The sequence below is a fragment of the Xyrauchen texanus genome, chromosome 42 (genome assembly GCF_025860055.1).
Source record: "Xyrauchen texanus isolate HMW12.3.18 chromosome 42, RBS_HiC_50CHRs, whole genome shotgun sequence".
Lineage (NCBI taxonomy): Eukaryota > Metazoa > Chordata > Actinopteri > Cypriniformes > Catostomidae > Xyrauchen > Xyrauchen texanus.
Genome location: NC_068317.1, coordinates 23,164,936 through 23,309,114, shown reverse-complemented (window position 1 = coordinate 23,309,114; position 144,179 = coordinate 23,164,936). Strand labels below are relative to the sequence as shown.

At 38.9% G+C, this 144,179-nt stretch overlaps 4 protein-coding genes across 4 annotated transcripts; 1 reads left to right on the top strand and 3 right to left on the bottom strand.

Annotated features, from left to right (window-relative positions):
- Window positions 1–1,063: 1,063 nt before the first annotated feature.
- Window positions 1,064–12,392, bottom strand: LOC127634787 (gamma-aminobutyric acid receptor subunit rho-3-like). The gene is made up of 9 exons (XM_052114469.1): window positions 12,253–12,392; window positions 9,169–9,281; window positions 7,234–7,301; window positions 6,719–6,942; window positions 3,306–3,388; window positions 2,610–2,747; window positions 2,330–2,482; window positions 1,770–1,963; window positions 1,064–1,366 (listed from the first exon to the last, which is right to left on the bottom strand). The coding sequence occupies exons 1-9, from the start codon at window positions 12,390–12,392 to the stop codon at window positions 1,064–1,066; spliced, it is 1,416 nt and encodes a 471-aa protein (XP_051970429.1).
- Window positions 12,393–21,811: 9,419 nt separating this feature from the next.
- LOC127634788 (SH2 domain-containing protein 1B-like) lies at window positions 21,812–30,480 on the bottom strand. Its single transcript, XM_052114470.1, has 5 exons — window positions 30,464–30,480; window positions 27,496–27,749; window positions 25,004–25,067; window positions 24,506–24,683; window positions 21,812–22,726 (listed from the first exon to the last, which is right to left on the bottom strand). The coding sequence occupies exons 2-5, from the start codon at window positions 27,636–27,638 to the stop codon at window positions 22,683–22,685; spliced, it is 429 nt and encodes a 142-aa protein (XP_051970430.1). The 5' UTR covers window positions 27,639–27,749; window positions 30,464–30,480; the 3' UTR covers window positions 21,812–22,682.
- Window positions 30,481–51,085: 20,605 nt separating this feature from the next.
- Window positions 51,086–124,726, top strand: LOC127634784 (pleckstrin homology-like domain family B member 1). The gene is made up of 20 exons (XM_052114466.1): window positions 51,086–51,268; window positions 61,475–61,543; window positions 61,628–61,751; window positions 66,742–66,924; window positions 80,259–80,378; window positions 84,489–85,666; window positions 91,702–92,037; window positions 93,282–93,422; window positions 94,295–94,432; window positions 97,389–97,544; window positions 98,492–98,602; window positions 98,963–99,052; window positions 104,871–105,014; window positions 106,984–107,089; window positions 111,015–111,213; window positions 116,723–116,813; window positions 117,193–117,339; window positions 118,059–118,278; window positions 118,448–118,533; window positions 118,817–124,726. The coding sequence occupies exons 1-20, from the start codon at window positions 51,245–51,247 to the stop codon at window positions 118,955–118,957; spliced, it is 3,804 nt and encodes a 1,267-aa protein (XP_051970426.1). The 5' UTR covers window positions 51,086–51,244; the 3' UTR covers window positions 118,958–124,726.
- Window positions 124,727–134,503: 9,777 nt separating this feature from the next.
- LOC127635089 (APC membrane recruitment protein 2-like) lies at window positions 134,504–138,000 on the bottom strand. The gene has a single exon (XM_052114869.1). The coding sequence runs from the start codon at window positions 137,845–137,847 to the stop codon at window positions 135,883–135,885; it is 1,965 nt and encodes a 654-aa protein (XP_051970829.1). The 5' UTR covers window positions 137,848–138,000; the 3' UTR covers window positions 134,504–135,882.
- Window positions 138,001–144,179: the final 6,179 nt, after the last annotated feature.

The window sequence follows — 144,179 nt, the reverse complement described above, 5'->3', positions numbered from 1 at the left end:
GCAGTGAGGTTTTTGTGTGACAACCAAATAAGAATGTACACAGAATGTTACATGATGGTTATTATTAGGTTTCAGCTTTATAACCAAAAACAAATGGTGCAGTCAAAACAACCTGGAGCTGAACACTCTCAAAACGGTGGAGATGATAGTGGACTTTAGGAGGAATACCCCAACACTGACCCCCTTCACCATTCTAAACAGCACTGTGGCAGCAGTGGAGTCTTTCATGTTCCTGGGCACTACCATCTCACAGGACCTGAAGTGGGTGACCCACATTGACTCCATTGTTAAAAAGGACCAGCAGAGGTTGTACCAGATGAGGAAGTTTAACCTGCCACAGGTGCTGATGATACAGTTCTACTCAGCAGTCACTGAATCTGTCCTCTGCACTTCACTGTCTGGTTTGGTTCAGCTACAAAATCAGAAGACTACAAAGAACAGTTCAGACTGCTGAGAGGATTATTGGTTGCCCCCTGCCCTCCCTTCAAGTACTGTACACTTCCAGAATGAGGAAAAAGGCTGGAAAAATCACTCTGGACCCCACTCACCCAGCCCACTACCTTTTTGAACTGTTGCCCTCTGGCCGACGCTACAGAGCACCAGAACCCTCAGGCTATCCATCTCATGAACAGTAATAACTGCCCTGACTATATATGTGTGTGTGTATATATATATATATATGTATGTATTTGTATATTTTGTCTTATTGTGTATTCTATATATACTTTATTTTCTATCCAATTTTTATTCTTATTCTATTTCTATTTCTATTTCTTTTATAATTGTTTCTGTCTTGTTGCTGTATTGAATTATTATGCACTGGAAGCTCCTGTCACCAAGACAAATTCCTTTTATGTGTGAGCATACCTGGCAATAAAGCTGATTCTGAAATATTCCCAAAATATTCTGGGTACCAAAAATAGTTAATTTCACATGTCATCCCAACTACAGAGCTGTCAATTTGTCATGTATTTCCACATGAACAATCAACCAATCACAGTGTTTAAGAGAGACCCATGTAAACACTGAGCTGCTCAGTTTTCTGTATGATGTTTTCTCTCAATCATGAGTAGATGCTCCAGTAGATGGTATTGAAGAGAAAGTACGCCAAAGGAAAAAATATTCTGGAGTAGGAGTCTATTTTGTAACTATTGGTTATAATATGGTTTACACTTTGGCGGATAGAACGTCGGCGACGGAGGCGTGTGCCCATCATGGCAGGGAGGTCGGGCAATGTAGAGTTCAGGGAGGACATGCATGGGTCAGTTTTTATATTGGACAGTGGAGGAAATGAGCTGAGCTCTATTTCTGTATCGTGGAAACAGCCATCAAAGGCCATTGCTTGAGAGGCGTCATATTCTGAGAGCTGTAAAAGAAAGAAATAATTCAGCGTTTCGTTTTTTATTTTGGAGGAAACATGGTGGAGATATTGTTTTGTTTGTAATGGGTTTTCAAAGCACATATGCCATATGTACAGTGGGGACAAAAGGTCTGAAAATCTGGGATTCAAAATGTCAAGTAGCACAAATAATTAGGATTCTGCACTATTTCACTCTCAGACTTTTGAACCCCACTGATTATTGTACCTAAGATGTTTATTTAATGAGCCATTACAATATTTAATCAACAGGTTGCAACTTTGGAGTGACAAAGCTTACATTTTGATGTCTAAAAGGTCATACCGTATGCAGAGAATGTAAGATAAAACTACATATTTCTGACATACTGCAAGTCTACTGTTGATGAACTGTGAACCTCAGGATTTAGACCTTTAATTGCTTGAGTTTCTTCATCTCCTCCTTGGTGGTGAAGTAGTTGACGGCTGCGTACTCGATGACAGTAAGAAACACGAAAAGAAAGCTGGTCCACAAGTAGATGTCCACTGCTTTAACATAAGAAACCTGAGGCATGGACGCTGACACTCCCGTAATTATGGTGGACATTGTCAGCACTGTAGTCATGCCTATATAAAACACACACATAGACACATACATTTTCTGTGTTGTAGTTTGAACCATTAATTGCCCTCTGATATTAGGTAACGGTTAGGTATTGGCATAAGATTGTTTAAAACAAAGGATATGTCTAGGAACATATTGTGCTTTGCTATATCTTGTTCTGTGGCTTTTCATTTTGTCTTGTTAAAAACTATTACAAAATAGTCAAGTAACTACGAAAATATAATCTCTGTACAACCTCCACTATACTGGGTTACAGTCCAACAAGGCTTGAAGTCATTAGCATTGGCTGTATACATTTTTTAGTTAATGATGATTTCTACCAGTCTGGAATGCCAAATGCAATCTCAGACTCGAGATTACAGACTTACCAAGCGAGACACGGGCTGGTACCGCCCGCCTGTCAATCCAAAAAGCCACCCAGGATAGCACCACCATTAACATTGTTGGAAAATATGTTTGCAGCATGAAGAAGAATATGTGTCTTCTGAGGATGAAGTTGATGTACAGCCTGTTGTACCAGCCTGACAGAAACATACGTAAAGCCTGTAAGAACTGAACCTACTAGCTAGCTATTAAGAAAAATAACAAAAAAATCAGTCATAGCCAGAATACACAGAAGGTGAACGGGAGAATAATATCATGCTGTACCTGTACTGCTGTACAAGGCAAGACCATGGGAGGGTTGGAACTTCTCAATGAAAAACTGTGAGAGTGCGATCTCATCTGTTCTTAAAGAGTCGTTGCCATTTTTCCAGTACAACATGAGATCGTTCTCATTATATGCATCTGAATGAGATATGAAAGGGAATTGTGAAAGATGAAGATGAAGAATGTGTTTAATTTCTGTTTATATATATGGATAAAATGAACTGTGTTGTTATAGCTTTGTTTTAGTAAATGTAAAGTGTGCTTTTTCTCTGCCACTAGCATCACCAAACAGAATAGAAAAAAACATTTTTTATAACATACTGTATATCCCAAACTCCCTCTTATTTGCCAAAGGTCGACCAAACAGATAGGCCCACCCCAAACTCATGTTGTTAGTTGAGCCAGTTTTGCTGTGCAGGCTGGTCAGGATGCTCAAACAGAGCACTCTTTTCTTAGTGCCACAACATTACAATTTAGCATATTTGGGGGAAATCAACCTATGAATAATATGAATGAAAGTATTTTACCGTCTACAGATTACATGCTTCAGTTTGAATGATTCACAAAATGTAAATCTGTGCCACATTTACCTGTAAACAAACATGGATTCTGAAAATAATACAAAAAGCAATCTGGGTGGGGTCAACAAACAATTAAACAAGAACAGACAATTGTGTTTCTAAGGTGGACACGCACAGCTCTCCAGTTCCAGCGAACAGTTCTGTGTGTCCAGAGGGAATCTACTGAAGTCCATTGAGCACAGAGAAGTTACTGTTATCCTGCAACAGAAACATTAAACATTAAAACATTTAAACATTAAAAACATGACACCAGTCACAGGACTTCTGATCAGAGTATACTTGGTTTTTTACATCTATGCTACTGTGTCGTGTGACATAAATGTTGTCATCAGCATAGTCATACACAAGCACTGTACACATATGGCCCATTTTTTCAAACCGTGCATACCTTTAACCGTTTGATTAGGACTGGAATTAAACTCTACAGGATAATGGCAAGATTGGGCAACCCTGTTGTATGCATTGTCTGCCCATGCGTATGGAATTATTTGCACTAATTAGTCAACAAGGTGGCAACAAAGACGACGACTTAAATAACAGTGCACAACAGGAGACAAAAGTGGAAACAATAAAGGTAGATGTGCACGTCAAGAGCGCGTATGTGAGGAGGCATATGTGTGAGTGTAAACTCCTGAAGAGAAATAGTCCAGGATTGCAAAAAAAATAAAAAATTATAATAATTATATATATATGTGTGTGTATATATATATATATATATATATATATATATATATATATATATATACACATATACACACACACACTGGCAGCCAAAAGTTTTAAATAATGTACAAGATTTTTCTCTTCTGGAAAGAAATTGGTACTTTTATTTACCAAAGTGGCATTCAACTGATCAAAATGTGTATTAATAATGGGAAAAATTACTATCACAATTTGAAAATAAATGTCAAAACTTCTTTAACTATTTCAAAGGATTCTCATCAAAAACATCCTCCACGTGCAGCAATGACAGCTTTGCAGATCCTTGGCATTCCATCTGTCAGCTTTTCCAGTTACTCAGGTGACATTTCACCCCACGCCTCCTGTCGCACTTGCCGTAGATGTGGCTACATAGGAGAGGCGCAGTGGTAGCTCCTGTCTCGAAGGGGAGGTGCTCTACAAACACAGAAACGCAACATAGAGGAGCCTCACTTCGTCCTGAGGTGGCTGAGCTGAGGGGAACCTTGAAGCACTTACCTTGCTCCATATACCCGGTGTCAGGGGGGGGTCGGCGACGGGGGAGGAGAGCTTTTTGACCATCCTCGTAGCTCGTCACAACCACCTGGCAGCCGGTCGTGCGAAGGTGGGGGGCCAGTGTTCATGGCGTCTAGGCCGCAGGTGCTTGGTGTCCGGTTGCAGTGATAACGGCGGTTGTAATCACTAGCTGTGTGACTCAAGGAGTGAGGAAACCACTCTTTGAAAATGTGGGTACCACAGCCCGTTTGGGGTGCGGCGAACACAAAACATAAGGGAACACAAGATTTACCTCCTGGCAGAGTGGTTTCCAGGGTTCCGTCTCGCACCCTGGGTCGTCCGTCTCAGGGTTGCTTAGGAACCTTCCTTGGGGTCCTAATGCAGGTCGTGAGGTGCGGAGCATCCGCATCCTGCGGGGGGCTCTACCCTGGGGCCGAGGACTGGGCTGGGACTGTGGCGGAGCCTCCTGGGCTTTCACCGCAGCAGGGGGATGCCCTCGGCAAGCAGACGGTGTACAGAATTTTGAGCCGTGCCGGGGCAAGATGTGTTGTAGCGCCGAGAACTGCTGGGCAAAGTCCTCAACAGTGTCGCCGATTAGGTCTATCTGGAAAATGGATGCATTGAGAAAGCGAACCTTGTCAGCATCCCTCATGTCGACCAGATCCAGCCATAGGTGATGCTCCTGGACCACAAAGGTGGACATTGACTGCCCGAGTGCTTGCGTCATGATCTTTGTGGCCCTGAGGGTGAGGTCAGACACTGAGCGCAGTTTCTGCATCACATCGGGATCAGATTAGAAGGCGTGGTGGTCGGCTTTCCCGTGGAAGAAGGAAAGCCGCGACTGCAACGTTGCCATGGTCATGTTCTCGCAATGAGAACATGAACCATCCACGAACACTGCCTCAGTGTGACCGCTGCCCAGACACGTGAAGCAGCTCCTGTGGCCATCGGAGGTGGAGAGATACCGACCGCATCATGGAACTACACAAAGACGGAAAGGCATCTTTAAAAAGACGCGTCTATAAAAAGACGTTCAAGTCAATGTGTTTTGTTCAAATGAAAAAATATATTATTTTGCAAGGAGTATATACTCTAATAGCGCTGTCGAAGTGCCCTGGGGTGTACTCTGCACTGATCGTGCAGAAGGAGAGAAAGACGCTGGAATGTGCTGTATATCAGCACACACTTCTTCATTTAGAGGTGAATGGACCGGCAGTGGGATTCAGCTCACTGACACACTACTGCTCAGCTCCAAAGATAAAATCTGAATGAGAAGCCGCATTCCAGCTCCTTTTATACCCGTATGTTCGGGGGAGTTGCATGCAAATTCCACTTTCCAATTCTCATTTGCCTTTTCTCAAAGATTGGAGGTGTTTGGGGTACCCAAGAGCGACCCCCAGTGTCACTACATCGACACAATGTCGAGTGAGAGACAGAAGGGGAACACTCTTTTCCAATTATCTGTTGTCCAATGTCTATTTCTTTGCCCACTCTAACCTTTTCTTTTTGATTTTCTGTTTCAAAAGTGGCTTTATCTTTGCAATTCTTCCCATAAGTCCTGCACCCCTGAGTCTTTTCTTTACTGTTGTACATGAAACTGGTGTTGAGCAGGTAGAATTCAATGAAGCTGTTAGCTGAGGACATGTGAGGTGTCTATTTCTCAAACTAGAGTCTCTGATGTTTAGTTGTACATCTGGCCTTCCACAACGCTTTCTGTCCTTGTCAGAGCCAGATGTCCTTTGTCTTTGAAGACTGTAGTGTACCACTTTGTATGAAATCTTTGTCAATTTCAAGCATTGTATAGCCTTTATTCCTCCAAACTATGATTGACTATGAATTTCTAGAGAAAGCTGTTCCTTTTTTGCCATTTTTTACCTAATATTGATCTTAAGACAAGCCAGTCAATTGCATACTGTGGCAACTCAAAAACAAACACAAAGACGATTTTAAGCTTCTTTTAATGAACCAAATAGCTTTCAACTGTGTTTGATATAATGGAAAGAGATTTTCTAGTACCAGTTAGCAATTTAACATGATTACTCAAGGATAAGGTGTTTGAGTGATGGCTGCTGGAAATGGTGCCTGTCTAGATTTGATCAAAAATTACTTTTTTCAAATAGTGATGGTGCTGTTTTTTACATCAGTAATGTGCTGACTATACTTTGTGATCAATTGAATGCCACCTTGGGGAATTAAAGTAACAATATCCTTCTGAAACAGCTAAATCTGTACATTATTCAAAACTTTTGGCCACCAGTATATATATATGCCATTATATACTGTAAAGTACATGCATGAAAACTTTACACAGGTCAAGAGAGATGGAGAATGTACCTGATACTGTAGAGGATGTTGCCATCTGGGTAAACCCTCAGCATGATGTTCTCCATAGTTGTGTCATGGATGAAGGAGCGTTTGGAATGGACAAAGAACACATCTGGCTTCCAGATCTTCTTTACAAGCCGGCCATCAAATGTTCGGCTGAGATTGTTACTGGAGGGAAAAGCCAACCGTTCATCCTTCCAATAATGCCTCAGGTATAGGGTCATCGTGAAGTCCTAAAAGAGACATCTAGAGTTTACTGAATATGTTTTTTGGACATGGTACCATGGTAATACCATTATTTTTTTGGGATACTGTCATAATAGTAAAAGTACCTTGGAGTACCAAGTAAATACTGTGGTAATCATACAGTACAATATCTGTATACCAAATATATATATCATAGTAACATGGTATTGCCACCAAGTATCATCCTTGTACCATGGTATCACCACAGTACTTTTCTGTAAAGCCAATATGTCTCGCATTTCAATTTTGAGAACACTGTTTTCAATGATAATATTTACCATGTTTACTTCAGAGATGCTGTCTATGCTCTCCACTTGTACATCAATGCCCACAGGGATGGCAGACCCTGCAGAGCAGAAAACACATTACGTTCAATATAAAAGCAATGCCTTTCACTCCAAAACAGACTCCACTACCCCTATAGAGAGAGCATATGGAGATTAAAATGCTTCCTCTAATCCTGCTTGTTTTGTAATTAATTAACAGTGGTGTACTGAAGAACACCATTCAAAGCCCAATTTCACCTCTACACCTTCTTACTGGATACTGAAGCAACCACTGTTTATGTGAAAGAAAGACTAGACACCAGTAAGCAACTATTTTTTTTTTCTTATAATCTTCTCTTGTTTGCTATTTTGCAGTTGAAGGTCTGTCAGATTAGAGTTCCACACTGCTGGTTAAAAGGAACCAATTAAATTATTACTTTTAAATATTTGTCACCACACACATGCCCACTCTGCTCATGAGCTTTCTTTTCCAAGTATTTAAAATCTGTGATACTTTCGAGCTTGAATCAGATCAGATATGGTTTAGTTTAAGCTATGACCTGTCTATTTAAAATTTTGCAATGGAAAAGCTCTCAATTTAGCTTTAGTTATCACCTCAGCTATGTATGCAGAATATTACATTTTGATGAGTACTGTAGCTGAAGGTAATAATCTGCATTTTGCAAAAGCTACTGCAATGTTTTACGTTTCAATTCCAAAAGAGTTTTTAGTAACATCAGCAATGAACGCTCTCTGATACATGCATATACTGTATGTGTCTGAGAGTAGATCAACATGTTGGTGTACAATACGTATGTATGCATGTGTGAACAGTTTATGTTCCTTTCCTTGTTTCCTTGCTCCATCTTCTTAGGAAATGAAGAAAGGATGTAGGAAAGTAAACGAGGATGGAGGAATCAAAGCAAGACAGATTTGTAAAATGAAATGTCCTGCTCACTCAAGCATGACTTCAAAGCACCGTCTCTGCGCAGCTGCATTACATCGAAGCGCTTGATGTTATGTTGTTGAAACTTGATGTATTGATATTTTCATAAGGAAACCTAATAATTCAAGATGCACAGTTAAAGAATGTGACAATTATTGTTTATCAAACCGCAAAGGTAGAACATTAAAACTGTTGTGTCAGATGTGAAGGGGAGGAGAATTTCTGCGTGTGTCTGGTGCTTCGACCAAAACGTCTTCCGCATAGGACGCTCCAGTGTTTCCTTGCACAAGCATCCTCTGTAAGCTTCCTCTGTCCTCGGTCCTCGCAGTGCATTTAGAGAATTTATATGTCCTTCATGATGGTGGACTTTGATTGGTTTCCAGGTCCAGTAGGAGCGAGGAAACGAGGAAGCACAACTCAGGAAATGAGAAGCACCCTATATGTGACATGCACATGCTTGTTTCTACCCTGATCTGCACTGAAATCAGGGGCATGGCCACAAGTGTGAGCTTTGCCACCACACTTGCCAACCCAGCTCAGACCGTTAAAATGTCACAGCTCACATACTGGAGACGCTGTTGTAAACTGAGATGGTAACCTGTCTGTGTCGCACATGGTCACAATGCGGCCCTGGCTGCCACCACTTATTTGCCACCCCGTGTATAAAATTCTGGACACGCCCCTGACTGAAATATGTTGCACTTTTGTTTTAACAGGCCTGGGATGTAATCCAAATTACTCTCTGTGTCCCCAACACCCATTGTCTCATTTGTGTTTTGCACAATCTGGGTCATGTAGGAATTTAGGACCACTTCAAAAAATGTCACAGTCACCTGTCCTTTTCCCCTGAGACAGAGATGGTAACGCCTGCCACACTTTACCCTCTGACATGGAGAAATGGTCCAGCCCATCTAATCAGGTTTATTATAAAGACCACTCTAATAGTGATTTCCCAGATTGAAATAAAATGTAATTGGAGAAAATAAACAGGGTATCCTGACCTCCAAACCCAGGCCTCATGGCAAAGTCATGCTCTTCAATCCTTAGTAGCTGTTCAGTTTTGATGAGGAGGGACTTTGTGCTGTCCTTTTTCTTTAATTTGTTGTCAATCCGTCTGAATGAATGAGACAAAGATGTCAGAAGGAAAACAAATAAGACAATAAATATAGCATATAGTGGCCTCAAAATGTATTTGCACACTGTTGGGACTTAAGACACTTGCATTAGATTACAAAATATTAAACCAAGTTGCAATTTTTTGCAACTTTTCTTAGTCATTTTCATAATTTAAACCAACTAGTTCTAAAATTGTTTTTAGTGGATGTATGAAGTTAGTTGCTCTCAAGTTCAAACAGATTTGCTAGCAGAGTTACTACTGGTGTGGTTCATCACATTACTTATGGACATGTTACACAAAGTTTGACAACCAGAATATATCTAAATACATTACATCTTCAGTTTGAACAGTACATCTATAGTTTTGAACCTGATAAACCTCAATTTGGGAAATGTTTTGCTTGAAAAGTGTTTATGGTATCTTTAAAATAAATCACTTAAGTCACTTCATTTGATACATTTTCTTATATAAAGCAAAGACATTTGCAATTTTTTAAGTGACTTAAGTGTCCAAATACTTGTGGGCCAATATATGCCATTACTAGATGAAAATACTAGCTGGTTACCGTTGCACTTGCAGCCACAATTCTAATTACTCATTATGCATTAGCAAAAATCCCTGAAACACTGGATGTCACTAAAAATTAATTTGTTAAATTTAATTGCAAAAATTGAATTTCTGCAGTGGTAATTTTAGTGGCACATGTGACAGTTTGGCCATCTTCATTCTCCACAATAACAGGACAAACCAGATAAGGGTGTCACAAAATGATTCTAATTACAGAATGAAATAATACTGAATAGGGAAACATCTAAGGCTGTATCTGACTCATAATTTTTAACATACAATCACCAACAACAAAATAAAACCACACTGTCTTTCACATTAAGTTTAGACATTATGGAGACAATTCAACTCTGCTGGTTTAAGTTCTTTATATTCACTTGTGCTGAATTACTCTCTATGCTTTGTTATCAGGGGTTCACCTATGCATTCATATGTATGACAACCCCCTTGCTTTCCTATCCTATCCAATTATTTTTCTCTCTCCCTTCACTATCCCATCTCCTCTTGTCTCTGTTACCACAAATTGCTGTACAGCAACAACGTTGAAGTAGTTACTTAGCTTGTAACAGTCCATAAATATAAAAGTACATATTAGTGTTTGTTGACAGAAGAAGTCTGCCAATGAAACACTGTTATCCTGGCAAGCCACATGTTATCACACAAATTACACATAAACCCTTCAAAAAATGGCTTTGGTGTCCTTCACTCTAATTAAACTCCTTATTTACTCTTTTCTAATTACTGCCCATCTGTTCACAGACTGAAACATGCTGGCAGACGACAGACCAGAAAAATTTTCATGCAAATATTAATGTAATAGTTATGCTCTATTACATAAAAATTGCAAGCCATGCTATTTTAGGTTCATTACAACTAAAAACACACAAAAAAAGTGTGAATTTGGCGAAGACTAAACAGTGCAAAATAATTTAATTTACGAAACCAGCAAACACAATATAGAATGTACAAATAAGCTCAAATGTATATTTACAAATTCCTTTCACATCCCTTAATTTCTCATCTTCTGAATTTGTGTTTAGTGTGCTCACTCTTTGTTTAATAAAAGTTAATCTCAATTGACAGCATTTGCAGCATAATATTGATCACCACAAAAAAGAATTTAGACTTGTCCCTCCTTTTCTTAAAGGGTTAGTAAGGAACTTACAATTGATGTGAAAAGCGGCAGAAACATTAACATTAAAATACATACTGTTTCAAATAGCCACAAGACGTAAACATTATACATGTTAACATCATTTTAGCATTATATAATATCTGTTCTACATGATTATAGTGTGATAAAATTGTTTTCAATGTTTACAGAGTTGCATTGTCACAACAACGAAGTTGTAATATTGGATATAACTTAAAGGCGCTATATGTAATATTTTTACTAAATCATAAAATTACCATAATATGTCATTAGAGAATTAGGAAGCATGCTAAGTTGAAACACTGGCTTCTCCGTTAGCAATGCTACAGCCAGTATATTCTACTTTGAAGTTTCCATTCCGGGCGGGAATTTCTGTTTATGTTTTGGCCTGTGCGATCCCGCCCACTGCCCACTCACCATAGTATTTCGACACCGCCTGGTTGCCAATTTGAACAAGTATGCAATCAAACAACACCGCGTGCTGCATCCATTGAAGTCAGCAAACGAACTGGACTTAAAAAGCCTTGCAATCTTTCTAAAAAAAAAAAACATCATGACCAGAGGCGTAGTAAAACGAGGATAAATATTGGAGATGCCTTTGGAAGATGGAGACAGCTTAAAGCTCAGAAATTATTTAAAACGGATGCTGAGTTGGCTAATTCTGGCAACCCGCACAAGCTTCGAATCTGGGGCGGGGGCAGACAACTCTCCAATATTTAGAATTTGGACTGCAGTACCCATTTCAAACGCTTGTTGTCAAACTTACATATAGCACCTTTAACACTGATAAGGTTAGTAACACTAAACACTAAAATTATGTTAGCATGTATGTTTAAATCTTGTAGCTATACTTTTGAAAAAAAAAAAAAAAAATAATAATAATAATAATAATAATAATAATAATACTATATATATATATATATATATATATATATATATATATATATATATATATATATATATATATATATATATCCAAACTAAATAGAACAGTGAACATCCTTGATAGTAACTACAGAGTAATCCACAAAAAATTCCATGCAATGTCAAAATAAACACATTTCACAAAAATACAACTTTTAGCAATATTCAATGCAGTCAAAGTTCAAAGTCTTTTATGCATTATCAAAAACCCTGATTTATCCAACTTTTCCAATACCTGGAAACTCTTGTAGACACTGACAGACACATTATATAGAAAGCACAAAAGAGTTAAAAATCTTCATTAAACATCCTACAATTTCTCACCCTCTGAATTTGTGTTTGGCATGCTCGCCCAAGTAAACATCTTTATTCTTCTTGCGGTCAGGGTAGCGATTGTTGAGCAGGGTGACAGGCCAGAGGCAGGCGAGGCACAGTAACCTAAGGATCAGCAAGACCAGCTTCATGGCTAGGCTGGAGGATGAAAATCCTGTCTCTCTCTCTCACGGTCTCTGTGTCCTGTGGTCCAGAAATCTTCCACTGGGCCAAAACAAGATTGTTCTTGAGTACTGGCCATCCCCAGCAAACCTCAGTTAAGAGGGTGCTGGGAAACGACACAGAAATCCTGTTGACCTCTGTGGATCTTCACACATTTGTGTCTCCCAATCTAATCATAAATCTCAAATCTTATATTTGAGTGTCTGACAGCATAAATCCTCAGTCATTCACTGCATATATCAGCTTCCCATCAAATTGTGTTCATGTATTTGTGATGGCGTTTTCAACCAGCATGCGTCTGGACCACAGACTACATCTCTGGCCGTCAACACGCTCTGACGCTCTGCTTTGTCACCCAAACCTAAATCGATAGGAATTTATTTTTACAGTAATAAAATAATGACATAATTCCTCTCAAATCCTCTTATCTGTTACTGGTGAAATCATTCTGTCTAACCTAACCTACACAGAGGGCTGGGACCATCCCTAATCTGGATTTTCATAGAGCAGGAGCTTTGTGCCATGTCTGTTTAGAGAAGATAAACACTTCATACCTGTCTACTGGCCAAACCCTTGTCCATACACATGATGTAAATGGTCTGCACTTTATAACCTTAGTGGTTTCAAAGCGATTTACACTGTGACTCATTCAGCCATTCACACTTACACTCACACTCCAATGACGGCAGAGCTGCAATGCATGGCGCTAGCCTGCTATTGGGAGCAACCTGGGGTTCAGTGTCTTGCCCAAGGACACTTCAGCATGTGGAGTCATGTGGGCCAGGAATCAAACTGCCAACCCTGAGATTAGTGGCCCTGATCTACCACCTGAGCCACAGTCGCCCCAATGATGTGGAAAGTTCGGATGCTGAAAAGTGGAACACCTAAAAAACTACAAGAGAAAATATGATGAACATAAAGGTCACAGTGATATATTGTATGGACATAAGGTACTGTAATCCTGTCTGTGTCCTCTCATTCACCTTATTTCAACAAACCTTTTAATCTATGCATTTGGCAGATGCTTTCAAACAAAGCGACTTAGACTGGATTCGGGTATACATTTTATCAGTCTATGCATTCCATGTCAATCAAGCCCATGACCCTATCAATGCTAGTGCCATGCTTAATTAATTGAGCAACAGACACATTACAACAGCTTAGGTATTAGAAAAAGTTTAGTAAATTACACCACATTAGAAATCTGAGAATACATGTCATGACAAGGGAATAACTCTAGACTGGAATTTTGTTTTAATCATTTTATTATAACTACATTTTTGTTATCATCCATTCAACTTCCAACTTCCAGTTAAGTCACAATACGTTTTTCTAGAGTCTGAACCTTTTTTTCATGTCTAATTAAATTCAAAGTGGTCGAAAAAGTGTAATGAATATTTGATTTCATTTGAAGCAAACTTAAATAAAAATTTTTAGTGGATTTAATTTTTTATTTAATCTATTTATTTTTACAGTGTAGTTGGATCCTGTCGTGCAACTGAAGATAAAAAAAAGTCCTGGCTAAAATAATTGCATCCTTGTTGGTCATAGATTGACAGAGCATTTGATGTCCTGTTCCAGTTTCAGGCTTATACCATCATTAGTTATTATTATAAAAAAGCTCAAAGTCAATCAAATCACATTAACACAATCAATTACATTACAGAAGGGTCTAGTGAGTTGACTGGGAGGATGGGAGGGGGATCACAGGATGGAAAGATACATAGAGAGAAAATCATAAACCAATCACGGACTCCCTCTGTCCAGTAATCCCAGTGCATTCCATAATCTGGTGGATTACGGATTGATCAGCACCAGAGACAAGCTACATCATCACAGACACTGTATATCTGCCTTTTTTTCCAACATATCAAAGTTAAAAAAAAAAAAAAGAGTTTGCAAGAAACATATTACATTAAATAAGTAAACAAAAAATAATTTATATATTTGTAAAAAAATAATTTTATATTTAATTACTCTTTTACAGTAAAAAAAAAAAACATATTTCAGACAAACATTTATAAGCATTCTCAACAGTTGTATCTATATTATTACTGGGGGTATTTTAAGTCAAAAAGTGTGTTTTTCTTAATGGAAAAACTTTGGTAGAGAGACCATTATGGCTGAGTTATGTTTTATTATTGTCTGCTTCATGCTTTTGTTGAAATTGGAATTGATAATCTTTGAATCTGAGGTGTGTGGAGTGGATCATTTTACTTTTTTATCGTATGTACAGGTATGAGTTCTAGAGGTGAGTAAGTTATTTTATTTGAATTGTTTCAGTGTTTATTTCTTAGCACTAGGCAACTTGGAGGAGTTTTCTGACTAAAAAAGATCTGCTATCATCAGTGATCTTAAGAGGGCACTGATCTGGAAGATTACCCTTTCAAAAGAAAGAACTGATTTCACACAAAATAGAAACACATTAAGCACAAATGTAATGTAAAATGTCTTAAAAACAGATTACAGGACAGGAGGGTAATGCAAAGTGATAATACCTCCAAATACATGCAGGACCTCTCACATACGTTATCCAATCTCTGATTCATACGGAATCAACTGCTCACCCGTTTCTTAGATCCATATGCAGTAGCGATTTGCTTAGTTTTGTTAAAAAGCTGTATACACAAAGCGGTTTTGAATCAGGAATCAATCACATCCAAAGTGACAGCAGATCAAAATATCATAGGCCTAAGACCATTCGACCAACACACTGTAAAAGGTTTCACTGTTATTTGTATATTGATGTGCACTCTTTTTGTAGTGTATTTTTGTTGATTCAGCATTTATTTTTTTTATTTTGGATTTTTCTTCTAGCAAATATACAGTGGGATTCTCTATAGTGAAAATGCTTCTTCATGCGGCAGAGAAGAATTTAGAACTCTTATAATTTAATAGAATTTTTTTCATTATCAGAATAACAATTTGAGTAAAGGTAGTCGTGCATAATGTGTTTGTTTCCCCCATTAAGAACAACGTGCATTTACTTTTAAATTGTAACATTAGATATACATTTAGCTGGTTTTATAAGATGACTCCCAATGGCCATGAAGGTAACTTGTCCCAGCTGTCATCTGATTTTTCTAAATGTATAAAATACATGTGATGTCATTCTTAAATTGTATTTTATTTTATTATTATTTTTGTCATCTGCTAAACAAAATTTCCATGTAATTACGTAGGAATATGCCCGAAGCCAAATTACTTATTTGGAAAGGCACAAATAATGACTTCAAAACGAGTAACGGATTCATCCAAATAATATAAATAATATTTGTTGACTGATTATCCGAAAAGAACATATGCAATCAAAGTGACATTGTAAATAAACCTATCCAAAATTACAAATAAAACAAGTTTAAACCATATGGATGAAAATGTGCACATTGCCGATCGGAAGGACGTGGTATCAACTTGCATCTAATTGTGCATGTCTGGAGCAGGGGTGTAAAGTAAAAAATTACAAATACTCACGTTACTGTAATTAACTACTTTTTCTCAAGAATTGTACTTTTCTAAGTAATTTAAAAATTTTATAATTTTACTTGTTCATTTTAAGTGCTGTAACTGCAGTAGTACTGTGCTATTTTCCTACTGTCTGTGTTTGCTACTTCCCTGTCCTGATTTTATTTAAATCTATCAACATAATTGGCTTGGGAGAGTCTCGTGACTCCCGTCAAATCACACGTAAAAAACTTGAACTGCAGCTGCAGATCTGGCGCCAACTCTGGAGAACGCTTCAAGCACATTTTACAGCAGAACATCACAACAGCAAATGAAAGGGATTTTTGCAATGAAAAAGGCCAACTACATTATCGTGTCATGTGATTTTAAATTCCCCAAGCCATATATCATCATTAATCCTGCCTCTAATTTGAAGAAACCTATCGAGGTAAATTTCTTATTTCTGTTTACTAGATTCTGTGTGTCTATAACATAGCCTGTAATTTAACTATCTAGATTATTGGGCTGCTGTGAGAGATTAATGCAATGTTATCAATAGGACTGGGCAATAAAACAATCTTTATGTGTATCTGAAAAATAAAAGAGAGATTAATTAAAAAAAGAGATAATTAATTGGTTAAGACTTTATTCCGAAAAAAAGTTTAAATGCTCCATAGATTATTCATAGAATATTGCTTACGTAAAACAAAGAAACTGAAAATCCTTATTTTTTCTTCTTCTTTAAACTGTGCTAAATTTGAAAATGTTGTGTTTTTGAACTCTGGTAAGGCGCTATATAAATGTACTATTATTATTATTAGGCCATTTACCTAAATAAAGGAGTCCTTTATTGTAAAAATTATTGATAGATTTATGGGACTTTCACCTGTTCAATTGAATTTATTTTAATTTATTTTAATGTTTTAATTAGTATTTATCACTGCAAAATGTGTGCTTAACATTTCACATTTTGCTTAACTTCTGTCTCCAGAATAATGTTGTTATACATGCACAGACAAACAAAAATTACGTTTCATGCTGATATTAATATCAGAAATACAAGGATAAAAGACAATATATTCCACAGTTAATGTAGCCTGCAAATTCAGCTTCATCTGATAAGAACAAAAATAATAAAATCATATTGAAAATAAAAAATGTGTATAATAATAATAATAATAATAATAATTAGAATTATTATTATTAGGCTATTATTATGAAAAGTCATATACAAGGTATATTTTATTAATAGAAACTATAAATATAAGAGTAACACTAAAAATTGGCATTTCATTTAGTTTTGACACACTTATGGTTTAGGGCCTGCCCACACAGGAATAGAGTCATATACAGATAATTTGTTCATATGAACAGATACATATACAGGTAATTGCTTTGCTGCACACCCCTATAATTATGTATTTTCACAATTAAGTTGAATAATGACCTATATAATGATCCCAGAATCCCAGTCAAATCGCTTCATCTCAAAGAAAAAACTTATATGAATTACATACAATACAGGCCTATTAATAAATCCATATTTAGACACCCATGTATTTTATTAAAACTTTATTATTAATTTGGGGGTGTTGAGACACCAGATTTTTCTCCCACATCTGAAATCCCAAATTAACCCCTGCTTGTATTGTTTATACTATTCTTCAATGAGTGGTTTTCCCATGCTTCAAGTTCAAACACATACATCTGAATCTAAGTGTGTTAATTTGGCAGTCGTGTCTGAACGGATAATAAGGATTTAAGTAAAACTTTGGAGAGTGAGATGCTTATTATTTTGGGTTTTGCCTGATGAGACCGGGAAAAACCTTCTGCAGTGAATGTGGACAGATTTCAAACCAAAGGGGGAAACACCAGCAACCTTATTAAACACCTTCGCACACATCCCACTGCCTCTTCAAATTACACAAGGTTTAGTGGCACTAAATTGAACCTAAATGCTTTACATTTACAGATTTACAATTTCTCTGAAATATCGAATGTTGCACTTGTTGAATTTTTTTTCCAAGTTCAAATGCATTGTGGCAGTAACATTTACCATTAGATCACATCCCTGAGGCGTGCAATCAAACCTGTGTTTGTGTGTGTGTGTGCGCGCGCAGATTTAAGTGGTTTACAAGGAATTTCTTTAGGTAACAAACTGGTAATTACAAGGGTATCAGGGCTGGACTGATAATCTGGCATACCGGGCATTTTCCCAGTGGGCCGATTCAATAGATTATAGCTTCTCTTTTTCATAAATAGCCTTTTTCAATAAACAAAGAGTAGTTGTCCATGCCCTAAGATTAATTATTTAAAAATAAAAGAGAAGCTATTATCTCAATAACAATCTTTACATAGGATGTATAGTGCCCTCTGCTGGCCAAAAGGTGTACAAGATTAACATTTAAATTCTACACAAATTACATCAAGAATTGAATGTCTTAAATCATTTCAGAAAATGTATGTCATATAAAATTAAATATATGCCTTAATATCCTGTGTTATAGAGACATTTATTCACCAATTATCTCATCAGCACATGAGTCAAAAAAAAACAAAGTACACAGACTAAAAGAGACAATAAATAAGTATACAGATAAAATAAGTTATTTCAGTTAAATATGTCAAGTATTTCATAGCTTGATAGCATGTACATGAATGATAGTGAGAGAATGTGTGTGTGTGTGTGTGTGTGTGTGTGTGTGCGTGCATGCGTGTCACAGAGAAAAGTAGGCAGTGACATCACCCTTAAGCTCTCCGACTGTGTATTATGGCGATCATTTGTGTGTGTTTTCCCAGCTCTTCCTCCAAGCTCTTCCTCCAGCTTGGCTTCTAGCTGGGACTTCTGCAGCTCCAGCAAAGAAGCCTACAAAATTGGTTCAAACAGAAAAATCCCAGGATCAATATGCAGCCTAACTGACTGGTTTAACTCTAATTTATAATTCCAAACAGCACAGAGACTCAACATTGCTAATGTGGATGGGGACATTTTATGGAAAACAGGATTTTCATTGCTCTTCTAAAATAAGTGATGGATGTACTATGTATGTTTATATATACACACACAACACAAAGCTCCATCCCCAGTAGACTGAACATATTTATCCTAAATAAGCCTATTTACTTCCCTATTAAAAAGGATTTACACGCAGTAATGAATAGTACTTTTGAAAAATGTGTTTATAATCATGTACACTTACATGGCTGATGGCAAATAGTGCTTTCCTATATGAGCTAATTTTCTGATCCCACAGCAAAAACAGCATGTGTAACTCCAAAAAATATTTGTCTATTTTAAAGAATGATATATTTCAATTCCATTACAAATGCTCATCAAACTGAATTGAGAAATCGTATAAAAAAAATGTTTTATTTTAATGTTTAAATTTGAGCATTTTGTAAGGCAAAATGTTTTCTAAATACCATCAAATAGGTTATTTATTTTAAAACAGGCAATCACACTGTAATTTAGTTTTTCAGACACCCGTCACCTGACTTTACTCTGGAGAGTGTGTATTACCCTGCACATCCAACTTATCACAATGCGCTGGTCCTGGACCAGTGAGAAAGGGCAAAATATAGGTCACATTAAATGAACTATTAAAACACATAAAGCAGGATGACTTATTGGAAACCTCAAAGGGTGTACAGGATGGATGTTTTACCTGTAAGATCCTGTAGAAGGACATCACCAGGTCTGTCATCTGTTGTCTGAGCTGAAGTTTTCAATACCACCTCAGACCACACCTGACTGCAAATGATCACTTAGACAACTTTAAAATGCCATAATAACAGCAGTATAGTGTGTTTAACATAACGAAAGCTGTTCCAATTTTCAGCGTGTGTTTACAAATGGAAGTATGTGTCAGCTACTTTTTCACTAGTGGCATTATTTTCAGAACATTGCATTACTTGAGCTGGTGCAGGTGGATCCAGTAAGATCTTAACTGTAGGACACCAGCATACTTAATGTGTCCTCTCCACACAGCAGTGAAAGTCAAGGACTCATACTATTACATATAGCAATAAAACAGATACGGATAGATATATGCCATTATACCCAAATTAATAGACAACCCCAAACTCAAAAAACAATGGTGGCTCAGCGGTTAAGGCTCTTACTGACCAGAAGGTTCAAGCCCCAACACCACCAAGACACCACTGTTGGGCCCTTGAGCAAGGCCCTTGAACCTATCTGCTCCAGGGGTGCTGTATCATGGCTGACCCTGCACTCTGACCCCAGCTTAGCTGTGATATGTGAAAAATAAATAATTTCACCATGTATACTATGCAGAAATGTATGTATAGTGTGTGACAATTGATCAATTAATTTATTTAATATAACAATTATTTGTCGACTGATTTACTGGGCTATATTTGCCATTTTGAGATATGCATAAATAACTCACGTTAGTGGCATCTTTGATTTTTAATATGAATGACAAGGAGGCTGTGAGTAATAGACTTACCATCTCTTCAATGGCACGAACGGTATAAAACTGTAAAGCTCCTAAATCACATCTGATTTTCCACAACTAGAGTTATCCCGAGTTCTTTGTATACTGAATGTTCTTGGAGAGATATTTTAACAATGTTTTGTCAATGTTTTAGCTCATTGAAGAGACTGTAAGTCTATCTCTTAAAGCCTCGTCATTCCCATTAAAAATCAAAGATGGCGCTAGCGTGAATAAAGTCTATAATGTACATGATTGGCAGATTAAGTGTTGGATTACTAAATGAATAGATTAAAAATACTTCTGATTAGATTTAGAGTATTCCAAACTGCAAATAAATGTTAATTTAAAGGAATATTCGGGGTTCAATACAAGTTAAGTTACTAATTTTAACCACTAATCATTCTAAACATAAATAACTAATATTGGAAATATATTTATTCATTTTCTGTTGAAGCATAATTTCATGTACAGCTGCTTTGAAAAAACGTTGTGCTATACAAATAAATTTGAGTTGACTTAAGCTCAATTGACAGCATTTGAGGCATTATATTGATTATCAAAAAAAGTATTTTGACTCATCCCTCCTTTTCTTAAAAAAAAAAAGACATATTTTGTATACAAAAAAAAATGCTTGTAAACTTCTGACTTCAAATGTATAAAGTTGAAGTCAGAAGTTTACATACATTTAGGCTGAATTCATTAAAACTCATTCTTCATCCACTCCACAGATTTAATATTAGCAAACTATAATTTTGGCTATCTACTAATATACTTTGTGCATGACACGACTATGTTTTCCAACAATTGTTTACAGACAGATTGTTTCACTTTTAATTGACTATAATCACAATTCCAGTGGATCAGAAGTTTACATACACTAAGTTAACAGTGCCTATAAGCAGCTTGGATAACTCGGTCAAGCCATTAGACCAGTGTTTCCCAACCACTGTGCCAAGGCACACTAAGTGAAAGATTGTCAGGTATTGTAAAAATTGATATTGAAATAATTATCAAATGCCATAAAATAGATGCATGAAAAAAAAAAAGTTTGGTCATGAACGACTCAAAATTATTCACTGACTCACTCGTAGCACGTAAGATGCTCATTTGTCGCCATCTAGTGACATCTCTAGAAGGGGGTCACTGAACTAATCAGTTAATACAATTTAACACATTTGTGAAACAGATGCAAGCCTCACCTAAATACTCTTTATTTTGCAGTTAATTCTGCACAATTGTAAACTTGAATCACTAAAATAGCTGGAATTGGCTTATTCTTAAAAAGAAATATCCCCAGAAAAAAATTTCATGGTCCATTGATTGTCTTATCTTTATCACCCCTCATAGTTTGCATCCCTGTAATATGTTGTGGCATTGCAAGAAAAAAATCTACAAATTAGAAAAGCAAATTTGTTGTTTTTTTCATTACCCAATTAGCGCTTTAGCCACCTGTGACTTCACACAGCATAACCTGAGACTTGTTATTTATTTATTTATTTTATTTTTTGCCTAGTCGATTTTCAAACATTCCAAGTAAACATGCTAAGAAGGACAGAAAACATGGACAAATTCTTGAAAAGGAAACGTATTGATGATAGTTAGCCTATGTGGGATAGTGGTGTGCAGTATAATTATTTAGTTGTAAAAAGTGTGCCATGGCAGAAAAAAGGTTGTGAAACACTGAAATATGTAATTTATACATAAAATACAGCTCATAACTCATACTAATATCCATCTACAACAGAATAATATTTGCACATTTAAAATCTCTTGTGCTTGAATTATTATCTGTTAAGAAAAAAAGAAAGCTACAAAATATTTATCTACCACCCAGATTAGTATAACTATACAGCAAATCAACTACAAAGTCTTTATTGGTTGACTTTTTAAGGAAAAACAGAACCACAGGCACAACAATGGTTTAAAAATTAACTTTACCAGTCAAATGTTTGGACATACCTTCTGATTCTTTAGAATTACTTAAAATATTCAAAATACTTCAAAATACTCATCTTCAAAATAAAGTAGGTGACTGTAGGTGTCAGAAAAAAAAAAAAAAAAAAAGGCAGATCTTTACAGCTTCATGATCTCTTCCTTGCCATTACAGCATTTAAGTACATTCACATTCCTGAAATGTACCATTTCTCAATGGTAAAGAATGTCATGTCAGATTCATATCATGTGACTCCACATTCAATTCCCAAATTTGGCGAAAATGCACATATGAAAATGTACTGAAATGTCAAAAGGATGAGGATGAAAACAGAAAATGTAAGAGTTCCTTCCAAGACCTTCCACAATCTCTGTATCCTTATTGGTTGATTCTGTTTCCACTCAGAATTTCACATTGTGGATACATCAGTCTGGCAAAAGAACAACATAGTCCCCAGATCCGTCAACGTCTAAAAGAGAGAGTAAAACAGAGATAGTTTAATAAACACAGTTAATTCAAGCACAGATGCAGTTTTAGTTCTTCTTACATGACAGCTGTAAAAATCATATTCATCGTTTTATCCTTTGACATTTTATTATGTGCTCTGAGTGTTTCCCCTTTTCTACTGTTTCAACTGCGTGTTTTACCGTGTGTGCCCCTTTATCTTTTTTTTTTTTCCACCACTTGTTTACATCTCGTGCCTCGACTGTGTGCATTCATTTTCTCCACTCTGTTTTAAATTTAGTCAATTGTAAATATTATTTGACTCTCTATGTATGTTCTGTTATGTCGTCTTCTACAGCAAAGAACTTAGCAGAACATGCATTGAGTCAAATAATATTTTAGCGGCTTATTTTTTGGTCCAATAATGAGTAAATCTGTTTTGTCAGTATTGAATAGATGGAAATTTCTGGCCATCCAATCTTTGATTTCATTGATACACTCCGCTAATTTGGAACGTTTGAGATTGATGCAATAATCTGTGTAAAACATAGTGGAGAAAATGAATGCATATTGATACCAATCTGTCTTTTGAAAATCAAATTTCCAATGTTTGTGGAACAGCATTCTTCCACCTCAGAAATATTGCTAAGTTGCGACACATGTTCTCTGTTGCTGATACCGAAAAACGAATTCATGCACTCATGACCTCAAGACTAGATTAATGTAATGCATTACTGGGAGGATGTCCAGCAAGATCAATAAATAAACTTCAATTGATTCAAAATGCAGCTGTCAGTGTGCTGACTACAATCAAGAAATATGATCATATTAGCCCCATTTTATCATCGTTACATTGGCTACCTGTTAAATTTCGCCAGTGCTAGACAGACATATGTTTGTCTTTTGACTTCAGAGGATGAACTGATGCCAACTCCAACTATAAGACATCGAATAATTCATATGTCACTGCCTGAACATTGGACTTAGGATGGACCCCCCCGAACCTCACCGAAATGACCTGCAGGTTGAACTGTGATGCACCTCATTGATCTCTGCCTGCATCACCTTTGTATTCCATTTGAAGAGTGTAGTCCATCAATATAAAAAACCATGAATGAATTGTAGCAAATGCCTTCATTAGCCAACTAACAAGGACAATGCATCAATGTGAACTTCTGCAGTTAATCCAGGATGGATTTCAAAGACATTAGTCATTAATCTTAAAGTTAATATAAAATATTTTCTTTTCTTTATTAAACACTGGGCCTTAATGCTTACATAATTTACACAACTTGCACTGCACACAAGTAACTAATATTGGTATTATATTCACGTTGTTGAGCCAGAGGGGAACTGGCCCCCACAGTGAATCTGGTTTCTCCAAAAGTTGTTTTTCTCTATTAACCAACATCTTAGAGTTTTGTTCTTCTTGCACAGTCGCCCTCGGCTTGCTCACAGGGGTTCTACATACAAATATTATGTAATTATTAAATTTTTATACACAATTTACGATCATATTTATTCAAACTACACAATAATAGATTACTTTTTTAACTACTTTATAGTTAACTTTTTGTTAATGTATGAATTCCTGTAAAGCTGCTTTGAAATGATGCGTGTTGTGAAAATCGCTATACAAATAAAAATTATTTGACTTAATTTGTTGATTTGTGCAAAGTTATTTTAATTTAATGGGTTTGCTGATGTGGAAAATTATATCTGACCTTTTAAATTAATGTCAATCCACTGTCATTGGTATTCTGCAGCAGTACCCAATGTCCAAAGTTTAAGAGTTTACACTCACTTTCATAGTCATTTTCCTCATCAGGCACAAGTGGCTCTGGACATCGAGGCTGTTCTTGCAGCATTTTTCTTTTCAGTGCATGACGAAGGTGAGTTGCGAGTCCTTGATTCCTCTGCTTATAATGACGAATTAGGTCCTTCAAAGACTTGAAACACTTCTCCTCTACACCTGAATTAGTCTGGTGAAACAAATATTGTTGTGACAATTTAATGACTTTCAAATTTTGATAAGCAGTGGTCACATTAGTTCATTTATTTATTAATTCAGAAATGTATTTATTTATTATTAATTTGTTGTTTTCAGAAATCATTTAGATTTCTGCAGTAAAACAGAAATAAACCAATTTTATTTAATTAATTTGTAGACATTTTATGTCCAAAGGTTCCAACTCAGTGTTTCATTTGGTATTGTTAAAAGTATTATGTAAAGTTATTCTTCTAGTTATAGTGTTCTATTTTTACAGTCAGTCTCCATAGTATCCTTCAAAGAGTATCCTACCTGTACTGTGAATTGCCCGGTGTGGGTTTGGTGAATTCTGTATGTACAGACCACTTTTTGATTGCTGTAAGAATATATATATAGAAAAAAATAAATTAAACAAATAAAGCAATAAAGTGGAGCCGTGTGGACAAGCAGCACAATGACATATCTCAAAAAGCAGTAAATAGTTTTGAACACTAAATAAAACCAATTAATCAAAATGGTAACTGATTTAAATTTTGAATGTGTAATCATACTATTCTAGTGGATTCTATGACATTATGCTACAATAATCGTAATTTTGCAAAATCTTTCTTATTGAAGTAACTTTCAAAATACCTCTACCAATTATTCTTTGCTATGAAGGACCTGTGCACGTATCCAAAGTGCTAATATTTTATTTGTTTTAGAGGTAGACTTCTAAAGACTTTTAAAGCTGAAGTATATCATTTCGGCAACAGTAGCGCCACGGAAATGCAAAAAGAAACTTTTTTTCTAAACAGCTTTCTTAATGTGCCCCCATCTGCTGTTGGTCAAACAAAAAGATAGCTCCGCTAAGCGGTTCGTTCAAAACAAACATTGAAATGTGTATAGTGCTACAGAGACAAAGGGCTCTATTTTCGTGTGTGTGCAAAGCACAGCATAAGCACTACGACTGTGTGCAATGTCTAATAACATTTTTGTGATAGCGCTCATTCTAATCGCAATTTTTGTGCCAGCGCAAAGTGCAAGTGGGTGGGAGTGTTTGTGTTATTGTGGGTATATGTGCGCAAACTGTAGGTGTATTGAATGTTAATGAAGTGGCCCAAAGTGAGCTAAGAAGTTTGAAATCCATGCCTTAACTCAGCGCGCAGTTTAAACTCAGTTTCTGCATTTGCAGTTTGGGGATTCCACCAGCAAGCGGTGATAAATAAATAAATAAAGTTTGTCCAAACTCTGAAAATATACTGGTTCAAATAAATATACGATCAGAGTTGTAGCCGTCTTTTATGAAACAATAATTTATGAGATTAGTGTTAAACTAATTTATCTAGGTCATAGTTTATTTTTTTATTATCATTGTTGTTTAAATTTACAATTTTATTTTTTTATTTAAATTTATATTGGTATTTTTTCCACCTGTTGTCGTAGAGTGACTTTTAAGTCACTGCAAAAAGTGCTGGTGAAAGAAGTTGGAGAGAATAAAATGTTTGGAATTGGTAGGATTTTTTTACCACTACGTTATTTTGATTATATTTTCGCTTTTTTTTTGAAGTTGGTTTAATGTTTTCATGTTTCAATAAATTAATTAAATTTTTAAATCAAAATCGACTGGTAGAATTTAACTTTTTATACATTTTTTTAATAATTTATTTAGCTAATTTCGGTCTGGATTACTACCATATCTGTAACGATTAACACATCTGCACTGTCTCTGCACTGTCAGTACTCTGTCAGTGCCCACCACCACCACCTTAATAGCTGCAATTTAGTCTTTTTGTAAGTGTCCAAGTTTTGCACGCCTCACCTTAAGGGAAACTATATACACTGTTATATGTGTTGAATACCAATAATGTGAACCTGAACATGATCATTATATTGAATTAAATTTAATCATAACCATTAATTGTAATAAGCAAAGTTTTGAAGTTCATGAACAGGGTTGGGAGGGTTACTTTTGAAATGTATTCCACTACAGATTACAGAACACATGCTGTAAAATGTTCTTCTTCAGCACTGGTAGATTGTTTTCAATTGTTTTGACTATAAAAACTCTGCCAGTACAGTAAGACAAAATACACATGTTAAAAATTATCTGAAAAATCTAAATATCTTATGTAGTGTTGTTTCTAAAACAAGATAAATCAAACTAATCTTGTTTTAAGGATTTTTTTAATAGTTTTACAGGAAAACAATAATAATAAAAAAAAAAAGATCTTACTAGAAAAAATAAATTATGATCCAACATTAATTTTCTTGATATAGAAATATGATCGAGCTGGTAACATGTGCATGTAAAATGGCCAGAAATAGCATTATAGCTTAGCTTAAAGCTGACCATTTACACAAGGTTTATTTCTATTTCTTCTGCTCCAAACTTACTTCAAACTTAAGAAAGTGTTTCACTGCTGTTCAAATGCACTTTGGACCACATAATTTATGTTTAAATGTTTTCCAACTGAAAGAACTAAATATTCAATGAAACAATTGACAATAAAATGCAAAGTAATCTTCAGTAATCAAAATACATTTCATTTGTATTCTAAATACCAATTATTTAAATTGTAATTGCAGTGGAATACAGTTACTTATATTTAATAAGTAATCCCATTACATGCATTTCATTACTTCTCAACCCTGTTCATGAACGCAGAAAGGAGTAGAAAAAAATGCCCAAATATAGTGTTGTCTTTAGAAGACATTCTCCAAAAGGTTTCATCACACAGCTTACTTCCTCATAATTTATAAAAATACAGACCGGAAAAAATTTGCTGACACACACATATATATATATATATATATATACTTACTACACACAGAGGCAGAGAGCTCCCTGGAGGGTTTCACTCTCTCGAATGAGGTATGTTCCATCCTTTCCTTCCTTGCCAAGCAGCTCCTCGCACCTCTGTTTGCCTATGGGTCCATGATACGCTGGATGGTCCATGTTGCACATTCCACATGTGAGGACTGTGTTGTCTCTGCAAGTCACTGTTGCCCACTTGTAGCGGACTTCGTCTCACACCACAAAGCAATCACCGACACCACTGACTTTGGTGGACCACGCCTGCAGTTTATTTAAAGGGGTCATGACATGGGTTTTTTTATTGTATTATTATGTTCCCTTAGGTGCAATTATAGTATTAATATATATTTTTTTTTAAGAAAAACTTTTAAAATCTAGTGATTTATGACCTTTTCCCACCCTGTTTCTCATCCTCTGATTCAAACAGTCTGTTTTGGGGGCGTTTTCCATTTAAGACTTCAGTGTTAACGCCCACTGTTATGATTGGCTAACGTCAGTGCCTATGTATCAATTATTGACGCCCCAGCCAGAACAATATGCAAGTAAACTAAGTAAAAACACTGTGATTATTCATAATGAATGAAATTGCGCTTTAAAAAGTAGTTTAAAGTTTAAAATAGATTACTTACAGTTTGCGTCGTCGTTGTTCCCAGAATAGTCGGCACGGACTTATCTTTGAGCAACAGTTTTCTGGCAAAGCCAGCATCATATTGAGATTTGTTCTCAAAACAGTCATCCTTAAAATGTACAGAACAAACGCTTAAGTTAACACTGCCGTGACTGGGACGTCCGCAAAAAATAAACTGCATCCATTTTTCCCTGACGCCTGGATCTTTCGGCAGCTTATTCAGAGGTTTTGTTTGACCACAGCCAGGAACAGCACATCTGTGTGGCATCGTAATTTTCCTGTGCACAAGTAGTCTCTGTCAGAGCTCGCTGTCCATCGACTGAACACTTGTGAGGCGCACGGCGATACTGAAACGAGCGTAGTTGTCTTGGCGCTTAAAGCGTAGTTATCTTGTGCTGGAGGCGGTCATATGCAAACGCTGGTACGTCACTTCTAACCGACACGTCACTTCTAACCATGAATCCAGAACGAGCTGTATTTTGAGCTTGATTAAATAAATGATTCGTTTAGAATGGGGAGGACGTCTTAAAATATTAAACTTGCAGGACGTTTTAATGATACAAAGACCTCTTATATACCAAAAGATCAAGGCAAATTTGGTTTCTCATGTCATGACCCCTTTAACAGAGGACAGGAATTACACACACACACCCGCAGTTCTGCAATCTCTCTGCCTCACTCAAGTCCAAAGCTGTTCTGAACTAACATCAAATTAATTCTTTAAAAATGACTCTTCTCAATAATTTTCACGACATGTCAAACACAAATGCATACATTCCAGAAAGACAATATTCAATAAAACAATCTCAATATAATGAAATGTTTCATATAAAATAAAATATAATTTGCTGAAAATAAAATTACATTCAGATTCTTCTTATATCATGTGATCATATAGTGGTAACATCTTAGTTGCTGTATATTACATACCTGCAGTTTATTTAACAGAGGACAGGAATCAATGACACACACACACACACACTCTCTCAGTTCTGCAATCTCTCTGAGGAGTGTAACGCCCGTTTCACACATACTCCGCTTGCAGTGCGTATTTTTTTCCGTACCCATGTAGAGCTTTTACACTGCACGCGGATGCAGTCCGTCGATCCGTTCCAGCGGTGCGTATACAGCGGTGCAGCGATGGTTTACGTACCGAGTTTATTTTTGCTGTGATGCACCGCACTGAATTAAAGTGGCAGCGCATTGTTCACATTAAAATAGACATAGATTGTCAAGAAACTGTAATAATTTCATCATATACGCATAATTTCAGTTAATGTGTTCTACAGTTACTAAATTACAGGGTCAAGAAAAACAAAAAAGTATGATTACAGTCCCAAAAGTTGCAAAATGCCATCATATATGATTTTTTATTTTTGGGGACAGTGAACCCAAATGCGTCTCATCCTTCTCCTTATTAGCAACAGATATAGCGCGATAACTTTTCTTCTGTCAACAACTTGAACTACATGTAAACATAGGTGGAAATCGCGGGGGGGTCGGGACCCCCCCTATCTGAGGGTTGCCCCCCCCCCCCAAAATATCATTAAAATATGTGTATTGTAAATATTCTTAAAGTAATTGTTTAAGAAAATGATACAAATGCAAACGAGGCAACAACAAAAAAAAACCTTGGTGTCCCCTTCAAAAATTGCTCTTGAGAATTGTTATGTTTATTGCCCCCCAACATTTTGATGAAATTTTCGCCCCTGCATGTAAAACAAAGAATCACAATGATTAAAATGAATTTTCATACTGTTTCAATATCTTAATGTCAAAGTTAACGTTTGGATTTAAAATCAAAATTACTTAAACATTGTGTGGCACACAGAAACTGCGGATCAGTAGCGCACTGCAAACGCAGCATATGTGAAAGCACTATAGCGCGTGCTGCACCAGTACAGTATACGCACTGCAAACGGAGTATGTGTGAAACGGACGTAAGAAAAGAAAAATGAACCCCTGCCTACATTAACACTTTTAACTGCATTAACTCGACATCTCAAATATACATATGGTTACAAATACATACATTTGGCACAAAACAACAAATACCCATACAAAAGTCAACTGCATGATGTTTTATGAACGTTATCCACAATGTTATGTTATCTTTTGAAACCCATTAACAAAGAATCCCGCATTAAATGGCGCGCGGGCGGGAATATAACCAAACTCATTAAAAGCTCATTAACGCAAAATTAGAATATAACTAAAGCTAATGACAATAAAATACTTTCAGTTACTCAATCCACTCTTACAACACTTCATGTACAAGTATTAACAAGAAAACGAATCCAATATCTTATATCTGAATATTTAATCACAGAGCTCAGATACAACATACCTGCCTCACTCAAGTCCAAAGCTGGTCTGAACTTAAGCGAGATCCGATTGGTGAACCAACACGTAACTGGAATGACGTCACTTCTCTTTTCTTTAAATACAAAAATATTATTTTTAAACAACTGCTTATGCATGTTCTTCCCATTCTCTTATAAAGATAATTTAAACAGATCAACAGAAATACCCAAGAAAAAAAAAAACATTTTCACTTACATCAACATAAAGTTTGTTGGAATAGTCACAAAACTCAGTACACTACACTCCTGTTATTCAAGTCCACAACTAACATTTAGTAGTGTGTGGTTCAGTGTGGATAATTTTCCTAGAAGCACATACTCAGAAATTGTGATACATCACGATTAAGTCTGGCATCTTTTCCATATCAGGGCACACAAGTTGACTATAGCAGATGTGATGTGTGTTTACTAATTTCTCACAGGAAGTCGTGTGTGTGTGTGTGTGCGTGCATGCAAGTTTGTTACTAGTGGTCAAAGGATGTGTAAAGATATAAAAAAAACAATGTGTAAACAACATATCACAACCTAACTTGTAAGATGTTGGTACAGTATTTGTGTAAACTCTATAATTTGTGAGGGATTAAAAAACAAATGTTTTTAATTAACACTAAGTGATACATCATTATCTTTGCTAAAATGTATCTGTATATATGCACATTTTAAATGTTCCGGTCATCTTGACCAGGAAAACTTTTTTGTTTTTTACTTAATTCAATTGAAACACAATTCCTGACTTTGTTCACATATGATATCAGAAAATACAAAAGAAAGGGACCATTTTATTTAAATTTATTTGGATTTATTTATTTTATTTCACTTTGTTACACTTGTGTTCCTGGTCAAAAATGAACAGCCACTGAAAATGAAATGGATTAGACTACAAAATACAGATGAGCGTGGATGTGTGCTTGCACACACAAAGTCCTCGGACATGTGCACACAAACACACACACACTCAGTTAGTGTTAAGCACCTCGTGTGTGTCGTCTTTCCATGTACACTCTGAGGAATATTTCTAAATCTATTTATCATATTGTGTTGTGTTTGGGCTCATTTGAATCGGGACAGTATGCTTTAATTTTGCTATTTTATTATGCACTTAAAATGAACTTGATGTCTCAGTGATTTGAATTATAATCTTTGGCCATGCACGGTCATTGCTGTTAGATTTAATGTTTATTTCATTCATGTAATGTTTAATGCACTTTTAAAAAAATGTCATAAGGAGCTCTTTTTGAGTGGCTGTTTTTGTTAAGAGTACAAATTTCTATTTTTATTACCATGTTAAAATGATTGTCCTACTCAAATGCATATGACAAAATAAAATTAGGTTAAAAGTAATCCAAAAGTAATCGTATTAGATTACCCCAAAAAATTTTATCTATGAGATTATAAAAAATGGAATCAGTAACGTAATGTAATTTGTAATCAGTACCTGATTACAAATTATGAGAAATAAACAGTATCAGCTATACAGTATGCATTAGAATCTTTACAAGCTTTAAAATGACACCTATTTTGTTGAAATCAAGCAAGTGTTTGTTGTAATATTTAAATATATATGTGTTCAAAAAAGGAGAATAAACCCTGTCATAATTACTTCATAAACAATCTTAGAGGACCGGTCAACCAGAAACACAAAATGTGTTAGCACAAAATGAATGAACACAACACAAGTGTTAAAGGGTCAGACAAAAATAAAAATTCTCACATCATTTACCCTCCAGATGTGTATGCCATTCTTTCTTCTGCTGAACACAACCAAAGGTTTTTAGAACAATATTTCAGCTCTGTTGGTCCATACAATGCAAGTGAATGGTACCAACATTTTGAAGCTCCAAAAGCACTATAAATGCAGCATAAAAGTAATCCATACGACTCCAGTAGTAAAATCGAATCGGTTACCTAACGTAACCTTGGTTCTCTCTAGATGAGGGAACGAGTATTGCGTAAGCTAGCTTACGCTACGGGAAAGATTCATCTTTTCTGAGATATTGAAGCCAAAAAATTATCCTTAATTTTGTATCATTTGTCAACGCAGTGCAGCAACTGCAGACCTTGAGCGGGCTAGCTAGCGAGCTCATTAGTTGCTCTGCGGCAACTGCTGCAGCCTATAGACGAACTTGGGCGAACTCGCGTCCAATGAGAGGCGTCCGCGCGCTTACTGTATCAAAGCCCGCCAAAATGGGCGTGGCTAGAGTGCATATAAGCGTAGTTCGTAGGCTGGAACCCTGGTTTTCATTGAATGAAGCGAAAGTCTGAACGGAAGGACGGTGTATTGATAAACCTGGCCGTCGAAGGCGAATCTCAAGAATGGCCTGTGACGGGGATTTATCTGAATCTGAAAGTATCAAAACTTTTACTGTAAAAGTTTTTTACTGTATCAAAGCCCGCCAAAATGGGCGTGGCTAGAGTGCATATAAGCGTAGTTCGTAGGCTGGAACCCTGGTTTTCATTGAATGAAGCGAAAATCGCTCGTGGCGCGAGCACGGCCGGCTACGCAATACTCGTTCCCTCTTCTAGAGAGAACCGAGGTTACGTTAGGTAACCGATTCGTTCTCTTACGAGAGGGTCTCTCGTATTGCGTAAGCTAGCTTACGCTACGGGAACCCATTGTCAACGCCGTGCGCGCCAAGCATCCACTGCATGAGCCCCGGGGTGGGGGGACCCGGGGAGCCCTTGTGAGTGGGGAAATAATATTTGGCCGGCAAGAGTGCGGGCCAGTGTGTGTGTAATACATAAGCACATAGTGGGAAGGGAACGACAGAGCGGCGGTGCCGGTCTGTGTGGAATGAGTCCCATCAGTGCAGCTCACCAGGGGAGCTGTAGCGTATTAAACCGCTAGTAGTTTTGCCTGCAGGGCGGACACTTCCAGATTGTAAAATCTGACAAAGTTGGAGGGGGAAGCCCAGCCCGCTGCCACACATATGTCGTGAATGGAAATCCCGCTGGACCATGCCCACGATGAGGCCATGCCTCTAGTGGAGTGAGCCCTAATGCCCAACGGGCATGGCAGGTCTTTTGACGCCGTATGCGGCAGCAATAGCGTCCACTATCCATCTAGACAGTGTCTGTTTCGAGGCGGCGAGACCTTTGGTGCGCCCTCGAACGAAACTAAAAGCTGCTCAGAGCGTCTGAAAGAGGCGGAGCGCGCAGTATACAATCTCAGTGCTCTGACTGGGCAAAGGAGATTGGCGTCGCGTTCAGCTATCGGATGCTGGCAGCGCCGATAGGGAAATGACCTGTGCTCTGAAAGGAGTACCGATCACCTTGGGAACATAGCCGTGTCTAGGCTTTAAAATGACCTTGGAGTCACTTGGTCCAAACTCAAGACACGCAGCGCTGACAGACAGCGCGTGAAGGTCTCCCACACGTTTGACTGATGACAGGGCAGTCAGAAAAACGGTTTTGAGTGAAAGGTATTTCAAATCCACGGATTGAAGCGGTTCGAAAGGGGGGGGGGGGCTTTCATAGTTTCGAGAACTATAGAAAGATCCCAGACAGGAACCGATGGGGGGCGTGGGGGGTTCATCCTTCTAGCTCCCTTGAGGAAGCGGATGACCAGCTCGTTTTTTTCCCAGTGACTGGCCGTGCAGGGGTTCAGCAAACGCCGCGACGGCCGCCACATACACTTTGAGCGTGGATGGGGATCTGCCCTTATCCAGCAGCTCTTGTAAAAACACGAGCAGCGACGACACCCCACATGTCCGTGGGTCCAGGTCTCTGTCGGTGCACCATTTTGAAAACACAGACCATTTTGACGCATAGAGTCTTCTCGTGGAAGGGGCTCTAGCGTGTATGATGGTGTTTATTACCCCTTCTGGCAGAGCGACGGGTAGTCGTTGATCACCCACGCGTGCAGTGCCCAGTGCTCTGGGTGGGGATGCCAGATCGTGCCGCGAGCTTGAGAGAGGAGATCTGCTCTCACTGGGATGGGCCACGGCGCTGTCAGTGACAGCTGCGTAAGCTCCGGGAACCATGTCTGATTCTCCCAACGCGGGCTATGAGGAGCACCGAGTGACGCTGCTTCCCTGATCCTCTGCATTACCTGTGGCAATAGCGAGACGGGCGGGAAGGTGTAAAGCGGGCGGTTGGGCCAGTCCTGGGCCAGCTGTCCTCGCTTCGAGAAAAATATTGGGCAGTGAGAGTTCTCTTCTGACGCTAAAGAGGTCTATCTCTGCTCTGCCGAATATGCGCCATAACTTCTGGACTGTTTGAGCGTGCAGGGACCATTCCCTGGAGGAATATTGTCTCTGGACAGTCTGTCTGGGCCGTCGTTCAGGTGGCCTGGCACGCGCGTCGCCCTCAGCGAGCGCAGGTGGCACTGGGACCAACTCAGTATGCGTTTGGCCAGATGGAAGAGGTTCCTGGATCTGACACCGCCCTGACGGTTTAGGTAGGATACCACAGATCTGTTGTCCGAACGGACCAGGACGTGGTGACCCTGAATGACCGGGAGAAAGCGCACGCGCGTACTCGACCGCTATCATTTCCAGACAATTTATGTGAAGGAGCTTTTCCTGAACTGACCATAGGCCAAAAACCGGAGAGCCCTCGCGAGACCGCTCCCAACCCGTGTTGGACGCGTCTGTCGAGATTACTTTTCGGCGAGATACAGCTCCCATCGTCACTCCCCGCTGATACCATTCGGCCACTGTCCAGGGCTGCAGAGCTGAAATACAGGTCTGAGTCACCTTGATCGGCTGGCGGCCTGTGGCCCAAGCCCGGCGAGATGCGCGGGTGTTTAGCCAATGCTGAAGCGGGCGCATGCGCAGTAAACCCAGCTGAAGTACTGCTGCGGCTGAGGCCATGTAACCTAGCACTCTCTGAAATTTTTTCAGAGGCGTGAGGCTGTTCATCTGAAAGGACGCGGCTAGTCGCTGAACTAGATAAGCGAGCCGTCATTGCCACGGAGTCTAGTTCTATTCCAAGGAAGGAAATTGCCTGACTGGGCTGTAGTGAGCTCTTGGTCCAATTGACTGCAAGACCCAAACTGTTCAGATGGCTGAGGAGAACTGTTCTGTGAGACAGAAGCTCCGTATGTGACTGTGCCATAATCAGCCAGTCGTCCAAATAGTTCAGAATTCACAAGCCCTGACTCCGCAGGGGTGCGAGCGCCGCATCCATGCACTTCGTGAAAGTACGGGGTGCTAAAGACAGGCCGAACGGAAGGACGGTGTATTGATAAACCTGGCCGTCGGCTGAATCTCAAGAATGGCCTGTGACGGGATTTATCTGAATCTGAAAGTAGGCATCTTTCAGATCGAGAGAGATAAACCAGTCCCCCTGGCGCGTATGCGCGAGGAGTTTCCTGATTGTAAGCATTTTGAACGGTCTTTTTGCAAGCACCTTGTTGAAACCCCTGAGATCTAATATTGGTCTGAGGCCGCCGACTTTCTTGGGAACAAGAAAATAACGGCTGTAAAACCCCGACTCGCTCAGCGAAGGCGGCACTTTCTCTATGGCCCTTTTGCACAGAAGGTTTGCTATTTCTGAACAAAGCATGCAGGCTGCTTCCGTGTTCACAATAGTTTCGAGCCACGCTCTGAAACGGGGAGGGCGGCGATCGAACTGTAGCAAATAGCCCTGTTTTATTGTGCTTAACACCCATTTGGATATCCCTGGGATAGCTTCCCACGCTTTGAAGCGTAACGCTAGAGGGTGAATGGCCAAATCGCCCTGATTGCCGCACACAGCGTGCTGAACAGAATGTGTGAGTGCGCTTACTGTGCTTATGCATGACTGCTCGCAGACAGCAGGGACAGGCTGTTCTGTGAGTGACTTCCCGATTGAGGTGAATGGGGAAAGAGTCACATCTGTTAAGTGATGCGCGAGCATAGTCACGGGCACGGGACTTACATACAGAGAAGTGTTTTCTGGCCGTGTGACAGAGCGGGCAGAGAATGGGCGCGCGCACGTATTCGTGAGCGCGTTTATTGACTAACACTCGAGCGGGTTGTGTCTGCTTTATGTGAGTGGGCTCTGATCGGGACACGGGAAGTGTAATGCTTGTGTGTAGGGGTGAACACTGGATTGTGGGCACATTTTATACACATAAGGCATGTTTGCTCTTTACAAGATTCCTTTGGGTCGCCGTGAAAACGGCGTTTGAGTGCAGGCAAGCGGGCAGTATCACCGGCTTGTTGGCTGCTGAATCCACCACTGTAGTAGCCTGAGAGAGAGGGACTGACAGGGGGCGAAGCTTTGACGGTGGTCCGGCCGCGGCGGGACTGAGCCGTCGTTTTTTCAACAAGGCTAGGAGGACTTCGGACTTAGACCGAGGCCCGCGGGGGGGTGGCGGTCTGCGGCGGCTGTCTGAGCGCGATCGAGGGCGGCCGCCCTGTCGACGCTTAGAAGTCTGACTTTGTTGAGCTGGGCGCTGTGAAGAGGCTCGTGCAGGAGGCTGGTCACGTGGGCGGCCTGCAGAGGAGCTAGCGAGACGCGGCAGGAAGAGGTTCATGGCTTGGGTGGCTTTCTGGACTTCTGAAAAGCGGTCAACAATGCCACTCACCGCGGAGCCGAAGAGACCGGTCGGAGAGAGCGGTGCGTTGAGGAACGTGGAGCGCTCTGCTTCTCCCATGTCGGCTAGCGTTAGCCACAGGTGTCTCTCGGTCACAGTCAGTGAGGCCATGCACTTCCCTAGAGCTTGGGCTGCAGCTTTGGTGGCGCGAAGGGCGAGGTCCGTCGCGCTTCTTAGATCTGTAACAGCCTCTGGGTGCCCGCCTTTCTCATCCCACTCCCGAAGAAGGTCCGCTTGGAGGATCTGTAAGACGGCCATGGAGTGCAGAGCAGATGCGGCTTGGCCGGCGGCGCAATAGGCGTGGCCAACATAGGCGGAAGTCGCTCTGCAGGCCTTAAACCTGGCATTTTGGCGGGCTTTGATACAGTAAGCGCGCGGACGCCTCTCATTGGACGCGAGTTCGCCCAAGTTCGTCTATAGGCTGCAGAAGTTGCCGCAGAGCAACCAATGAGCTCGCTAGCTAGCCCGCTCAAGGTCTGCAGTTGCTGCACTGCGTTGACAAATGATACAAAATTAAGGATAATTTTTTGGCTTCAATATCTCAGAAAAGATGAATCTTTCCCATAGCGTAAGCTAGCTTACGCAATACGAGAGAACCTCTCGTAAGAGAACTATATCTTCAGAATCAGGACATCAACCTGGGATATTTAGTGACACCAGATTTCCTTCGATATCAGGGCACAGATGACAAAATTTACGCAAACAACTTGAACTCTACTGAGATTATTCTAGTTTTAAGTGCTGCATGGAGGAAGTCAAACCTCTTGAAAAAGCTAGGCAGCCCCAACATTATAAACATCACGGTTACGATTTTACTTTAGTAACAGTAACAGTGTGTCACAGCTCCCATGAGTTTGTCGGTTTGTTCTGTTATTTTCTCTCCCTCATGTGTAGCTGGCGCTGCCGGCATGCATGATCTGTGTTTCCATGGGAACATTGATTTCCCAGGGGAGCGTTGATGTAGCACTTATAAGCAAACACATGGGAGTGTGCATGCAACCAGGCTGTTAAATGATATGGACCAGTATAGGTCACATCAGCATGTCCAATCACACAATAACAATGTAATTGTGAGAACAGAATAAGACTTTTGTCTCTTCAACAATTAATATGAATCAGTTCTTGGATTCCCCCCACCCTCAATTTTGTGTTCAAATAAATGTTTTTTCTTAAACTCAGTCTTTTAAAATTTGTAAACCTGTTTTTTTAAATTCAGCTTAAACTCAGTTCATAAGTTCAACCACACACACAAAGCACAGTGAAGATCCTACTCAGTTCTATTCAAATGGGCAAAGATATTGGAAAAAACACCAAGTTGAATCTATGCACGTCCCCTTGCATTGGCTCTTAATTGCTGATAGGGATGCCTCAAGGTATTTTTTGGGTGAACTATTCCTTTAAGCTTTTGTGACAGAATAATTACAAAATCAACCACTAGGTGCCAGGATAATATGAGTTAAGGACAGCAGTTCTCATTCCTGGTCCCAGAGGCCCCTCAACTCTGCACATTTGGAATAGAGTCAAGTCAAGTCAAGTCAAGTGGTTTTTTATTGTCGTTTCAACCATATACAGTTAGTACAGTACACAGCAAAACGAGACAACGTTCCTCCAGGACCGTGGTGCTACATAAAAACAACAAAGGACCAACATAGGACCACATGAGACTACACAACGAAATAAAATACCTATATAAAAAAAAAACCTATATATATCTATATAAAGTGCACGTGCAAACATGTGCAAAAAGTACAGGACAGTACAACAAATTACTGACAATGAACAGGACAATAGACAGTGCAGCGCCGACCAGTACTCAGTAGTGCAAAAAGATGACAGTTTCTAAAGATGTAAACATAACATACTATGAGATAGTGTTCTATGCACATAGCAGTTATTGAGGTAGCAGACAGTTATAAAGTGACAGTTATTAAAGTGCAACTCAGGACACGTGTGTGTGTCAAACCAGTCTCTGAGTATTGAGAAGCCTGATGGCTTGGGGAAGAAGCTGTTACACAGTCTGGCCGTGAGGGCCCGAATGCTTCGGTACCTCTTGCCAGACGGGAGGAGGGTAAAGAGTTTGTGTGAGGGGTGTGTGGGGTCGTCCACAATGCTGGTTGCTTTATGGATACAGTGTTTTTTGAAAATGTCTTTGATGGAGGGAAGAGAGACCCCAATGATCTTCTCAGCTGTCCTCACTATCCTCTGCAGGGCTTTGCGGTCCGAAACGGTGCAAGTCCCAAACCAGGCAGTGATGCAGCTGCTCAGGATGCTCTCAATAGTCCCTCTATAGAATGTAGTGAGGATGGGGGTTGGGAGATGTGCTTTCCTCAGCCTTCGAAGAAAGTAGAGACGCTGCTGGGCTTTCTTGGTGATAGAGCTGGTGTTGAGGGACCAGGTGAGGTTCTCCGCCAGGTGAACACCAAGAAATTTGGTGCTCTTGACGATCTCCACAGAGGAGCCGTCGATGTTCAGCGGAGTGTGTTCACCTTGTGCTCTCCTAAAGTCAACAACCATCTCTTTTGTTTTGTCGACATTCAGGGACAGGTTGTTGGCTCTACACCAGTTCGTCAGCCGCTGCACCTCCTCTCTGTATGCTGACTCGTTGTTCTTGCTGATGAGACCCACCACGGTCGTGTCATCGGCGAACTTGATGATGTGATTCGAGCTGTGCATTGCTGCACAGTCGTGAGTCATCAGAGTGAACAGCAGTGGACTGAGCACACAGCCCTGGGGGGCCCCAGTGCTCAGTGTGGTGGTGGTGGAGATGCTGTTCCCGATCCGGACTGACTGAGGTCTCCCAGTCAGGAAGTCCAGGATCCAGTTGCAGAGGGAGGTGTCCAGGCCCAGCAGGTTCAGCTTTCCAATCAGGTGCTGGGGAATGATTGTGTTGAATGCTGAGCTGAAATCTATGAACAGCATTCGAACGTATGAGTCCTTATTGTCTAGGTGGGTGAAGGCCAGATGGAGGGTTGTGGTGATGGCATCGTCCGTTGAACGGTTTGAACGATATGCAAACTGCAGTGGGTCTAGTGAGGGGGGCAGCTGGGTCTTAATCTGCCTCCTGACGAGCCTCTCGAAGCACTTCATGATGATGGGTGTAAGTGCGACGGGACGGTAGTCGTTGAGGCAGGACACTGAAGACTTCTTTGGCATGGGGATGATGGTGGTGGCCTTGAAGCACGTTGGAATAACGGCGCTGCTCAGAGAGATGTTGAAGATGTCGGTAAGAACATCTGCTAGCTGGTCTGCACATCCTCTGAGCACTCTGCCAGGAATGTTGTCTGGTCCAGCAGCCTTCCGTGGGTTGACTCTACGTAGAGTTTTCCTCACATCTGCCGTGGTAAGACAGAGCACCTGGTCGTTGGGAGGAGGGGTGGACTTCCTCGCCATCACGTCGTTCTGCACTTCAAACCGAGCGTAGAAGTCGTTCAGCGCATCTGGAAGGGAGGCATCTTTGTCACAGGCAACTGATGTTGTCCTGTAGTTGGTGATGGCCTGGATGCCCTGCCACATGCGCCGCGTGTCACCGCTGTCCTGGAAGTGACTGTGGATTCTCTGGGCGTGTCGCGCGCTTTGCCTCTCTGATTGCCCGTGACAGTTTGGCCCTAGCTGTTCTTAGGGCTGCCTTATCGCCTGCTCTGAAGGCGGAGTCTCGGGACCTCAGCAGCGTGCGCACCTCCGCAGTCATCCACGGCTTCTGGTTGGAGCGTGTGGTGATGGTCTTGGAGAAAGTGACATCATCAATGCACTTGCTGATGTAGCTGGTCACTGATGCTGTGTATTCCTCCAAGTTGGTAGAATCGCCATATGTTGCAGCCTCCTGAACATGTGCCAGTCAGTACACTCAAAACAGTCCTGAAGAGCAGAGATGGCTCCTGCTGGCCAGGTTTTCACCTGCTTCTGAAGCGGTTTTGTGCGTCTGACGAGCGGTCTGTATGCTGGAATTAACATAACAGAGATGTGGTCTGAGTAGCCGAGGTGGGGGCGGGGCTCCGCCCGTACGCGCCTGGGATGTTTGTGTAAACAAGATCAAGCGCGTTCAGCCCTCTCGTTGCAAAGTCCACATACTGATGGAATTTAGGGAGCACTGTCTTGAGATTTGCATGGTTGAAATCTCCGGCGACAATAAACAGTCCGTCGGGGTGAGCGTTCTGCAGTTCGCTCATAGCCCCATACAGTTCACAGAGCGCTTCCTTAGCGTTAGCGCTGGGGGGAATGTAAACTCCGGTTATGCAAACAGTGGTGAATTCCCGTGGTAGATAAAAAGGTCTGCATCTAACAGTCACAAGCTCCAACAGCGATGAACAGTAACTAGAGACTAGCATAGAGTTCTTGCACCATTCCGTGTTGATGTAAACACACAAGCCACCACCGCGAGTCTTACCGCAGAGAGCTGTATTTCTGTCGGCACGAAACGAGGCGAGCCCGTCTAGAGGGGTCTGCAGGACCAGAGTTCTCATAAAAAAATCTTCCATGTGCAGCAATGACAGCTGTGCAGGTCCTTGGCATTCTAGCTGTCAGTTTGTCCAGATACTCAGGTGAAGTTTCACCCCACGCTTCCTGTAGCACTTGCCATAGATGTGGCTGTCTTGTTGGGCACTTCTCACGCACCTTACAGTCCACCTGATCCCACAAAAGCTCAATGGGGTCAAGATCCATAACACTCTTTTCCAATTATCTGTTGTCCAATGTCTGTTTCTTTACCCAATCTAGCCATTTATTTTTGTTTTTCTGTTTCAGAAGTGGCTTTTTCTTTGCAATTTTTCCCATAAGGCCTTCACCCCTGAGTCTTCTCTTTAATGTTGTACATGAAACTGGTGTTGAGCAGGTAGAATTCAATGAAGCTGTCAGCTGAGGACATGTGAGGAGTCTATTTCTCAAACTAGAGACTCTGATGTACTTATCCTCTTGTTTAGTTTGTAAATCTGGCCTTCCACATCTCTTTCTGTCCTTGTTAGAGCCAGTTGTCCTTTGTCTTTGAAGACTGTAGTGGACACCTTTGTATGAAATCTTCAGTTGTTTGGCAATTTCAAGCATTGTATCGCCTTCATTCCTCAAAACAATGATTGACTGACGATTTTCTAAAGAAAGCGGTTCTTTTTTTGTTGCCATTTTTGACTTAATATTGACCTGAAGAAATGCCAGTCTATTGAATACTGTGGCAACTCAAAAACAAACACAAAGACAATGTTAATCTTCATTTAACAAACTAATTAGCATTCAGCTGTGTTTTATATAATGTGCTGTATTTTTATACCGCTGTAACCCTATATGAGAACTTCTCAACCCTTATAACACATATTAATATTATATTACTCACCTGTTGCTTTACAGGGTAGTTGAAGTTGTAATAGGGTCCTCGGCGGTGTCCAATCCAGCTCAGTCTAGGATCCGTTTCACTGGGCTTTTACTTAGTAAGAATATCTAACTATTTAAGTCAAGATATCTCCAGGAAAAACTCACTCTGAGACTTATTTTGAAAGGTTTTCAAATCACCAAAATTTATAGTTTAATTTTACTCAAAATTTTTCAGAATAATACAAAGACGATAGATTCAAAAATAAAAAATAACAGAAAAGCGTATAGGTCTTCACCTCGGAGTGCGGCCCTGAAGAACAGGAAACAGAAACATTTATATGGTTTAATTGGCGCCGTCTTTAAGAACTTGGGGGCAGTCCCCTTAAAGAAACAATTCCTTATTAGGAAACTTTCACAGTTCTTGCTCTACATACAAAGATGCTTGCTACTCTATAATTTACGTTCAACAAGTTTACTAAACATTTACCCGTTATCTCACCTACATGTGTTAAAACCACGTCCTGCCCCTGGCCTCTCAGAAGACCTATTCTCTTCTATGTCCAAAGGTTACAGGAACAGGCATAGTTTCAACCTCTGCTTAACCCCCCTTTAATGCTCATGGAGAAAGAACAAAGGAAACAGTAACATTTCAGTTGGCAGAGCAGGCTTGCATTATATTTTCTGCAATGCAAGCTTCTTCTGCAAGATTGACATTTCACAATTAGGACATGTAAATTGTTTTTGCCTTATAAACTCCTTTGCGGTACACAACAATCATTTATTAAGCTTTTCCATCTGTTTGATGGTTTTTGTCATCTGACAGATGAGGTCTTTTCTCTGCATTATCAATTGCTTCTTCTTTCTTCTTCTTCTCTTTTTTTCTGGCTTTATGCAGTTTTCTGGCGTGGTCCTTTTGGAGTCGGTCCACTAAAAGATCGTCCATAAATATTTCAATTTTATCAGTCTGATCAGTCTGTTTTGAGATACATAACTCATCAAGAAAAGGTAATGTGAGGCATTTATCAGAAGATTTCATAGTCTTAGTGCCATGCAACACTACAAATGCCAAGTGGTTTTCTAGTAACAAATTAGCAATTTGGCATGATTAATAAAGGATAAGGTTTTGGAGTGATGGATGCTGGAAATGAGGCCTATCTAGATTTGATAAAAAAAAAATTGTGATGACGCTGATTTTCACATCAGTAATGTTTTGACTATACTTTGTGATCAGTTGAATGCCACTTTGGTGAATTGAAGTACCAATTTCCTTCCCAAGCAGCAAAATCTGTACATTATTCCAAACTTCTGGCTGCAAGTGTATGTCTATTGATAGAAAAGACCTACATCACCATTATGAGCATCATGTACTCTGCTATAATATCTTTGCCATGGGTCAAACATGCCTATACTTGTACATATTGTATACATTGTCAGTAAATTATGCTTCTGTTGATTTTGTCACAGGAACCTTCAAACCATTATGTTTTGGGTGGAGACACAAAAGCCAGGCATGAATGGTGCCAAATCCATCACTTATGATTTCGTAGACCTTGTGGACTTTGCAAACACTGTCACTAGACTAAATAGCCTCCTCAAAGATCGGTCAGGCACATGACCTTTGCAGTGACCTCCAACACACCAGTTCTGATGGATTACTGAAGGCCAGAAATCACATGGAGTCATGTGATTATCAAGACAAATAAGGTGTGCAGTGTCTAAAAAGATAAGGAAAGCACAGGGCCCAGATTGTGTTTCACCCACTTGTCTAAAATCCTGTGCTGACCAGCTGTCCCCCATCTTCACATAGATCTTCAACAGATCACTGGAGCTGTCTGAAGTTCCCTGCTGCTACAAACACTCCACCATCATCATTCCAGTCCTAAAGAAACCCAAAATCACCGGACTTAATTACTACAGACATGTCGATCTGACATTTGTGGTCATGAAATCATTTGAAAGACTGGTGTTGGCCCACCTGATTGACATCACTGGACCCTTTCTAGATCCCTTTCAATTTGCTTATCGAGCAAACATGTCTGCGGATGATGCGGTCAACATGGGATTGCATCATATTCTGCAACATCTAGACAGACCAGGGACATAGGCAAGGATCCTTTTGGTGGACTTCAGTTTGGCTTTCAACACCATCATCCCAGCTATTCTCCAGTCTAAATTTACACCAACTCACTGTTCCCACGTCAATCTGTCGGTGGATCACCAGCTTTCTCACAGGCAGGAGCTAGTGAGACAGGGGAAATTAACTTCCAGCACATATACGATCAGCACTGGTGCCCCCCAGAGATGTGTGTTTTCCTCACTCTTCTCCCTGTATACCAATGACTGCACTGCCAAGGACCCTTCTGTCAAGCTCCTGAAGTTTGCAGATGTCACTACTGTCATCGGTTTCATCCAAGATGATGAGTCTGTATACAGAAGGGAGGTTGAATGGCTGGCTCACTGGTGCAGTCAAAACAACCTGGAGCTGAACATGCTTAAAACAGTGGAGATTATAGTGGACTTTAGGAGGAACACCCTGTGGCAGCAGTGGAGTCATTCAGGTTCCTGTGCATTACATCTCACAGGACCTGAAGTGGGACACCCACATTAACACATTGTGAAAAAGGCCTAGTAGAGGATGTACTTCCTTCAACCTTCCAAAGGCACTGCTGATACAGTTTTACTCATCTGTCATTGAGTCTGTCCTCTGCACTTCAATAACGGTCTGGTTTGGTTCAGCTACAAAATCAGACATCAGAAGACTACAAAGGACAGTTTGGACTGCTGAGAGGATTATTGGTTGTCCCCTGCCCTCCCTTTAAGTATTAGGAAAAGTGAGGAAAAGGGTTGGAAAAATCACTCTGGACCCCACTCACTCAGTCCATTACCTTTTTGAACTGTTGCCTTCTGGTCGACGCTACGGAGCACTGAGCACCAGAACAGTCAGGCACAGGAACATTTTTTTTCCATCAGGCTATCCATCTCATGAATATTTAAAATTGCCCCATTGAACAATAATTATGTGCAGTAAACAGCCTAGTCTATTTATATTCATTCAACATACTCTACCTCTTCTGCCATACATTCCCTAACATCTGTATGTAACATATTTATAGCTTCCACGCTGCCAGGTTCTCTGAGATGTGTATTAATTTTGACACTTCTTTTTGAGGGGATGTCGAGTATTCCACATCCTGGACTAAGGCAGGAAGCGACAGAACACCCAACATTTAGCTGGAAACCTCTAACTCCCAAAACACCAGAGGCGGCGGGATTGGAGAGGTTTTGTGGTGTATCGGGAAGGTACAGCTGAATGCTTCATGCACCCTGACCCGAGGGGGGCTACCCCCACAAGGCTGGGTGCAAGACAGTCATGGTTTTTTCATCTTAGAAATGACTGCCCTGAGGTCTTGCTTCGGGGGCTGCTGAGGTCGACGAACCGGCCCCCAGTCTCTGCGAAGGGGAGCACAACTCACCACGCTTTGTTTTTGAGCCTTCAAGAAGGACCGGAGCAGGGCTGGGTGGCCAACGGCCCCTACCCCTTAGTGCGTCAAGGAAGGAATTGACCGAAATCTTCCTAGAGACTCTTTGCCTCCAGGAACCTGGTGATAACTACATTCATACTGTTTCACAGCCCTCATCTCTCTCTTTTAAACTCTCACTCTTTTATTCATTGTGTGTGCAGCCAACGAGATCCAGATCATGAAGTAAAATCAGGGGTTACTTTTTCATGTCAGCAGCAATGCTGCAACTTAAAATAAATAAAAAAAAAAAACACACTAACTGCAGTTTAATTACACAACACCATGGCCTTTTGGGCACAGGATGCTACAGTGGACATGCGCCAATGTTTTTTCTCACATTTAACACACTGAGCTTCATCCTCTCTGTTTGAGAGACCCTGCTGGGTTCTCCTGGACTCTGAGAGCACAGGCTGTGTGGGCTTTATGCTCCAATGGCACTGGCCATATGAGAGTGGGCCAAAGGTTATCCAGCTTTCCATGCCCTCCGTTTGTCCAGCTCATCTGGCTCAGTGAAGGGTAATTATGCATTTCTGATGGAGTTCTTAGGCAGGAGCAGGGGTGGAAAGAGTACTGAAAAATAATACTCAAGTAAAAGTACTTTTACATCTTAAAAGGTAGTATGAGAAAAGTAAAATGACCTGTCCTAAAAACTACTCAAAGAGTAGCTTATTTAAAAGTACTCATGAGTGGTGAGCATTGAGTACTGAGTTGCGAAAGCAATATGACCCTTTATAAAAAAATAAAACAAAAACGATGCTGCAATTAAAAAATGTTGCACAAACACACACATATCGTAATTTACATTCCTTTTCATGGCTGTTTGTCAGAAAGACAAAAAAAAAAACAAAAAAAACAGGTATTTTATAGGTGTTTGTGATTGACAGCTTTTAAAATACATCACTTATCTATAATACTGTAAACACTACATGAATCTGATGGAAAAAATAAAAGGGTGACATGATTACAGAAAAGACGAAAGTTATTTTCAATATCATGTATGAAACAATTACATTAATATCAGTTTATGAGTATGGTCTAATTTTCCCTTAATGCCTACAGAGAGAGTGTTAATGTTGTGCATAAAACATGTTCAAAACAATGCAAGGAATGCAAAAAAATTATGAACCCCACCCCCCCAAAAAAAAAATCAGGGTCACTTGGTGCGTTATGTCCCGCACAATACAGGGGTCACATCAGGCTTCAAAGGAATAATGAAAATTCTGTTATAATTTACTCACCCTCATGCCATCTCAGTGTGTATGACTTTCTTCAGCAGAACAAAAATTAAGATTTTTTTAAGAAGAATGTAAGGCCGAAAAGAACTGATACACAATGAAAGTGAATGGGTGCAAAAATTTTGAAGCTCCAAAAATCACATAAGTCAGCATAAAGGTAGCCCAATTCATGGTTAAATCCATGTCTTCAGAAGAGATATGTTAGGTTAGGTGAGAAACCGATCAATATTTAAGTCAATTTTTACTATTAATTCTCCTCCCTGCTCAGTCAATTTCCACTTTAACTGTCTTTTGTTTTTCGTGATTCACATTCTAATGCAAAGCGCAACCTACTGGGCAGGGTGAAGAATTTCTAGCAAAAAATGGACTTAAGAATTTCTCTTTTTCTTGTCCACACTGATCAGATCACATCTGAAGTCATGAATTTAACCACTGGAGTCATTTTGATTACTTTTATGCTGCATTTATGTGCTTTGTGGAGCATCAAAATGTTGGTATCCATTCACTTGTATTGTATGGGCTAGCAGAGCTGAAATATTCTTCTAAAAATCTTAATTTGCGTTCTGAAGAAAGACATAAACAGATGGCATGAGGGCGAGTAAGAGAATTTTCTTTTTTGAGTGAACTATAGTAGCTTTAAGTAACACATGGGGCCACACTGTCCTCCTTCTGAGATACAATGTTCAACATTGATTTAGTTCTTGTATTTTTAAAGCCCAGAAATGGTTGTATTCTCATTCTAATGTATGATGCACAATTTTCTGAAGTTTGTGACTAGTGGAATGTTCTGCTCAAGTATTGCCCCGCAAATGTTGATACCTTTCTATCTGGCATTAGAAAAACATGATAAATGCTAAGCATAATTATGAATTATTTTACCTCTACTTTCATAGTCATTTTTTTTATTGAAATTAACACTTCACATCAGGGGCCGATATTATTAAAAACTATCACAGTTTTATTCTATTACATTAATACATTTAAAGCTAGAGTTATTCAGCCAAAAGTAGTGAGTGGTTTTCTCGTTTCCTTGTTTGATTAATAGCCTTAAGGTGACATAGCCTACTAGACAGTGCTCAGTTTGCCACATGTACACTTCTAGTCCAACATTGATACAAATACGATTTTTGTCAGACCAAACTGAATGTATTTACATTAACGCCTCATCAAGAAAGGCATTTGCGGAATTATAAATTGTATTTGAAGGTTTAGGTACGAACCGCATTTGCACTTAAACATTAGCCAGCAGCCGCCTGTCAAACACCACATAGCTACAAATGTCAAGAAATTAAGTAAATCTAGATCAACCAACCAGTGGTTGTCTTGCTATCACAATTGATGTAATGAACACCCCTGTTCTAGATGTTGAACATAGGCCAAGTACAGAAAACTTTTTATCATCCAAAACTCAATGTTTCTTCAAGGCAGAATTAATGCGGATATCTTAAGTTAAACTCACATGACACAAGAAATTGGCCTTTTTCACTTCAAAAAGCCCTTTTAGGTGCAGCCGTGATGTTCAGGTGAACTGTGCTTGAACAGATGGCACCAAATCTGCAGCTGCTGTTCAAGTGTGTGATTTGATGGGAGTCATGAGACTCTCCTTAGCAAATCATGTTGATAGATAAAAATAAAATCAGGACAGAGAAGTAGCAGTAAAAGTAGTTACAGCACTTAAAATGTACTCAAGTATAGAAATTTTAAAATTACCACAAAAAAAAAAAGTTCCTAGGAAATCTACATAGAGTAACGAGAGTATTTGTAGTTAGTTACATTTACACCCCTGGCAAACAGTGACACTGTATAAAGCTGGTAATACCAGACGGATAGGCAGTGTGCCAATCATGTACATGTGATCAGATGCATTAACACAAATGGACTAGAATTGGCTTTAATCATGGTTCTTTTGAGTTACTATTAGAAAATATCAGCATAGTCCAGGACGCTATCATTTAAGCATTGAAAGACAATAGTCAAACTTAAATTCTAATTTTGAGGACTTTTGAAAATTGCCAATTCAAATGCCACTCACCCTCTTTATCCAAACTATAAAATTACAGAGAAGGCAGGATAGGCTGAACATAGGAATGGACTAGGGCAATGATGTGAGAACCAAAGTGTTTTATCTTTTCTTTACACAGCGCTGGTATCCAAACACAACAAACCCAAATATAAAGACTTGCCTCAATGTTACACCAACAAATCAAAAGATAAAAAAAACAAGACTAGCATTGACAATAAGAAGACAACATGACAACACTCAACCAAGACCAAGGCAAACATGAGGGCTATAAATACTCTGAGCTGGGTAACAAGTTAACATGACCACCAATGAAAATACAAGACTGATAACAAGCTAACAAGCAGTGAAACATGAAACAATAAAAGACTACTAAACAAAGGAACCTATAAGAACGAAACATGAAACATTGCGGGAACAGGAAATCACATGAGAGAAACAGGAAACATGGCAACTAAACTTTCAAAATAAAAGACATGAAATCAAAACATGAACAAAAACAAATGTAAACATGATACAAACCCATATGACTTACTTTCTTTTGTGAACACTGTATTAGGCAAAATGTTAGGGACTGATTGCCTCAGTCACCATTCATATTCATTGTATGGAAAAATATGCAATAAAAATAAATGGTGTCTGAGATTAATACTCTGCCCAACATCTCCTTATGTCAAGTCAAGTCAAGTCAAGTGGTTTTTATTGTCGTTTCAACCATATACAGTTAGTACAGTACACAGCAAAACGAGACAACGTTCCTCCAGGACCATGGTGCTACATAAAAACAACAAAGGACCAACATAGGACCACATGAGACTACACAACGAAATAAAATACCTATATAAACTACCTATATATACCTATATAAAGTGCACGTGCAAACATGTGCAAAAAGTACAGGACAGTACAACAAATTACTGACAATGAACAGGACAATAGACACAGTGCAGCGCCGACCAGTACTCAGTAGTGCAAAAAGATGACAGTTTCTAAAACTTATGTGTTCCAAAGAAGAAAGTCATACAGGTTTGGAACAACGTAAGGGTGTGTAAATTATGGTAGAAGTTTCTTATTTGGGTGAACTAAACATTTAATTTTACACAGAGTGTTATTGAGGGGTTTGTTCCTGTTTGTTCCTCTAATCAAGAACTGGATGCAGGGTGTGAATGGTGGGAATTATTCATCATTCCTATCTGGCACTGAAGTGGAGAAGCACATGGGAAAATTCTTATTTATTTATTTAGTTTTTTTGCCTGTCAAATTTTTCCTTATTAATTTGTGGTTTGTAAACTGCTTTGCCAAAACAAATTTATTCTGGTACAATTACATATCATGCAGAGCATATCCAGTGTAGGCTATAAATACACATGATTTAACTAGCACCATATTAGCATACTAAGCTATGTTTTCTGAAAAATGTCACTGTGGGGCAAATGAGCCGAACAGTCTGGGGAAATATGAGCAACTGGATTTTACAGAAACAAAATTGTTCTAATAACTTACTTTTCTGTTTTTATTATGTTTACAATTAAAAGAGGACGTGACGGTTTTATGTTTTCCTGCCAAAGATTTACTTTTATTTTTTTACTGAAACTCATTTGTTCTTACATCTGTTCTCTTTGTCATTTTGGGAATAAACAAGGAGTTAAAATAGTGATTTTGTTTCGTCTTGCAAAGACCCAAACCTTGGGCAAGTTGAGCCAACAAATAATATAGCCTCTTTTAAAAGACCGTTTGTAGCTTTTTGCCCCAGTTGTATTTTATAATATCAAGTGATACCAGACACCTCGAAATAAAGGTAGCTCTATTCATTTTACCTCCATCTGATTTCTTCTTGTACACATAATATATAGCCTAAAATAAACAATTAGTTTATGAATCCTTTTAACTTCAGCTTATACTAATGTAACTGGCTGCACTCCACGCGCCGCCTGGTCCAGTGCGCAGTCGTACAGTTCCAGCTGCTGTGGATTCCACAGTACAGCGCAGTCACCGCTGGCCAAGAGCGACAGGACAGCGCCTTTAATCACCAAAAGAGCCACGGGAGTTGTTTAATTTCTTTTCATTTTCAGCAACGTTTTCATTTGTTTTCATTTGCATTTTTAACATTGGAAAGCGCACAGGAAAGTGCACATTTAGCAGCCTAAGAGTTCTTGGAGCTTCGGTTGAGGATGACAGACATCGTTCAGGCAATGGTGAGACTTTTCTAATGTAATATTTTATTTAATAAACGTTTATTTATAGATGTTTATAGACTTATTGCATATAAATGCACAGTGCCCATTCCTATTTGCCATAACCTGTTTGCTTATGCTTCACGACTAAACAAACTGGTAATAGGCTACACTTATTTTTGATAATATGCATTAAAAACACTCTTTTGGTTGCACTAATGTTACTTTTGGTTGAGTCTTGGCGCAAGTCTTGGCTTCATAATGTGTTGTGATTGTTAAATTAGTCATGCGCAGTTTTGTGCACTGAATCATGACTCTGATGCTCTGGACTGAGAGATCATAGAGTGGACATCAAGATAGCACACCTTTGGAAATAAAGTAAAACAGAAGTAAAACAGGTGAGAAATTTGACAAAGGATGAAAACAAGACACCGTGTAGACAGACACACACACACACACACACACACACACACACACACACACAGAGAGAGAGAGAGAGAGAGAGAGAGAGAGATATTAGATCCTATATAAGTGAACCAGATACATAGTATCCCTACATAGTATGGTCCCTGGTAGACAGCAAACACATGCTTAGTGATGTTTCTGTCAATCAGTGTATCTCCTGTTGCAAGGAAAACATCTACATATGGTCTGTTTGGATTCAAAAACACCCCTAGAGTGAAGCAAACTGACAGTCAGTTTTAGAAATCAGGATACAAAAATGGCTTTGCACATAAAAGCTTCACATTTGAATGGTAATTGTCTCTCCAAAAAATCTGTGCCTGAGAGACGAATACTGTTAAAATAATATTACGTAAGGTTTTTCTGCTTAATTTGGATTTCCTTATGGTTCTTATTCCTGCAGTCAAACACAGCTGTGATAACATTCCTCATTTTTCATTTGTTGACATTGGAATTTGGGGTTAATGATTTAAAAGGTATAAAGATGTTTTTTCAGACAATTTTTAAATCGTGTTTAATAATGGTTGGAGTGAATTATTTATGCCATTCCTTAAGTCCTTAATTGAAAAACAAAATGTCTACCGGTCACGTTTTCCCCACTGCAACAAAGTGTTGTAAATTGTACAGTCTTTATTGCTTAACTATTGTTATTTTTAAAACATAACAGCATTCATATCACCCTCCTTTTAATGCAACATAATGATTTTCAGTGGCCAGAGTCAGTGAAAGTCTAGAAGTGGAAGAAAATGAGAACAGAGAATGGTTTGTCTTCCAAAAGATCTCGCATCATTGAGTGTGTCTAGGGGAAGCAAGGGGCTGCTTCAAACCCTCGTAAATGAGCTGCATGCCATGGTGGGAATTTCATATTAAGCTGAGTTCCAAGCACAATGAGATCACTGTCACATGTGACAGACTGGACTAAATAAGCAGCACTGCTTCACCACCTTTGAGAGATCAGATTAGCTTTCAGTGTTGATATTTTTTAAGAGGAGAGTGAAAGAACTTTATTTAAAAGATGTCCCATCCAAGCAAGGAAGCATGTCATGGCATAGCATCTCTTTAGCATGGCACTATACAGTACTAAATGAAGGAGAATTCAGACCCTGCACAAAGCCTGCATTCATGATGTTTTTGTATCTAAGGCAATGTTCTCACAGACAGATCTCACTGTGAAATCGGCGATAGTAAGTCGAAAGTTCTGCTGGTGAAATCGATCTGTGCTTACCGAAATTCGAAGCACAGCCCACAGTGGTCGAAGCATTTTGTTCAATGTATGGGCATATGGAAGGGAGCTCCATTTACCTAGTGGAATTTCCACAGTAGTACTTTTAAATGTAAATGATGTAATACTGTCAATTTTTTGTAAACCATGCATGTAAGTAGATGAAAAATGTATCTTAGAGGAAAAATGCAACCTCTGTATCATGCTCATCACTGAATATGTTTCCAGGCTGCTCATGTAGCGAGCTATAAGTCACGCCACAGGAAAAGACAACACGTTTGAATAGATGCAAAAATATCTAATAGGTGATGATGCTTGTCAGTGAATCGGCAGGTCGATTTCAGGGTACCAGAAAATTTGGTGTTAACATGTCGATTTCATACTATCTTACTATTCCTGTATGTTTATTGTTAGTATTCATACAGTAAACAGTATGTACACATTATGCAAATGTTCTGCATAGAATACCTTTTCCAAATGGTTATCATGGAATAAAGCAGACAGTTTCACTTGTTATTTTTAAGAAAAGTTGCACATACTCAGGGTTGGGAGGGTTACTTTTATGTATTATGAAATGTATTCCACTACAGATTACAGAATACATTCTGTAAAATGTCATTTCTGATGTATTCCGTCGGATTACTCAAGGTCAGTAACATATTCCAAATTACTTTGGATTACTTCTTCAGCACTAGTAGATTTTTTTCACTTGTTTTGACTATAAAAACTCTGCCAGAACAGAAAGCCAAAATACACATGTTAAAAATACATTCTCTGAAAAATCGAAATATCTTATGTAGTGTTGTTTCTAAAACAAGATCTATCAAATTGATCTCGTTTCAAGGATTTTTTGATATTTTTACAGGAAAACAATACAACAATTATTATCAAGAATATGATTTTTGCCCTATTATCAAAGGTCTTACAAGAAAAAAGAAATTATGATCCAACTTGAATTTTCTTGATGAATAAATGTTATCGTGTCTGGTAACATGTGCATGTAAAATGGCCAGAAATAGCATTTTAGCTTAGCGTAAAGCTGACCATTTACACAAGGTTTATTTCTATTTCTTTTGCTCCAAACTTACTTCAAACGTACTTCTCTGTCTGCTCATATGAATGTAACACATCATAAGAAAGTGTTTCACTGCTGTTCAAATGCACTTTGGATCACATCATTCATATGTATAAATGTTTTCCATCTGAAAGGACTAAATATTAAATTAAACAAATGAAATAATATGCAAAGTAATCTCTTCAGAAGTCAAAATACTTTTTGAATGTAACTGTATTCTAATTACCAATGATTTAAATTGTAACTGCAGTGAAATAGTTACTTATATTTTGTATTTTAAATACGTTATTCCATTACATGTATTCCGTTACTTCCCAACCCTGTACATACTGCACAGTATATTGCTAAGTTTTTAGTAAAAAGTAAGTTATTATTCCATCCCGAACATAGCCCACAAGTAAGGTAGAAAGATTAACCCAGCCAAGATCACAACCAAAGTCAGGCTATGTAAAAAGCATTCGGAAATGAACTATAAAAGGAGTGTGTTTGGGCCAGTGATTGTGTTAGACCTGATTAGGGAATGGAATGAAAACAGGGAGAAGCTGACAGACTGTTTCCCTTTTGAAAGTCCCCCACCCAACTTCTAAAACATTAACCTTGTGTGGGGCTGTCGTCACCCATCATGCAGCTCTGGGTGAGACTGTCTGATGTGTGATCTAAATGTGGTGACTCCAAATACAACACTTTGATCATCCCATCTGTATTACAGCTGAGCTGATGGAGTCTTCAGGAATACCCTCCCACATCAAGTCTTGTGAAAAAGTCAAGGACTCAAAAAGCCCTTTGTCAGATTCTGGCCTTGCATACTCCTCTTTCTTCATCTGAGATCTGACATCTCAACGTTCTCTTAAAGACCCCATAAAATGGCTTAATGAGCACAGTCTTTTTACTGTGTTGTATTCCATATTAATACAGGAAGTTGGGGCGGGATATATTGAAGACTTACACCTTTTTTAATTAGCTAATAGGCTTTAGTGCATCACTACCATAACCATGATTTGATACTTGCAATTGGCCCTTCAGAGGCAGATGATATTAAAGGGATAGTTCACCCAAAAATGAAAAATGTCTCATCATATACTGATTTTTAAAATAATATTTCAGCTCTGTTGGACCTGACAATGCAAGTGAACGGTGACCAAAACTTTGAAGGTCCAATAAAGGTCCCAGTGGCTAAATCCATATCTTCCAAAGAAATACGATCGGTATGAGTGAGAAACAGATAAATATTTAAGTCGTTTTTTAACTGTAAATCTACACTTTCACTTCCGCATTCTAGTGTGGAATTGACTTTCATTTTCCCATTCAGCCACCCTCTGATTGGGGCTTGTCAAAGGTGGAGATTTAAAAAAATTTTTTTTAAGTATTTAACACTCCAAAAAAACTCTCTTTCCTTTCCTCCCTTGTTTCATTGTTCCCTCTATCCCATAATTTTCTTCCTTGCATCCCTTCTCACTGGCTAATAAAACAAATGCTGTTTACAAATTAACACCCTCTCCGTCTCCTTCCCCCACAACCAACTACTCAATCACTTGATTTCTCTCCTGTGTGTAAATAACCCACAGCAGTCTTTATGAAATATCTTCCCTCTTTGTTTGCTGTAGACGTCTGAGCATGCCTGACATTGCAGCTTTCATCTATATTTCAGCCCTTCTCGAGGTCTTGATGATAAAAGCCATAGTCAGGGTCATCTAACAAAGATCCACCAATGTGTAAACAGCAAACCTGTCCTTATCGCTGTATAGTTACCCACATCTATAATCCTGAGCTCAAAAGCATGACACTGGGACAATAGAAACACACATATCTACCTGTAAGTTCAAAGAAAGTGGAGTAAGGTATTTGTGGTTCATATGCCGTGTTACTGAGCTATAAAGTAGTTAATCATTTTAATGTTAAGTGCCCCCTTGAAAAGTGGCCAACCATGAACTTAAGGCCTTAAAGTTCTTAAAGGATTAAAGAAATTAAAGGTGACCCTTAAAGTGAATTAACCAAGTTAAACCTCAATTTAAATTACGGAATGCATTACAGTTTTTTTTCTTTTCATCTTAACCTAATTGAGTTTACATTTTAAATACCTTATATGTCATTTATACTAGTGAAGTAAACTGTTTTATATCATAGTTAAGGTGCAATGGCTATGAGTGCACTCTGATTGTTACCAGGTGTGTGGATTGGTTATTAGGGTGTTTGAACAGCAGTGGCCTCATTCAGGAAGTGAGTATTGTATCTGTGGAAAAGTTCCACAAATGTTCCTCTTAGGCTGAGCAGGATTGGCACATCAAGCTGAAAATGTGGAAAATGTACTGTAATGTCTGTTTTCCTACAGCTATTTTATATTAAATATTAGTGTAACAAGTCCATACTTATTGTGATGGAGTACACCTGTGGTTACCAGAGGGGTTACCAGGATATCATGTTTGGGGGGGCAACATAAACAATTGAAAAAATCAGCGCAAAATTAAGTTATTTTAGTGCATATCTTTTTCTAAGCCAGGAACCCAGAGATAGGCACAGGGCCCCTATTACTCTTGAGTCGCCTACAGCTTGCTCACTGGGGTTATTAATACAATTATCATTTAATTATTTTTAAACACTATTAAAAATCATATTTTATCTAAATTACACAATGATGATTAATCGACTTTATAGACATTACAGTTTTATCGTCTGTTAATGCTGATATTCTGTAAAGCTGCTTTGAAACGATGTGTGTTGTGAAAGGCGCTATACAAATAAAATTGACTTGACTTGACTTGACTATTAGACTATAGGGCTTAAACTGGATTTTTGTTGTGTCAGACCTCACTCATCTGCTAGCGATGGAAAAATATGCACAAAACAATCCACTTTTAAATTGTAATTTATCATCAGATGCAGAGGCGTTTCCAGCATTGAAGGACATCCGAGGCTTAGCCCAGACAATTTTATTTTCACACTAGCAACCACTTCCCTGTAGTCCAAAGCTGGTGAGAGGGTATTCTTTGAGTTTTGCTCTGGCTGGGCCTGTTTCTACAGTTCCTAAATCTTCCACTCTAGTACTATCCTCAACATCCTCTCTCCTCCCTGAATCATCTGTGATGCAAAAGAACAGATACAGCACATAACTTATTGCAAATCAGCTTCAAACAACTAATTCATCAAGTGCTACATATGTCAAATTGTGGACCAATACCATCCATCCATCCATCCATCCATCGTCAACCGCTTATCCTGTGTACAGTGTCGCGGGGGGCTGGAGCCTATCCCAGCTAACATTGGGCGAAAGCTGGGGACACCCTGGAGAGGTCGCCAGTCCATCGCAGGGCCTTGCGGTGTGTACAAAGGGCAAGGACTTAATCAACGCGAGCTTATGACCCGCGCTTACTGGGAATTCCTCGTTGATGGGAAATAGTTGCAATCCCCAGTCCCGATCACGAGTGGGGTTCAGCGGGTTACCCACGCCTCTCGGCGCAGGGTAGACACACGCTGATCCACCCATTTTGGCGCGCGTGCAGCCCCGGACATCTAAGGGCATCACAGACCTGTTATTGCTCCATCTCGCGTGGCTGAACGCCACTTGTCCCTCTAAGAAGTTGGACACCGACCGCACGGGGCCGTATAACTATTTAGCATGCCGGAGTCTCGTTCGTTATCGGAATTAACCAGACAAATCGCTCCACCAACTAAGAACGGCCATGCACCACCACCCACAGAATCGAGAAAGAGCTATCAATCTGTCAATCCTTTCCGTGTCCGGACCAATACCATTGAAGAAAATGTATTAGAAGAGCAGATCAGTGGGATTGCCCTAAGATCTATCATGACTCTTGAATTTTCATGTACATTAACATAATGTCATCACAAAAGAGTTATACAGGTGAAACTCGAAAAATTTGAATATCGTGCAAAAGTTCATTAATTTCAGTAATTCAACTTAAAAGGTGAAACTAATATATTATATAGACTCATTACAACCAAAGTAAGATATTTCAAGCCTTTATTTGATATAATTTTGATGATTATGGCTTACAGCTTATGAAAACCCCAAATTCAGAATCTCAGAAAATTAGAATATTGTGAAAAGGTTCAGTATTGTAGGCTCAAAGTGTCACACTCTAACCAGCTAAACACCTGCAAAGGGTTCCTGAGCCTTTAAATGGTCTCTCAGTCTGGTTCAGTTGAATTCACAATCATGGGGAAGACTGCTGACCTGACAGTTGTGCAGAAAACCATCATTGACACCCTCCACAAGGAGGGAAAGCCTCAAAAGGTAATTGCAAAAGAAGTTGGATGTTCTCAAAGTGCTGTATCAAAGCACATTAATAGAAAGTTAAGTGGAAGGGAAAAGTGTGGAAGAAAAAGGTGCACAAGCAGCAGGGATGACGGAGCCTGGAGAGGATTGTCAGGAAAAGGCCATTCAAATGTGTGGGGAGCTTCACAAGGAGTGGACTGAGGCTAGAGTTACTGCATCAAGAGCCACCACACACAGGCGGGTCCTGGACATGGGCTTCAAATGTCGATTCCTCTTGTCAAGCCGCTCCTGAACAACAAACAACGTCAGAAGCGTCTTACCTGGGCTAAAGAAAAAAGAACTGGTCTGTTGCTCAGTGGTCCAAAGTCCTCTTTTCTGATGAGAGCAAATTTTGCATCTCATTTGGAAACCAAGGTCCCAGAGTCTGGAGGAAGAATGGAGAGGCACACAATCCAAGATGCTTGAAGTCCAGTGTGAAGTTTCCACAGTCTGTGCTGATTTGGGGAGCCATGTCATCAGCTGGTGTTGGTCCACTGTGCTTTATTAAGTCCAGAGTCGACGCAGCCGTCTACCGGGACATTTTAGAGCACTTCATGCTTCCTTCAGCAGACAAGCTTTATGGAGATGCTGACTTCATTTTCCAGCAGGACTTGGCACCTGCCCACACTGCCAAAGTACCAAAACCTGGTTCAATGACCATGGTAGTACTGTGCTTGATTGGCCAGCAAACTCGCCTGACCTGAACCCCATAGAGAATCTATGGGGCATTATAAGAGAAAGATGAGAGACATGAGACCAAACAATGCAGAAGAGCTGAAGGCCGCTATTGAAGCATTTTGGTCTTCCATAACACCTCAGCAGTGCCACAGGCTGATAGCATCCATGCCACGCCGCATTGAGGCAGTAATTAATGCAAAAGGTATTTTGCAGTAAAGTACTGAGTACATATGCAGGATTATACTTTTCAGAGGGCCGATATTTCTGTATTTAAAATCCTTTTTTTTTATTGATTTCATGTAATATTCTAATTTTCTGAGATTCTGAATTTGGGGTTTTCATAAGCTATAAGCCATAATCATCAAAATTATATCAAATAAAGGCTTGAAATATCTTACTTTGCTTGTAATGAGTCTATATAATATATTAGTTTCACCTTTTAAGTTGAATTACTGAAATTAATGAACTTTTGCACGATATTCAAATTTTTCGAGTTTCACCTGTATTATAGTGAGTAAAGTGAGGTAAAAAAAATGTTGAATATAAATCATTTATATTTTTTGACATAAATAGTCAAAATGATGTATAAGATCCTAAGTTAAAGCAATACATGAATGATTTTGTATAAGTTCATTGACACACCATGGCATCGAACTGTATATAATTCTCATCATCACTATGAGAATAATTCATCTGTCAAAATCCTTTCATTAGGATCATTGAGATAAACAATGTTTCACTTTTAACTTTCTCTAAAGTAAAGTGACTTATTAATTGTTACCAGTTTCCATGCCTGATTCTGGCACAGCTGCTGCTGCTGCTGCTGCTGCTCCTCAGTCTGTTGCTCATCTTTGCTACACTCTACAAAACCATTTAATCAAATCAAAGTGTATATTTCCTACAAACTAATATCACAAAACAAGTCACACATATATTTTATGTTAATGCTTATTGGTTATCCTTAGCGAAAACAACACCTGATAAACAAGAAAAGTACACTTCAAACAGGGCTCAAACCATAGTCTCTGGTGTGAGAGACGACTGCGCTAACTCAGAGCTACCAAGCTGCGTCAATCTAAACAAGGAGGTTAGAGGCTACAACTCTTGAGGTTTAGCCTACTGTGGGTGAAAGCCAGCTAGATGATGATCTTAAGACTTTAAGGACAAAAACAAATGTGAATTATTACCCACTGACTTCTTTCGGAAAAATCCCCAAAGCCTCATTTGCTTAATTTTTGCTGTCTTTCCTGCTAATTGCCGTTAACTCGCCACTAAGTAACGTTAGTTGATGTCAACGACTGTGTAAGCTCCTCCTCTACCTGCTGCATATTCAACAGAGAGGAAGAAATGGAGTAGTCCATAGGCTACCGACAGCAAAGGAACTTATTCTATAGGCTAGATTATGCCTATGTCTATTTTTACAGGCTGTATGCAGTATGTGCAAAGCCAAAGCACAATGAAATAAGGCAACTTATGATTTCAGGGGTTTACATAGGCTTTTGTCTGGTTTCATATTTGTCAGTCAACTATTCAAAATACATTCGGGGCTACACTCAAAACATTTGGGGCTGAAGCCCCGGCAAAATCGGCTGCCGCTGCCTCTGATCAGATGGACAGATTATTTCTCAAATTCTCAGGGGAGGCAGAGCTTATCCTAGGGGAAGCACTGCCTCCCCCAGCCTCCCCCTAGACACGCCCCTGGTGGTTACTCTACTAGGACACCTGTGTGAACTTGAGGGTCATTGACATCATAATTCCTCCAAAAATTACCTTGGTCGAGTTGGTTAAAAGTAATTGTAATAAGGTGGCCTGGGTAGTTCAGCAAGTAAAGACAGTGTCTACCACATCAGGAGTCGCAAGTTCAAATCCAGGTCATGCTGAGTTCTCCAGTCAGGCTTCTTGAGCAGCCAATTGGCCCAGTTGTTAGGGTGGGTAGAGTCACATTGGGTTAACCTCCTCGTGGTCGCTATAATGTGGTTATCGCTCTTGGTGGGACGCGTGGTGAGTTGTGCGTGTATGCCGCGGAGAATAGAGTGAAGCCTCCACACGTGCTACGTCTCCGCGGTAATCTTTATGATTGTAATCTCAACCAATTGTTTTGCAGATTTTTGTCTTTAACCTTTTAAGTAAATAGGAGCTGTACTGTATCCTACTTGTATCCAATAGAAAGACAGAAAATAGCTGCCTTGAAGTGTTTTGGGGATTTTTGTGTTTGATGACCGTGAGGCCAAGAGCTGTTAGTTGTGCCATTGATTTATACTGAGTATGGACTTTTTATAGTACTATTTTGTCATTTCTAAAGTTTGGACAACCCTCGTCCCTAATCACTTACCAGCATGAGCATTCTACTAAACTTCTCCTTTTAAGTATGTCATATTTCCTGTGGGGGTAATTAGTGCATAAAGGCAAGTTATTATTACATTCAACATTGTACAACACTAATGTGTATGTTAAAATATGTTTGCACATATGTGTTTATTTATATATGTTCACTTTGCACTCCATTGTGTGACTCAGGACACAGAGCCAAACTACCCTGCGTGTGCCCTTGAACTGGAGTCAGATCAGAGTTTTGATTCTCCAAAGGTTAGTGAACCATTTGTTTAATTTTCCGTTGAGTATGAGAAACTATTAATCATCTTTAATGCTAAGAACCTTCTGCTGTTTTAGAGCCCACCCCTAGACTTGATTGACACAGGAAAATTACTGAAAGTTCAAACAGCCTCCCCTCACCTGGTCAGCCTGGGCAGCGGAAGACTCAGCGTGGCCATAACTCTACTACCTCTGAAAGAAGGTCTCTTTCTCTGTCTCTCTCCGTTTGACATTATTTATCTTTTGATCTCCCTCCCTCACACACAAACCCAAATAACCATGAATAAAGCCCTGCACAAAGAATAGAGCTGTAAATAAGACACTCTATATTTGTTGCTCTATCTGTGTGTGCCTTCATGAAACAGTGCATGCATGTGTCTTCTATGGTTAGTGCTGACTGGGGCCACATGCCTGCTGGGGTTAAATGCTGCACTGAGATTATCATAGAGGAAGAGGGCAGAAGGATAAGAATTTTCTGTAAATATTCTCAAAATGGATTCCGCTGTGTCTTATTTAATCTTATTTCTTAAAGCAGGGTTCAGGAACCTATAGCTCGCGAGCTATAGCAGGCCCTTTGTTAAAAATCGAGTGGCTCACTGGGTGTCACTCCATTCACCAACACATGATCATTTAAAACTTTCTAGATATAGTTTTCTTGAAGAAAGTGTGGGTGTGATTGCAAAGCTTGAAGTCATAGACACTGTTTTGATTTCCTTTCTCACGTATTTGTCATACAGCCTACTCCTGGTGAACAAGGTTTGCAGATTTTTCATGCACAGTGGCGGGTAATTTTGCTGATGTACCAGCCACTGTGGAGGGCTACCTGTAAGACTTCTCTGAGTGATATTCTGTATGACGAGAAATTAGACACAAAGACGTGCGTTTGTCGAAACATGATTATTTTTTTAAAGAACAAACACCTATGCACATCTGATTCGATATGTGTGTGCATTGAGATCTGATATTCGCTTCTCCAAGACACGCAAATGATTAGAGTTCTGGGCCCTGTTTCACAATAACTATTGATCTTAGCGGTTAAGAATATTTTCTAAGATTTATTTTTTATGTGCGCCCAGGGTGTGAAATAGCACCTGCCACCCGCCAAATGTGACTATGCTCAATCTAGTTCGCAAGCTCCTTGTCCAAATGCAGGTATTTCATGCGCGAGTAATTTGCTCATCTACCCACAATAGGCAGGTGACCTGTAAGACATCTCGGAGTGACACATGACAAGAAATGCTGTTACTCACAAAGACAAACACTTGAAGAAACACACTTTATTAATATTTTTATTATATAAAAACAAACAAAAGAAAAGCTGTCAATGCTTGTGTCTGATTCGCTGTTTGTTCTGGGGAGTGCAATGAAACATAAAAGAGTTATGATTCCTTTTTCTCTATTTCATTTGTCTGAAAACGTTTTGTAAGAATAAAGTCGTCTATAAGAATGCTACAAGTGATCTCCGGTCATCTCAGAAGGTGCTGTGAGTTTCGCTTTATTTCCACGGAGCAGTTCGCTCTTAAGAATTGTGAATGCCAAACTGTTATATATAATATATTTATTTGTATTAAAAACAAAAACATGGTAATAAATTTAAAAATAATTATTACTTCGTTATTTTAATTGCTTTTTCGATTAATTTAAAGTGACTTTAGAAATGTATTTTGTTTAAGTTTTTCATGTTTCAATAAATTAATTTTAATTTTAAAGCAAAATCACTAAAGCAAACTGACCCTCAGCAGGGGGGTTGATGATATAATCAGTTATTGCAATATTTTTAAGGCGATTATCTTTCAAATATTTTTTTTTTACATATCTCCCAGCCCAAAAGGGAAGTTAACTTTTTCATGAACAATTGTAAAATTAAGTAATTTTATGGAGGCCCGCACAAACACGTGTACTCAATTCCATATTACAACATGTTACCTATTAATTGTTGCATATTTGTTTTCTTTTTGTGTTTTTGTGTTTATGGGCAATATAAACATTTTATTTGATCGAAAAAATTGTTCGTTTGTGCTATGGCTCTTTCAAAAAAACGAATCAACCAAAAATTTAAAAATTTGCTCCTCAGTGAAAAAAGGTTCCCGATCCCTGCCTTAAATGAAAGATTCACCCACAATTTACTCTCCCTCAAGTTATTCGAAATCTATTTTTTTTCTTCTCCTCCGTAGAACACAAAAGGCACAAAACTCTTCCGATTTTCACACAATGACAGTTCATAGTGACCGTGTCTCTCAAGCTCCAAAATGGACAAAAAAATACAAGAAAATTACCATAAAATGTGTTCTAACAACCCGTGCTCTATATTCCAAGTCTTCTGAAGCATACAATAGCTTTGTGCAATGAACAGACATAATAGTATAGTAATGCTTTATTTATGTTTTGTTTTATAATTGTAATCGATATTGTTTATCAATTTTAAAAAATTCAATTAATTTCTTTCTGTGTAAAACTTTAGCAATTTGCATAAAAATCACTGCAATGAGAACCAATGACTTTTATATCAGTGAGCACATTCATATGCACACCACTATGCAGATAACAAAAATCAGCTAATTAAAAAAATCCAACAACAGAAGAAAACACATGACAAAGTGGCATTTACATTTTTGTGATCATCAGCTTATTCTCTGCTTTTCACATAAAAACGTAAAGAAGCATGCACACAGGATTGCTCATTGACTTCCAACTCGCTCCATATTTAGTTTAAGAGCTACAGACGAGGTGAGGATTTTTAGTGAATAACGGATAACATTTAAATTTATTTGTTTAAATTTTTTGGTGAATTATTACTTTAACGGTAAGAAGGGTTCACTTGTCTCCAATTACACACAGGTGTCAGGCTAGTTCTAATGACACCAAATCTGCACAGACATACTCGCCACACCCTTCCCTAGCCCTCTTTTCACAGTCGTCATGGTAAACATTGGAATGCAAAGAAAGGTGCAGGAAATGATGTGTTCAACCTATCAGAATAGAGACAGGATGAGGAGTCAAGCTGACTTCCTCCCAGTGGAACTTAGCTATAAAGTCACACAAGTATAACAGTACGTCCACAGCGTTGGACACACACAGAAAAAATTTAAACATGCCTTTTCAGGGGAGTCTAATTATGTTTTTATATAAAAAGAGCAAGTATTTGAGTCTTATTAATAGACTGTGAGGTGTTACGCAGTGTAATGAGGCCATTTGCGTCACTGGTCGAGTGTGTGAGCCTGCAGAGGTCAGAGCAGAGTGGAAATAGAACACGGAAATGTTTAACCACGCACATGATTCCTTGAAACGGCACGTCTCCATGTCAAGTTTTTCTCTTAACATTGCCTGTAAAAGTCTGATGACTAAAGTCCATGCTCCATGCTCAAAATCCATGCTTTCACCAAAATTCAATTAAACAAGCCCGCAGGCATATGTACAGTCTGACATGGTAATTAAAACAAACTTGAATCTCAAAAACACATCAAAAACTTGCCATCCAAAAAGTATACCTCATATATAAAGCGGAAGTACAAGCAATAACTTAAAGAAGTTAAACTACATTCAAGCTTCTCTTTTAAAAAAGTAGTTAGCTGCACTACCAGCCACTAACAAAAAGTTGCTAAATACATTGAAGATTTTTTTTTTTACATTTAACAATCGGATGATGTTATTTAATTCTGCAATCAGTTCTGATAGCAGAATTCAATAATATCACCTCATAAGTATTCAATTTAACAAGGGTGAAATTCCCTTATGAAAATGAACCATGGTTACTACAATATTACTATGTAAAACCATGTTTAATTTCAGTAAGGGTTAACAGATATGTTCAGATTAAATATGAACATAAATTTATACTTATAAACAATAATAAACTAGAAAACACCCTATTTTATATTACTGAATCAAAATATAGTGATAAACAGCAGCAACACACTAAAGTGCAGATTCAAGAATGACGGTAATAGCGGCATTTTGTTTTTTGCATGCGCTCTCTGCGCTGGTTTAGTGCCTGATTCTCTAATTAAATTATCCATATCGGGAAACTGTGCAAACGCACCCTAAAAATCACTGCTGAATGCAATTTGCATGCACATTTCTGATCTTGAGGTTCGATTCTGAGCGCTATATTGTGGAGGATTCTGAGCACTATATTGTGGAGGATGCCACAGACCATGATATTTGACACAACCTGCCAGGACTCTATAGCATCACTTTGATGCAGTCACATTGATCATCTCTTAATTATGCGGCACGTGCACTTGATGAGAGCGCACGTCTGTATATATGCCAGATTATAATGCTCTTCTGCATCATTTGATGAATATTTGATTAATTACTGTTGATATGATCGGTTGAATATGTTCACAATCATCTTTTTTAAATAAAATAAATGTTACCACCTACTTTCATTTGGCAGTAATAGCTTGAATGAAGAGCAATCTAAATTGAGCCTAATTTACATCATGTAAAAAGGAGTGTGTTTGCTCAGAATGACAATAATTAATTTAAATATTCAAGACGCAGCGCCATTTCAGTGCTGATTGTGACTGATAAAGTAGATTGCGGGTGGTTAGTGAATAAGTTGAATAAGCTGAATTACCATGTGCAAAAGTGACGCAACTGTTTAGTGAATTTGCCCCTAAATATTTTGCTTCAAAAAGAATGCAAAGCCCCTTTAAGGCTGCACATGCCTCAAATGAATTAGTGAATCATTTTAGTGAACTAGTTCATTAACATGAACCGTCTGCAAGATCCGACTCAACTTAAATGAATAAGAGTTTCCAATGTTAAATATAAGTAAATCATTTATTTTAAGTGGTTCATTATATGAACTGTCCGAAAGAACCAATTCACTTAAATAGTTTTCCCAGTGCTAAGGTCAATGTAAGCGCATTTGGTTGATCCCTCGTCTCCACTGCAGCGTTCACAGTAAAATAGCATTTTATGATGATATAATGTACTTAGTAAACTACTCCCCAACAATGCTCTTACCATTGGTTGTGCCAGTGTTGATGTGTTTGGCTGGTCAGGATTCTCAAACAAATAGAGCAATGTTTTGAAAATGCCACAGAGCCACAGAATTGAAATTTTTCAGGGAAATTACCTCCAAATGTCTTACTTATAATTGACTATGAATATTAAGCTGAAATAGGTGAAACTATTTGAAACATTAAAACAAGTTATGTGACCTTTAAAACATTTTATTGAAGGAGTGACATGCATAGGCCGTGATGATGCCCCTGTACCTCAGGACATAATTATCGAGGGACCTGGCATTGAAGCAGAACACTGCAAAATTAAGAACAGACGAGGGATCATCACTCTGGACCCCTGTGGAAACCTGTGTTCACTCGATGGGGTCCCAGTCACCAGGCCAACACAACTCACACAAGGTAACTACAGCATAATTTGATTGGTGTGTAACTTGGTTTTACTGCTGTGTACTAGATTGGAACAGTCTGTGAATTCAGACCTCATGCTGTGTTTGTAGTGCTTGAGAGAAAAAGCATTTATGGTATAGGACTGCCATGCAGTTATAGCTACAGTGTATAATTTAAGCGCCATTTGTGGCACCAAATGGAATTGCAAAAATTCTTTCGAAATTATTTTCAAACAGGTTTCTTAAACACTACTGCCATTGCTCGGACAATCTAATGCTTTGGTTGAGCCTGCTAAGCCACAACATTCACGCGTTTTAAAAGAAATCAACCTATGAATGGCTTACTGGTCATTTTAATTGATTTTAGCATTAAAAAAATACACGCACCAGTTTAAATAAAAATACTGATGTTTTGCTGGGCGTGATTGTTTTGATTTGTTTGCGTTGGAAAACAGTGTGCCGATCTAAGTAAGTAAAGGTGAAGAGGTTTATGACCTGAGAATGCGATGTGTTATGTATTGGAAATACATAATGTGTCTTTTCCAGCAGGGTATTGCATTTAGACGTTACGCGGAGTGTAATTTTTGTAGGGTTTTGGATTGTTTTTTTATGCAACCCTGTGACTCAGAGCTTCCAGAGGCGATTGCTATAGAGCTTAGATTAAACTTGACTGATTTTCTTCCCCAAGGTTACATTTGACCATAATTCCTGCATGCTTCAGCCTCACCGATTTCCTCAACAAACCATCCATTATTTGCTTTGCTTATTTTCAAGCTTTCTCCTTCTCAGTGAGAGCCACTTGGATAAACGTTCACCAGGCATATTTATTCTGACACTCTTCAGTTGTGAAGTACAAATATTGACTGGATTAAACCTCTGTCTTTGTTTTTTTTTGGGTGGGACTTGCAGGATTAACATAAGGCAATGCAAATGAAGACAACTCCCTTTCAGGTTTTGAATCTTTGTGAAATCCATTTTATTCAATGACTCAGAAGAGTCATGATTATGAAAGATCTCATCCTCATCTGCATAAAGAAGCCACATGCGAGTGAAGGGATGCAAACTGTGAAAGTGAAATGGAGACATTTTTGTGGTTATTCTTTCCAGACTCTTAATGCTTTGGGTCAAATAGATTAAAGCTGAAAGCACAGTCAGTGTAGGGCTGGTAGTAATCAGGAGAACTTAGAAGTCTGTTCCACCTCCCCCTTTCTACTTGCTGTGATGCAACAAGACAGTTGCAAAATTTACTGGCAAACTTCTTGATTTATTTCAGACTCAATATCTATGAGTCATTTAGTTATTTAATTCTGGCTAAGGTGTCTGGTATGTAAACAGCAGAATATCTTTAAAATATACAAAGTGTGTGTGTGTGTGTGTGTGTGTGTGTGTGTGTGTGTGTGTGTGTGTGTGTGTGTGTGTGTGTGTGTGTGTGTAGCGTGTATTTATCACTTTGTGGGGACCAAATGTCCCCATAAGGATAGTAAAACCCAAAATTTTTGACCTTGTGGGGACATTTTGTCGGTCCCCATGAGGAAAACAGCTTATAAATCATACTAAATTATGTTTTTTGAAAATGTAAAAATGCAGAATGTTTTCTGTGAGGGTTAGGTTTAGGGGTAGGGTTAGGTTTAGGGTATAGAATATAAAGTTTGTACAGTATAAAAACCATTATGTCTATGGAAAGTCCCCATAAAACATGGAAACACAACGTGTGTGTGTGTGTGTGTGTGTGTGTGTGTGTGTGTGTGTGTGTGTGTGTGTGTGTGGTATACTATATATTTCTGGGTCTGAAAAATTTGACAACTCCTGGCCTACATCAGTAGTACACCATGCATCCTAAATGATCAAGGCTGTAAAGGTTTTTGCTAACATTCACATGATGATGGTGAGGGTTCAGATAACAGAACAGGATAATGCTCAGAGGCACATCTTTAAAAAACTTTATAATTGATTTAATTTGAACAAAATATTACAAAACAGGGAAATTCCTGCAGAGGGTAGAAAAATATATTGGGCAAAGTTCAGGATAAACATTTATTAATTATATTATATATTGATCTCTATTTTAAATGGAGTGTATTAGGCTTTCTCAGATATTTCCTTATCTCTGTGAAAAGGATGACAAAGAAAAGGGGAGGGGTTAAATCTGTCCCTTTTCTATGAAGATAAAACGGTAGCAAAACTCGAGAGCTTGCATATTTGGATTTGAGAACTTCCATTGTAAATATTTGTCCTCATTAGTTGAAAATTACACTCACAGCACCGATTTGAAAACTTGTCAAATAAAAAAATGAAGTTGAATGTTGCAATCTGCACTCACGGACAATATTTAAAAGCTGTTTTCTGAATTCTCAATTGCAGACTAGTAGTCACAAATGTGTAAAATGAAATTCACATAAATACAACTACAGACACAAACTTTTATTACACATTAGCTTTTGTACTTTAGTTTATTTTCACAGTACAACCACAAATTGGCACTTACAACCTTGCAAATCGCTTAAAACTTTAAATATTCACGCCTTGACTTTTGCAACTACTTTTGTGAAAAAACAAAAGTCACTTGTGCACTTGCAAAATCCTGATATGAGAGAGCAAGACCAATGTTCGGCAGGAGAGTGAGCCTGAAGACGTTTTATTAGTTGATGCCTAGCCAATGAATGCCGTGTGGATCATGTTAACTGGGGATGTGCGCATGCATGTGAATAATTTCACTTGCCTTTTCAGCAGATTTGTTCAATTTGACTTGCCAAGGAGCAAAGAAAAGACGTTTTGCACATTACATTTTTTTTTTATATTATTAACCGGTTTCGTTTCCTTGAAGTCAGTTGTAATGACTTTGAGATAGTTTAAGAGCATTTAATCAGCCTATAATGCTTTAATGTTGCAAATAAAATAATTCCACTTTGATTTACTTCTCTGACAAGTGTAATCGCCAGTTCCCATTCAAACCAGTGTTACACGTTAACATGGGAAACCAGATGTTACCCTGTGAAGCTGTTAAAATCGCTCTTTAACGGTGTCAAATTCATTAGAACACACATCAGTGAAACAAAGCGTGTTAATAATGATACCAGCAGTTTTTTTTGTAATGTGCAAAATGTCTTTTCTTTGCTCCTTGGCAATTCACATTGAACAAATCTGCTGAAAAGGCAAGTGAAATTATTCACATGCATGCACATCCCCAATTAACACGATCCCCAGTTGATCCATAACATTGGCTCTGCTTTGCACTAACAAAAAGGCATGGCTGGCACTGTGGCATTATGTCATTGCATCCCATTTCACTCTCTAGGCATCAACCAATAAAACGACTTCATTGACCCTCCCCCACCAAACATTGTTCTTACTTTCTCATATCAGGATTTTTGTTACATGTTTTTCACAAAAGTAGTTGCAAAAGTCAAGGTGTGAAGATTTGTGAGGTTGTAAGTGCAAATTAGTGGTTGTGCTTCGAAAATGAATTAAAGTACAAAAGTTAAAGTGTAAAGGTTTGTGTGTGTAGTTGTATTTATGTGAATGTCATTTTACACATTTGTGACTTGTCTGCAACTGAGAATTCAGTACACAAACTTTGAATTGTTATCTGTGAGTGCAGATTGCAACATTCAACTTTTTTATTTTATAAGTTTTCACATCGGTGCTGAGTGTGGTGGTGTAGTGTTGGAGTGGTGGTGGTGTAGTGGTCTAAACCATATAACTGGTAATCAGAAGATCGCTGGTTCGATCCCCACAGCCACCACCATTGTGTCCTTGAGCAAGGCACTTAACTCCAGGTTGCTCTGGGGGGATTGTCTCTGTAATAAGTGCACTGTAAGTCGTTTTGGATAAAAGCGTCTGCCAAATGCATAAATGTAAATTTCAGCTTATGAGTACACATAATTATTGTTCAAGTTATCAAATCCAAATATGTAAGCTCTCGAGGTTTGACTGCTGATTTGCCTACATATCTCTCAGTCTTTCTAGACTTTGATTTTACAAATAGGCTTAAAGATACAAATAAGTTTAAAGATTACTAGTGTTTACAGTCCTGCATCACTGAACTTTAAAGCTACACTATGTAAGATTGGTTTAAAATTTGGTTAAAAATTAACAATTTGCCATTATTGATTAAGTACATAAACAATCAATGTTCAAAACAATGTCCTTAACTTATCCAGATTAATTTCGGTAAGCCTATAAAAATAATTTGTATTTTGAGCTGTTGGGTTGGATTTGGTGCAAAATTTTGCTTATGTCGTCCCTCTTTGCGTCATTACATAATGTCCGTAAACACAGGAAAGAAGTACCGGCTGTCATATGTTCCGGCTGAGGATGCTGTTCACTTCAGTCAGTCACAATCACACAGTTCAGGGTGGCATCTGCAGTCTGGATAGATGTTAATCTGTTATCCGTTTAGCGAAGTTGTATTACCTGCTAGAACGTTTGGAATTGGATACAGTATGTTGTCTGGTACGGGTAATGCTTTTATGAATCAAACATTACTTGCGTGTTTACCGATCTTGATCCGTTGTCAGGGGAAGCTACTGTGACTTCTGAAATTGACTTCTTGTACATATTATTTTCATGATTAATAAAGTATGTATTATCCCCATTATTGCTTGTTTTATGTTTGTAGTTTACGGTGTTATTAGGCCTACAGTTTCACTTGATTTATCAACTGCTGTGTTCAGTTTTACAGTTTTTCATTTTAGTCAGAGTTTTAGTCTTTTGACAAAAATTTACAGTATTTTGTCATGTTATATTTATTCATTTTTGTCAGTTTTACAAAAATGATGTAAAATTTAAATCAATGAAAATAATATATTTTACATGATGATGACGTGCAAAATGTATAAACATTTTCTAATTAAAACATATCAAACATGCAGTATAAATTACATAGGCCTACTGTCCTTGTTGTGAAAAACCTGAATAATAATCAATAGATTGAAGTATTAGCTACTTTTTAGGAGTTAGCTTGTACTCTGAATTCTTTATGATTTAGAGACTTATTAATTTTCCGTGAAAGGATCTATTGCATTACGTGTAGCGTGTTTCTTAACAATGTAACAGTGTATTCACAACACAAGTTACGCAACGCAAATTACAATTATTCTGACTAGCGCGTCATTTCATTCAAGTTCACGTTCATTAATTTCGTTGTGCAGATGTAAGTTGTTCCATAAATGTTGTGGATATATTTATGAATCTCATGTTTAAATAGGATATGTTTGAATGAGGTACACATAATTTTAAAGCGGTTAATTTTGCCGGTGTTAGCAATCATGGAGCTCATGGTGCTCAATCGGAAAAATGCCCTACAGTGGCTCTAGGTGCCATGTACAGTTTGAGGTCAAATTGATAACAATCCACTGATGTTCTGTTATGGCTAAATATGTTCATGTGTTTGTGCATACATTATAATCCAGCATACCCTAAATGTTTTCAGAGTATCATAACATTACAGTTGTTTTCTCTTAGTCAAGTGTTGGATGTCAGCACATGACCTGTGTCCATGATTCCAGGGAAAGGTACAAGTATATTATTAATTTTAATAATCAAATAATGTGTACCAAATATCCTTGTCAATATTAAGAGGTTAAATTAGCTAGCCATTTTTGACCTCAGATTTATAGCCTTAAACAGATATGTTAAATGTTTCATTGTACCAGAAGATTGATTCCTTTTGGTGCTGGGTTGATCTAATAATTTGATTAACATGCACATTTCATTGTGTGATCAAAGGAATCTTATTTTTAATCCAAGGCTTTTTTTAATGAAGCAGGTGTGTTGGTAATTAATTTGTGGTGCAGGAAAAGACTTGCAATAAACAGCATTAACTCTTTTATGAAAGTTTGTTTGAGTCCTGGAAACATTTTATTAACCTTCACAATTGTGTTCTGTGAATAATTAGTTATATGCGAATAATTAGATGACAAAAAATTGCAATCGCATGCAGTAAAACACATTGGCAGGGACACCTTAGATCGGGGTGTTACACTTAGACATGTTTATCTATTTTATATATTTAGCTTTTTAGCCTTAGGAGCACAGCTGTGTAGACTAAGCACTTATCACTGTTCGGCACTAGTGATGTCCAGTTCATGAACTAATTGTTCTTATGAACCAGTTCTTTTTAGTGATTGAGTTGAAGTAGTTCACAAAATCGGACAGAATCGTTATAAACAGTTTGCGTCTCGAGTCAACACTAATCCACAAGTTACTCTATCTTAACCTGTCCCTCAGATGTGCCTGACACTCCAAATCGAAATGAGCCGATAACCGGGAGTAATATGATCCTAAAACTGGTGATATCTGCTTTTGCCAAATCTTCTTTGCAATTAACCGTACCATTATGGGCTGAAATATGTGCCACCAGAAACTGAATTTGAACCATTTATATTTGAATTTGAATGGCTAAACTTGAATAATTGCATTGAAAAACTGAATTTGAATCACATAATTTGAAATTGTATTGTTTAATTAAAATTGAATTTATTCAAAAACTGAATCTGAATTGTATCATTTGAAATTGAATTTATTCGTTTGGAACTGAAGTCCAATAAAATTTGATCCTCGCTGAAAATTAAACTCTCTATATATCTTCACATTCACTTCTCACAATTCAGATTCAGTTCTCAAATTCAGTTTCAAGTTACTGAGACAGACATCCGGGTAGTTGGAGGATGAAGGAAGAGCAATCGAGCGCAGATCGATAGATAGCGTTCATTGGCGCACAGGACTCCTCTTGGGCCAATCAGCACCAATGTTTTGGAGTACAGTACGTTACCCGCCATGAAACTATGGAATTACGATTGTGTCAATAATAATGAATGTAACTTTATAAAACTGAACGTAACTTTTTCAGAAACTATCAAAAATATTCCATTACAAAAGAAGAAAAACACAATTAAAATGAAAAAATGAACTCAGTCGCATCGAATTTAACAGGCTCTTCAAATATGCTTCATTTTTTGTTAATGTTTTTCAAAGATTCGTTTTCGCAAATCATGGATTCTGAATACATTGCCACAGATTTCGCTTAAGCTTCGCAGTTTTTGGTTTGCTGTTTTGAGACAAACCTATCGTGGGGGTAGGCTTAACAGTGATCTACTCTGATTGGATAGTGAGCTTTTGAAGGACAGGTGCTCTCTGACCCGGATGTACAGACGTCACTCAGTGGCGCGCATATTGGAAAGCTCTCGCGGTGATTTGTAGTTATGCAATACGTCGTGCTTTGTTGTATTACTTACTAACAATATGTAAATAATATTTGACCTATAATTATATAATTTAATATTATATGAGACCTTCGATCGTCTAATAATCGTCTTCGATCAGTCTGTAAAGATGAGCTCTCAGGAGAGACACGGAGCGGCATCATCTTCCTCCTCCTCTTGTCCTTCAAGGCAGCTTGAAGTAAGTTCGTGTTACTGAAGTAACCAATAACATCGATAAAAGTTTTATTCATGTAACGTTACAGTGTGCAACAGTTCTGGCTTTATTTTGCAAATTTATTGTTGTATTGTAAATGCATGCTAAATAAAATGTTGCTGTTTTGTCATTGTCATGACTGCAAAACTGAAACCTGGCCATATCTTGGTCCACTGTTTGACTCTGCCCGACTGCTGAATGGACTGCTGCTGACCCTGCCTTGTGCTGGTATTCCCGAGCGACTGGTTAAGAATTTCAAGGTTGTTATGTACAGATGCAGCATCTGCACCAAGATTTCTGCCTTGCTGTAGAATAAAGACCAGTTTGATATCTGCACTGTCTGCATTGACACGTCCTTGAATATAATAACTGTGCAAAAGAGCAAACAATCAAACTACATAACATCATGACATGACATCAGTGCATTGCAAACTTGTGAATGACAATAAAAAATTATTAAAAAATATATAAAAATATTATATTTTATATGTGTTTATCAAAACATTGTGAATAAATATAATAAAATATATGCAATATTCCACCACTGTGTTGAAATTTAGAGTGTTTTCTGTAAAGTAGACCATTTCTATCCATTTACTCCAATGTATGTGGGCAGGACGCTCTTTTAAATTCAGATATGCCTAATTCTCTAAAAAATTCAAAATATCCTGCAGAGCTGAAGTGGTTAAACAATAAATTTGCAAAATAAAGCCAGAACTGTTGCACACTGTAACGTTACATGAATAAAACTTTTATCGATGTTATTGGTTACTTCAGTAACACGAACTTACTTCAAGCTGCCTTGAAGGACAAGAGGAGGAGGAGTGGAGCATTTGTTTAATAAGCAAGGTCTTTTATTCAGATATTCAGAATTTCTTTCTGAATACAAAATACCAGTAACCCCAAAAGAATTTGCTACAGTAATGGGTGCTATTCCCTCTGGTTTATGTATGCTTTTTAAAAACCGTAATTACTTCACCCCAGTATCTACTGCATCCTTTCCTAAACCTTGTGATACTTCTGTTGGTCAAATCTGTTTTTCAGAGTCAAAAGCTAAAAACTATAAGATCTTTATTTCTTAAGGATTTGATTTCTGTTGGGATTTGATTTCTTTTGGAATAATTTGTTTGGTAACCTTAATTGGAAAAAAATCTGGTCTTTACAGCAGAAATTCATTCTCACAAATAAAGTTAAAGAAATTTCCTTTAAGTTGATACACAGGTTCTATCCTGTTAAGAAATTTATACAAAGATTTAAATCTGACATTGAGCTAACATGCTCTTTTTGTGTGAATTCTGATGAAACAGTGGTTCATTTATTTTGGTCGTGTCATTACACTCAGAAGCTCTGGAGTGATATTGATGTTTTTATCAAGTGTAAGATTTTGCCAGGCTTCTCAATACATATGAGAAACATTATATTTGGGTATTTTTATTCAGACCCCACAAACGAAAATGTCTGTTTTGTTATTAATTTAATTATTTTCCTAAGCAAATTCTATATTCACAAATGCACATTTTTAAACTGTAAACCTATCTTCTCTGTCTTCTTAAAAGAAATAGAAAATTATCTAAATTTGATTTCAGTATCTACTAATAAGAAAGTCATAAGGACTGTTAGAATCTGCACTGCATTTGATCTCTTCATGTGAACATTTTTGTGTGATGTAATGCCCTACCTCTTCTTTTATTGTTATATACATTATTATTATTATCTTTTTTTTTTATTATTATTATTTTTTTCTATTTATTTTTGTCTTCTTTATTGTTTTGATTGATATTATGTGATGTACGTATGCTTTCTCTTTTGTATGTTCCTGATCTTTGCATTAAAAAAAAAAGTAAAAAAGATAAATAAAAAACAAGAGGAGGAGGAAGATGATGCCGCTCCGTGTCTCTCCTGAGAGCTCATCTTTACAGACTGATCGAAGAGGATTATTAGACGATCGAAGGTCTCATATAATATTAAATTATATAATTATAGGTGAAATATTATTTACATATTGTTAGTAAGTAATATAACAAAGCACGACGTATTGCATAACTACAAATCACCGCGAGAGCTTTCCAATATGCGCGCCACTGAGTGACGTCTGTACATCCGGGTCAGAGAGCACCTGTCCATCAAAAGCTCACTATCCAATCAGAGTAGATCACTGTTAAGCCTACCCCCACGATAGGTTTGTCTCAAAACAGCAAACCAAAAACTGCGAAGCTTAAGCTTAAATCTGTGGCAATGTATTCAGAATCCATGATTTGCGAAAACGAATCTTTGAAAAACATTAACAAAAAATGAAGCATATTTGAAGAGCCTGTTAAATTCGTGCGACTGAGTTCATTTTTTTCATTTTAATTGTGTTTTTCTTCTTTTGTAATGGAATATTTTTGATAGTTTCTGAAAAAGTTACGTTCAGTTTTATAAAGTTACATTCATTATTATTGACACAATCGTAATTCCATAGTTTCATGGCGGGTAACGTACTGTACTCCAAAACATTGGTGCTGATTGGCCCAAGAGGAGTCCTGTGCGCCAATGAACGCTATCTATCGATCTGCACTCGATTGCTCTTCCTTCATCCTCCAACTACCCGGATGTCTGTCTCAGTAACTTGACATTGAATTTGAGAACTGAATCTGAATTGTGAGAAGTGAATGTGAAGATATATAGAGAGTTTAATTTTCAGTGAGGATCAAATTTTATTGGACTTCAGTTCCAAACGAATAAATTCAATTTCAAATGATACAATTCAGATTCAGTTTTTGAATAAATTCAATTTTAATTAAACAATACAATTTCAAATTATGTGATTCAAATTCAGTTTTTCAATGCAATTATTCAAGTTTAGCCATTCAAATTCAAATATAAATGGTTCAAATTCAGTTTCTGGTGGCACATATTTCAGCCCATATACCATCTAGTTCAAAAATCGGACTGAATGCTCTGGTTGCAACAGCTCTCGAGTCAACCGTACACTGAAATGAGAATCACCTCTTTTGGAGATGTCCAACATCCTGAGAACCAATGAATTGCTGACATTGAGCGTCATGACGTGTGTGTGATTAAGGGGTGAAATGTATGTTTCAGGTGTATTTTGCTAACAAATAAAACATAATGGAAATATGTTTATGACTTGATTGTATTACCTTTTTATCAAGGTACGAAGATGATCCAGTCTACAGCTCTCGCATTAGCAGTACGTTGAGTAGATCACAGCAGTTCTCGAGTCAACAGTACATTGAGTCGTTCGCAGCAGTTCTCGAGCCAACAGTACACTGATCCGAAGACAGCAGTTCTCGAGTCAACAGTACATTGAGTCGTTCGCAGCAGTTCTCGAGTCAACAGTACACTGATCCGAAGACAGCAGTTCTCGAGTAAACTGTACATTGAGTCATTTGCAGCAGTTCTCAAGTTAAAAGTACATTGAGTCATTCGCAGCAGTCCTCGAGCCAACAGTACACCGATCCAAAGACAGCAGTTCTTGAGTCAACAGTACATTGAGTCGTTCGCAGCAGTTCTCGAGCCAACAGTACACCGATCCGAAGACAGCAGTTCTTGAGTCAACAGTACATTGAGTCGTTCGCAGCAGTTCTCGAGCCAACAGTACACCGATCCGAAGACAGCAGTTCTTGAGTCAACAGTACATTGAGTCGTTCGCAGCAGTTCTCGAGCCAACAGTACACCGATCCGAAGACAGCAGTTCTTGAGTCAACAGTACATTGAGTCGTTCGCAGCAGTTCTCGAGCCAACAGTACACCGATCCGAAGACAGCAGTTCTTGAGTCAACAGTACATTGAGTCGTTCGCAGCAGTCCTCGAGCCAACAGTACACCGATCCGAAGACAGCAGTTCTTGAGTCAACAGTACATTGAGTCGTTCGCAGCAGTTCTCGAGCCAACAGTACACCGATCCGAAGACAGCAGTTCTTGAGTCAACAGTACATTGAGTCGATCACAGCAGTTCTCGGATAAAGAGTATCAATGAATCGCTCGCAGCAGTTCTCGAGACAGCAGTACTTTGAGTCATTGCAGCAGTTCTCGAGTCAACAGTACATTGAGTCGATCACAGCAGTTCTCAATTCAACAGTACAATGAGTTGCTCGAAGCAGTTCTCGAGTCAACAGTACACTGATCCGAAGACAGCAGTTCTCGAGTAAACTGTACATTGAGTCATTTGCAGCAGTTCTCAAGTTAACAGTACATTGAGTCGTTCGCAGCAGTAAATAATAAACACCCTTATTATTATAGCTTAATTAAATACAATGTTATAATCAGCAATATGCCCTTACTTGACTTGACTTGACTTACATATGGTTTAATTTAATGTGTTTATGTGTGTTTTCTATGGCACGGCATATTAGCATTGTATAGTGATGTCATTAAGTGATGACGTAAATGAACTGGTGAAACGGGTTTTTGAATCAGTTCATTGAAACGAACCTTCCGAAAGAACCGGTTCACAGAAAAGAATTGAACTTCCCATCACTATTAGGCACGCACGTGCACACACACACACATGCGTGCTTTTGTTTCAAGACTGCAGTGTGTTTCTCTGGAAGTGTTATTCCTATGTAAGTGTGTTGACTGTGTCAGGGTTTTATTTTCCTGCACATTGTGTCCATCTGTTTTTATGAATTCTGTGCATCGTGTGGCTCAGACCATCTGTGTCCGTTGTGTACATATTTGGAACTTTATAAAGTAAAGTCCAGAGAAATCAGTCAAAACCGAATGTTCTTCCAGTGTACAAAACTCAGGAATGCGTGAGACAGATTTAGGAGACTGAATGTGGTTTGGCATGTTAATGACACACAAGACTTAATGTTAATGTTAATGACACACAAGACACACCACTCAACAGAGGGTACTGAAACGTGAAGGTGGGGCAGTCATGGGCATTCAGGGAACTTTCACATTTTGTAGCATGTGGTTCCATCATTGATTCAGACTAAATATATTATGCATGTAAATAGACCTTTATACAACTGTGCTGGAAGTTATTATCATGAAGCATATAGTATGTCTATTAAATGCCAGTCAGTGTTGTTCCTTTGTAAAACCAGCAAATTCACAGAAAGGTTTGAATGGAGATGTTTTCCTCAGACTTTTACACACTCATTTCTCATATCCAGCAAAAAATACCACAGAGGCCAATATTTTGGGGTTTCACTGAGGAAAAAGAGGTCCCAAATATTTTCCACAAGCCATTATTCCGCTTTCTATGACCTTTTTCCAGGCTCGCATCCATCTGCCAGTCTGTGGTTTCTGATTTCAGATTAGTGGAAAGAGCTGAACCAAACCCTCATACCCAGTGCTCTCTTAAAGACAATCAGGAAAATGTTATGTTAAAGCCACTTTCATAGTAAAACAAGCTTTGTTCTTTAATATGTGCAGCAACACTGAGTGACAACAGAAATGGTATTATGAGGTTGAAAAAGAGCATATAAAACTGAATTAAGAACATACTATTTTTTTTCTTTTTCTCTTTAAGAGAAAACATCCTGTTATAGCTTATTGAGTTGTAGAACTACATAATCAAAAACAGTCAGTACGTTTACAAACTAAGTTATAATCGAGCTACATCATGGTTTTTATTTCCCCTGTGCTAAATGTCTACCGGGAATGCTGGTTCTGGACACGTGACCTGAATGCTCACTTGTCTCAATGGTCAGCTTTTGTTTGATTGTATGATTTTCACCCAAAAAGGTGAAAGCTACAACAAATGGCTTACTTAAAGTTGTCTTTGCACATTAAACTAGAATTAGTGAAATTATTTTAACATCAAGAAAATTTCATCACTAAGTTTTGACCCTGGTGTCTTTACTGCATGGGGTTTCAATGGACAGTATATTTAAAGAAAACCAACTAACACACATGGTGTTTTTTGGCCTTTCTCTGGTTGATTAAGTCCACATGTGTTGATATTCTTCTCTCTGCAGGTTACACACTCTGTCTGGGTAAATCCCATTCCTTTCGTTTTAACCATCCTGAGGAGGCAAACCGAATGAAGAGCATGTTGCCTCAGAAGAGTCCAGTTTCTCCTCTGGTGTACAGCACAGGTAGAGGTTACCTTCTCTCTTATTCCTTTTCTACCAACTTAACATACCATCACTGTCAACCTCCATTCATCCACTTCACCTCTTTTCTTTAAAGGTATAGTACTCTTAAAAATAAATCAAATTGTAAATTTTTTCACCCTCATATTGTCCCAAACATGTATGACAAAAGAAAGAAAGAAAGTCATAAAGGTTTGGAATGACATAAGGGTGCGCAAATAATGACAGAATTTTCATTTAACTATCTATCTGTAGCTCTCTGATGCCTCGAAATCCCTCAGAAACTGAAACCATTGATCTTTTCAACACACACACACACGGCCCAGATCCCATATCACAATAAGTCAGTTCAAACTCCATGAAGGATCCTCGTGTGTGTGTGTGTGTGTGTGTGTGTGTGTGTGTGTGTGTGTGTGTGTGCGTGTGTGCGCGCGTGTGTGCGCGCGTGTGTCTGTGTGTTGCAGAACAAAAGTGTTCTGTTAACTCTGCTAAACAATAATTACTAAAACTAAAACTTATCTAAAATATATAAAAACGAAATAGAAATGTGTTCACAAAACACAAATTACTCTAAAACTAACAAAATTATTAATGAAACTAACTAAACTGAAATGTATAGCAAATCTGAAAACAAAATAAAAAATAAAAAATAATTCGAAAATGCAAAACTATAATAATATATTGGTGTGTATAGGTTTGGCTATACTTGTGAGTGCCAAATATTTTGAAAATGTCCTCACTAATATAGTGAAACTGGTAGAAACCCCACTAGTGAAGACATTTTAGGTGGTCTTCACTAGTAAAAAAAGTTTCGCTTTAAATCTACATATGCACAGGTTTCTGCGAGAGTTAGGTTTAGGGGTAGGGTTAGGGGATAGAATATATCTTTAGCTTGCTATGAAATCAATGGAAGTCTATGAGATATATATGTGTGTGTGTGTGTGTGTGTGTGTGTGCGTGCGTGTAGTGGTGTGTGTGTGTGTGTGTGTGTGTGTGTGTGTGTGTGTGTGTAATATCTGGTTTATGTGTTATAGTTTTTCAACAGTTTTCTCTTTCAAAAGGATCCTCTAAACCATTGATGTAGCAAACCCTTTTTAAGGGCTCTAAAATGTCTATTTTACAGACATAGTCTTGCAAAGGTTTACTCTTTAAGACAAGCAAACACACAGATACACAGGGAGCCAGCCAGGCTCATCGAATGTGTGATCTGTACACAGATGTGGTTTGAATTCTCCCTAATGATTGATTGAGGGTTTTGAGAGAGGTGTAGAGAATATGACATAAATCAATGCCACCTCCTCTCTGCCTTTCTGTCCGTGTCTCTCGCTCTCTCAATATGTTGCTAGACAGCAGGGAAGAGACTTCACATAAACAAACATTGTAAGGTAAAGTTGAACCCGTATGTTGCTGTCTAGTTGATATATAGGTGTGAGGTACAGGCTTCAAGGAATAGTTCACCCAAATATAAAAGTTCTGTCATTATTCTCTAACCCTTATGTCATTCCATACACGTGCACTGAATGGCATCACCAAAACGTGTGTAATTAAGTTAACTTAACTTGGTATTCATATAGAATGAACTTAACAAATTAATTTAAGGTAACTAGATGCAAGTACACTTAATTCCGATTTTGTATTTAAATGTTGTTGTTTCTGCTTAATAATTCTAATTGAATTGGGTGGAATTTAGACCAACCAATAACACAGCTCAAATAAAGAAGATTATAATTGATTCTAGGTCAATCTTTAAATAAACTTAATTCTCCATTTAACATATTCCTATGGACTTTAGTTGCACATGCACAAGGAGAACTAAGATAGAGTTAACAGGGTCAAACTTAACCAAAGGGGACACATATCATCCTAATAGTGGCATCTCATGAAACAACTATTGGCAACAAAACAACAAAAATAAAAAAATTAAAAAAATTTAAAAAAACATACAACCTCTAAAACTAAAACTGTTTTAGTGCCCCCATACATTTTCTTTGACCAAGGAAACATAATTTTAAAAATCAAGCACTAGGGATTATCGGTATTCCTGATAGCCTCAATTTTGCACTTGTTGTCAATAAGTGAGTTATTGACACTTCAAATAGTAATTATATGGGTTTTAATGATCAATAGGTTCAGGGAAACATTGATTTTTGAGTTATGAGCCCAGAACTTGACATTTCAAGTAATGTATAATTAAGACAACTTGATTTTTCCAGTAATGACAACATTATGGTTTATAGTGTGCTGTATATTTTCTGTAGGAAAAAGGTACAAATGTGTGAAGAATTCCTTCACAGCTCCACAGCTAATCCTTCAATGGCAATTCAGAGTTACCACGACTGTCAAGCTCCGAGAAGGATAAAACGCCATAAAAGTATTATAAAAAAGACGCTATGTTCCAAGTCATCTGAAGCCATACAATAGCTGTGTGTGTGTGAGGAACAGACTGAAACTTAAGTTGTTATTCACTGATAATCTTTCTCTACAATCACAGACAGACTTCTCAAATAACAAGAATAATGACTTCAATTTGTATCTTTTCCACATACAAAGCTATCATATAACATTAGAAGACTTTGGATAGTGTACAAATAATAAAACATCAAATCATTTACTTCTACGATACGTTTGAGAAGTTTGACAGTTATACTTGTATGTAAATATCTGCATAAAGCTTGCTCAAAGATCACTTCTTTTGTGTTCCAAGGAAGAAAAAAAAAAGCATATTGATTTGGAACAGCATAAAGGGTGAGTAAATACTGACAGAATTTTCATTTTTGGTGAACTATCCCTTTAACAATGTGAGATTTACACACAAAACAGCACACATCAGTTCCTTTGGGTAGCTGTAAAATGTGAAGCTTATTGAATAGACAAAACCTCCACATGTATGGTCCAAGTGTGTGTGTGTGTGTGTGTGTGTGTGTGTGTGTGTGTGTGTGTGTGTGATATTGCATGCCTTTCCTTCAACCGCGTCCTCCTTGTGATATATCTCTCGGTTTCTGCTCTATTTCCTTCTGTACTTTCTCATGAGAGATTCTTCTATGATTTAAGTTCAAATCCAGCCAAATGCACACACTCACTTGAACAACTTAAAGAGATAAAAGTATTTTTCTTGGCATGCACAGGATTATGTGTTTTATTAGTGTTAATGTCAGTCATCTCAGGGGGAATTTCTTTGATCTGTGGCAGATGGCACATGGCAGAGTGAAGCTTACCTGTCATCCATCCATATAATGGAGAGACAGAAGCAGATGAAAAGTGTGTGTGTGTGTGTGTGTGTGTGTGTGTAGCGTGTATTTATCACTTTGTGGGGACCAAATGTCCCCATAAGGATAGTAAAACCCGAAATTTTTGACCTTGTGGGGACATTTTGTCGGTCCCCGTGAGGAAAACAGCTTATAAATCATACTAAATTATGTTTTTTGAAAATGTAAAAATGCAGAAAGTTTTCTGTGAGGGTTAGGTTTAGGGGTAGGGTTAGGTTTAGGGGATAGAATATAAAGTTTGTACAGTATAAAAACCATTATGTCTATGGAAAGTCCCCATAAAACATGGAAACACAACATGTGTGTGTGTGTGTGTGTGTGTGTGTGTGTGTGTGTGTGTGTGTGTGTGTGTGTGTGTACTCTAGCTAACTATTTAATCAAAATTGTTCACAAAAGTGAGCTAAAACAAACCAAAAATAAAATAAAAAGCACCACAGAAAAAAGCTAAGTAAACTTGCTAAATGAAGTATAATTAGGATGTTTTGCCATTTTTGTGTTCAGTTTTGTGTTCAGGTTTGATTTAAGCTGTAGAGCCACGTTGAATATACTGAATGCAGGCAGACAACAGAGCATGATTTGTTGATCCCTGAGGGGAAGATCACAGCCTTTTTGTTTCAGGTTGTTGCAGGTCAGATGAGACTCTGGTATAGCAGGCAGAGCTCCCTGTACTCCTGCAAATAATTAAAGCAATTCCTTGAGTTAACAGGGGCCATGTAGATGGTTATATAACTCCTCATTGCCACTTTATCATGCTTTTAATAGTCTAACCTTTTTAAAGACAAAACAACTAGTATTAAACTCATTATTATTTTGAAAATTGTATTGTTTTTATTATTATTATTTTTAGATTATCTGAAGTTCAGCAGTGACTTTAGTCAATGTCTGGGTGGAACCAACTCTAGAGGCATGCGCACTGTATCCGAACTGCGGGATTTAATGGACACGTTACAGAAAAAGAAACAGGCATTAGAGAACAGCTTGCGAGCCAATGGTGACTCTAGTCCCTCCTACTTTAGCATGACACGGTCTCCGCCCACCACACAGAGTCTGGTGTCACCTGTCACCTCCTCCTCCCCAACACCATCCTATCAGGAACAAGCCAGGCGATTGTACAGCTCAGAACGGCCGCCACTTTCGAACAAAGTTCCTGCCTATTTGTCCAACAGTATGCCTCCCTCAATGCGCCGTTCTGACCCCCGCGAGCATGAAACATTGCTTCCTTACTCGCGACCCATATCTCGTAACCAATCTCAGGATAGTCTGCTCCTCTCTATTTCGGAGAGTCGACATGCTGCGACTTCAGACTCTTCTCTCTGGAATGGATCTTCCACCAGTACAGCCGTTTTCCTAGCCCAATCACCAGGGGGCAGTAGTGGGGCAGCCAGCATGCCTTCAAGTCCCCGTCTGGCTCGGAGATACCATGCTTTAGACACAGGGTATAATGGTGAGCTCAAGCCCACTCCCCAACAAAGTAAGTACTCAGATGAGTTGCTTACTGGCATGAGCTCGCACAGTCGCTCACACAGTCGCTCACACAGTCGCTCCCTACCACGCCTCTATCAACCTGCTGACAACAAGTTCAAACTCACATCAACCTATCGATCTCCTGATAGCCACCCTACTCGCCCGACTGACATCCTTGAGGCCAACCAACAAAACGAGCACTCTGAAGTGGTCTCCATTTCCCTTTTCACCAAACCTGGTACCAAGCACATTATGACCCCTCCAGATGTAACCATGATCTCAGCAGATGCCACCAGTCCTCGCCAGGCCAAAAAGGTGAGTCTGACCTCTACCAGCTCCTACTCAGAACTGCATGAGCAAGCACTACATGGTTCCTCCCAAGTTCTGGAGATCGGTCTTGGGGAGAGGAGGCAGTCATTTGGGAAGTCAGGGCTGGGTCTGCATGGTGGCTTCAGGGAGAGGAAAGGCAGCATCAGCTCTATCAGTGGAAAAGAAGAACTTCAAGACTACCATCAGAGACAGAGAGACGAAAGACTGCGGGAACAGGAGGTTGAGAGATTGGTAAGAGACTGTCACATTAATCATTTGTGTTGATTTATTGTTTTAAAGTCAACATGAAATCAACCCTATTTACATAATTCATAACCATGTTCCTGGTCGTTTTGTTTATGATTCCTATTCAACTAGGGAAGTCGATTTAACGCTTAAAGTGTGATTTACTAAAATTACATTTTTAAATAAACTTCTTAAAACATTTACACAATTAGAGATGTTCATTGACCCGTACTTAAATTCTGTATAAAAGTAAAAATGTTATTACCATTTGAGCAATACAAGAAGGGGCGGATCTAGAATTTTTATATGGGGTGGCAAAAAGGTGGCATGCAGACTTTGAAGGGTGGCAACATCAAAGTAAGTGCCCATGCTTAGTTCTTATGGATTAAGGCACCAAGCTTCATTGCAACAAGTACTAGTTCATTAATTGTAGTCACTATGAAATTACAAATATCTATACAACTGCATTTCCACAGGAACCACAGAGTAAACATTTTCATCAAATAAATATTTCACATAATATGGAAATTTAATTTCTACATCTGCCACTATCAGTCTTTGGATTTTGTTAGATGAATATATAGATCAGCACTTTGATTAAAAACATGACTGATGGATCTAGTGGTAACTTTCTGCCTTTAGTTTTTAGAGGTTTTGGATTCTAATTCAACCAAATATAATTTTTAATTTTAATAAAACAAGATTGCATCTGTATATCAGTGGATGGGTGTTTAAAAAAACAATGCAGTAAAAGATGCCAGAGGGGAGACGAGAGTATGGAAACACAGACCAGGGTTCGTACAAGGTGCTTGAAGTACTTGAATTTGGCTTTTTCAAATTTAGTCCTGGAAAACCCTTGAAAATAGCAATTTTTACTAAGAGGTGCTTAAAAAAGTGCTTGAATTATAGAAAGTCGTAAAATACGTTGCATAAATCATTTAATAAATGAAATGTATTTATACATTTTCTGAAAAACATGACGACAGACCACTAGACCACTGCTGAAGCAGGCAGCACATAGACGGCGTTGTCACGTGACACCTGTTGCTTTTGGCAGCGCTGTTCAGAATGGGCCAAACACAATCAATTTACTGGAAGATTTTAAAATGATATATTTTATAGATACTGCTGTGGTGGATTTAACAAGTATGAATATTTGCAACTATCAGTTTTAATTTCAAATTTCTCTCCAGAGTGAACAAATTAAATGAGACGTAAAACATTCTGAGATTTGAATGCAGATCAATGGAGGATTTGGTGAGCCCCCTTGTGTAAAGAAAGCTTTATGTCTCACAAAATAGGTTAATTCTGACAACATTTGGGTCAATCTCAAAACATGTCCCTTGACTTTGTTTAGACATTAAAAAGGCTTTCAAATAGCAAATGTTTCTCTTTTTTTGTGTGTTGTTTTTTAAAGGTATCATTCTATAACCTAACATTTAATGATATGAAATGGCCTGGCTCTGTTTTGCCTTTTATGCATTTTTATGCATTTTAAGGTAGCACACTACAATTGCACACTAATATCATGATTGAACCAAGAATTGTTACTGAGAATAGGCCCTATGTAGTTAAAGGTGCACATTGAGATATGTTGTACTTGTAATAAGTGGTGTTTAATAAAAAATTAATTAACAGAATGAATAAAATATATATTTTTTAAATGAACAAATAAAGATTATTTTTAATGACATCTAGAGAATAGTCCTTGTAAGCACATAAAAATGTCCTTGAAAAGTCCTTGAATCTAACTTTGAAGCATCTGTATGAACTCTGACATATACTTTTGTTGACAGTTCTGTATATGAAAAAATAGCAAACTCCGAAATTCAGACAGTGACAACCAAAAACTCTTTGCTCCAGCAGCAGGAACCCAGAATGCACCTGAGCGACCATGAACGAGAAGACATAGCTAACGAACAACCCTCTCCCATAGCAAAACCCATTCACTTTTCGAAGGCTGTACATTAGGTAGGATGCGTTCTTTGAAGGCTGCAGCATCCAAGTGTCCTTCTTTAAACAGGCCTCATTTAAACGAGATGGCCTTCGTAGGACAAACAGAAACGTAACGTAACACGGATGCTATGACAGCAAGCTAATCTTTAATAAGCATGAGCGCTTTGAGTGGGAAGGGAACAAAGTCCCTTTAGAATGAATGAATAGGTAAATTTTAGGAGAGTTATAATGATGTAGAGAGAAAAGAAAATTGATTTTACAGGTGTAATTTTAGTCTATAATAATTTATTTTAATCAAATATTACTATAATTATACATATTATATACTCTGCACCCATCTACTGAGGTATTTCAACTTCAGAATTAACATTACTTGCATCTGAACACATTTCGAGCAAATTGACATCATTTATTTTAGACAAATGAAGTTCATTTCCATTGAAGCAAAGAATTGTTGGTTGTGAGTGCCCATGAAGGATACACCTCTTGCACCCCCCGAATTCCTGTGAAAGAAGGTCACATTTGAAGGATGCATTCGGAGTGTCCTACTCACTTGTCTGAATCGAGACAGCCTCGATGACGTATGCGGCCTATAAATGCGACCGAAAGGCCATCACAATGGCTGATAACAGCCACAACGAACACTTATCATAACATTCATAATAACTCATTCCAGCACCGGATCACCAGTCAAAACACACACAGGTGAAATAGAAACTCCTACTCAAGAACTAGAGATGTTTAGTCTGGATTGTACACATGCCTGACGACAGCTATTTCAAAAAGTGGTGAGGACATCCTGTCTCAACCATAACTCACAGCGATGTATCTAATAATCATTCAGTTAATACTTGTAAACAACTGAGAAATTCATCTTTTTACCTCTTTTTTTCCACATATTTGTCCATGTGGTGATTGTTGTTGAGGATATTACCTCATCAAACCTCGAGAGTCCAAACACTGGACACATGCTGCAATAGTAGGTAGGCAATTGATCGATGCTTTAATAGGCCGCTGCAGCTGCTCTATCAACCACGGGATTGGTTGCTGCTATAATCTATCCTGCTATGGGTCTGTAGTTATTTGTGCATTTGATGAGGCAATGGTTTTTCTAAGGGTGGCATTTGCCACCCCGATAGATCCGCCCCTGAGTTCAAGCTTAATGTAAGCTTTTTTCAATGATATGGGAATAAAACCAAAAACATATTGACTTCTAAAGCCAGAGTGTGTATTGTATAATCAATGCTTTTCTCGTCTGCTACAATACAATATATTTCACTTTGAATATCTAATATTATATTATACAGTATATATTTCTAAGCATTAGAATTATCTAAATTATCTTTATTTGGGGGCCTTTAGCAGCAAATATTGATATGCAATTCATTTCAATTAATTCTATTAATTAATCTGCATCAATTTATAGCCCTAATTGCAACAATTTTATAGCTTGGTCTGCCCTTGAAATGACTTTCCTTTTCGGCTGACATCACCTAGGCCTGGAAATAATGATTTAGGCTGACCATTGCAGGTAATTCAGCCTTACCTAAAATCTAACCAATAGTAAACACTGTAATTTAATGCTGGTTAACATTAATGTAATAAAGGTTATGCAATAATAGCAATACATAGATCAAATAAAGTCCTTTACTTAACATACATTCCTTTTATGGAAGAAAAATGGGTTGCAAATGCTATATTATGTTGACTTTAAAGGAATATTTTACCCTTACATTCTCAAACACTTTTTTTTCTTGTGTCCAATATAAAGAACAAAAGGCTTTGTTGATTGATTTACTTTTGAACATTTAGCATTAGTTTTAATTTCTCATTGTGGCTGTTGTAATAATTAATATAGCATCTGAACTTGCTCTGTTGCATTACACTCGGTTTTAACAGACAGACCATGTACAGAAAGGCCTCTCTCATTCTCTAGAGTGGATGTGGTACAAGACCCAAGCAGAGGTGTTGCTTCTTAATGTCTCTATTAATAGACAGCTCATAACCACATCCACTTTCATTGAACCCACCTGCCCAAACACTCTCTCGGGGAGGCCATTCACAGCTGCAGAGGATCCTGGCATATTGCCCAAGCTAACATGCTCCATTCTTGCTCTACAGCTGCTTCCAGTGGGGTTCAAATGAAAGGCAACTGGGTTTTTGGACTGTGTGGTTAAGGGAGGCCACATATATTGCCATACTGTTGGGCAGAGTCCAGAATGCTGGTGCAGGCACCCACTCATTAGTTATTACCAGCCTATGGTGCACTTTACAAGGCCTAGCCGAATGAAAAAGGCAGAGACTTAAAACATGCTTTTTCATCTTAGCAAAACATACATTCTCACAGAATTGCACTATTATAAGTAATGAGGTGGTACAAGGGACCCTAAAAAGTATTTGGACATGTTTGGCCACTTGAGTCCTAAATAAATATGTAATTTAATTGGATTAGAAATAAATATAAATTATGCTGGACCTTTTCTTGTTTCTAACTTTTCTGAGCAACTTTGCAATTACTTTTTACAACTAGTGTCTTTTATGATTGATTTGGCTGTATGAAGATACAGGTGTCCTAGCAGAGTAACCACATAGTAATCACATTAACATAGACAAGTTGCACAAAGTTTGACAACCAGAAAATGACCAAATATTTTTTGTCTTAATTTTGAACAGTATGCAATGTGGCTTTTGTGTCCAAATACTTTTTGGGCAACACTTTATATTATGAATATGCATTTCCTGTTCACTCAAGATCATGCTTACCACCTAGTGTTTTGTGTTAGTGTTTAACATCTGCTCTCTGTTTACACTGCAAAGCTGTTATTGGTTCAAACTTTTAAAACATGCCAGCTTCACAATGTGAAGGTGAGATAAAATGAGAAGTTGACCTTGAATTGATACAGAGAGTTTATGCAAATTGTTTATGATTGTTTACATTGTCCTTGTCCTTCATATCATAGGGGGATCCAGTAAAGCTTTGCCCGTTCATGCATTGGGGTGGAGTGGTTGCCATCTCTACCATGAATGAAAGTGGTAGGATCAGATTAGGCTTGTCCATTACACTGTGTCCTAACCAGGCTTGATGCAACAAGTCAATTGTATGTCCACAGTAAAAGCAAAAGAGTTGAGTGACACAATTTACTGACAATCATTCAGAACATAGTAGTTTCTTAATATACAGTTATGTAGAGCAGGATTTTGGACCAATTAAATTTCACTATAGGCTACCAAATGCAATGGCACATTAATTGAAACAAAGTGACTGACAAAATGCTTGTCGCTTTTTATAGTTGTGGCCAATTATACAAAAATGCAGATTTACATAAAGCAACAAAGGCCAAAAGCAGTCTCTTTTATCGTGACGTGCCTTGTTAGGACACTCTGTTAGACTTTTCGTTTAGGAGGATTATCGGCTGTTTCATGGACCAGGTTTAGATTTACAGGATATAACTTCTTTATTGATTTAGGAACCATAAAGATTTGAAGTATGGTGCAGGTCAGGTCATTCATTCAGATATATGAGAATTTTTCTTGGCTTCGGAAATACACTCATAAATGTGCTGTTTGCATTAGCATATCAGTCAATAAATACAGGTTTTTTTTAAAGCCAAGTACATTCCATGTTGAGCTAGAACTGCCTTCCACACCAGGGCTGTTTTTGGATGTATACCCTTGATTCTTTCTGTCTTTTTCTGCATTTACTCTGGTTATTTTCTAAAGATAGTTTGGGGCTGTGCCTCTTCTTTTTACCGTAAATGGACTGATTGGATTGAATTGAAGAATTTTAGATATCTGGCCTGCTTAAATGGTTGGGGAAATAGTTGTGATATTCTGCTTTGCATTACCCCTGGGCTACTAGTTAAATATTTGTAATTAGGGCAAAAATCTATGTTGCATATAGACATTTTATAAGCATAGAACTGCTTCAGGTAAATCTGTGTTTATCTTAAATTTCCAAATGGGTTTCCAAATTTATGATTGCTCCCAGATGTCCAATTGTATATATTTGTTCTGAGTTCTGATGCTGGATGTGCTTGCATATATAGTGTGTCATACTTTTTTGACTTTGGCTCTTGAATCCATAGGAACATCAGCGTTTGGAGACTATCTTGAATTTGTTTTCCAAGCTGGGCCGCACAGAGCAGGACAAAACTGGTTCGGCCGTCGCAGACTTGCAGAAGATCAACAAGGAACTGGAGAAATTACAGGTGTCAGATGGCGAGTCTGCATTTTCAGATTCTGCAAGTCTCTCAGCCAGCATTTCTGCAGAAAATGACTACGGGTCCAAAGCCCGGAAGTCCCAGGCCAGTAAGGAGAGGCAGGTACGGCAGTGCTGGAGCAATAGAGAATTTAGGGAGGAGTCAGCAGCTGTCCTTGGCTCCGCCCCCACGCCTTCTCCTCGGCTGACAGGGACACACAAGGTAATTGTTACACACTGTTGCAAATAAAGGTCAACCGATATGGATTAATCGGTGCTGACTGCCAATATCTAGAGAGCAAGGCAGCCAGTGGCCAATATAAACCAGATATGTGTATGTATATATATATATATATATAATCAAATTTAAAGACAGCAAATGAGATGTACACAAAATTGCTGATATGTAATTAATTATTTTACACAAGATTATCTCCAAATTTACTCCAAAACAGAAATTTTTGAACCACTGACAAGGCTGTCAATACCAGAATATCAGTAGCCATTACCAATACCAGTGAAATTTCATGGTTTTCAATAAAAATGTAGATACCTCAGCAACACCTGGTATTTAACAGGTATTTATTTACTTTTATTTAGTTAAATATTAATATAAATGTAACAAATTCAATTAAAATGATGGCATGTCACGATATTTTAATGTACCAAGTAGTATCACGATACCACAAAATAGTTTGTTAATTCTTAACACAGTTTGTCATAGTGGTTCTTTAGAAATTAGACATTCCACATGTTGCTCTGGAAGTGGTGAAAATAATTGATGGATGAACAGGAAGAAGGCTCAAATGAACAAACTTACCTAATACATTCTTCCGGGTTGGCACCGTTTTGGCAGCACAAGGGGGACCTACACAATATTAGACAGGTGGTTTTAATGCTGTGGCTGATCGGTGTATAAGGTCATTAGTCTAGTTTCACACCCTCATGTTGTTCCCAACCTGTATGACTTTCTGTCCTTCATGAAACACAAAATTATATGTTCGGCAGAATCAGGGCTGCATTAATGCATGGGCTTATCTGGGCTTAAGCCCCAGGGCCCCCAGCTGCAGGGGGCTCCTAACTCCCTTGGAGTGGGGTCTTTTCTTCTAGGGAGATGTATCAAAATATTCATTATATTGCATGCTGTGGCATTTACATTTTTTGTCCAATAAAATGCTTTCAGTGATCATCTATCAATAACAAGTGCGCTAAACTAAATTCTATTGGCTTTTTTTTAATTTTTTTAAATGGACATGCTATTTTATCTGTTCCATCCCAAATTCTTGTTTCAATAGGATATATTGCAAAACTGGAAAGAAAACTGCTTGTCAAATCATTTCATGGGGTCTTTAAAAAGCCACTATTTGCAGATTAGAAATCCTTAGTTTGGCAATGAAAGATGATACCTTAGTTGCTGTATTGCAGTGTGTGTAAGTAGTGTGGTTTCTTACATTATGAAATCATCAGCAGTCACCTGAAGAAGACTCCCAGCTGAAGCTGGAAGTGAGAAGTTTCAAGGAGGAAAGAATACAGATCATGGATAAAATAGAAGAACTCGAGCTGAAGATCAAAGACCTGGACAACCAGATGGAGGAGTCCAACAGAGAGGTAGATGCATCAGCAGTTTAGAGAGGTGGGGTGAGATACTGTATCAGGGATGGTGGGATTAGTTTAGGGAGCAGTGGAGATGCTATCATGTGTTTATGTGGGAGAGTTGTGCGTTGTGGTAATGTGATCAGGAGCTGTGATGTGAACCACAGCTTGACGTGGTGGTCTGACCTGCCAAGATCATCTCCTCTCTCTCTCTCTGTGAAGATGTTCCATGTTCCAGTGAGGTTAGATGGCTCAGACAAAAAAAACATTTCTTGCAAATGGTGTTATTGTCAGCATCTTTCTGTCCCCAGTGAGTCATATTCATCCCACAGATAGGGGGTTGGACTAAGGGGTCAATGTTTGATCAGTTAGAAATGGACCACTTAGCCCCTGCTGGTAGATGCAGTAAATACACTGTTCTGGGGACAAAAAGCATGTTTCTTCTTTGATAGTAGGATTTAGAACCGAAAACTAGTTCCATTTTTTTCCCCCTTATTCCCAATCACTGTTTGACAGCAACTGAAAAAGTGTATGTACAATCACAAACTCCACATCACTTCATTAATGATACGCAAGTAGATTGATCTTCTGCCTGCAGTGCCTCTTTACTGCTAAGTCAGCTGATCCATTAGAGCTCCGTATTACAAACCTATTTTCTTAGCGCTTTCTGTTCTATGGTGGTTTTATTAGTTCAGATTGTGGACCCTTTTCATTTTTGAGAAATGAGGCACATCAGGTGGTCCAGAGCTCTTTAACATCACAGTTCAAACTGATGAATTGGGCAGCACTCACTGACCATGACCTCAGTTTTTGTGTTTGGTAAACTAAATCTCTAAATTAGAACTTTACACAAGGTGTAAATTAAGTCAATTTATTGGTGTGTTTAGTTGGAAGTGGAACGTGCTCTACTGAAGGGTGAGCAAGATTCAGAGACCGCTCAACTACAGCAGGAGAAAGACATTTTGGACCAACTTAAAGACAAGATGGCTGACATAGAGAACAAGGCGCAGACCGAAAAACCTCAGGTATGTGGTTAAGATGAAGAACAGTATCCCTAAAAAGTATTTGGACAAATTTAAAGAATGTCAATAGATTAGATAACAAAATATCAAACCAAATGGCAATTATACAAATAAAAATAAAAACACACAAGCACATTCTTCAAGAAAAACATTTCACAAGATGAAGTTAACTTGGTTTTAAACAAAAAAATATGCTGTTCAGAATGATGATAAAACGTATTTGGACACTAAAGATTTGTTGTACGATGTTAGTGGAATATGTTCTTGGTTAAAGGAATAGTTCACCCAAAAATGTAAATTCTCTCATGCCATCCAAGATGAGTATGATTTTCTTGCTTCTGCTGAACACAAATATTTTTAGAAGAATATCTCTGAATAACTATGTTGGTCCTTACAATGCTACTGAATGGTGGCCAGAACTTTGATGCTCCAAAAACACATAATGGCAGCATAGTGATTAAATCCATGTCTTCAGAAGTGATATAATAAATATAGGTGAGAAATAGATACATATTTAAGTCCTTTTTTTACAATAAATTCTCCTCCCTGCCCAGTAGGTGGTGATATGCGTGAAGAATGGAAATCTGCAACTACAAAAAAAAAGGAAGAATGTGTAATTTATAGTAAAAAAGGACTTAAATATTGATCTGTATCTCACCAACACCTATCATATCGCTTCTGAAGAAATGGATTTCACCACAGGAGTCATATGAATTACTATTAGGATGCTTTTTTGTGTTTTTGGAGCTTAATTTTGGCATGTGTTCAATTACATTGTTAGGACCATCAGAGCTGAAATATTCTTCCAAAAATCTTTGTTTTCAGCAGAAGAAAGTCATACACATATGGGATGGCATGAGGGTGAGTAAATTATGAGAGAATTTTCATTTTTAGGTAAACTATCCCTTTAATGTGATGAACTACACCTGTGGTTATGCCATTTGGACACCCGTGTGAAATTGAGGGGAACTAATTTCATACATACAAATAAAATTTTCTTGACACCATATGGTAAAAGAAATGACAAAAATGGCACAGAAGTTACTAAGGCCACGCATCCACGTAATGCCACATGATTTGATATTTTGTTATCTAATGTAATAACATTCATAAATGTGGATGAGGTGTCCAAATACTATTTGGGGCCAGTGTATGTGTATGTGTCTGCGAAGACTTAAGTGCAAATTCCATATGAAACCTCAATGAACGAGCATAAAATGTTTGTATACATCACCCAAACACTGACAGCCTCTAAGTTGGTTATCCCAGGTCTGCTGTAAATACACCTCGGCTGAACTGGGTGACACCACATTGTGTTGACGTAAGTGATTGCTAAGCTTGGAGGGGGGCCCTGGCACCTACCACCTACAAGTTCAAGTTCAGGCTGACTCTCGGCTCATCTCATTTCAAGTCTATAGCCCTGCTTAAACTCACTAGCAGAGACATAGATTCAGAAGTGCTAACTCTTGTGGAGGATATTTTCTCTATTAAACGGAAAGTTTCATGCAATATTCAGTCCCCCCATGGATTCCTGTCCTCCTTGGAACAAAGCAATTTTATTGGCTGAAAGAAGTTGTTTAGGAAATTCCCTGGTCGGAAGTCCTACAGTATTGCTTGAAGATTGATTAATCATGAAAATACTTCAGTTATTGTTGTATTAACCTGCCCTGAAGCCATGAGAGCAACTTCAACTGCAGCTCTGCAGGGTCAGTACTCGCACAGAGCCTTCCTCATCCTCTTCCTCCTAACCGAGTCACCCTCCTCTTCTTCATCCGCAGTTCTTGCATCTGTCTCACCTCCATGAAAGATAGTTGGGCTGTCTTTCTCTGTTATGTCGCATGCACTGTTGGTATGTAATGGAATCCATTGTATGGTATTTTTAAATACACACAAAATACCACCATACCACCAGCATTCTTCTCAAGAAGAGTGCTTACTCTGACCATCTTGGCACTGGTGGGTGAATCTCACAAAGAATTATACAGGTAATATTTTACAAATTCAGAAGAAAATAATGATAACTACTTTGCATGATAAAGATGAAGCCAATTTTTAAGCATTAAAATGTTGTTGCATAGTGACGTTTTTTTCACAATGCATACATGTTTTCATAAAACAAACATGGGGGGTTATACTGCATAAATTAAATTCAGTAAAACAAATACTACCACTTTCTATAAATTCTTAACAATTTAAAAAATTTAGTTATTTATTTTGTATTACAATAATGAAGATTTTCTTTGTTTTTGTTTTTGTTTTGTTTCATTAAATTAATGAGAATTTGTCATTCATTTGGAATTTTGGGTTGTTTATAATCATCACAATGCAAAATGCTAAAATCTGAATGATCCTGAAAAAAGTCCAATTATTTTAATTAATTCTTGCATTGATTTTGATTTTGGTGTGGAATTTGACCCAAAATTTTCTTGAGAGTTTTTGTGTGATTCACCCTTATTTGTTGCTTCACAGATCCTGGTAGTGACCACACGGGCTGCTAATTCAATTATAGGAAGGAACATGGTTAGTTAGAGCTGGCAGGCCTCGATTGTAATTGGGAAGTAGGGTAGCTGTTTCTGTAATGGAGTGGCTGTAGGCTTTCTTTACGTTGAATGAAGGTTAGGTTATGTATGTGTTGACATGATTGATCTAAAGGTCAGTGGTCACGTGTGAAAGTAGTGGCACTTTCTCTGCTGACTAGCATGTGATGGTTGAGGGCATGTTAATAGCTGTGATTGGCCCTGTTCCAGTTGGGTTAAACCTTAACCTCTGTCTCCATCCCAGGGGAGGATAGGTAAGGAGAGGGGATTTGGTCTGAACTGGTATGGGTTTAAGGGGAGTGTTGATGTTATTGAAGCTGATTTAAGCATCGGAGAATGACATCACTTCCTTGGCTGTGAGAATGGTCTAATTCAAAATTAAGCCTAAATCCAGACCATATTCATATTTATTTATGTATCAGAAATCAGAGATGCTAGAGGTGGAGACCAAGAGTTTTGAAGATTTGGAGTTTCAGCAACTGGAGCGAGAAAGTCATCAGGATGTGGAAAATGAGACTCAGAATCAACAGATTCTCAGGGAGATCGCAGAATACCAGCGGAGCACTGTTACACGAAAGGTAGGTTTCTTGTCTTTGAGGGCACAATATAGCAAGGATATGCATATACACCAATCAGCCACAGCATTAAAAACAGCTGCCTAATATTGTGTATGTCCCCCTCATGCCGCCCCAAACAGCGCCAATGGAATCTCAGAATAGCATTCTGAGATGCTATTTTTCTAACCACAATTGTACAGAGAGGTTATCTGAGTTACCATAGAATTTGTCAGTTCTAACTAGTCTGGCCATTCTCTGTTGACCTCTCTCATCAACGAGGCATTTCCATCCACAGAACTGCCCCTCACTGGATGTTTTTTGTTTTTGGCACCATTCTGAGTAAGTTGTAGAGACTGCTGTGTGTGAAAATCCCAGGAGATCAGCAGTTACAGAAATACTCAAACCAGCCCGTCTGGCACCAACACTCATGCCACAGTCCAAATAATTGAGATCAAATTTTTTTCCATTCTTATAGTTGATGCTCCTGACACATATCTGCATGATTTTATGCACTGCACTGCTGTCACACAATTGGCTGATTAGATAATTGCATGGATGTTTGTTGGTGCCAGACGGGCTGGTTTGAGTATTTCTGTAACTGCTGGTCTCCTGGGATTTTCACACACAACACTCTCTAGAATTTACTCTGAATGGTGCAATAAACAAAAAACATCCAGTGAGCGGCAGTTCTGTGGATGGAAATGCTTTGTTGATGAGAGAGGTCAACAGAGAATGGCCAGACTGGTCCGTACTTTAACTCAGATAACCACTTTGTACAATTGTGGTGAGAAGAATATCATCTCAGAATGCTATTCTGAGATGCGTTTTGGTGCTGCTTTGGTGGCATGATGGGGACCTACACAATATTAGGCAGGTGGTGTTAATGTTGTGGCTGATCTGTGTATGTAGTCCAATAATCCACCTGACTGTCAGTATGTGAGCATTGGAATACTGTGTAATGTCATTAGGAGAAACTCCAGGCCCTGAAGAAACAGTACACCCAGATTTCACAGCAAGCTCAAAGGGACAAGGAGAGCTTTGTAAAGGAAAAGAATAATCTTCAGATGATGCTGCAGCGGGTATGAGCTTAGTCTTTCTAATATCGTTGTGTAATCATGTACAGTGCCAGTCAAAAGTTTGAACAGGTCATTAAAACTATCAAATAGCACAAATGGAAGAATGGGAATTATGTAGTGACCAAAAAATGTTAAACAAATATAAAATTTAACAACTTTAGGAGTTTTGAAGGAGCCAATGTTACTGTCTGGTCTACAAAACTAATTTCAAAATTGAAAGGTTTTAATATAATTAGAGTCATAAATTCAGTCAAGTGTGTCCAAACTTTTGACTGGTAGTGAAGCTGTTTCTTTTGGTCACAGAAACGTATTTTCAGTCTCCCTAATACTTTCTTAGTCTAATACAAACCTGTTTTTTTCCAGGAAAAGGACAGTCTTGACAACTTGGGGAAGAAATATTCCAAGCTCACTGGTGTGCTGGGTTTCCCTGTCAGTCCCATCAGTATGAAGGAGGTAAGCTTGACATGACATAGGACAGTCATGAGTTCTGTCCTCTCAGGGTCTTTTAAGGTAAACCATTTTCATGGATTATGGCGTTGTCCTCTCTTGGACTTGCCATAACAAAATGTGTTGTTAGTCGAGACCAGATAACTCCTTATACAACCATGTGTGGCTGCCCCAAAAGATCACCATATCTCATTTATGAGACGAGCCCCCATTTTATGTTACGTCCCTATTAATCTAGAGATAGTGTTGACACAACTTCCTGAGCCTTTCCGGACAATTTGCACTGCAGTAAAAGAGGCCATACTTCCTTTGGCCACCGGAAGGAAGCCGCAATGCGCTCAAAAGCACTAAAGTAAGAATCTACTTCAGTATCTCGGAAAGGAGGGACTAAAGTAATATATTTACTCACATCAAATGAAGTAGTAGGTTGGTCTGAGGAAGATACATTAGAACTGGCTGGTACTGGAGATCATGTAGATTCCAGTTCCAGTTTACGCAGACGAACAGCTGTGTCAGCTTCAATTTCCAACTTACGTACTTCTAAACGAAGATCCATCTCAGCATTACGAACCTGGGCCCTCTCCTGAGCCTCTATTTGGAGACGTGCCAATCTGACTTTTAATCTGGCATCTCCTCTGGACTGAGACAAACTAGAGGAGACTGGAGAAAATGGATCAAATCCTGGTAAGGTAGCTGGAGTCTTAGCCTCCACAGCTATCTTTATTCTACTAATATCCGCCTGCAATGCATCTTCACCTTCAGAATCATGCATACTTGCACCCACAACATCAGATTCAAATCTATCTGCATCATATTGTACTGGTCCTTTAAGAATCTTAAACTCCACTAGCTTTTCCCAAATTACTAGTTTTAACTGTTTCTTAACAAGACTTCTAGATACAGAAATACCAAAGTGGTCTGCAATAACCATTAAATCATCCTTACGGCATTTATCAAGTTGCTCAACACTAGGTTTACTAACAAACTGCTTTATGTCAAACAAAGCCATGATACTAAAGTTCTGTTCACTGTTTTAACTATTTTTCAAGGATTTCAAATAGATCCCGGATGAGCCCCCATTTTATGTTACGTCCCTATTAGTCTAGGGGTATCGAAAGGACATAAAACATAAACCAGAACCGAACCAACTAGAACAACCCTATATAAATAGACAGAAGCTCAAGCAGACCACCAACAAAGCTTGAAGCGCAAGAAGCAGGCTTTATTTGGAACAATTAAGTGCGTTTACACATTTATATACATATGATCAAACAAAAGAACACAAAAATGGTGAAAAGGGAACAAGAGTGTTGCCAAAAAAAAGAAACAAGGAAAACCAAAAACCAACTATCCAAAGGCAGAAAAGTCTTACTGAAAACAAAATCACAAAATAAATCTGCCTACTCACATTAAAACAAAACTTACAATTGGTGGCAACCACTCCTTACCTGGTGTTACTAGACAGTGGTGTTAACCTTTGCCAGAGCGCCAGCGCACGGAAGAGTTTTTTTCCCCCACAAGTTTAATGTTTATGAATAGATTTAACGTGAAAGAACATCATTAATCTTGGCAAACTATATATCATTTTAAAGGTGTAAGCCTCAAGCATCGATGATAGAGCTCTGTTTTTTGATGAAAAGCTTATAATGAATGTATTTCTTGCATTTATGTAAGCAGTACAGATCAAAACACACGTAATCAAAAACGGAGTACATACCAGTAGTGTCGTAATAACGAGCCACACACGCATCCACTGCTAAAAGTTCCAGATTGAATGGAAAGGTGAGGGTCCACTGAATAACATCCCATAGAGCATTTTTAGTCCAAAGAAACAATAACGTTGTAACATCGATGGTTATTCCTTTGTTTACATCGAGTTTCTTCAGGGTGAAGTATCATACTTGTCGGTTATGCAATAAAATTATGCATAAAAACAGACTCCCGGTAGCCGAACGTTATATGGGTGTGTTGCTTAGAGTGTAATGAACAAATTAAGACCGCACACACACACACAAATACAAAGATAGGCAATATATAGGTCAAAATATCCAAACACTGCGGTCAGTTTTTCTGACGTCATGAAATGCTGATCCTATTATTTTGTCTTTACAACGAAAGCCAATGAAAGAATTGAAATTGTATGACTGATAGAAAATGTAGCCAAGCAGTGCACGATTCCAACGATACACGGAAAGTCTAAATTCCTCGCGAACAAGATATTTTTTTATTTATTTGAATCAGCCACTCTCTATTGAGGAGCTAACCTGCGATGTAGGCTGTGACCACACCCCGTCATTTGACAACAAACAAGCCATAGTAAAAAGACGGTTCCCCAGTCAACATCTGTTTTCGCGTCTTACTTACTGGACGGATTATCTCATCAAATGGATCGTCAAAAGAAGTTTTTTCTGCTGAAGATGTTTTATTTGCGATCACTCGAAGCAGCGATGACGAAATTGAGGAGAGTGAAGACAGCGTCGAGGGTGATATGCTTGAGGACGGAAAAGATGGTCCAATTTCACATCGGTGAGTTGCTATGTAACATGCACACATTATACGTGTCTAAACGACTGCCCATCAGTTTGATTGTATGGACGACCTTTAGTATGAATGCTGTCTAAACGACTGCCCATCAGTTTGATTGTTGATTTATGAATGCTGTCTAAACGACTGCCCATCAGTTTGATTGTTGATTGAATGGCCAGCCACATAAAAACTATACAGAATTATTTACTTGACATGCGGTGCTAATTATCTTTCCATTCTTTCCCATGCAACAGCTGTGTGGATTATTTTATAATTGAAAAAGCATGGAACAGTGTATATGATGACTAAAATAGCTTGCAGTACCCTTCATAACATTTGGTCATTAGGTTGCTTTTTGAGGTATCCAAGGAGGCTTCTTGGTACCTGGACATAGTCTTGGAAAACATATTGCAGAAATCTCATTTTTCATAATATCTTCCTCAAATGTGAAATATAAACTGATGAGACTTGTGGCTTTCAATCAATTACCTAACTGGATTCCCAGGTTCGTTTTCATTTATTTTTTCATAAAATAATGCAATGTTACTTGCAGTACAAATTATCTTCAAGACACTTTAAATTCTATAAATGTTTGTCTGTGTAAGTTTTTCAACTTTTACATTTGGGTAATAAACTCCAAAGTGTCTTCTTTTTAAATATGTCTAAATTGTGCATGTAGAGCAAATTGTTCAGTAACTACAATTATTTTAGTTTGGGGATGTCATTTCTGGGGATGTGCCTCGCGCAGGGGAAGGGAGAAAGGGAACTGACATAGTCTTGGAAAAAAGCTTGCAGGAACCCCATTTTTCATTATATCTTCCTCAAATTTGAAATATAAACTGATGAGACTTGTGGCTTTCAATCCTTTCCCTAATTGGATTCCTCCAGGTCTATTTTTATATATTTGTACATGAAATAATAAAACATTTTTTGAAGTTCACATTATTTATGAGGCACTTCAACTTTTATAACTTTTTATTTGTTTGAGCATTATCAACTCTGATTTATTGTTAGTAGAGTGCCAAGTGTCTTCTTTCCAAAGAGACCTTAATTGTGCCTGTGGTACACTGTTCTCAGGAGCTATATTTATTTTAATTCAGGTATGTCATTTTCAGCTGTGAGCCCCTGAGTGGGGGTGAAGGTTAAGAAAGGTCCAAGGACCTTACAAAGTTTAAATGACAGAAAACAAAGCACAGAAACAGACTGAGAGGCTTGTCAATAACAACCATAAGCAATACAAGAAACAGGTCTCTTCATATCACAGCCATCTTGAATTTTATAGACCTAGGTGATCTCAAGACTCCACAGGCAATTGGCTGATCACACAAGACAGGCGGTGATTGGCTGGAACAAAGGCAAATGGAGGAACCAATGGGGCAGGCTCCTGCAACAGAAAACACACAGAGAGAAAACAAAACACATACGCCTAGAGGGCGTAACAGTGACCTACAAAGAACTATCCGTGATTGATTTCCCCCATGCCCCTAACATGACCCTTGCAACCTGGAAACCTTTAGTGGCAGAGGGTTGTTTATATTTTCTCAGACATTTCCTCACCATGGAAACTGGGTCTTTTTTCTGGTTTCCAATTGGCCGACGTGTGTCTGCCTCATAGTGAATTGTGCAATGCCCACAAACCTCCATCTCCACTTCCTGCTTTTCTTCTGTTCTCTCTTCTCTCCTCTCTGTCTATCAAAAATGCAGAGATAAAGCATTAGCAATATGCATGAAATAAATGCTCTAATTGCTTATATCCTGCTTTGCAATTTATCTCCTAATACTGTATGTTATTCCTTGTGCTGTTGATGCTGAAATAACAACCTTATCATTTCATTGTTTACTATTTTATCAGTGCTTTATGGGTGTAGTGTGTAATTTCTGTGTTAAAATCTGCACAAAATGTAATTTGCAAAAATAATGCAGTATTCAAATAGTTTTCCTGAACACTTACAATGTTGACCAAACAGATAGTCACACCCCAAACTCACTCCATTGGTAGAGTTAGTGTTGCCTTGTTTGGCTGGTTTTGAAATAGCGCAACTGTTTTTTACAATTTACGAGGAATTAGCCAATGAATGGCTTGTTTATAATTGTCTATCCATATTAAGCTGGGAGAGGGGGAGTATTTTAACATAAAAATTACACATCACCAATTTCTTTTTTTTAATCCATTAAACATTAACTTAATTATTTTAATATTCATCATTAAACCTGATAGTTATTAATTTGCTCATTATTAATCATTTTTAACCTACTTGAATGTATTTCTATTCCTTTTCACCCTCTTACCTCTACCCTGTTTCCCGAATAGTTGTTCCACAGGGCTATGTTACAGTCAATGAGATCAATGAAATGTACTCTGAGCTGGGAGTAAACCCCACCCCAAACCCCCTCCCCACCCAAGACCAGCCCTCCTCTGATGCCCCTGCCACAGGGACTGATCCTGACCCTGACCCCACTCCTGCGGAGAGCACTGCCCCACCAGAGAGGGTGAGGTGTGTGGTCAGGATAGTTTATATGTGTTAGGATATATGAATGTTCAAGCTTTAGTTTGCACAAGCAATTAGATTATAAGGTCATGTTAAATTATTATGTGGTTATTTTTCCATGAATTTAGCATTTATGTGTGATTTGTGAGGGTTTGAGTTCTTGCTTTGAACTGTAGTTTTAAAGGAGTCATATCATAATGTTTTTGCATTTTATTATTTCCCATTGTTTAAGACTACTGTCTGTTAAAATTGCCTAAAATGGACCTCTTCACATTTGAAATGAGATACTTGCAGGTTGCAAAGTTGCTGCCCCATCAAAAAAGTAACCATTTCAGAACAAGGCATGCTTGATGCTTAGTTTTAATAAATATGGTCTTTTTGGACTGGGGAAGAAGTTATGAGTTCTGAAAGTTGCAGTATATTTACAAAGTACTTCAAACTCAATTTCAAAAGATCAAGGAAAATGTTACTTTTCATGATATGATCCCTTTTAACCAATTAGCCATTCAGCCACCCTTCTACCATCCTTATTTTCTGATTTGCTCTTCCTCTTTTTGTCAAAGCTCTTTCTGTCCTTGTGCTCCTCTGTTCCTCCTTCACTGCATGCTTTCATCCCAACCCCAAACCTCCCTCTATACACTGGCCTGAGGACATGGTCACCTTCCTCAACCCCTCTCCTCCTCCACATCTGCCTGCCAAAAAAAAGCCGCCATAGGCAGGTAAACCTTGTGGAGGCCACATGTGAGTGTTTGTGTACATGTGAGAGCAATTATTAGTGAGATTCTTACCTTTAACCTTCTGTTCCTCAGCATTTCCGCACCCTGGAGGAAAGGAAGCGGTACATTAAAGAGGGCGGAGCTCATTTGAGTGGCACTCTTCCTCGGAAGAAGACCCAGCCCACTGTAACCCCTCAGTTTAACTGTGTCACCCTGGGACGTAATATACTCTCGAATGTAAGAATACACAAACATGCACACATAAGCATGTGTAGTAGGGCTGTGTGATATATAGAATATAGTACATTGTTGGCAAAATTAAATGAGCAAACAAAGATTTTCTTCTTTTGTTTGGCTGTAAAGTTCCTGAAAGACCAGTGTCAGTAGGCCAGTTTTGCACCATTCCTAATATAACAACATGCGAGTATGAGAGCATTAAAACAGACATATTTGAAAAGAGTCTCCCATTTAAACTTCAGTAGCTACAATGCCAACTGAGTTGGAAAGTTCGATCGAACTATCCATTTCCATCAAATCATTCAAAATTGAATGGTTTAATCATTTGTTTGCTTCATCATTTAGACAAAATCTAAAGTAACAGTCAGTATCTATTGTGGCCACCAGCTGCATTAAGTACTGCAGAGCATCTCCTCTTCATGGACTGCACAAGATTTGCCAGTTCTGGATGTGTGATGTTACTCCACTCTTTCACCAAGGCACTTGCAAGTTCCTGGACATTTCTGGGGGGAATGGCCCTAGCCCTCACCCTCCGATCCAACAGGTCCCAGACGTGCTCAATGGGACTGAGATCCGGGCTCTTCGCTGTCCATGGCAGAACACTGATATTCCTGTCTTGCAGGAAATCATACACAGAACGAGCAGTATGGCTGGAGGCATTGTCATGCTGGAGGGTTGTGTCAGGATGAGCCTGCAGAAAGGGTACCACATGAGGGATGAGGATGTCTTCCCTGTAAAGCACAGCATTGAGTTTACCTGCAATGACAACAAACTCAGTCTGATGATGCTTTGACCCACCGCCCCAGACCATGTCGGAGCCTCCACCTCCAAATTGATCCCGCTCTATCGAGTACAGGCCTCTGTGTAACGCTCCTTCCTTCGACGATAAACGCAAATTCGACCATCACCCCTGTTGAGACAAAACTGTGACTCGTCAGTTAAGAGCACTTTTTGCCAGTCCCGTCTGGTCCAGCGAAGGTGGGTTTGTGCCCATAGGTGACATTTTTGTCGGTGATGTCTGGTAAGGACCTGCCTTACAACAGGCCTACAAGTCCTCAGTCCAGCCTCTCTCAGCCTATTGCGGACAGTATGAGCACTGATGGATTGATTGTGTGTTCCTGGTGTAACTAGGGCAGTTGTTGTTGCCATCCTGTACCTGTCCTGCAGGTATGATATTTGGATGTACCGATTCGGTGCAGGTGTTGTTACACATGGTCTGCTACAGTGAGGACAATCAGCTGTCCTTCCTGTCTCCCTGTAGTGCTGTCTTAGGTGTCTCACAGTACGGTCATTGCAATTTATTGCCCTGGCCACATCTGCAGTCCTCATACCTCCATGCAGCATGCCTAAGGCACGTTCACGCAGATGAACAGGGACCTTGGGCATCTTTCTTTTGGTGTTTTTCAGAGTCAGTAGAAAGGTCTCTTTAAAACTTTTCCAAGTTTTTATAACTGTGACCTTAATTGCCTGCCATCTGTAAGCTGCTAGTGTCTCAATGACTGTTCCACAGGTGCATGTTCATTAATTGTTTATGGTTCATTGAACAAGCATGGACAACATTGTTTACACCCTTTACAATAAAGATCTGTAAAGTTATTTGTATTTTTTACAAAATTATCTTTAAAATACAGTGTCCTGAAAAAGGGACATTTCTTATTTTGCTGAGTTTAAATAATATTTAATAAATATTATTCTTCACAGAGTTCATTTATTCTTGATTATTTTTAACTACTGTAGATCTTTACTGTATTTTAATTCTTGCTTTGAACATCATAAATTTACTTGGCAACAATAACTGTTTGGTCAGAATGTTTTGTTCCTCTGGTTGGAGAAGAGCAAATTCATCAATATCAAAATATATATTGAATACCATCAAAAGGCTAAAACATATAGAAAGGCATATTAGGCTATATCATTAAGCACTTATGTGTAGTAAAAGGCCATTCTGACACCATTTTTCTATCTGTAGTCTCATCCACCTTTAGCTCAAAGCTCCAGCTGCGGGAGCATGTTGAACCAAGCCCTCGCCATCACCCCTAAAGACACACACATGAAAACACACCGCCTGCACAAGGGTAAGACTCTCTGTCACAGACACCTCAGTTGAAAATATACAGTGTTATTATGTAACATTACATCATACACATCAAAAGTTGTGCTTTAGATTTCAACGTTCTTTAGCCAGACTTTACGTAATCTTGGATTACTTTCTCCTTCCTGCAGGCAAATCTAAAAAAGGGTAGGGCACTCTGTGAGATGTTTCTACCTACAGTAGTTTTGATGTGCCTATTATATAATTGCCAATGAATTTATGTCAAAGTCTCTTAATGTGTCCTCTCTGGTGAAGAATGTTCTTCTTCGGGTGACATTTATTATCTCATTGGCTGTGCACCTCACAACTCATGTCATCTCTGCTCTCATTACCTTTAATAAGTCTGTCACTCAAATAGGAAAACCTGTAGTGTTGTTTCAGTTTAAAGGGATACATTTTCATTTCGACCAAAAATGAAAATGTATTCACCCTCATTACAAACTTGTATGACTTTAAATCTTCTGTGGAATACAAAAGGCGAATTTCAAATAGTTGATTCTGAGACCTGCATCGATGTGGGTTTGGAACATGAAAGTAAATGAGGACAGAATGTTTATTTTTGGGCAAACTATTTCTTTCATGCACTAATGTTTTACATACATGAATGCATCTTGTATGAAATAAAGCTGCTGTATTATTCATTTATAACAAAGCTTTTAAATAACTTCATTCAATATTCAAAATCATACAATGATATTATGTCATGCTAATTCAGTTCTGCATGATTAAGGGTGTCTGTAGGATCATTGCCCATCCCTAGCTGTCAAATTCAACAGTGGCACAATAGCACCCTCAACTGACAAACATTATATATCAATGATCCGCTTCAAAGACAACACTGTGAGCAGGGTTGGGAGGGTTACTTTTGACATGTAGTCCATTACAGATTACAGAATACATGCTGTAAAATGTAATATGTAACATATTCTGTTAGATTACTCAAGGTCAGTAACGTATTCTAAATACTTTGGATTACTTCTTCAGCACTGGTAGATATTTTCACTTGTTTTGACAATAAAAACTCTGCCAGTACAGTAAGACAAAATAAACGTGTTAAAAATACATTCTCTGAAAAATCTAAATATCTTATGCAGTGTTGTTTCTAAAACAAGATTAATCAAATTGATCTCGTTTCAAGGATTTTTAGATATTTTTACATGAAAACAATTAAAAAATTATTATCAAGAATATGATTTTTGTCCTAATATCAAAGGTCTTACTAGAAAAAAGAAATTATAATCTAATGTGAATTTTCTTGGTAAAAAAATATGATCATGTCTGGCAACATGTGCATGTAAAATGGCTAGAAATAGCATTTTAGCTTAGCGTAAAGCTGACAATTTACACGAGTTATTTCTATTTCTTCTGCTCCAAACTTCCTTAAAACTTACTTCTCTGTCTGCTTGGATGAATGTAACGCAAGTCCTTCAGATGAGACGTTAAACCGAGGTCCTCACTCTCTGTGGTCATTAAAAATCCTAGAGCATTTCTCATAAAGAGTAGGGGTGTAATCCTGGTATCCTGGCTAAATTCCCCCATTGGCCTTTCTCAGTCATGGCCTCCCAATAATCCACATCCACTAATTGGCTCTGTAATTCTACTCTCTCCTCTCCACCAATAGCTGGTGTGTGGTGAGCATACTGGTGAACTATGGCTGCCGTCGCATCATCCAGGTGGATGCTGCACACTGGTGGTGTTTGAGGAGAGTCCCCTGTTCACAGTGTAAAGCACTTTGAGTATAGTGTCAGAAAACACTATACAAATGTAATGTTCATTCATTCATAAGAAAGTGTTTCACCGCTGTTCAAATGCATTTTGGATCGCATCATTTATAATTATAAATATTTTCCATCTGAAAGGACTAAATATTAAACAAATGACAATAAAATGCAAAGTAATCTCTTCGGTAATGTACATGTGTAATGTAACTGAATTCTAATTTTATTTAAATTGTAACTGTAGTGGAATACAGTTACTTGTATTTTGTATTTTAAATATGTAATCCTGTGTAACACAGTTGAAGGATGGGCAAGGAGGAGGCGAGAACCGGCTTGTCAACATAAATTATATTTTAATGAGAAACTCAAAAACACATAAACAAACACACATGACGGACATGTCCGTAATTCTCTCTCTCTCGAACAATCGTCACCGGCCGCCTTTATCCCTCGCGCGCCTCATCAGGCTGATTGGGGACCGGGCGCGCGATATTCCGACCGGCCCCGCCCCCCTCCGCTCCACATCCTGTTACATATATTCTGTTACTCCTCAATCCTTACTGTGGTAATGAGCAAAAAGATGAAGGTGAAAAGCATCAATGTCCGCGGACACATTTTGTTTTCTTTTAACGAAGCCTACATCTGTTTTCTTTTGCAAATTTTTCCATTAAAAAAATTGCTTACAGAACCTTTAAGCCATTTTCAGTTTTAACAGTTTTAAGTTAATGTAATAATTAGCACATTAATATTTAATTTAATAACAACCTCATTGTTTGTCTCTGTATACCTTTGAAGTGGCTGCTTCAAATCAGGTCTTCATAACTAAGGGTTAAATCTGAAGTGTGTAAATTCTGCATCACCGAACAGAATTGCAAAAATAAATGTTTGTTTTCAAACAGATATCTGAATACTCCCACACTCGGCTGTTGATCGAACAAACAGATAGTCCCACCCCTAACGCATGCCATTGGTTGAGTCTACATTATTGTGTTGGTATGGATGCTCAAAGCAAACTGAAATTTGTATAGCACTTCTGGGATACAGTGTTAGGGTTTATGAGAAAATTAACATACAAATCGCTTAATTAGAGTTATCTTTGCATATTAAGCTGGGATAAGAGAAAGTATTTTAATGCAGAGAAAAATCTGTACACTTTACTTTTAAAAGCTCTGCTAACCCTCTTTCAAAATTACAAGTGTGAAACTTGCTTAACCCAAAGTTTAAAGTGGCCTGAACATAGGGTTAAATAAAGACAATACCCATTAAGTGAAGTGTGAAGTGTGAAAAGCTTGGTTACCCTTGCTACATTGAGCAAAACAAGCAAATCAAGCCCAATGAATCTGAAATTGCCTTTTAAGCCACCGGTGCTGTTGTCCAATAGGAGGTATTTATTGCAACTGGGTTGAAACTTTGTGGGTTTATTTATCTGTTTTGCGAAGATAGTGGAAAAATTGTTTGTTTAGATGAAGGACAGTAAATGCTTCCATTCTGTTTCCAAAAGGGTTGGAACGTTCCTCTTAACTTGACGAGTTTAATGGTGAACTTTTTTTTACTTTGCTTGATGTTTTGAATTCACCAAAGCTTTATGAATGTATGAACTTTTCCACTTTACTAATGTAGTTGAAAATTGAGTCAATGTTTTTGTGTGTTGTCTGATGCTTTATCTGGAGGTCCCCTGGGTAAGTGCATCAGAGAGGCGGGTCTCCGCTCTTACTCAAACTGGTTGATGTTATCAAGTTGGCATTGGAATCTCACATCTGCTGGGCTAAATCTTGCTGCACTATAGCCATCCCAGATATGAGTTACTCTTCACATCCCCATAAGAAAGCAACCTAAATAGACAACAAGCTCAGATATATCCATCCATGTCTTTATTATAGACTTATAGCTGGAGACCAGGTACTTGGGGTTTGGGATCTCAGAGTTGGGACTTCTTTCACGTAAGCTGTCGAGATATTATTGCACGGTGGCTGGTATTTGTGAGCAGAGTAAAAGGCCCCAGTGTGCCCTAGGCAGTGACTGGCCAGTGGACACTGAGCTGGGCGGCAGAAATGGAGAACTAGTCCATGTGGGTGATGCTGGTCTCTCAGGTAAAGCTCAATTAGCCCTGAAAGCCTGAGGTGTTGGGATGAGGCAAGCTTTTTTTTTAGAAGATGGTTTACCTTATTTTGTTGGTGGTATGTTTCTCAGGGCACAGTCAGCAGCACATTGGCGAGGAGCACCAAACAAGATTAAGTGATCTTCGCGGCCGGGCATCGTCGCAGACCAATGTCTATCTTAACTCCTTCGGTTATCAAGATAATGGATGTCCCTTCGACACACTGAGTGTGGACAGCTCGGACAGTATGGAGACGAGCATATCTGCCTGCTCGCCCGACAATGTCTTCAGGTGAGTGTATTTCCATTAGTCTTTTTTGATCAGATTCCAAACTATATTTTTGCACCCTTGCAGGTCACTGCCTGATGGTACGACACTCAAAGTGTTATTCCAAAGAAAGTGAAAAAAAACATATTTTCCCGGAGGTCGCTTCCACAAGACTGTTAGCGAAGGATACGTTCATACAGTAATACTGTAAAACCGTTAAACGATGGGCAAGGAGGAGGCAAGAACCGGCTTGTCAACATAAATAATAATTTAATAAGAAACTTAAAACACAACATAAACAAACACACATGCGGACATGCCCGTAATTCTCTCTCTCTCGAACAATCGTCACCGGCCTCAGGCCGATTGGGGACCGGGCGCTCGATATTCCGACCTGGCCCCGCCCCCCTCCGCTCCACAAATACCTTGCTCCCTTCAGAGTTCCCAAGTCAAGTGTTCTGCCCTTTGGAGGGAATAGGGCACTTTCAATTGGAATTTGCCATTTTGTCAATGATTGAATTTGTGTATGTGTAAACAGATGTGTTTACTTGGCTATAGTTTGATAACTTAAAAATGTAATCTAACAAAACCTCCCTCATTGTGTGAGTGTGTGTGCGTGCGTGCATGCGCACGCGCGTGTGTGTGTGTGCGTGTTTTTGTGATTTACGAGGACAATTTTGTAAGTTACAAATTAGTAATTACAAGGGTATTATGCTATAAATGTGATTTATGAGGACATTTCTAGTGTCCCCATAATTCAAATCGCTTAAAAATCATACTAAACAATGTTTTATTGAAAATGTAAAAATGCAGAAGGTTTTCTGTGAGGGTTAGTTTTAGGAGTTGTGTTAGGTTTAGAGGATAGAATCTATAGTTTGTACAGTATAAAAGTCATTATGTCTATGGAAAGTCCTCATAATGATAGGTAGACCAACGTGTGTGTGTGTACAGGGTTACTTTTTAAATGTATTCCAGTACAGAATACATGCTGTAAAATGTGATTTGTAACATATTCCATTAGATTACTCAAGGTCAGTAATGTATTCTAAATACTTTGGATTACTTCTCCAGCACTGGTAGATTTATTCACTTGTTTTGACTATAAAAACTCAGTAAGACAAAATACACATGTTAAAAATACATTCTCTGAAAAATCTAAATATCTTATGTAGTGTTGTTTCTAAAACAAGATTAATCAGATTTATCTCGTTTTAATGATTTTTTGATATTTTACAGGAAAACAATACAAAAATTGTTATCAAGAAAATTATTTTGGCACTAATATCAAAGGTCTTACTAGAAAAAAAGAAATGATGATCTAATGTGAATTTTCTTGCTAAAAAAATATGATCATGTCTGGCAACATGTGCATGTAAAATGGCCAGAAATAGCATTTTAGCTTAACGTAAAGCTGACAATTTACACAAGGTTTATTTCTATTTCTTCTGCTCCAAACTTACTTCAAACTTACTTCTCTGTCTGCTCGTATGAATGTAACACATCATAAGAAAGTGTTTCACTGCTGTTCAAATGTACTTTGGATCATGTCATTCATATGTATACATATTTTCCATCTGAAAGGACTAAATATTAAATTAAACAAATTACAATAAAATCAAAATAGTTTTTGGATGTAACTGTATTCTAAATACCGATTATTTAAATTGTAACTGTAGTGGAATACAGTTACTCATATTTTGTATTTTAAATACGTAATACAGTTACATGTATTCCGTTACTCCCTATTTTAGATATTAAATAAATTATTCCTTTGTGTTTGGAATAACACTCGCCTCCCGAGCTTTCCAGAGCTCCACCTCTCGAGCCTCCCAGGGCTCCGCCTCTCAAGCCTCTCGAGCCTCCCAGGGCACCATCTCTCAAGTCTCTCGAGTCTGCCAGGGCTCCTCCTCCTGAGCCTCCCACGGCTCTGCCTCCTGAGCCTCCCACGGCTCTGCCTCCTGAGCCTCCCACGGCTCTGCCTCCTGAGCCTCCAGAACTTCCCACGGCTCCGCCTCCCGAGTCTCCTACGGCTCCGCCTCCCGAGCCTCCTACGGCTCCGCCTCCAGAACCTCCCGAGCCTCCTACGGCTCCGCCTCCAGAGCCTCCTACGGCTCCGCCCCCAGAGCCTCCTGAGCCTCCTACGGCTCAGGCCCCAGAGACTCCTGAGCCTTCCTCGACTCCGCCTCCTGAGCCTTCCTCGGCTCCGCCTCCTGAGCCTTCCTCGGCTCCGCCTCCTGAGCCTTCCTCAGCTCCGTCCTCAGAGCCTTCCAGGCCTCCTCCTCTAGAGCCTCCTATGGTGCCACCTCCATCGGCCCCGCCGCCAGAGCCTTCCAGGTCACCACCTCTAGGGTCTTCTCCCAGGGCCCCTGACCCTGTTCCTGTCCTATGGCCTCCTCCCAGGGCCCCTGACCCTGTTCCTGACCTGTGGCCTCCTCCCAGGCCTCCTGACCCGGCCCCTGTCCTGTGGCCTCCTCCCGGGCCCCCTGACCCAGTCCCTGTCCTGTGGCCTCCTCCCAGGCCTCCTGACCCGGCCCCTATCCTGTGGCCTCCTCCCAGGCCCCCTGATCCAGTCCCTGTCCTGTGGCCTCCTCCCAGGCCTTCTGACCCGGCCCCTGTCCTGTGGCCTCCTCCCGGGCCCCCCTGACCCAGTCCCTGTCCTGTGGCCTCCTCCCAGGCCTCCTGAACCTGCCCCTGTCCGGTGGCCTCCTCCCAGGGCCCCTGACCCTGTTCCTGACCTGTGGCCTCTTCCCAGGCCCCCTGACCCTGTTCCTGTCCAGTGGCCTCCTCCCCGGTCCCCCAGACCTGTCCTTGCCCTGTGGCCAGCTCCCAGACCACCTGCACCTATCCTTGCCCTGTGTCCAGTTCCCAGACCTCCTGAACCTATCCTTACCCTGTGGCCAGCTCCCAGGCCTCCTGAACCTATCCTTGCCCTGTGGCCAGCTCCCAGGCCTCCTGAACCTATCCTTGCCCGGTGGCCAGCTCCCAGACCACCTGAACCTGTCCTTGCCCTTTGTGCCCCTCGTTGCCCCCTGGACTGCTTGTCTGCCCCTCGTTGCCCCCTTGGACTTCCTGCCTGCCCTCTGTGCCCCCCAGGACTTCCTGCCTGCCCTCTGTGCCCCTTGGACTGCCTTCCTGTTCTTGTACCCCCCTGGTCTGCCTGTCTGCCCCTTGTGCCCTCATTTTGTTTTTTGTGAGTTTTTTTGTCCTTGGTTTTTTATTCTATAGGATCGTCTGGAATCCGATCCTTTGAGGAGGGGCTCTGTTATGTATACCTTGTCTTGTTTCACTGTTGCCCTTTTGTTTGCCATTTTTGTCACTTTTGCATTCCTTAGTTTTCACTTTTGTCCCTTGTGTAACTCCATATTCTCTTTGTTAGCTTTTGTGTTCACCGTTCATTGTTTGCACCTGCCCTCGTTAATCTGCCATTTTGCTTCTGTTAATCACCTTGTTTGAGTTCTGTTTGTTCATTGGCCCCTTTGTCCCATGTTTTTGTATTTATACCCTGGTTCTTTGTCCAGTCCTTGTCTATCGTTGAATGTTGTTGTTAGCCTGGTATGTTTCCCCTGCCCGTGTTTTTCTAGTTTTATGTTTATTGCCCGTGTTTTTCTAGTTTTATGTTTATTTCCCCATTGAGGGTTTTTCCTTTGTGTTTGTTAGTTTGCTTAATCAATAAAGTAAGTCTCCTCGTCTGCCTTCGCTGCCTCATTCATAACAACTACATTTTGATAGTTTTATACATTTGACATTTTAAAAAAAAATGTATTTTACTTTTTTATTTCATTTAATTAAGCATTAGTTTTTCTATTAATCTCATGAACCCACTTTATTTCCATCACAAACACCTAGAGGTGTGCAAATCAACAGTATATAGTCATAATAATTAGCTTTATATAAAAACAATAGAAGATTATGGTATGTCCCCATTGTCAAGTAAATGTGTTTGTTTCCAGACCCGTAGCCTACAGACGGATCATGTCAACTCACCATGACATACACCAGTTTAGAATCTTCCATAATCCAAAACATCTCCACTGATCCTTTTGTAGATCAAGCCAATAGTTCAGCCTGGAACAAATGGTTCCGTCGTGTGAAATGAGTGAATTGTTGCGGAAGAGGGCAATTTAAAAGGAGTAAAGAATAGAGAGATAGACATAGACATATTCAAATGCATTGCTTTGGCCATCTCATGTAGGTTACACTAAACCTCAGGTCTGCTCCAAAGTGATTAACTGAAAACATTAGCAAAGACAATATAACAGATAAAATCAAGTGAGATAATTTCTCAGGGCGATGACGTGTGTTTATGCTGTGAATGTGTATGCTGGAGGCAATGGACCGGTGCTTGTTTACTTTGTGCGGTTTGCTTGAATAATGTACTGAGGGGCCCAGGAAGAACCATATGAACCCCCTCTTCAGCTCCAGGGATGGGCCCACTCAGGTTACAGCAGGAACAGTTAGAGGAAACGGATTTCTTTTTTTCTGCAGTTTGAAAGTAATCATCTGCAGAGCACTGGTTCAACCTGGGCTTGGGTCTTTGTGTAGTATATTTCAGTTTTTGCTGCTTGATCTTCAGGTTCTTGAGCAAGAATGATGTCTGTTCATCTCCAGCATCACTGGTAAGATACAATAAAGATGAAATAACTGTAACTGTGATCACTGAAATTCACAAAGTGTGATGTTAAAGAAAACAAGGTAACCAGAAAGATGTGCTGGTGAAGGAATGGATTGAATATAGGAGGGAAGAAGAAACAAGAACATGACAATTTATTGTTTTTATTTTGTTATTTGTTATGAATTTGCAATAGCTGTAGTTTGCATGAGAGTTCAGATGTTAGCATGATGGGTCTGCCCAGTGGATTCAAATATTGTCATGTTATGTGTTGATAATTGGTTTTAAGGCTGCTCTGATGCACCATTTCATTCTGATGCACCATGTCTAAAACTATAGCTTCCCAAAAATTTGCACTATTATTTTGTTGCCTTGGAAGCACTGATATTTTATGCAAATCTATTTAGAAACTAAAAAGGCATGTGGTAATGAAAAGCTTATTATTGTGAAGTATGTATTGTTTCATTGACAGCTGTGGTTTGGGGAATGTCTATAAAGACAAATGGGATGGGTATGGGTCTGACATGAAGTGTATGATTCATATGTATTCTTTACAGGGGAGGTTTTAGGGGAAATTTAAGTTTTACAGAAGGGAGGGGCTGGTCAGATCTATTCCACGTGTTCTTTTTGAAGTTTAAATGGAAAGCATCAGACTCAGAGTCTCTCAGGCTCTCGCTGCCTGGACTGCTAATGCTTTCCAGCAATGACCAGCTTCATTGATTCCTTCTGTGTTCTACAACTAGACCATGTATATGTAAATACATTTGAACATACGACATGTTTAAGTTTGCAATGCATGCATTAGTCTCAGGGATATTTTAGTGCCCAGCTGGGTCATATTGCTGGGTTTCGTGGGTGTTAGATTGTGGGAGGTCTTGTGTGTAGGAGTGAAATGTAATGCTTTATCTCATTTACTTTTGGCAGTGCCACCACATCCACTGTTTCGAAGATCGAGGAGATGGAACGTCTTCTCCGGGAAGCTCAGATGGAGAAGCACCAGCTCCTAGAATACAGGGTAATAAAACGGCTATACAAACCTGACACATCCTGCTGAACCTGAAATCAGAGACTGTGTGCTGGTGTGAATGTAGCCATAGTTTCACAGTCCAGTCTAACTGTAGACCATAAGTTCAATTGATGAATGAGCTCCATTTGGTAACAATCTTCATGGATCTCTAACTCCAAGCTTATTTACTGTGTTATAAGTTTACCATTCAGCCGTAAACAGAAACAAATTCAGTTTTAAATGCATGAGCATTGGGGCAAAGAAGTTGTTCTTTACATGTCTAATGTTTTGCCATGGGATTCTTCACTGGAACAGAGATTATGAATTTAAAAAGCAGCTTATTTCAGTGTGTCTGTACCAAACAGTGTAATTTGTTTGTGCGTGTCAGGAGAGAGAGATGGAGAGCAAGAGCAGGGCTCTTGAAGAGGAGAGGAGAAGACGAGAAGAGCTGGAAAAGCGATTGCAAGAAGAGGCCGGCAGGAGGCAGAAACTCATCGAGAGAGAGGTGAAACTTCGTGAGAAACAGCGAGCACAGGTGAGCACTGTGAACATATGGAGAGCATCACTATTACTATTGCTCATCCTTAAGGCCCCTGCACACTTCCTACGAAATAGAAGAACAAAAGGTGTGATGTCAATTTTTAAAAAACTGTTCAAAAAGGTGTTTTTTAGTTTGATTCTGTGGTTCGTAGCAGCTCGCCAGGGCAGAAAATACTTCTGGTGTGACATGGAGCTCCACCTACTTTGAGGCTGACAGTGAATTCCCATTTAGTCAGTTAAGTTCAGTCAACATAAACACACTACTGTACAGAGTTATTAGAGAGCTGGTGCAAACTTACCTAACATCTGTACGATTGTTAACGTAGAGACATTTTCCAAGAACATGTCATGCGATTTCTTTGTTTAATTAGTCTACAAAAGGAATAAAATCTATTCAAATACTCTTAAGTGCTGTTTCAATCATGTGCCATCTGCAGCCGAAAGCCATATCTAGGGACCACAATATAACAGAGACTTGCCAGTGGGCTCTTTTGGCTTGGGCCAGTAAACAAATATCTTGCAACCCCATAACAGTGCCCAGCCACCCTGGCATCATGGCTGTAAATTTTGCTTGCACAGACACCACACAGATTTTTTTTTTGAAATCTTTATTTTAGATGTGTTTGTTTTGTACAAACACACTGAATAAAAATGTATGTTAATCTGCAATGCCTTGTATACTGACCATACATGTGACATTTGTCCTTGTCTCAGTCTCGTCCCCTGACACGCTACCTACCTGTAAGAAAGGATGACTTTGACCTTCGAGGCCATATCGAATCGGCCGGACACAACACCGAAATCTGTTACCATGTTTCCATCACAGAGAAAACCTGCAAGGGCTTCCTCATAAAGATGGGCGGCAAAATCAAAACCTGGAAGAAGCGCTGGTTTGTTTTTGACCGGAACCGCAGGACATTGTCCTACTATGCAGGTCAGAAGAATATCTTGGTTGATACATAAAGTTGGTCAATACAGATTACATTATCATTGATTTGTGTGTGTGTGTGTGTGTGTGTGTGTGTGTGTGTGTGTGTGTGTGTGTGTGTGTGTGTGTGTGTGTGTGTGTGTGTGTGTGTGTGTGTGTGTGTGTGTGTTTTCAGATAAACATGAGGCCAAACTGAAAGGAGCGGTTTATTTCCAGGCCATAGAGGAAGTGTATTATGACCACTTAAAGAGTGCCCACAAGGTACCAAAGTGCTTTTCCATTTTGGCTAATAATTATCAAAGTAAACGTATTAATACTTGATAAGACAACATGAAATGGAATTCATAATATATTTAACATCCATTATTTGATTTAACTTGGAAATTTAGAATAAAATGCACTGCAAAATTGTGCACGAAAGTAAAACAGCATCAAGTTTGATTTCTTCTGTTGTCTAGTTACAAGAGAGGTTTTATATCATGTGTTCCAGTGCTGCCCACTAGAGGCCAAACTGTGAACTCCCCATCTATTTCATCCTCCACAGAGTCCGAACTCTTCATTAACTTTCAGTGTGAAGACTCATGATCGGGTGTACTACATGGTGGCGCCCTCTCCAGAGGCAATGAGAATCTGGATGGACGTTATCGTTACAGGGGCGGAGGGATACACTCAATTCATGATTTAGATCAGGGGTTCTCAACCTTTTGCAAGCTGGGCCCCCCAAAGCTGGTTCATTGCAGTTGGGGCCCCAGTGCCCCCCACCCCGTGCATTTTATTGTTGTTGTTATTATTATTATTATTATTATTATTATAATTGGCAGTAGCACCAGACTTCTAAAGTGAGCTTGCAGGCATTATTATTATTATGAGTAGTAGTAGGCCTATTATTATTACTAGGCTGTTGCTATATAATTATATGAGGTTACATGCTTTATTGTTGTTATTATTATTATTATTATTATTATTATTATAATTGGCAGTAGCACCAGACTTCTAATGTGAGCTTGCAGGCATTATTATTATTATTATTATTATGAGTAGTAGTAGGCCTATCATCATTACTACGCTATTGCTATATAATTATATTATATAGCAATATAAGGTTACATGCTTTATTGTTGTTATTATTATTATTATTATCATCATCAGTAGGCCTATTATCATTACTAGGCTATTGCTATAATTGGGAATTGGCACCAGACCTCTGATATTAATTTATGCTTTATTATTGTTATTATTACTAGGCCTAATAGTAGGCATCATCTGCATTTTTTACAGAAGCTTGCTGGTAGGTGATGTTAATGTGAGACCTGAGCCTGCTTTGCCTTGCAAAGATCCTCAATTCTTGGCTCAATGTTTGATAAACATAGCCTCAGATCATCCTCGATTTGTGCACGATTGCGGTATTTCGTTTTGAGTGCAGTCATTTTTGAGAATCCTGCCTCACACAAATATGTCGACGCGAAAGGAAGGAGAATCTTCAAGGCGACGTTACAGAGTTCAGGCTATTCCTGCATCAATGCTGCCCAGAATGACGAAAGAGGGCAGGAGCTAAAGAGTTCCTTCAGTCTACTGTCACTCTTCAGCTCAATAAGCTGTTCCTGCATATCAACTGATAGCTCATTTGCTGTGCACACAAACGGATCTCGAACCCACGCAAAAGAGCGATAATCCTCTTTAAAGTACGTCGCAAATTGTTTTCTCATTGCTGACAGGTGCTCAGACGCTGATTGAAATAGGGAGGAGAAATCGTGTGACGTGCCTGCATCAGTGATAAAGTCTGCAAGGCTGGGGAACATGGCGCAGTTCCCTCGACTGATGCGGCCATGCCAGAGGTCTAGTTTTTGTGTGAAGGCGTGCACTTTGTCTGCAAGGAGCAAAACATGAGTTTCGCGGCCTTGCAAAGACAGGTTGATATCAAACAAATGAGCGCCGTTTTCTAAAGTCTATGAGTGCAGCACACACAAATAAACTAAATTGACATACTGCAGTTAAATTTCAAAATGTGGTGTTTTTATATTTATAACATTTGAATACCGTTCAGCAACATACATCACACGACCTGACGACCAAGAGAGCTGACAATTGACCATCACTTAATTTACCATCACCTCACGATGACAGTTCAACAAACAAGTTAATAATATTAAGTCACTATAATATTAAGACGAAATAATGACTGTTTTGGTCTATTTTAGCAGCGAAAATAGATCCGATGAATCCAAACAAAGATCACAGCATAGCCATAGCGCATCTCACAGCAATACTCAATCGTGTTTTGAATGATTCAGTGTTGTGAATGAATCGGTTGAGTCAAAGATTCAATGACCCATTCACAAACATCTGTCTCATTCTTGATGAATCGGCCGTTTGAACGAATCGTTTGAATGAACGACTCAATGACTCGCGTAATGAAACCGCTTATCACCTGCATTTGCGCTCACTATCGACAAACCAATCAAATTTGTTCAAAGCTTTTTTTTTTAAATCAGTCCAAACACATTTTAATTTTTATTCAGGAGTTATGTATATACAAAACTATAACTTTTTATGACAGTAAAAATAAATTTTTTATCACAGTAGTGATAAAAAAAATGTGCCCAAACATTTTTTTTTCCAGTTTTTTTTCCCTTCCGGGGGCGTGCCCCACCGGTTGAGAACCAGAGATTTAGATGATGTCCACCAGCTGGGGAGGAGGAATGTGTGTGGAATGAAAACCACCGGACTTGCTCTGCACTCTTTCACAGGCTGGTTTTAATACTGCCCCCTAACGCTAGTTTTATTTTCTTATAATAAACATTTATGAACTGCTTTTGATCCAGTCTCAATCCACAATATTGAAACTTTACCCTTTGTACCTTTTTATAACATTTACTCGGCAGCCCAGAGAATGGAGCACATATCCCGTAATTTCAAATGTTAGATGTGTGCATGTGTTTGTGCATGTGTATTTGGTATTTCTTGTGTGTGTGTGTGTGTGTGTGTGTGTGTGTGTGTGTGTGTGTGTGTGTGTGTGTGTGTGTGTGTGTGTGTGTAAAGAGTTGGACGTGTTAAATGATATTCAGTGCCATGGTGCCACGCTGTGTGTGGTCTGTTTGCTACTATCTGTACAGGACCTCAGGGACACACATTATATTCCTAAACAGCTGTCAGCTGTTTCTGCCAAAGATATGAACACACATTGTAAAGTTTATGTATAGGTGTGTGTGGTTTATGAGGAAATTGTTTTAGGTTACAGACTGATAATTACAAGGGTATTATTCTATAAATGTGGTTTATGAGGACATTTCTAGTGTCAACATTATTGAAATTGCTTAAACATATTTAACAATGTTTTTATGAAAATGTAAATACGGTAAATATAGTTCATACAGTATAAAAATCATTATGTCTATAGAGAGTCCTCGTGCGTGCGCGCGTGCGCGCGCGTGCATGTTTGTTTGTTTGTGATATATTGCTGTCCATCTGCTACAGTGCAGGGAATTCCCAAAAAAAAAAATTTACCTGGTCAAGGCCTATGATACCAGTAGGTATCAGTAGGCCTGGACTCTGGTTGTTCTTCGTGCTTTCAGAGTCCCTGACCCTCTGCTCATGATCATTAAGGACCTTCATGATGGTGAGCGGGCCCGGGTAAAACTACGTGGTTGGGAGTCAGAGCCATTCCCTGTACACCTTGGTGTGCGACAGGGATTTCCCCTTGCTCCCACATTATTAAACATCTATTTGGACCACGTAGTTCATGAAGCTTTCAATAGCTGTACCAGAGGAATTTCCATCTCGTACACATACAATAGGAGGCTGATTTAATGCCCGGGTGCGGTCAAGGGATGGCTCCCTATTGCTCAACCATGTTATGTATGCCGATGATCTGGTAATTGCTGCTCACTCAGAGGAGGAGTTGGAAGAGCTGCTTCTGAACCTGGAGCTTGCCACTAAGAAGGTGACACTACCAAATGGTGATCGAGCAGTTGTGTAGAGAGTGGAGTGTTTCCTGTACCTGGGCAGTGTGCTCACGACTGGCTCCAGTTTAGCAGCGGCATTATCTTTTCATCGGTTGCATAACGCTGCGTGGAAGCTACCTGGACTGTCGCTCCACACGAAGCTTCAGGTCTTCTCGGCCCCAGTCATTCCCTCCCTTCTCTATGCTTGCTGAAGGTGGACTCCGTTAATGGAACATCTTTGCCGGTGAGAAACATTTAGGATGGCCTGCCTATGATCCATCCTGGGTTTAACTAGGCTGGATTGTGTGAGGAGCTCATAAATCCTTGAAAGATCTGGACAAAGTCCTATCGGTGAACTCCTCTGGCAGGCAAGGCTGCGTTGGCTGGGCCATGTAGCCTGCATGCCCAGCCACCTCATGCCTAAACAGCTTTTGTTTGAGGGGGCTAAACAGGCGCAGTACGGGCTAGAGAGGAGATGGAGGGATGTGGTACAGGAGGATGTGGAGCTGAGTGGACTTGCCGCTGACTGGTTCCAGCGGTGTCAAGATCGGCCTCTGTGGAGGAGGCTCGTGAAGGACGCTACTTCAGAGGCAGTCGCCCTCCAACAACAATGGAGGGCGGAGGAGCGACGCTCACAACAACGAGCGGAGCGCCGGATGGCTAAAGCACAACAAGTTAGCACAGTAGGAGGCATAGGTGGTCCATCAGCCAGTCCTCCCAGTCAGTCGGCCCGTGGCATCTGGGTCTGCCCCATGACCTCCGGGTCTGCCCTATGACCTCCTGCCAGTGGGCTTTCGACACTTCACGTGGCCTTAAGGTGCATATAGCCTGGCACAAGGCTATGTCACCACCATGGCAAATGGTGTGTGTGTGTGTGTGTGTGTGTGTGTGAGAATGTGTTACAGTGCCTTCAGTTATACTGATATGCCTTCATAACTCAATATTACACACTAATCAAAAGGTACTAAGAGACAAACTTGCGTTTTTATTTCTTTAAATTGTTGTTAAAAAATTTCGAACACTACAGTTACACATTTTAACAATTTTTAACCTGCTTGCAGTTCAGATATTACGCAGACTCCAAAGGATAAATGCAACTTCTGGTTGTTCACATTGAATTATGGCACACAGAAACAAGGTTTTTGATATATTTTATAATTCTTAATATGTAAAATGTGAATTTTACAGTACATGGGCTGTATTCAATGCTTTTTGTCCCATTTTCTGGCTATGATTACGCAAATACAGTCTGTGGAAAAGGCACGTAGTGCCACACATGACAGAAGCCATCAGAAAACCAAAAACACCTTCTGGTTAACTGATGATTCTTCTGATTAAAAGGGATAGTACATCCCCCAAAATGTCATCATTTACTCAACCTCATGTTGTTAAAACCCATTTGACTTTATTCTGTTGAGCATAAAATTAGATTAGTATGTAGAAAGACAGTCACCGTTCACTTTCATTGTATGGAGAAATTTTTTTTTAATGCAAGTCAATGGCAACTGAGACTAACATACTGCTTAACATCTTTTGTGATTTACAGAAGATTAGAAGTCATATGGGTTGGACCAACATGAGGATGAGTAAATTAATTTATGGATGAACTATCCCTTTAACTTCTGATTAAGCCACTATTACTACATGTCCTTAATGTCTTTTATAGATTGTATATAGATTTGTAAGTACAAGTCCAATTCGTCTGAATTCTAAACCAGTTTCAATACCACCAGTAGGGGGAGACAGCCATCGGATATATTTGTATTAACTGTTAGGCTTGCGTCTGAATTAGTCTGCAGTCTGTTTTTGCTGAGCTGATTTGAATTTCCTGTTAATACTCTTTTGTGACAAATATATATATATATATGTGTGTATATGTTTACCACGCATGCACATTTATTTTTGCATACAGCTAAATAAAGCAAATACATTTTTTATTGTGATCTATTTATTCTTAATCATCAAATAGATGTTATTACAGATTCAGTCAACCTCAGCTGTGGTTCCCTTACGACAAAGTACACTAGACCTTGTGTTTATTAACTGGACTTGATTTGAGTTATAACATGGTGAAGAGTACATTTGTCTGGTTGTTTAAAAGATTATGGTAGATTTTGAATGTTTTGCCAAGTCTGTTTACTTTAAACTCTCTTCTCTCACATTAAACTCTTGATTAATGGCAGATGGAATATTTACACATGCATTATCATTTAAACTTCCCCCAAACACACAATTTGCATGCATGTGTATGTGTTTCCAGGCATGCTCTAATTTTTGCATGCATAGCATTGTTAGGATGAAAATGTTCGCCTTAGGTTGTTTCATTTCATGCATTCTGTGATGTTCTGTTTACGGTTTTTATTTGTGGGAATACTGTTCTTTACTTGTCCTTCCTTTCTGGGTAGACTGTGTGCAAAGGATACTTTGGTGAGGTGCAAACTCAAGCAACGTAAACAATTTGTCAGTTTCCTCTATGTGGCCAATGTTTTCCAAATAAAACACCAAACACCCTTCCTCCTACTACCATGTGTCCACTGTCCTTTGTTTTCAATAACTTCCCTCTTTCATTTTGCTCAGTTTTTTTTCTGTTGTCACTTTCGAAGCAAGTGTCACAATTTCAGACCTAATACTTTATATACTGTATATAAGTATCTATCTCTCTCTCTATATATATATGAGATTAAACAGATGTATAGTATGTCATGTTTTGAACAGTGACAGACAATTGAATACATGTTTTATTTTGTAAATTGCATTTGATAAGTTTTTTATAATTCATGCCACCGACCAAGCAAGCATGCGATTATGATGAATGTCAAGTTACATTAACATGAAAATAAATAGATGCTTATCCAATTTATTTCAACATATAAGTGGCCCAAATGGTCATTTAAAATGTCAGATTTAATGTGATTTTTGAAGTCCACAATAATTTAATTGTAACTTTTGTTTCTTGAATTCATGTGACCTTGAGCCTTTGTTTTTGGCTAAATCTCTTTTCATAATGAAACCTTCAACAACTAGCTGGTAAACTATATATATATATATAAAATTGTAAGGCAGAAACAGTGTGAGATCCTTCTATTTGCGTGTTCAACGAAACTGCACGTCTCGTATCAGTGCGTCATGCGCATTGACGGCTATTCTGCCATCTGTTCTTAATAATATAATAAAGAGTGTTTCTTCAAAGGCGTGTCTTTGTGTCTACGGGAAAATTATTGTAATATTAATCACTATAAATTAACAAAATGTTCATACAGTCTCTTTCTGGTTTTTCCGACACATTTAGGGTCATTACCACTTTTGCCTGTGTCGCTGCGGCTCACTTCGTGCGCGCGCTTGTAAAATATATATTTTAAAGGCTCATAATTACGGTTTTTAAATTAAATTAATATCATAAACATGTGACGACTTGTCGACTAATGGCTTAAATTAACGACTATTAGTCGACTAGGAAAATCGTTGGTCGTGGCAGCCCTAAAAACGAGCGTGGGTTCTTCCCGTTTCCCGTATTGATGCGTGCGAACATCAATAATGCGCACAGATAGTCATGATAAATCGAGTCCCCACTGAAAATCAGGTCTGCCTCTGATACTGCAATTCCATTGGCTGATGGACCTATTAATATGTAGCCTACAATATTCACCTGAGTACAAATCCTTTGAAGTCATTTTATGATGTATATGGATATACTTTGTAAATACGACATTTAATGACGCTTAAAACACAAGTTACACATAACAGTATATAACTGAAGTTACACATTGTGAAATTAAAGATGTGTCTTTGTTTCTGTTTTTCAGTTAGCAAAGACTTCATTAGCATGCTATCATGATAACATGATAGGTTTTTGGTATTCCAAATGAACTAAGTAAATTGAACTTGATAAACAAGGCTACAGCACTAGCATATGCTTCAGGTGTACGATTACCAAAAGAGATTATAATGTTTCATACACCTGTTTTTGCAGGTGTTTGTTAAACAATCTTTAATATCATGTAATGTGGAAATGAATTCATTTATCGATATTGCTTATTAATGTGAATGTTTATCCCTTACCTTGTATATCTCCCTGAGTGTCGACATGTCTGTGTGACATCATGCCCTTACATCTTGATGAAATCAGAGTTGAAAATATCTGCACGAGCCTACAAGTTGTAATTCTGATTTATAGATGCATTGCATTGCACTTTTCCTAGTAGGAAGTTGTAAAATCCGACTTTCCGAGTTGAATGGAACGCAGCACTACTTTTCAAATCTTGATCGGACACTGAATGCTCAAGCAGCCTAATTTATACTAAGAAAACTCCTGATGTTGCTATAACAATGCAAAAAGCACTTACCAATTAGCTTGAAGTGAAAATCAGTCCTCCTTTCCTGATTAACAGGTTAAGCAATCACACTGTTATGCAGAACATCTCGTGTTTTTAAATCCATGAGGACCCCTTTCTCAATGGCGATAGCAGCAGTGCTGACAGTCGACTCGTCAACAAGATCAAGTCAAGTGGTTTTTATTGATCTTGCGCTCCACCCTTTCAAATTATGTCACTTAAAGCATGATTGCGTCACTCAAGGATAGAAGGCCTGGACCGGGACATATCCTAAAGATCACACTCACCAAGAATAAATAAATCAATCTGATTGGCTGATGAATCTGACAATGTGACTTTACAGTAGTTGCCCATTCATTGGCTGTGTTGGGGAATTCTGTGGAAATTGAGGTGGAGCTCAAACTCACACGCTGCTTCAGGCATGGATTTGTGAAACAGTTGTCACGCTTCGCTTGTAAGCATCAAGGAATAAATTCTGACTGGATAAACTTTTTTAGTTTTTCTTTTTTTTTTTTGTAGATCAATTAAGAGTGGAAAGCGATTAAAAATACATAGGCAAAAAGGTAACTGAGGATGAAAGGATGAAAAATAGGCCTATTTATTTATTTGGCATGTTAGACCAGCAGAGAAGGCTTTGATGGCCCTGAGAATTCGCCTCTGATATTGACTAACTTACTTGCTCACAAATATTCTCTTCAAACTGTTGCTTCGCTATGACATGAGTTGGCATGAAAGAGAAAACTCGCTGTAAAAGCGGACAGTTCACACTGATTACTACTTTAGTGCCCCTTGTGGCAAAGTTGAGAATGCAACCCGTATGAATTGCGGTCTGACACATTTTGGAACGCAACAACAGGAAATCTTGCTTGCACAGCAGTAGCGTCTTTGTTCACAAATTGCATTGAATATGTTTCGAGCTTTGAAGACATTCTTCCATTCATCATTACATTGTCTGTTTTGCAGACAAATATTGCTCGCAGCCACTGAAGACAACACAAAAGAAAACTGTTTTGTCTATTTATTTTCTTCATATTATCTTGCAGTACCCTGTCATATTGTTTAATCACATTAGATTCAGACTGCCAACCATGGGTGGCTCCAGGGCTGGGCTACAGGGGCTTAAGCCACAAATGTTTTCTGTAAAGCCCTAAATGTTTTGATCATCTTTTTGTAGTGACATCATAAGTACCAGTTCATAGGTAACAAGTTGATATGAAACAGCTAAAAGCCCAGAAATCCTTCAAAATGGATGCTGGGTTGGCTAATTTTCTCCTTAACAGGTAAGAATTGAGCGTCACCTAAAATTAGCTATATAATTTATCTTGGCTACTAGTAGAGATGGACATTTTGAGTAAATTAAACATTTGAGTCCTCGCATTCATACTCTATGTTTCATGTGCAACCTGTTTTCAAGGCAGCGAGACACAGCCGGTGAAGTGATCCTGAGCGAATACGGCAGAGCGGACGGGCCACGGCTGTTTACTACCTCAGCAACAACCAGCGTGACAGAATAATATGACAGAACCACAAGCTTGACTCAAAATTTACTCGATTTATGAATTCAATGTATTTTGTGACTGAATCAATGAAGGTGGTGAAATGTCGCTAGCGTTAGATTGCTAGGTAGATGTTTTAGTTCAACAATATTCAATTTTCTGTGTACATAGGTTGATATTGGCATATTCTTTTTAGCTATAATGGTCCAAGGACCTACACCCCAGCAAAAGTTGTCCTCGTTCTGGCAACCCCCATGAGTTTCGAGTCTGGGGCGGGGCAGACAACTCTCCATTATTTTGAATTTGGACTGCAGTACCCATTTCAAACGCTTGTTGTCAATCTTACATATAGCACCTTTAAGCACACAATGAATCAATGAAAACTGTATACAGCCATACAATGTGCGTCAAACTATGGAAAGCTGAAAGGGACAAAGTTGTATTTTTTTATAGCTTTTTAATGTATAGATATTAAAAGCATGTCGTTTCTGACCTTCAAGCGTATCTGAGACAAAAGTTAGTGAGAGTTTACTATATACTGTAAATGACACTTCACTGATGAAATATCAGAATATAATACACTTTATAATAAAAACCTGAATCCAGCTAAGGATGGCCCCATATCCTCAGAGGTCTGGGCTTAGCCCCAAACAGGTACTTTTACTCTACTCATACTAAATTTTTTAAGATGTAACAGTACTTTTACTTGAGTATTATTTTGCAGTACTCTTTCCACCCCTGATCATGAGTGAATTACTGTTCTATGCTTCATTTATTTTCATTGAACCATGACAGGGATCCATCATTGATACCACTCAGGGTTCTGTTGTCAGAAGAACATCAAATTAATGTCTGCTATAGTGATTGTAAAGTGATGGTTCAGCACAATCAGGTTAGAGATTAATTGTTTGCCCTCCTCATCATTTCCTGCCCTCCCTCTCTCTCTGTATCTGTCTAGAACATGGGAGCTAACAATGTTAAGTTGGCAAGGCAAATCAGGATAAAAGATGGTGTATTGATCTGATGCATTTTTAAAATGCGTCTTCCACAGGAGGCTTATCCATTCAACTTCATGCTTGAATTCAGACCGTGGATGAGCGACTCTGGGGAACTAGCGATTCGCACCACAGACATGTGTAACGGTGGCCAGCTGATAGATAGCTGTGCAATATGTATAAACCTCACTCTCCTGACCTCAAGAGGTGCACTAGCGACTGACAGAATAGGCTGTAGTTTTCAGCCTCCTTGTTAGCGAACCCCCCTCCCATGCCAGAGACGCAAGTCCCGTACAGAGCGTGTGGAACAGGAGCGTCACACGTGGCATATTATATGACACTAATAAACCAACATGGCTGAGTTTTTAAAGGGGAAGTTCACCCAAAAATTTAAATCCTGTCATCATTTACACACCCTCATGTAGTTCCAAACCTGTATGACTTTCTGTATTCTGCTTAACACTAAAGGACACATTTTGAAGAATGAAAATGTAGCTCTTTTCAATACAATATTGATCAATATAATAAAACAGCAGCAACCCTTGCTGTCAAGCTCAAAAAGGACAAAAATATAATACATTCAGTCTATATGTTTAATGCGCCACATTCTAAGTCTTCTGAAGCCATACAATAGCTTTGTGTGAGGAGCACACTGAAATATAAGTCTTTACTCATTGAAAGTATTCCCTTCTGCCAGAGATCTCAAATCTCCAAAATGTCCACATTCAACGCATGTTGCATGGCTTCAGAAGACTTATAGTGCATGATTCATGAGGACTACTTTTATCATGCTTTTTTGCAGATTGATGGGATATATCTGCAAAAACTTCAAAATGTCTACTTTTGTGTTCCATGGATGAAAGAAAGTTATACAGGTTTAGAATGAGGGTGAGCAAATGAATCCAGGATTTTCAGTTTTGGGTGAACTCTTTTTCACATGCCAACTCTCTGAACAATGTTACTTTGTTTGTCCTGTTTTAGAGAACCTTGTTTCCACCACTCAGATGGAATGAATTATACATGTTGCAAGTTTGTCATGCAGATTTATTATTGATGTTGTTGGAACTGCAATAATGAAACAAGCCTGTGAAGAAACAACAGCCTTAAGGAAAGGAAATTACATCATCCTTTGAGGAAAGATTTTGGAGTTATTATAAAATGAAAAAAAATAAAAATAATAAATATATATATAGAAGAAAACCGTAAAGTAGAAAGCATTGTTTCCAAAGCATGAACTAAAGGGTGTGTTATACATATGAGGTTGCAGCAAATAAGAGTGCTAGTGTGAGATATTAGATTTGAGTCTTCCAAGTGTGTGTGTGTGTGTGTGTGTGTGTGTGTGTGTGTGAGCGTGTATTTATCACTTTGTGGGGACCAAATGTCCCCATAAGGATAGTAAAACCCGAAATTTTTGACCTTGTGGGGACATTTTGTCGGTCCCCATGAGGAAAACAGCTTATAAATCATACTAAATTATGTTTTTTGAAAATGTAAAAATGCAGAAAGTTTTCTGTGAGGGTTAGGTTTAGGGGTAGGGTTAGGTTTAGGGGATAGAATATAAAGTTTGTACAGTATAAAAACCATTATGTCTATGGAAAGTCCCCATAAAACATGGAAACACAACATGTGTGTGTGTGTGTGTGTGTGTGTGTGTGTGTGTGTGTGTGTGTGTGTGTGTGTGTGCGCGTGTGTGTGCGCGTGTGTGTGTGTGTGTGAATTTGCTCAAACTCACACTGCACCATTCTCACTCCAATCAGTGTCCTCAAAACTCTCCGTCAGCCACACACACACCCCACCCCCGGCCCCACCTCTCATTGGATGACCTACTGAGGTTGCCATGGAGATTTGTGTAGTGGGGTAAGCATGTGAAACGAAGGGTGCAGATTTTGAATGGCCAAACCTCCATGATATACTTTCATATGCACGTGTACACAAACACAGGTTTCCGATCATGCAATTCCTAGTTTGGCCAGAGATGCATCCAAACCAGCATACCTCACTCCTGGTTTCTTCTCTTGTCCATTCCTGGTGGAATTTCCTCTGTGTGATGGACTTTTAAAGAGGAAATAGTCAGGAAAGGGGGAGAAAGAGAGGAAGCAGATGGCACAAACGATATTAGGTTAGATACCGTATCAGGTTATCTGTCAACTAGAAGCCACTGAACAGGAAAAACTGGGAATGAGTTTCACCCAAGCACTTCAAGTACAAGACAAATGTTCAGCTTTGGATAAGAGGCAAACCCTTGTGAAGTTTTAAGCAGCTGCTTTCAGCTTCCCCTGGAGATGAAGGAAAGAGTGTTTCTAAGAGGAGAAAAGAGCGGAGTGAGGCTATCCATGGACTTTTAAAGCGTACACGTTTTTTCCGATACTTTCTCATATTCTAGCTTAAAGGGATAGTTCATTAAAAAATGAAAATTCTCTCATTGTTTACTCACCTTAATATTGTTGAAAGCCTGTACACATGTCTTTCTTCAGTGGAAAACAAGAGGAAATGTTAGACAGAAAGACGGCCTCAGTCATAGAATAAAGATGGAAGTGAATGGTGACTGTGGATTTTTGTCTCGAACATTCTGTAATCTATATTTTTGTGTGTTGTCTTCAACAGAAGAAAGTCAAATGGGTTTGGAACAACATGACGGTGATTGAATGATTATTAATTTTTTTTTTTTGGCTGAACTATCCCTTTAATACACAAGGACAACTATAAGTAACCCATTTTTTTTAGGTTAATTTTTTACACTTTTAACAGAGTGTGTCTCTGTGGCTCCAACAAAACATTCAGCATCTTGACCAGTCCAACACAGCAACATTGGCTTAATTCATGGCATGTGTTTAGGGCAAGGCTATCTGTTTGTTCAACTAATGGAATTGTGGGTGTTCGAAGAAACCTGTTTGAATCATTATTATTGCATTTCCGCTTGGTGACACTAACAGCTCAGAATTATTTTTTTCCAATGTCTTTAAAGAGCTGTTGGAGGAATGCTGTCCTATCCATCCACATCCTGTATTTCTACATTGTGTTTATCTGAATAGCTTTTAGGATGTAAGCATGTGCTCATACAGCAGCCCACACAAGTAGTTTGTGACATAGCTTTTTTCACCTCTCAGAGTTTACATCATACAAACCCTGATTCAGTGCTGAAATAAAGCACTCATTCTCCATCTCTCTCTTTCAGCTGTTTGTGTAAATATACTCTTATGTATCTCCTCTCTGTTTTCTGTAATCAAATTCAATGATTCCACCCAAGCAGAGCCCCTCCTGAAAAGACTCCCCTGCTTACACTCACTCCATAATTCACTCTTTGTGTCCCCACTTCCTCCCTCTCTTTCTCTGACTTTCTCTCTCACACTAGAATACTCTTTTTAAAAAGCCACAGGATACCTTCTAAAGCATAGAGACAGACCCTTCGACAGGGTGCTGGAGCCAATGCCCAATCTGGCCCGTGCATTTCCACCAAAGAAATGCTGGTTCTCTGGTTTTCTGAAAATTGTCTGGCCCCTTAAAAGGATCAAATTCTCAACCTCTTGTCGTTCCAAACCCACATGATGTTCTTTCATCCATGGAACACAAAAGGAGATTTAAGAAAAGATGTTAGGGTCTGACAGCCTCAGTCACCATTCATTTTCATTGCATCTTTTCCCACATAGTAAAAGTGAAAGGTGAATGAGCCTGCAACATATTTTGTGTTACATGGAAAAAAGTCTTGAAAGTTTGAAACAACATGAGGGTGAGTTAATGATGACACAATTTTCATTTTGGGAGTACTATCTCTTCAAACCTACTGTTCTCAAACCGGGATCCAGTAACATCAGAGGACGTTGCAGGTTAATGTCCTCACCAAGTGCAGTTTTCAAAATAGGTACCGTACAGAGTGCAAAACAAAACTAGATAGCAAAAAAAGATCTTAGATTTGTAATCAACAAAACCGGTCTTTTTTGATGCTTTTTTACCACTTAGTAATTTTTGTCTCACTTTATTTTCCCATCCATCAGAAATTAAATGTTAATTCTTCATTAAAGAAGAGTGATTTGACTGCTATGAATTGAATTCATTATATATTCATATACGTAATTTGAATTACTCCATTTAAAGTCTTTTTTATTTTTTTCTAGGTCGTTACAGTAAAAATGTCATTTGGTGTAACCAACAGTAAAAAAAAAAAGATATGTTGGCATGAGTACTGTAGTGCAGAATAATCCTTTATGATTATTTCTTAAGAAATAAATAAGCAGTGAAACTTTAAAAATATATATATATATAAGTCAAGCATTATACAATGTTAACAATGTGCATGTATGTGAGGATGTAGTCTCTCTTTTTTTTTTAAATACATAAATAAAAACCTAAGCTACTACAAAGTTTTTTGAACATGGTACCTCTTTGAAGTACCTTAGTATACCAAGCAAATACCATGGTAAATTGGTGGTAATCACTCAGTACCATTATGAAGTATATACAGTATATTGTTTTCTTACAGCTTAAGTTTTTGTGCATGGTGCTAACAATGCAAATGATCTGTGTTCGATTCCCAGGGAGCACACATACTGCAAAAAAATTAAAAAATAAATACAAAATTGTATGAATGTACACCTTGAACAAAAGCGCCTTCTAAATTGAACTAAATATAATAATGCCACAGTGGGGTTCTTTTTGTAAATAAACAATGTTTTTTTTTCTTCTCATTCTCTCCCTGCGACCTTGTTTCCGTCTCTGATTCACAGAATCAGGTCTTTGAAAACTAGGGCAGCAACCATTAGTCACACATGAAAACTCATACTCAGCTCTGCTTATGCAGATATCTGTAATGTCTAATTTTCTGCTACCGTACACACAGAGTTAAAACACATTTTAAAGGGTAATGCCAGATATGGCTGACCCAATACAACAGTCATTTGCTAATGCAAAACTAAAACTTTAAACCATTTTGGTTAATAAATCTGCCCCCAAATAAACACAGACACAACCAGTTTTGTCATGTGCAGGGCTGATATTAGAGAGTTATGGTGTAAAATATGGCTTTACATAAGAAGCCACATGGTAGTGAAAGAGCGTTTTCGCTGCACCATTACTGTGGGGACTGCACCAAATCCCCTCTTCACTCACACACACACACACACACACACACACACACACATCTTTATTCACTTGGCCTTAATGAACAAACACTACTTTTTTGTACGAACTCCACCCAGACTTCCTTCTTTCATTTTTTTTCTCCAAAACCACATCAATAACGGATCCATGACAATAGAAGCCAAAATTCTCCTCCATAACCCACAGTAAACACTTCATTTTGTCAACCAGATTCAGCCTCACACTGACAACTGAACCCGACCAGCAGGATTTAAATCTTTGGTTGGCTGAAAAAGGACAACCATGATGCTCTTTACATCTCTGATACCAGGCAAGCTGCCCACATGGCCCTGTTATTGGGTGTTTGAAAAATGATGCACTCACAGTTGGTTTGATGTACACTTCCTGGATGTACACAGAGCGTGGTTTTATTAATTAAATAAAGAACAAAAGAAAAGGAGCAATTCATTTCATATAAGAGAGATAAGGCATTTCATGTACCTTCTGAAGAGAAAATGTTTTACAACTTACAAATAAAATGTCTCAGTGGTGAAAACAAAATAAAAGATTAGAAAATATGTTATTGACAATAGTGGATAAACCACAAATGCTCTAATGACAAAATGTCTCTACACTGCAAAAATTCATTGTGTTGATCTGTTTTTTTTTTTTTTATTATTATATAGGCTTAAATTATTGGCAAGAAAAGTCATTTTTGTAGTGCATATGGAAGCTCAGTCCAAATCTAATAGCTGCTGGGAAACGACATCTCCTGGAGAACACTTGGCGGAAGACAGGTATTTTGTGATGCATATGGGCTTCTCTGTATCTCTCTCTCTCTCTCTCGCTCTCTCTCTATCTCTGTCTGTCTGTCTCTCTCTCTCTCTCTCTCTGTCTGTCTCATAGAGCAGGAAAATAAAACAGACCTTTGTGTAGAGTGATGTGACATGCTACATTCAGATATATCCAACTCAGTATGTCCAGGTTTGTTAGAGTAGTACAAATCACTGCGAGAAGGGGGATACTCATGATCCAGAGTATTTTTTTGCAAGTTGTGTTTCACAAAAGACAAATCAAGCAGTGCACAAATATCCACAGTGAGGTCATAGGGAGGTCCTTGTTCTATATAAAAGAGTAAGAAATGTGAAGGTTCAGTAAAAAGAAATAATTTTATATCAATAGGAAGTCACGTTGTGTGAGACAAAAGAATGTCTCAATCAAAAGGCTGTGTTCCCTGATCCAATTTGAGTGTACAAGACTCCATGTAGCTTAGTTTGGAGTTTTAGAAGTGCTTGGCCTGGCTTCATCTAAAAAAGTCATCATAATTGGTCACATTTTGAACAATCCTGGAGAGATGAAGATTGCTGCAGCATTTTACACAGTGCTAAGAGCTTATGTGATGAATAACCCAGAAATTCCCACTGTTGCTGATTTGATTGGAAGAACATACTCAAATGATAAGCTTTTGTTGATTAAACATTCTTCAAAAGATCAACATTCTCACCATATTATCGCTCTTTCAAAGGCTGGTAAACTATGTAAAAACTCAAGATTGCATTATTATGAAAGTCACGTGTTATATTGTGGGGCATTCTATAAATGTCTAAATAAGATTGAGTCTAATATGCAACACTTAACAAAAAATGCAGTTTTGATTATAAAAAAAAGTGGATGATGGCTTGATATTATATCAAAAACATTTGTTTTGACCTAAAGCTCTTTTTTGATTTATTTTTCTGTTGTGTCAAAAACAGCTGATGGGCCTCTGAGTTCTCTACTTCCTACTTTGTTTGGAGGGGGAACTCTTGTTGCCAGAACGACGGACAGGAAGCTTAGAGACAGGGATCCTAGTGCGTGGTGGGGCATCAGTCTTATTAGAGGGGCTTTTTGAAGTGGGGCTAAGATTGGAGGACAGTGCTCCCTGACTGGAAGAGTGGGATGGTGGCGTTTGTCTCACACTAATAGGTATCTTGGAATCTCGAGGTAGGCTGGTGCTGCCTTTCATGGAACGGAAGGAGGAAGTGGAGAAAGAGGAGCATTTCTTGGAAGGCAAGCTAATTTTTAGATCACCTGCAGATTTTGTTGGTGAGCTTACGTCATCATCTGATCCAACAGCACTAGGGCTGTCAGGATCATAGAGGTCATAGAGCGCATCGCCAGAGCAGCTGTCCCTCAGTAGGCCATCCCGACGATGGAAGCCGCTGTCCTCATCATCTGGGCCAGGTGTGGGGGAGTCCCAGTAACCTTCATCACTAGGTGGGGCGTCCTGGAGTTCTTTATCAACAGGTGGCAGGGAAGGACATATGGGTTGCTGCTTCCCAATTTTGCAACTTCCAGGGATCTTACTGAGACCCTGAAGTCCCTTCACTGGTGGTGGCCTCTTCTCAAGCCTGGTCTGCACATGATGAAGTACAGGCTCTGCACAAAGTGGAGCTGGGGAGTCTTCACCCTTCTGAGGCAACATGTGCCACATTCCCTGCATGTCTTCATCATCTACACCCTCAGGACTGGCCATCTCCTCCCCTCCACCCATGTAGGCAACAACCCCACTACCCTGTGGCTTTTTAGTAGCTGGACGTGCTCTTTGGTGGGCTGACATGTAGCAAGAAGCTTGGATGGATGCAAGACTACTAACCTGAGGAGGAAGTGGAGGCTTGGCAGGGGAGCATCTCTCAGAGTTTGTCCCAGCTCCACTTAGCCTGCGACCCATACAGCCCCCACTACTGCAACCCATTCCACTACTTGTGGCACTTCCCCCATTCCCAGAATCCTCTTCAGGGTCAGCGATGATATCACCACAGCCTGTTAGGGAATCAAAGCTTTTTAGAGAAGTAACATCGGTGAACAAGGAGCATAGGCGATCTACAGATTGTTCAGATGGTGGATCAGCTGTGCTGTGCTCCATTGGAGGGGTCAATGCACAGGTTGGAATAGAAGACAGGTGTGCTGAATCGCTGTGCTTATCATGTTGGAGCCCACCTGCCTGGACTCGGAGTGGAAGAGCTGGAGACTCCTCAGTGACTATATGTTGTGATGAAAGAGGAACAAAATGCCTGCCACACTCCACTTCATTAGTGCCCTGTAATTCCTGCATAGATGTTCCCTTCCATGTCCCTGCATCCCCTGGAAGAGGACTGTCCTCAAAAACTTGCAGTAGGGGCTCAAGAGTTAAAGTAATGTCTTCTTTCTCTGTTTTCATGCTGTCAGGTGAAAGTATTGGATCTCCTTCCTTCACCTCCTTGGCCACCTCTTGCACCCCACCTGAGTCCTCATGAGCCTGGGGCTTTCGTCGCCAACGCATGCTGCTGAACAGCCCCTTGAGTCCACGTCCCCGCCGTCCAACTGTAGAGACTCCATCTCCTGCACGGCTGCTGCTCCTGCGCAGCAAAGAGAAGAAGCTGAAAGACCTGGTGATGGAGCTGCGAAGGGGGGCGGAGGACACACCATCTGGCATCCCAGCCTGGAGTTGGTCAGCACTGGCAGACTCCTCTTTTCTGTGGCCGTCAAGCTCAGAAGGAGTGTCCGTTATTAAGCCATCATGGGTTTTGCTCCTAACAAGCTCCTGTGGCTTGCTGGTGGCTTTACCGGTGGCTTCCCCTTTGTTCCTGACTGAGAAAATGCTCTGCATGCTGCTGCCGGACTTGCGCCTACCAAACAGCTTGAATGCAGTTTTGTTGAGTTTTCCCGTTGGCTGGGGGTCACATGGAGGTGGTTCACTGCATTCGGTTTGAACCTCCATCTCTACCAAAATGTCTACTACCCCTATATCCCTCTGTTTTGTCTCTTCTTCTCCCTTTTATTTGAACATGTCTCTAACTGCTGACTTCTCTACTTCTTGCTCTCCCAATCCACTTCTCTTCTCTGACTGTGCTTGTTGGTGTTTTACCCTCCCTCTCCCTCTCTCTTTCTCTCTCTTACTGGTGGCTGGGCCTGACAGTCTCTATGGTAACTGGGAGGGTTAAGCAGCTTTCGTCAGTGCTGGAGGCAAGCCACTACTTTTCACTCCACCCCCACAGCTCGCCCCCTCCAAACACACCACACACACTGCAAACATGACAGATCCCTCTCCTCTTTCTTTTTTAATTATTCTGTCTGTCCAACTGAAGAGGCGTGTGATTTGCATCTATGTGCGGGCTGTAAAGAATGTTTTTATTGAGCTTCGTCATTGTGATTGTAATCCTGTATGTGTATATGCGTGTCTTTTTTACCAGACAGAGAGACTATTTGGAAGTATTTGCATTCTTTTGCATTCATGTTTTGACCCTTATAGTACAATTAGTGTTGCGGTTACATTGTGGATTTGTTTAGAAATTACATGAGGAACATTTCCAGAAATGTTATACTGAGAGCAAAGAGATAGTTCTTGCTTTTGTGAGATGATCATAACATAAAGGGACATATTAGGCAGATTGACACAGTTCAGTCATAGTTCACTTTATTGGAGAGAAAAAATATGCACTGAAGGTGAATCGAGACTGAGACTCACTATCTGCCTAACATCTAATTTTGGGTTCCAAAGAATAAAGAAAGTAAAACAGGTTTGAGACAACATGATGGTGAGTAAATGAAGACAATTTTTATTTTTGAGTGAACTACACATATAAGGAGTAAAAAAATAAGCTAGTCAAAGCCCCTCTGTGTAATGAAATGTCACTGAAAATCCCCATCAGATGAAAAGGCTCAGGAAAAAACATGGATTTGGGTCATTGCTGTAGTGTCTGTACTTAGGATTTAGGTAAAAGCTGTACTTACAAGTATGAAGACATTAGGCGGATTTAGCAAATTATTTTACTCTTATAGTGAACACAGAATCACAACCCAAACTTGAAATGGTTCAAAGAAATGTCTGATGACATTTAAATTAGATTAGATCATGCTGGTGGTCCTCACCTGTTCCAGTCCATCTGGAGTTGTTGATCATGTTTTATGTAGCCCTCAATAACCCACAGTCCATCTGCCCCAAGCATATGGCTTCAGGGGACTCCAGTTACCACACTCCTCTACTGTTAAACAACAAAGATTAGTTCTACTGTATTCCAATTGTGTGCAATAGTAGCTAAGCAACTGAAAGCTTTTAAATTATATTTTTTTAGTGGTTGAAAAATACACATCGGGATGGGAGATATTTGGTGAGAAACCTAATATGTTATAAATGTGAAAACAGCTTCCATTTGTGAGCTACCTTTTGACTTACAAATTTCTATGACTTCTCCATGACTTGTAGTTGTTCATGATTAATGAATAAGGGGGGACACACTTTATAGAGATTGCACTCACAAAGAACAATTTCTAGCTGATTAAATGTTTTTTTAGAGCTGAGTATACAATATCTTAGAGCTAAGCAACTAAAAAATTATTTTAATATCACAATTTTACAATCCCCTGATATTTCGAGGTTTTTCCAGGGATCCCTGAAAAGAATGCAAGTAACTTTGACTACAACTTTTTGTCTGTAACTAATAAATCAGGGCTAATGAATGAATGGATGTATCATACTCATATATTTTTTTAAAGAATACTTTGAGACAGCCTGAAAAAATCCTTATGAGATAGATGCTCCCATCTGCCCACCCCATCTGGATACAGGCCCTCTCTTCCACCTCACCGGTACAACCCCAATTCCGAAAAGTTGGAACAGAATGAGAAAAGCTAATAAAAACAAAAAGAAGTGAATTGTAAATTATATTCACACATTCCAGCACCCGCACTCTCTGCTTACACAGCCATGCACTTGTTATTCGGGCAGTATTATTTGGTTTGAAGTTGTCCTGCTGGAAAATGCAGGGACGTCCTTGGAAAAGAAAATGCTGGATGGCAGTACATGTTGCTCCAAAATTTGTACATATGTGTCTGCATTAGGTGCCCTCACAGATGTGCGAGTTACCCAAGCCATGGGCACTGACACACACCCCTGGCGCATACAAACACTGGCTTTTGGACCTGACGCTGATGATAGCTTGGATGGTCCTTTTACACTTTGGCCCGTGTTTTTCAAAACCGATTTGAAATGTGGTCTCTTCGGACCAAACAACATGGTTCCACTGTTCTACTTTCCATCTAAAGCCCTATTCGGATGGTAATTATTTTACATGGGGACGTAGGGTAATTCCAGCATTTACAGGGGGTAGTCAATGATTTTATTGCCATCCGAATCCGAAATATCTGTGGTTTTCTCCCACATTCTGCGAGAACATTCACGGGCAAATTACATACTGTTTTTTGACAAACACCAAGGTTGTGTGGCAATTTAATTACCGTCGGAGTTTATAATCCAAAAGGCATCCTTTTTGACCACGTGGTTACAGCTCTGGTGGTAATGGACAGTTGGAGGACTGTGTAACTGAAATTTTTTTATAACTTTTTAATAATAAAATGACATTGCCACTCCACCACAGTGTGTGGGAACTCTTAACTAGAAGGGAAAGAAAAACAAGAGCCAGATCACGTAAACTTTTGAAATTGTCAATTATTATGGCAGCAATGTAATACAATTTTAATATATTACATTTTAATGTAGAAACGCTTACTAAATACATTTATACATAGGGCTTGCATAACTACTCGTTTATACAGCTCGAGCAGTCCTGCTGTATGGATTACTTTTTTGATGGATAGATGCACTTTTTGGGGCTTCAAAATCTAAGGTACCATTCATTCCGCTTATAAAGCTTGGAAGTGCCAGGATATTTTTTTATATAACTATTAAACTATAATCACTATAATGGCTTAGAGGTGGGTAAATTATGGGATAATTTTCATTTTTGGGTGAACTAACCCTTTAAGATGAGACCGAGCCCAGAGAAGTCGGCAGCACTTCTGGACAGTGTTGATGTAGGGCTTCTGCTTTGCATAGGCTAGTTAAGTCTTAACTTGCATCTATTGATGCAGCAGCGAGTGGTGTTGACTAGCAAAGGTTTATTGAAAAATTCATAAGCCCATGTCATGATATCCATTACAGATGAATGAAATATTTAAGACAGTGACGTCTGAGGGATCAGACATCACACACATTCAGAAGTGGTTTTCGATTCCTTGAATCTTTTAACTATATTGTGCACTGTAAAGGGTGAAATGCCCAAAATCCTTCAAATTTGTCTTTGGGGAACATTGTTCTCAAAGTGATGGATTATTTGCTGAAGAATCTGTTGGCAAATTGACAAGTATTGAACGATTCTTGCTCTTGAAGGACTAGGCAGTTTAAGGAGGCTCCTTATATACTATGAAATGATTGCTTCACCTGTTTAACATATCCTGTTTCACACTGACTTATGACAACTAGTCAAATAGTTATTAGTCTTAAATTGCCCTTCTCACCTGTTTAACATATCCTGTATCACACTGACTTATGACAACTAGTCAAATAGTTATTAGTCTTAAATTGCCCTTCTCAACGTTATGGGAGCGTGTTGCAATCATCTTTGAAATTACTGTACTTTTTCTAAAAATGCAATGGAATTCACAAAACATCATATAATGTGTAGTTGTAGTGCTTTCAATATAGCAAAGGATGAATATAATTTCCAAATCAGTCATTTTTGTTTGTATTAGCATTTTTCATACTCTTCCACCTTTTTGGAATTGGGGTTGAATGAAACAATGTCTACATTTACACAATGTGTAGGGGGGCTTTTGCATGAGCATGTTTCAGTATGTGGGCACACGTTCAAGAGCGAGTGAGAGTGTGTGTGTGTAGGTAATCTACCATGCACACATTTCAGCGAGGTGAAGTCCTCCTGGTCTCTGAATCAGTTTTGGTTCCAGGTTTACTGTACTGGACCAAAACTCCCCACCTGTGTTTGCCATTTCTGTCAGCAGCCTGTGAGGCATAGCGGGTGGAATGCACCGCCCCACCTGTTGTTTCTCCGGTGCTATGACTTTTCTAAGGAATGGGTGGTACGGTACACCCCTGGAGGCAAAAGACCATCTGAAAAAGCCCCGTAGGGTACTTTGGGAAGGGATTGTCGGATCATATTGCAATACATTTGTCGGATCATATCTCCCAATCAGAATGTTGGAGACATGGGGGCAGGCACATTTCACTCAGGCTACCAATCAGTCTTTAATTATCATCTTGGAAATGGCATAGCCATACCCTAACTTCCATTCAAAATGGCTCAGAAGTATATCTTCAGAACAGAATGTCATAGACACTTTGGGATTGGCTCTTTTGAGTCAGATTAGTAAACAGCCAATAATAATCACTCTGGTCACTGGCTAGCCACGCCCTAGCAACCATTTAGACCACCTTACCAACCCGGAAGTCTCTACGATGTTCTGGTCCAGAGATATGTGTTTTGCTAATTGGTTGCTAGGGTAACCCCACCTTGTTGCTGAGCATTTACCAGGGTGATACGCAAAAGGCTCCTTGCTATTTTGAGTCAAATGTGCCAATTCAGACAGACAGATAAATAGATAGATAGGACAGAGAGAGAAGGAAGAAAAAGAACAAACAGAAAGAAACAGATAGAGACAGATCGAAATATTGTATTGATATTGCAATATTGTAAAAACAGTCATTCAAATAAAGCTTGATTGAATTTGATAGAAATAAAGATTTGATAGAGTGGCCCAAAGCACAGGGCGTTGCTAGGCAGTTACCAGGGTGTTCTGGGTGGTTACTAGGGCATTGTTAGCTGGTTGCTAAGGTGTTCTGAGTGGTCACTAGGGTGTTCCGGGTGGTCGCTCAGGCATTGCTAGGTGGTTGCTAGGGTGTTCTGTGTGGTCACTAGGGCATTGGTAGGTAGTTGCAAGGGTGTTCTAGGTGAAAACTTTATTATATAAAACTCCAACTCGCGAAATTACTTGTTGCTATTAACACAATTTTACATGTCATATGTGTTTGGGAACAAAACAAAGCATTTGGAACTATGGTGCCCCTTCTCGCCAAGTGTACAGCTGACATTTCTTTCTAACAAAGTCCTTATGACGGCATCGCGTGTAATCACATAACATGCATTTTTACAGCGTGCATCATTTATCTCTGTGCATAGAATAGCAGTAACACTATTATTAAACTAGATAGTGCTGAAAGCTTTGACCTTGTTCAGCACCACTGGACCTGACAGCTCCGTAACGATGTGCATACTTAAATTAAAGCACAAGAACGGACACTGACATATTATTTGAGAAAAGGTAATTATGTATCGATGTGTTATTTAAATAAAATAGTTTTATTTTTGCCCCTGGTTAAGATCATCTACCCGTGTGTTTTGGTATCAATCGGGATCATCCACTTAACCGTATGCCATTTTTAGTATTCTGTTGTATGAAGTAAGCGAGTGTGAATGTTAAAGGTTTATAACTTAACTTTGAGTAAAACTCTTGTTCACAACGTATGACCGAACAATGACCTAATCTTCTCACATAACTTACCTTAAGATGTCTTTCCCGGAGAACATGGTAGATGGCTCTACATGTTTCGGGAATAAGCTCAGTTAAAGTTGAGCATCCAATTTGAAACTAGTGCAGGTTACAAAAAGATTCCCCTAAAACAATTCAATAGGTATAACATTGTTTCTAACAACTGTTAGAAATAGCAATATATATAATTTCCACTTAAATAGCTTAATTTATCTTGTTGAATTACCGTAACAAATACTGTTAGTTTCAAGTTTTATTTGTCACGTACATAACCATACACAGTATGACATGTAGTGAAATTCGTGATATGACTTCTATCCCCACAGTTTACAGAAGTAGACCACAATTTAAAAAAAAAACTATTTAAAAAATGCCCATTTAAATACACAATAGGGGAAAGAGAAATATACTATATGTACAAGTATACATATGTTTGTTGGTTAAATTGACATTTCAAGGGATAAAATATGAGATTGTTACCTGTTGCCAGGAAATTAAGTGTAATCATTAGGTGTTCACCGGGTGAAATTGCATCTCTAAAATTTTTAGTTTGCTTCTGAATTACTGGTGTCACTCACCATCTGAAGTAGTTCTTGAAACTGATTGGGGGCAAACCGAGCAAAATTTTGAAAGCTCTGGACATTTGTGTACGTAAGTACGTGCCCAGTCTCTCACATCGCAACAACCAAGGCTTCACCCACAACCTCTTTC

Coding starts and splice junctions, on each gene's coding strand:
- LOC127634784 (XM_052114466.1), top strand. CDS start 51,245: ATGACAGACATCGTTCAGGCAATG. Junction 105,015..106,983: donor GACGTAATATACTCTCGAAT/GTAAGAATACAC, acceptor TTCTATCTGTAG/TCTCATCCACCTTTAGCTCA. Junction 111,214..116,722: donor TCGCCCGACAATGTCTTCAG/GTGAGTGTATTT, acceptor TACTTTTGGCAG/TGCCACCACATCCACTGTTT.
- LOC127634788 (XM_052114470.1), bottom strand. CDS start 27,638: ATGTGCAACATGGACCATCCAGCGTATCATGGACCCATAGGCAAACAG. Junction 25,068..27,495: donor GCTCTCTGCCTCTGTGTGTA/GTAAGTATATAT, acceptor ATATTCTTACAG/CAATCAAAAAGTGGTCTGTA. Junction 22,727..24,505: donor TGAGGAAAATGACTATGAAA/GTGAGTGTAAAC, acceptor TCTCTCTTTTAG/ACGTTGACGGATCTGGGGAC.
- LOC127635089 (XM_052114869.1), bottom strand. CDS start 137,847: ATGGAGGTTCAAACCGAATGCAGTGAACCACCTCCATGTGACCCCCAG.
- LOC127634787 (XM_052114469.1), bottom strand. CDS start 12,392: ATGAAGCTGGTCTTGCTGATCCTTAGGTTACTGTGCCTCGCCTGCCTC. Junction 7,302..9,168: donor CATGAGGCCTGGGTTTGGAG/GTCAGGATACCC, acceptor TCTGCTCTGCAG/GGTCTGCCATCCCTGTGGGC. Junction 2,748..3,305: donor TTCGCTGGAACTGGAGAGCT/GTGCGTGTCCAC, acceptor TATCTCATTCAG/ATGCATATAATGAGAACGAT.